Source organism: Acipenser ruthenus, chromosome 1 (genome assembly GCF_902713425.1).
Source record: "Acipenser ruthenus chromosome 1, fAciRut3.2 maternal haplotype, whole genome shotgun sequence".
Taxonomy (NCBI): Eukaryota; Metazoa; Chordata; class Actinopteri; order Acipenseriformes; family Acipenseridae; genus Acipenser; species Acipenser ruthenus.
The window spans coordinates 82,621,459-82,765,556 of NC_081189.1; the positions used below are offsets into that span (position 1 = coordinate 82,621,459).

The 144,098-nt window shown below is 38.7% G+C and overlaps 2 protein-coding genes and 1 long non-coding RNA gene across 3 annotated transcripts; 1 reads left to right on the forward strand and 2 right to left on the reverse strand.

Moving 5' to 3' along the window:
• Positions 1-49,116: 49,116 nt before the first annotated feature.
• LOC117972442 (uncharacterized) lies at positions 49,117-55,057 on the reverse strand. The gene is made up of 3 exons (XR_004663499.2): positions 54,725-55,057; positions 49,637-49,781; positions 49,117-49,256 (listed from the first exon to the last, which is right to left on the reverse strand). It is a non-coding gene; the product is annotated as an uncharacterized LOC117972442 (long non-coding RNA).
• Positions 55,058-56,602: 1,545 nt separating this feature from the next.
• LOC117421567 (EF-hand calcium-binding domain-containing protein 14-like) lies at positions 56,603-67,816 on the forward strand. Its single transcript, XM_034036106.3, has 10 exons — positions 56,603-56,805; positions 57,283-57,446; positions 58,929-59,032; positions 59,565-59,687; positions 61,018-61,176; positions 62,701-62,790; positions 63,867-63,987; positions 65,885-65,989; positions 66,856-67,032; positions 67,347-67,816. Exons 1-9 carry the CDS (start codon positions 56,705-56,707, stop codon positions 67,029-67,031), a joined length of 1,143 nt encoding a protein of 380 aa, XP_033891997.2. The 5' UTR covers positions 56,603-56,704; the 3' UTR covers position 67,032; positions 67,347-67,816.
• Positions 67,817-69,525: 1,709 nt separating this feature from the next.
• On the reverse strand, positions 69,526-119,066 carry LOC117421533 (2-hydroxyacylsphingosine 1-beta-galactosyltransferase-like). Its single transcript, XM_059031122.1, has 6 exons — positions 118,864-119,066; positions 91,502-92,328; positions 87,763-87,905; positions 74,935-75,011; positions 73,803-74,022; positions 69,526-72,863 (listed from the first exon to the last, which is right to left on the reverse strand). The coding sequence occupies exons 2-6, from the start codon at positions 92,324-92,326 to the stop codon at positions 72,509-72,511; spliced, it is 1,620 nt and encodes a 539-aa protein (XP_058887105.1). The 5' UTR covers positions 92,327-92,328; positions 118,864-119,066; the 3' UTR covers positions 69,526-72,508.
• Positions 119,067-144,098: the final 25,032 nt, after the last annotated feature.

Sequence of the window (144,098 nt, forward strand, 5' to 3'; positions counted from 1 at the left end):
ACAACATACTTTATATTATCGTGACCAAGATTTAGACATTATTTTACGGGTTCTTACATTAAAATAAAAATCAATAAATGTTTTTTTTTGTTTAGTTTTGTTTTTAGTCAGTATGAGAATGCTGAATCATTAAATGGTGACAACAACTGGAATGTTTGTACTTTTGCAAGAAAGTTTGATTAAATTAAATTCATATGTTTCATGTTAATACTGTACTGTACAGTATGTTACACACATTGCTACCATGCCTATCTTAAAGCTATGCTGTAACATATAACAATACATAAGCCTACTACTGTAAAGGAAATTATTATTATCACTTTGGGGGCTCTCGAGTGGCGCATCCAGTAAAGGCACTCCACGTGGAGTGCAGGATGTGATCTATAGTCTGGACGTCAAGAGTTCAAGTCCAGGCTATTCCACAGCCGACCGTGGACGGGAGCTCCCAGTGGGCGGCGCACAATTGGCCGAGCGTCGCCCAGGGTTAGGTCGGCCAGGGTGTCCTCGGCTCACCACGCACCAGCGACCCCTGTAGTCTGGCTGGGCGCCTCCGGGCTTGACTGTAAGCTGCCCTGAGAGCTGCGTTGTCCTCCGATACTGTAGCTCTTGGGTGGCTGTATGGTGAGTCCGCAGTGTGAAAAAAAGCGGTCGGCTGACGGCGCACGCTTCGACGGTCAGTGTGTGTTCGTCTTCGCCCTCCCGAGTCAGCGCAGGGATGGTAGCGGTGAGCTGAGCTTAAAAAATAATTGGCCATTCTAAATTGGGAGAAAATAATAAAATAATTGGTAACAACTAAATTTATTAAATAAATAAATAAATAAAAAGATTATTATCACTTTGGTTTGCCTTAACTGTGGTTGAGCAAAATGTGAGGCTTTTAATTTCCTTTAACAAAACATATTGGAGTTTGGAATAAAGAAAATATGGTCGGGAATAATAAGTTGTTGTGTACTTGTGTGGAGGGATGAAAGATGATGAGCTACTGTTCTCAGCATGCCGGGGGAGCGGGTGGGCATGCTTTCTGTTCTTACAGCCCAATATACCTCAGTCCGAACCTGGAACATCAATTAGTTCTGTAACACCTGTCTTCAAATCAAGAGTGGGGGAGGTGAAATCACTTTATTTTCCCTTGCACAGGCTGTGGAGGGTTTCAGTACTTATATTCCTGAATAGAAATGATGTGTGTTAAAAGTTAATGCATTCGTAATTACACAATACTGCATGTTGCACTAGAATCAGAGAAGGAGGAAATGTTTTTTTCTGCACTTCTTTCTTTGTAAACATCGCAAGATAGGAGGCTGTGTGGTTCAAATCCTGACTCACTGTGTGTCCTTGAACAAGTCACTTAACCTCCTTGTACTCTGTCTTTTGGGTGAGACGTTGTTGTAAGTGACTGCAGCTGATGCATAGTTCACACAACCTAGTCTCTGTAAGTCGCCTTGGATAAAGGCGTCAGCTAAAATAAACAAATAATAAAAAAAATCTTAAACTATAATGAGATTGACAGCTCTCTTTCTCCACTCATGGGATAGCCCTAACCTACTTTACCATGTGATAGGCTGTTCCCTTTCAAGTCGAAAATAACCATCAAGGTATGGGATATTGCCGTCAGGCAGTAGCGATTGGCTGAGCTTTATAGCAAAGCTGCCGATAGGCCTCCGCACAAGCTGCCGTATAAGCCCGCCCCCCTGGGAGCTTACTACACGCAGCGCGCGGAGACTCTCTTCCTCTTTTGTCTTCAGCATTGGTAGCGGTAGGTATTAGAGCTTGTCGACTGATTGTACTCACTAAGCTTGGCTTGAGAAGCAGTTTTTTTGCCCCTTCTCCGAGTTTATTTCAATTGTATTCATTATTATTTTGTATTCGGTTTATATAATTGTGTATATAATTTATATTACGTTATATATTCCTTCACGCTTTGCTTCGGCATCGCGTTGTCTCGTGGTCTCCGTCTTTCCTGTGTTAATAATTATTTTATAATTATTATAATAATTTAGTGTTGTGTTTTGGGGTTTTTTGTAAATAAAATTGTAAATATAGTGTTTATATATATATATTTGTTGTGAAGGACGTGCGCTGCGTTGGCCTCGGCCGCGCGCGTATCTGCAGCCCCGGTCTTGCCTTGGCTAGACCGCGTGTGTGGAGCCTGCACTGCGGTGTGTTTCACCAACTGCGTGGTAGCTGTACTGTGCCCACAATCATTGTCCAGTCACAGATCACTAGCATAGAGTGCTGCTGCAGCGTCCCCCCATTCACTACACAAAGGAAGACAACCACAAAGCACCAGCACCAACAGGTAAGTAGTGCACAGCATCAGACACTGTACGCTCGGTACTCACGCTCCGGCGTGCTGCGCTTCGGCGCTTTGGTGTCAGCGCTTGTCACTTGGTGCAGCGCTTTGGCGCTTGTGCAGCGCTTCGGCGCTTGTGCAGCGCTTCGGCGCTTGTGCAGCGCTTCAGCGCTTGGTGCTAGCGCGTCTGTGCTTAGGCGCTCGACGCTCGGTGCTAGATGCGTCGACGCTTGGTGCTCGACGCTTCGGCGCTCGACGCACGCACCTTTGATGCTTTGGCGCTCAACGCTCGGTGCTCGACGCTTAGGCGCTCGGTGCTCGACGCTTCGGCGCTCGACGCTCAGTGCTCGACGCTTAGGCGCTTGATGCTCGATGCTTCGGCGCTTGGTGCTCGGCGTTCGACGCTTCGGCGCTCGACGCTTGGCGCACAACGCTCGGTGCTCGACATTCAGCGCTCGGTGTTTCGGCACTCGACGCTCGGTGCTTCAACGCTCGGTGCTCGACGCACCTTCAGCGTTCGTTGAACCACGCTCGACGGAGATGTCGGGCTTTCATCGCTGCGTGACCTGTCAGGCAAAGCTGCCTGCCAGCGATCCGCATGAGGATTGTGTGACGTGTCTGGGACCAGAGCACGCCGCATCCGCCTCCAGAGGGCGAAGAAAGCAGTGGGTGGGCACTCTCCTTCCTCGGGATCATCCCACACCATTTCTGCTCCGCCGTCGTCTACGGCGACGTCGCCAGTGCGGCTGCAACTCTCCAGGAGCCCGTCCTCTCAGTTAACAGCTAGTCAGAGGTCCCCCACCAGACGCGCTCGGGAACGCAGCCCCTCCCCTCTTAGGGTACGCCCTCGTCGGGAGTCTAGGTCGCACTCCAGATCGCCTCGCCGGAGAGGACGCTCTCGCTCCCCTCGTCGGGACAGGCGATATATAGACAGGTCGGGGGTGGCGGAGCTAACCTCCAAAATGTCTCAGTTTATGGAGGTTATGATGGGACAGCAGTCCATCCTCATGTCCTTAGCAAATGTGGTGCCCCCAGTCCCAGAACAACCGACTGGGCCCATTGCTAGCCAGCCAGTGGCCCCTCCACAACCTGAACCGGTCATCTCCCTCCCAGTACAACCTCTAAAGGAGTGGGATATCGATGCAGTCTCCAGAGACGCATCTGACATCCTAGAAGGGGAGAGTATAGAGGCTGAGATAGCCTCCCAGCACTCTGAGCAGGACATCGAGCTCCAGGTGCTGGATACCGATGACCCGACGTGGTCTGTGGTGGAGAGAGCAACTCGCCACTTGGGGATCGAGTGGCCGATGATGGAGCTACCACAGCGATCTTTGTTCGAGTAGCCTTCAGCCCAGCCCCATCAGTCCAGGATGCTTCCGGCATTCCCAGACTTTATTAAAGAGGTGCAATTCACCTGGGGTGCTCCGGCCTCTGCCCTTGCGACTTCTCGCAAGGCCTCGGCTTTTAACATGCAAGGGGCAAGTGAAGCCGGGTTGGCGTCATTCCCACCGGTGGACGCTGCATTCGCTGCATTGGTGAAGATGCCAACATTATTGATGCTGACGAAAGATCCTGCATGCCCCAATAAGCAGTGCAGGACCACAGAGGTACACCTAAAGAAGGGGTATGCTGCGGCCACGGAGGCGGTTAGATTGTCGAATGTGGCCAACCTGTTAACGGTCTACCAGGCGACACTTGCTAGAGACCTGCCTGAGTGCCCCTCTGCAGCTCTCGGAAGCGAGTTGGTGACGGTCAGTCAGCTGCTGGTGAGGTTGGCCCAGCTCAACGCGCGGGCTCAGGGCAGGAGCATCGTGTCCCTGGTGGTGGCCAGAAGGCAGCTCTGGCTCTCGCAAGCGAGAGTGCAGGAGCCTGACAAGGCCGCGTTGCTGGATGCCCCAATTACACCGGGACACACATTCGGTCCGGCGGTGGAGGAGATGCTGCAACGCTCCATCAAGGCACGGGAGGCGTCGCAGCAAATGGCGCAACCACGGGGCAGTAAGACCTCCCCTTCAGGTCCATCAGCGCGTGGCCGACCCTCGTTTGTAAGACCGCAGCGCGGAGGGTGGCGCCCTAGAGGAGGTGGCAGGCCACGCCCTCGTGGCTCTGGTCAGGCCCCTCGCGAACGAGTGCAGCCACAACAGTCCTGAGAACGTCAGGCAGCTGTTAACCCACCCCTACACTGTTCCACAGCTCCTGTTCTGGCAACAATGCACCAACGACATCTGTGTGTGCAAAATTATATTCACCGGGTACACCCTTCAGTTCCGGTTAAAACTTCCCCCCTTCAGGGGAGTGGTGGTAACTGCAGTGAAGGACTCGGTTTAGTCCTCAGCTCTGAATGTGGAAATACAGACATTGCTCAGGAAGCGTGCCATTCAACTAGTAGACCCTGCTCTGACCGATTAGGGGTTCTACTCCAAGTACTTCCAAGTGCCAAAAAAGGACGGCGGGCTCCGCCCTATTTTAGATCTGCGAGTACTGAACAAATACCTACGGGTGTTGTCGTTCAAGATGCTTACCCACAGGCACATTGTCCAGTCTGTCCGGCAGGGCGACTGGTTTACCACCGTAGACCTGACAGATGCATACTTTCACGTTCCCATCTGTCCGGGTCACAGGAAGTATCTACGATTCGCATTTCAGAGCAGGGTCTACGAGTTTTGTGTCCTGCCATTCGGCCTGTCTCTAGCTCCTCGAACCTTTTCGAAGTGTATGGATGCCATTTTAGCTCCCTTGCGGGCTCAAGGCGTCCAACTGCTGAACTATCTGGATGACTGGCTTGTCTGCGTGCAGTCAAAGGAGCAGTTGGCACAGCACACAGTGATGGTTACAGACCATCTTCAGCGGCTAGGTCTGACGGTCAATTCAGAAAAGAGCCGCCTCGTGCCGAGCCAACAGACCGAATTCTTGGGTCTGCATCTGGACTCTGTCCATGGAAGCGACCCTGTCGACACAAAGAGTTGCCCTAGAGGAGGTCCTCTTGCAGGCGAATGGCGTCTTCACTCCCGGGTGGTAGAGCGCATTTGGAAATGGTTCGGCACAGCGCAAGTCGATCTCTTCGCTTCGCGAGAGACCACGCACTGTCCCCTATGATTCTCGGTGAAGGACCTCGACAGCCCCCTAGGAGTCGATGCACTGGCTCACGAATGGCAGCCAGGGCTCCTGTATGTATTTCCACCAATTCCGATGCTCCCCGCCTTCTTGGAGAAGGTCAGGGTAGAGCAAGCGACAGTGATTCTGATCGCTCCTCGGTGGCCTCGGAGAATATGGTTCCCGAGTCTGGTGCAGACCGAGGGAGCTCCCTCTGCGAGCGGACCTGTTGTCCCAAGCTCAAGGAGGGCTATGGCACCCGAACCCCAAACTCATGCAGTTATGGGCTTGGCCCCTGAGTGGGAGCGCCTGTCAGCCTTAGGGCTTTCGACGGCGGTTATATCCACCATTCAGAGTGCAAGAGCGCCCTCTACTAGGTCGCAGTATGCGTATAAGTGGCAATTGTTTCAGAGTTGGTGTCTGGCTGAGAGCCATGACCCAGTCTCCTGCCCTATGGCAGTGATATTACAGTTTCTGCAGAAGCTGTTAGATGAGGGGAAATCTCCCTCTACACTTAAAGTGTATTTAGCCGTCATTTCGGCTTGCCATGTACGCATTAACGGGTTATCACCTGGTTGCCATTTTCTGGCATCTCAGTTCCTGAAAGGCGCAAGACGCTTGCGGCCTCCAAGTACGACCAGTTTACCGTCATGGAGCCTGGATGTGGTGCTAGAAGCCCTTACCAAGGCACCGTTCGAGCCTCTCCACAGCGTGGATATGAAGCTCGTGTCTATAAAAACTGCGTTTTTGCTGTCTGTGGTTTCAGCAAAACGCGTGAGCGAGTTGCATGCGCTTTCGGTGCATTCATCATGTACTTGTTTCGCAGGAGACCGTTCTAAGGTCTCCACGCGTCCAAATCCGGCCTTTTTACCCAAGGTCATATCCCCGTTTCATATGAACCAACCAGTCGAGTTGATGGCGTTCCATCCTCCTCCTTTTTCTTCCCCAGAGGAAGAGCGGTTACACATGCTCTGCCCTGTGCGGGCATTGAGGTGTTATATTGACTGCACAAGGACTGTGAGGCAAACAGAACAGCTGTTCATATGCCATGGTTCTAAGACTTTGGGCCAGCCGTTGTCTAAGCAACGCCTTTCCCATTGGATAGTGGATGCTATTAAATTAGCATATGATTCTATGGGCCTTCTGCCACCAGGGCAGTTGAAGGCACATTCCACTAGGGGTATGGCAACATCCTGGGCCCTCTTTAGAGGGGTTACACCGCATACTTTTACAAGGTTTTACCGGTTGAATGTACTGGAATCCTCTGCTCCGTCATTTGGACCATCTGTGTTACACTCTATGACGCCTCAGGGTGCGGACATATAGAGTGGTTGATGAGATGGTGTTGACTATTCCACCTTAGGACAGGTGTCATTGTGAGCATAGACGCTGAGGCGCAGCTCCGCATATACGTAGATGTACTGCCTACGCAGTTGCGTTATGACGTAAGTCTGTCCTACTGCCGAGAATCCTCCCTCGCGACGGCTTGGGTACACTGTTCCCATACCTTGATGGTTATTTTCGACTTGAAAGGGAACGATAGGTTGCGGATGCAACCCCGGTTCCCTGAAAGAGAAAATAACCATCAAGCCGCGAGGTCGCTCCGGAAGCCTTCACGGCCTGAAGAGCAAAAGAGGAAGAGAGTCTCTGCGCGCTGCGTGTAGTAAGTTCCCAGGAGGGCGGGCTTACACGGCAGCTTGCCCGTAGGCCTATCGGCAGCTTTGCTATAAAGCCCAGCCAATCGCTACTGCCTGACGGCAGTATCCCATACCTTGACGGTTATATTCTCTTTCAGGGAACCGGGGTTGCATCCACAACCTATCGTTCTGTAATACATAATAACTTTCTACACTGGAAGTACTGCCCTCAGAGTCTGCAGCTTTACTGTGTTGGGATAATTGTGGAGTCAGGATGGGTTTTTAACTGTCCCCCTTTCAGTATCCAGCAATACCAAAACCTTTTCCGAGACAAATATTACAGAAAAAAAAAAACAATAATGGAAGAACCATCTTTAAAATATTACACTGCATGTATGCTATCCTTTTCAAAGTAAACAAGCATGTATGATCTAACTAAATGCCTTGGTTCAGCATACTGCTGGTTCATTTGTTTGGGGAGTGTGTGAAAGCTGGACCAAGACAAAATTGCCTAGACAGTTTACTAAAACAATGTGAAACGTTTCGAAAACTATACCACACAATTAAAACGTAGACTATAGACAGAGTAATCATGTAATATATTGGCATCCACATTTACAGTATTTAGCATCAAAGTTTTTGCTGGAAAAAATACCACACACTGTAGCGTAGTAGTGTTGTGATCAAGGCTGAAATAGCAAATCCAGACATGGAAGACTGCAATTCAGCACTTTGGCGCACTTTTAATCAATAAACAAACAAAAGTTTTAACAAACAAATCCAATCAAAAACACTTCAAAAACAGCACCCAGTCGTCTTTCTGTCTCTCTCCTAATCTTCCTTCTCTGCTGCAAACACACATTCCTTTGTTCTTATTATAAAGCATGTGGCCAGGGGTTTACTGAAAACAGATTGGACTGAATTGCTTCCAGAAATTATGAGGTGTAGCCATGTATTTAAAAAAAAAAAAAAATCATATAAATCTACATTTTTCACAGCAGCTCTTAAATAATGAAGCCAAGTTCCAAATCACAGTTCCATATAAATCTTAAATAAGCTCTATATTGCAAAGGCTGTAAGTATAAAAAAAGTATTGCAGCATTCTTGGGGTTCAAGGGATGGAGGCTGAAGCAGGTGTAATTTGTTAAGGCTCAAGCCAATTTTGTTTTACAAAGAAATAAAGTAAATGAAAGCAATGGAAGGGAAACTTGGAGCAAAATAACAGAACAGGTTGAACAATCTCTGTATTGCTCTGGAACACTTTTACGAGATCATATTACTGTAGAGTAAATAGGAGGAAGATCTGATGAAGCAATACATTTTTTAAAGTACTGTATGTAAACAGTGGCGGAGGAAGAGAAAGATTAGGTCCCGGGGCAGGACCTTATTGTGGGCCACTCCAAACTTTAATGTAATCATTGTTTATAAACATAAAACATGCCAAGTCGAGTATTTAACAATATTTAATTCTCAGAAAGTTAACATGTATGAAACACTATACGACTACAGGTAATAAGAAAGTTTTCTACTCGCCTTCTTGAATTGCATTTTGCGTGCATCTTTATACCCAACTGTGACAGAGATCGAATGAGTCTTAGTGTTAGATCTCCCTCTCGACCTGTGAGAGCACGGTATACGAGGAACAGAGTACCCTTAATGAAATGGCACGACAATTTATTCCGTAGGGTAGATGGAAGTCGGTCAGTTCGGAAGGGGGCGGAGCCATGGCACCCGAGCTCAGTGACCCAGACGGTAAGCGGCGTGGCATCCGAGGACTGGAGGAGCGGATGCGCTCGTTAACCTCGGGGTCATGGGCGAGGGTATAAATAGGGGGCATGGCTTGAGTGATCTGTTCCTTTGCATATGGTTAAAACATATAACCGAGAAGGAGCCCGAAACGTGAACGCGACCGTGAGTGTTTTGTGTCTGTGTCCTAACACTGTGTGTCTTGTGTGTTATTGTCTCACTAAGATTACTGAGCACGATCCGGAGCTGCAGCCGCAGTCCAGCGAAAACCCGGACTTCACCACTCACCTGTCTCACTTTCGGAACGGTCTCTGTGTTTGCACCTTTTAACACTTGTATCACGCACTGTCTTTGTGTACGTGTTTAGTGTGGGTGTCGGAACGGGACTTTGGGGTTGCGGGTCAAACCCGTAGGATTACAATTAGAAGTGATACACGCCGCTGTATCACTTCCAGCACTATTATTATTTACAGGTTTTGCCTTGAGGCTCTGGACATTTATTAAATTAAATAAACACCCTTGCACCTGTACCAACATCTGTCCGTGTGATTATTCTGCACTGCACTCACCTGCACGTCATTACCACTTTGCCACACGTGGTCGTCAGAAGTAAGAGATGGACTACGCCACACTGTCGGCGCTGCTGGAGCAGCTGGACAGCAGACGGGAGGGGGAGGAAAGACGGAGAGAGGAGAGGTACACCGCGCTGATCGAGAGGGTCGGGCTGGCAATACCTCCCACAGCATCAGCGGAGCGCGGCTTCATAGCGCCCAAAGCCAGGACGCATAAAATGACGGCGGATGATGATCCAGAGGCATACCTGGTGGCATTTGAGCGGCTGGCTACCACCGCGTCATGGCCCCGACAGTTCTGGGCAAGCCAGCTGGGACCCTGCCTGATTGGGGAAGCGCAGGCAGCATACCAGGCAATGGGGGATGACGACGCCGCTCAATATGACCTGGTAAAGCTGGCTATTCTCCGCCGTCTGAATATTACGCAGGAAACGCACCGAGTGAGGTTCAGGGAGTACAGGAGGTCCCCGAACGTACGCCCCAGGGTGGTCGCGCAGAAGCTCTGTGACCACATGATACACTGGCTCACCCCGGCGCTAAAAACAACTGCCCAGATGGGGGAGGCCATCGTTATTGAGCAGTTTTGTCATGTGGTCGGCGCCGAGACCCAAGGATGGATACGGCGCCACAACCCCGACACCCTGGAACAGGCAGTCAAGCTCGCTGAGGACTTCGAGGACTCCCTGGTATCCGCCCAGACCGGGCTACTCACTCCACCTCAACGGAGCGGCCGAGCCCCACCTCCTCTCTCTGCTCCATCAGCCCCACCACCAGGACCGGTTCAACGACCTCCAAGAGCACCAACCCCAATGGGCGACCTTGCCTCCTCTTCATGGAGACCAAGGTTGGCCCCCAGCGGGGGTAGAGGTGCTGCCCCTGCCCCGTTGCCATACCAGCAGCGGGACAGACCATTTAATACTGTGCCCTCCTTTCCCCCTACCTGTTTTAGGTGCCGCCAGCCGGGACATCAGGCTAGGTCATGCCCATCTGCGATGGAGTGTGACGTGGCCGTCTGTAATCTGGCATCTGAAGCGGGTAAGCGAGGGAAAAATGGTCGGGAGGGGCCTTGTATTGTTAAGGTGATTTTTGGAAATGTGAAGACCCATGCATTAGTGGACACAGGGTGTGGTCAGACCTTAATTAGAGCATCTCTCTTGGGCGGTATGGTGTGGCAGCCACAAGGTCAGGTGGCGATCTCCTGTATCCATGGAGACACGGCAACATACCCCACAGTAAAAGCATATTTATCGGTCGGTCCGATGAAACGTTCCCTGGTAGTTGGGGTAGCGGAAAGGTTACCACATCCCATTATTCTGGGTCGGGACTGGCCCAACTATAAAGATTTATTGAAATTAAGGGCAGTCCCGGCCATACACGCAAATGTGGCAGAAAAAGTAGAAGGGGAAATAATTGGTAATGTTTTTCCCTTTCAAGCGGAAATGTTCTCTTCCCTGTTCCGGCCGAAAAAAACAAACAAAGAGAGAAGGCTGCGGAAATGGGAGGGAGCGTTAATGAGACAAGGCTGGGGGCTGGTGGGAGCCTGTTATAACGGTGAAAAACGTCAGTCAAAGGGGGTCGGAACGCAGTGTGACCGAGAGGGCGAGGTTACTGGGCCATCAAGGGCAGATGTTACTCCCGCCCCGCTCAATATACCGGACATGTGGCACTCGAATGTGAACCTAGTGTGGGAGCAGGACAATGACCCATCACTGGTGCACATTCGGGGACAGGTCCGGTCCATTGAAGGTAAGGATGTTGAAGGCGCTGGGGCACTAGTATTTCCACACTTCATTATCAAGGGGCAATTACTATATAGGGTAAACCTGGCCGCGGGCACAGGACATCCTGTAACACAATTATTGGTTCCCCCGTCTTGTCGGCTGGAGGTCATGAGGCTGGCGCATGATATCCCTTTTGCGGGGCACCTCGGAGTTGACAAGACAAGGGAACGGATATTGGCTCGATTCTTTTGGCCAGGTGTTTATAAAGAAGTGTCGAAATATGTAGCCACATGCCCAGACTGCCAGAGAGTAGCGCCGGGTCGAGTGCGCCCCGCCCCTTTGGTCCCACTGCCGATTATTTCCACCCCCTTTGAACGCATCGCAGTGGACATAGTCGGCCCTTTGCTACCTTCTGACTCCGGGTATACGCATATATTAGTGGTGGTAGATTACGCAACGCGATACCCAGAGGCAGTTCCATTGAGGTCCACTAGTGCTGCTGCGATAGCCAAAGAACTAGTGCAGATTATGGCAAGAGTAGGGATCCCCAACGAGATATTGACTGATCATGGAACTAATTTCTTGTCAAACACGCTACAGCAGGTATATAAATTACTAAAAATACGTCCCATCAGAACGTCGGTTTACCATCCACAGACGGACGGTTTGGTGGAACGTTTTAATCAGACTCTAAAGGCGATGCTGAGACGATTTGTGAATCAGGAGCAAAAACATTGGGCATCGCTTCTCCCCTACCTCCTTTTTGCAGTGAGAGAGGTGCCGCAGAGTTCGACAGGGTTCTCCCCCTTCGAGCTCTTGTACGGCCGACAGCCTCGCGGCATCCTCGATCTGTTGAGAGAGGGGTGGGAGGAGCACAAAGGCTCGTCCAAAAATGTAGTGCAGCATGTGCTCCTACTGAGAGATCGCCTAGATTTGGTCGGTCGTTTGGCCCAAGACAATCTCAGATCGGCTCAGCATCGACAACAGCAGCATTACAATCAAAATGCATTAATCCGAACCTTTCGACCTGGAGACAAGGTAATGCTGCTACTTCCCTCAGCGGAATCCAAACTATGTGCTAAATGGCAAGGGCCATATGAGGTGATTCGGGCTATAGGAAAGGTGAATTACGAAATTAAACAGCCCGATCGCCGTAACAAAAAAGAAATTTATCACATAAATTTATTAAAGCCCTGGCAGGCAAGAGAGGTGTTATTTATAGCCCCAGGCAATATAGAGGATGATTTAGGGCCCGAGCTAGAACCCCCTAGCACAAAGAACATTTCGATGGGGGAACAGTTACTTCCTGATCAGCAACGTGAACTACGTAGGTTAATTGAGGAATTTAGCGATGTTTTTTCTAACACGCCCGGTAGAACTAACCTCGCTGAATATGACATTATCTCTCACCCAGGTGTCACAGTGCGAGAGAGACCTTACCGGGTCCCGGAAAGTCGACGGAGTGGCGTTCGCAAAGAGGTATGGGACATGCTCGAACTTGGGGTGATTGAGCCTTCCAGGAGCGAGTGGTGCAGTCCAATTGTGATAGTGGCCAAAAAGGACGGCACCAACCGCTTCTGCGTTGATTTCCGCAAGGTAAACGCTATTGCCAAGTTTGATGCGTATCCCATGCCTCGGGTCGACGAACTCCTAGATAGACTGGGGACGGCGAGGTTCATCTCCACTCTGGATCTGACGAAAGGATATTGGCAGATCCCGTTAACTCGTAGGTCTAGAGAGAAAACCGCATTTTCAACACCAGAGGGGCTGTTTCATTTTACAACCATGCCGTTTGGGTTACATGGTGCGCCTGCTGCCTTCCAGAGACTGATGGACCAGGTTTTACACCCACATCGTGAATATGCGGCAGCGTATATTGATGATGTGGTCATTTACAGCTCCACCTGGCGAGAGCATTTGGCTAGGCTCACAGCCGTCCTTCAGTCTCTAAGGGCAGCCCGGCTGACAGCTAACTTGCGAAAATGTGCGTTTGCCAAAAGAGAAACACAATATTTGGGATTTGTAATGGGGAATGGCAGGGTGAAACCCGTTGTCTCCAAGGTCCAGGCCTTGGTAGACGCGGCAATCCCCAAAACCAAGGCTCAGGTGCGGTCGCTACTGGGGTTAGCCGGTTATTACCGCCGCTTTATCCCCGAGTATGCCACAGTGGTTAATCCCTTAGTTGACCTCACCAAAAAGAGCGCACCAAATTTAATTAAATGGTCAGAAGAATGTCAGGGGGCGTTTAATACTGTTAAGCAGAGACTTTGCCAGGCCCCTGCTCTCATCACTCCAGACTTCACTAAGAGATTCATCCTCCACACCGATGCTTCGGATGTCGGTTTGGGTGCAGTCCTGTCTCAAATGGTAGGCGGAGTAGAACACCCTGTTCTGTACATAAGTAAAAAAATGCTCCCTCGGGAGCGCAACTACTCCGTCGTCGAAAAAGAGTGTTTGGCCATGAAATGGGCTACTCACTCTTTAAGATACTACCTGCTGGGACACTCATTTGATCTTGTCACTGACCACGCCCCACTCAAGTGGTTAAGCACAATGAAGGACAGCAATGCCCGGATAACTCGGTGGTATCTGGCATTGCAGCCCTTCATGTACCATATGGTACACCGTGCAGGGAAAGACCACCAAAATGCGGATTATTTTTCCCGGGAGGGGGGAGTAATGGGAAAGGTAGGTTTAGCCGAGTGTTCCTTCGGCTCCACTCTGAGCGGTGGGATATGTGACAGAGATCGAATGAGTCTTAGTGTTAGATCTCCCTCTCGACCTGTGAGAGCACGGTATACGAGGAACAGAGTACCCTTAATGAAATGGCACGACAATTTATTCCGTAGGGTAGATGGAAGTCGGTCAGTTCGGAAGGGGGCGGAGCCATGGCACCCGAGCTCAGTGACCCAGACGGTAAGCGGCGTGGCATCCGAGGACTGGAGGAGCGGATGCGCTCGTTAACCTCGGGGTCATGGGCGAGGGTATAAATAGGGGGCATGGCTTGAGTGATCTGTTCCTTTGCATATGGTTAAAACATATAACCGAGAAGGAGCCCGAAACGTGAACGCGACCGTGAGTGTTTTGTGTCTGTGTCCTAACACTGTGTGTCTTGTGTGTTATTGTCTCACTAAGATTACTGAGCACAATCCGGAGCTGCAGCCGCAGGCCAGCGAAAACCCGGACTTCACCACTCACCTGTCTCACTTTCGGAACGGTCTCTGTGTTTGCACCTTTTAACACTTGTATCACGCACTGTCTTTGTGTACGTGTTTAGTGTGGGTGTCGGAACGGGACTTTGGGGTTGCGGGTCAAACCCGTAGGATTACAATTAGAAGTGATACACGCCGCTGTATCACTTCCAGCACTATTATTATTTACAGGTTTTGCCTTGAGGCTCTGGACATTTATTAAATTAAATAAACACCCTTGCACCTGTACCAACGTCTGTCCGTGTGATTATTCTGCACTGCACTCACCTGCACGTCATTACCACTTTGCCACACCAACACATAAGCATTTTTAATGACAAGCTAACAAGTTTATTCACCAGTCACTCTGGGATTCCGCATTTCTGCACAAGGGCGAATAATTCAGAAATACATTCATGTTAATTTGCTTTCATTTATATTGGTACTCAGCAACACCTGTTAACCGCTTCCGTCTAGCCTACAAGATGAATCGTGCTGCACAGAGAATATAACTGCAAAAGACTGAGCTAAACGGTACACCAAAAACGTCCATGAAGATAGTGGGAAACTGTTTTGCAATATTGAACGACCACTGAGTTAAAGCACAAGTGGTTGCGGAGTTCATAAAAGAGACTAGTACAAGCCCCCACGCAAAGAGAGTTGCAGGGGTAAAATTAAAAAAAAAATTAAAAAATGTAAACATAATGAATCCTTTCACAGCGCATGCCTTGTTTGTTTTTCAATGCCATTTAAAATAGCACTGAAATGTGACCTCTGTGTACTGATAGGCTTAAAACAGTCCAGTGGACTGAAGGGAAGGTTAGCTGAACTTTGAACCAGATGAGTTTGTAGTTAGGAGGGAAAATAGAGAGAGCTAATTTTGTGAGCATTGTGAACAAGCGAGAACAGTACTTAGTCAGCTGACTCCTCCCTAATCGCCTCCTGGTACATTTACCCATACATGTCAATCTCTAAGGGTTCACACCAGAACCCATCTGAAAAACCCTGGGGTTGACAAAAAGCCTTAAAACCAACATACAAAAGAACTGGAGGACAACAACTTAAATGTATTAAGTTATTTATTACTAATAAATGGTTAAGGTTGTCACCGTGTAATTTTGTTCTCAAAATTGTAAACCTTCTAATGCGTTATTTGGGATAGGGTTACAGATGAGAACTTTGAAAGGACAGAAAACGTTTTTGGTGATTCAAATTCAAACCCGTAAATTAAATTTTTTTGATCCGCAAACTGCAAAAAAGTTCACATTCCGACCCGAACCTGACCTGCTTTTGCGGGTCACCTGCGGGCACCCGACCCGATGCAGGACTCTAGTCCAAGCACCCTGAAGTGTTTGATTTCTCAAATATCAAATTTATATTTATATAAAATCTAATTTCACATGTATTTATATATCTTATTTTACTATACAGTATATTATATTACCAGAAAAAAATAATGGAATTATTTTACTATTACCATATACAAGCAAATAGTCTCGAAAGGGCTTTCAAGTGTAACCAATTAAATACTTTCTAGTGAGTCTCTTTTGAAATAAACATGGAATGCAAGGTTTATAATACCAACAAAATTCAAATGCCACTACAAGTATAAGACCATGTGTACTGAACAAGGGGGCACATAAACAATTGTAGTCTGACACAAAGTCATCCAGTATTAAAAGTAATAGATGTTCTTCATTATCTTACTGCTGCAGTGTTACAGTATTAAGGTAACCCAGGTATCCCTTTTCCAAACACAGATCCAAGTGAATTTTTGTATTGTGTATAAAATAATGCAATTTAACTTTTAATGTTGGTTTATGTGAAGAACATTTATAATTAACAATGTATTTCTGTACCAGATATGCATGGTAGCAAAGGATACTGTGTTCAGTTTTGTGTTGCACATCATTAAAAATGTCAATGCAGCCTTGGAGAACAGAACCCGTGGAGCCTTCTGAGAATTACAATTTTTTTTTTTTAAACAGTGGAAGCACAAAAGCAATATCTATTTACAGAATTTGGGTATTATTTCCTACTTGACTGACATAAATTCTGCAAACTATGCCTGTGAAAAGGTTTCTTGATAGAGAATATTAGCATGAATTTCAAAGCATTACTTTGCCTACCACAGGAAGGGAAAGCAACCCCAGTTGATACTGGGTTTAAAACGCCATGAAGATAAAACAAAGATTTGTTGTAAAAAATTATGACTTGATTATAGTCACATTTTATGACTAGTATTGAGTACACTCAAACTTTATGACATGTATTGATTATAGGCATGTGGGGTTAAATTAAAACTCTTGATCAAGTGTGGCAGGGAGAGCCCTGTCACTGGTTCGTCTGCAAATGTGTGCAGCTGGGACGCGTTGCTGGGCAACCAATTGAGCAGTCCGGCTCACCTGACGCTGAGCTGATTGGCAGGTCCAGATTGGCTGGTTGCGTGGCCGGGGAGGCAGCACCGAGCACAAAAAGCATCTGTGCCACAGCTCGAGGCTACTGCACGGCCATTGCTACACAGACAGGCGTTGAGTGAAGGCTTGAGCTTATTAACATTGAGGAGGAGAGCCTCTGCTCCGCAGGATTAACTACTACGAAACTGCAAGACGGTGCTCGCGAAGGCATTGTCCAGCTGAGGCCATTTCAAGAGGCAGGAGTCGCCGTGAGGATGCCGGTGTGATGTCTGAAAATCTAACCCCCTCCCAGATAATCCCTGGGTAGATTGTGGGGCTCTTCCAGTATCTACTCCCTCCTCCCAGAATCATCATTATTATTATTATTATTATTATTTATTTCTTAGCAGACGCCCTTATCCAGGGCGACTTACAATTGTTACAAGATATCACATTATACATTATTTCACATTATACAGATAGCACATTATTTTTACATACAATTACCCATTTATACAGTTGGGCTTTTACTGGAGCAATCTAGGTAAAGTACCTTGCTCAAGGGTACAACAGCAGTGTCCCCCACTGGGGATTGAACCCACAACCCTCCAGTCAAGAGTCCAGAGCCCTAACCACTACTCCACATTGCTGCCCTAACCAGCATTATGTTGTAGTAACTAAATAGAATTTACATAATCTACCCCATAGCAGGGACAATTTATTCATAAATGTATTTAACATTTAGTTAGAATTTATTGTACTATATATTTAAAAATACCTCAAATATAGTATATTGTAAATATACTGTAGAATATATTTAATTATAGCGGGGAAAATATATTCAGAAATATATTTAACATTTAGTTAAAATGTATTTAACGTTTAGTTAAAATATAAGGTGACCATATGGCTCCATTATTAACCGGGACACAACCCAATGCATTCTGGTAAGTGTAGTCCTGCTTCTCTTAAAGGAAAGAGATAAGTGAATGGTACCTGTGACAGCTAAAAAGTACCAGAATGCCTTGGGTTGTGAGTTGAAAAGTCCCGGTGAACATGGAGCCATATGGTCACCTTAAGTATACAGTATTTTTAAAATATACCTAAAATATAGTATATTGTAAATATACTGTAGAATATATTTAAACTATAGTGGGGAACATATATTAAATATATGTAAATATATTAAATGTAAATCTGAAGGCAATATATCTAACAATTTACTGTGCATGTCTGATATACAGTATACACATACATACATGCACATATAGATATATAGATGAAATAAAGAGTAATACTAATGTGGGTACTGAACACCAAAAAATTATGCTGTTTAAACTTGTGGAAAACCTCTTACAATATTTAATCCACCAATTAACCAATTAATTAACTGAAGATGAGCAGAAAATTAAAAACATGTGTAACTGCAAATAAATAAATAAATAAATAAATACTATATGTAATGAAAAATAATGTATATTCAAGATGCATTTTATTTTGGGAATTTCAAAACAGACAATAATATTATTATGTTGTCTCACATTAATTCATACAATAAATTTAGCAAAGGTTTCATGTTTGACTTGTTATTGTTTAATACTATTCCCTCCTTATAGGTGGGGTATATTCTGGGAGGAGGGGGTAGATACTGGAAGACATCATAATATACCCCGGAGGTCCCAGAATGTATAATCTCATAGGGGGTATAACAAGGGAGGTGACACCGGGACTTCGAGAGCCCATAAGTAGGTTAGTTTAGGGGAGGTTGATTGTACACAGTGTATGGAGAGGGTTTGCTTATCGTAGTAGATTCTTGGAGCGGGATGTCTATTTAGTGAGGCAAACTTATTTTTGAGCTTTGTTTTGTTTGTTTTCTTTATTAAATGTGACACTAGGGCTGCCATTGCTGGTACCTTAGTGCCAATTAAATCTGTGCGGCCTGTCAACACCCAATGCTCTGTGTCTGCCTCAGTTTTGCTCAGTGACGACTCATACAAATAACATTTCACCCTGGTATATCAAGTAAGAACTTTTTTATACTGTTAAAAAATGATACAGAATAAAGGGTGTTTCCAAACAGTGCTCTTCAAACTGGTCAATATTTCAGTTTAGCTGTAAACGACTCGACCCTCTTCGCGGTTCTAGCCCCTTTAAAAACACGACCCAACACACTGGAATGGATTTTAAGCGCTGGTGCGCTACTTTTAATAAACACAGAAACAAACAAAATAAACACCTAGCTCTTCTACGAGCACTAACTAACACACAGGAACACCATGACTACAAGTGGGACAGCTAGGCTGTTTCCCCACCAAACAGTAAACAAAACCACACAGGTTTAATACAACACACTTTACCTCACGACTGCTGGGAAGCAGAGTACTTCTTTCTGCCACCTTCTACTCAGCAGCCCAGAGCAGGCTGACTGCTCTCCTTATAAACCCTGCACCTGGCTCTAATTTACAATCATAGCCAGGTGCAGGTGATAATTAACAATAAAACAATTAACAGAAAAACAATTAAACAATAAGCAAATTAACAAAATGTGCATACGCACATGTTTTCTGCAGGGAGGATATTAACCCCCTCCCTGCTGTGTTACAAGCATTTAGTAAAGTCCTATGCAAAGTGATTTAAGGACCTATGTACTATGTCCCCATCTCAAAGGCTATGAGTAGTGTCCCCATTATGGAGATAGCTCAAACACCACTGTTAGCCAAGGTCTCATTTTGATGCAAAATGTAGAATTAATATACTTGCTACTAATCAATACTGATGCAGCTACAGACATCCACTGTTGCTGGATTTTCTGAGGCATGGACCTTGCATACAATGTAGCTTTAACCCTTTCAGGACCAAGCATTTTTCAGTGGGATGCTCCCAGGGACCAGGCATTTTTTGGCTGTATTTGACTCTCTTCCTATAATAAATCGCTACAAATCCATGTTTTACAGTAGCATCTTGGAAATTGTGTCTTTTTTATTTTTAGAACACTCCGGGGAACATTATAAAGTACTTCAGAAACCATACAAACTTTATGCTTTTTTTTCAACGCAAAATATTTTTTTATTTTTTATTCTGCTTAGAGATATGTATAAAATGTTATTCTATGACCCGAGTTTTGTTGAAAAATATTGATGTTTGGGCAAATTATAAAATATTGTTTTACCTGAGTGATTGCAATGACATATTACGTGTTTATTCTCAAGCAATAATGGACACTACTCTCAATTATTCTCTCAAAAAAAAAAAAATATAAATATAATAACAGTTGTTCTTTCCATTATTATCAATAAGTAGTAACAAAAATGTACCTGATAACTTTAGTTCATGAAATAGTATCTGCTTATATCTGCTGATTTCTTGATATGAACATGATATGAACATGATCCTGGTCTTTAAAAGGTTAAAATGTCAACAAAGCCAAATAATTGTTATTCTGTGGGTGATATTTATTAAAATGCTTTCTATTATTTTTCTATTATTATTTATACATAATGTAATTATTATTATTTATTTCTTAGCAGACGCCCTTATCCAGGGTGACTTACAATTGTTACAAGATATCACATTATTTTTTACATACAATTACCCATTTATACAGTTGGGTTTTTACTTGAGCAATCTAGGTAAAGTACCTTGCTCAAGGGTACAGCAGCAGTGTCCCCCACCAGGGATTGAACCCACAACCCTCCAGTCAAGAGTCCAGAGCCCTAACCACTACTCCACACTGCTGCCCCGTGCATATGTATATGTGCGATACAATTCGGTCTTCCACAATTGTCTTGTACTTTTAGAATATTCTGACAGCTTTATAACACTTGTTTACCTTCCAAATGCAAAACAGAATAAAATATAATTTGTAATTTGTATGCAAGTAGTGTCTGTAATAAAGGGACACTGTCCATCAACCATTACATTGGCTTCACCACCCACTTTAAATGGAGCTTCTTGTTTTCCAATTAAATGATCATTAATGCCAATTTAATGCTCTTTGTACATCAATTATAAGCCCTCTCAAAAGCTGGTCTCTTGAAATCAGCAACACAAGTTCAACTTAATCATTACCCCCTAGAAAATCATTGGTAATTTTAAGCTAATTTCTGTGTGCTAGTTCCACAGCTGAGCTTGTTCTTTAATGCCCAGAAATTAACGTTTTGCCTTTGAAACTTCCAAAGAGTTACAATCAGACCATTTATAGTATGCGTTTGTAAGCCTAACAAGTAGACTCTTACCAAAGATCATAGTACACTAATACATTTGCAAATTCCTTGGTTGTCTTATCTTTTTTGGGTTGTACATCCACTCCCTTAAGGTGATAGTCATTAATTCTTGTATCTCCATTTACAGAGTCTTCATTCAGGCTTTTCATATTCTCTATATGCTGACCTCCACAGTTATTCTGAATCATTTTCAATTTTGCTAAAGAGCAATTTACAAGCGGCTTACCTTCTGAAAACTATGTTTTCCTTTTGCAGCTGCCAGCTTATGCACCTAAGCTCCTACATCAGAAGAGTAGGCTGTGAATATAGCATATTTTTTATTTCTTTCCTGAAGTATTTGCACATTCCACTGGCTGTTACAGACATGGTGCTGTGATTCTTGAAAGTGACAACGACAGACGCATAGCACCAGTAAAATACCTCTACAGCGTTGCATATGCTAACCCACATGATTTCATGTGGCTCCCTCATTTTCAGTTCAGTCCTCCAAGACTGGTTGCAATTCAGCTAAAAATGGACATAAATTGCTGGAGGAGTGGAAGCCAAGCAATGTATTTGCACTAGGAGTGGTGCATAATTGTATTTCAGTTGCACACCACCACCATTCTTTTTGCCAGTTATGGTTGATGCACCATCAGTTACCATGCTAACAACCTTGTGAGGGTTGATACCAAGGCCATATAGTGTGTCCACTAGCACAGAAACTATGCTTCTTGCACCAGCTTTGTCAATCAGAATTATTGGTGAGAAAACTGCCAAATTAATTTGCACTGCTATGGCAGCTGGCTCATCAATGGTCATCCCAAGGAAAGATTACTTTCTCAGGAGATCCGCATCTGGGAGCTTAAGGGCATTTTCACACCTAGTTCACTTGCAAGTGATTCCAATCGTGGTTCACTTGCAAACAAACTAACGTTTTTCAAGTTTGCTTCGGTTTGTTTCACACCAGAAAAATTCAAGCGAACTTGAGTTTCTTTTTAAAGTGCATTCCAATTAGTTTGTTTGGTTCACTTGCAGCTTTATCCAGACTAGAGTTCTATTGGTTTCACATTGCATTTTTCGAAATGCTTTCGGCTCTCTTGCTGATTACTAGAATGGGAGTTTTCGCTGGAAAAACTTTTTCCATCATGCTCAACATTGAGAATGCTTTACGTGATGCGGATGTGCTGTTTTCCATGTTATTTTGGTTTATTTGGTGCTAACAACGTCAAATCATTATTTTTTGTCGGAAAAACACTGTTCTTTTGGAAATGCCAGAGACAATTATGATTATTAATAGGATGTACTTGATATACTACATTCAATCAACTGCAATTTAGTTGTTATTGATATTAATAATAATAATAATAATAATAATAATAATAATAATAATAATAATAATAATAATAATAATAATAATAATAGCTTGTTGTGAATGTTGTATGCGTGACAGTGTGGTGAGATACAGATGCGACAGGAGCTGGTTTACTAAACTCTAGACTAATGTCTGTACAAATAGTACTGCTTTGTCTTGACACAATGTTTTCCCTGCGAATGTATATGTAACCTGCTCCCATAAAATCAGTCGCATGTCGCCAACATTCCTTTTGCTACAGAGGCGAAAATAGAAAACATGGCGTCCCTGAACAATGTTTGGTTTTCGTGTTATTTTGATAGTTTGAAGTCTAAACTATAACTTGGTAACAGCTATTTATGTTAAACAGCTTTACAATCTTTATTTTTAAGAGTTTTTAGAACACATACACATTTCAGTGCGAACACTTTTAATTATGCCTAATTTAAAGTGAAGCAGGTGTTCATTCAAAGCTGCGTACCACCTCAAGTTATACATCTCCTGAAAGCTGAAAGTCTGCTCTTTCAACACAACACCATCTGCAGGTCAGATTTCACATTACCCGCCGACCAGATGACGTTTTTAATAGCTCGTTACGAAGGCAACTTGAAGCTTGTTGCTACCATGTGACCCAAACGGCGGCCTCTGATTGGTTAAGCACACCCTTCTGACAATCGCACTTTCATCCTTCTGACAGACTCAGTGAGGCTTGAAGTTGAAAAATATTGAGGAATTCTATTTGCGGTAGTTTTTATACTTTTTATTTTGATAGTTTTTTTGTATTATTATTAATAGTCATTTACAAAGATTAGGCTACGTTAAATGAGAATATTCTTGTAATCGCGGTCACTAGTTTTTATACTTTCAATGTATTGTTATTGTTATACCATTAGCTAGCTACGCAGCTATAATTATTTTTATTTCATAGCTGACGCTCTTACCCAGGGTGACTTACACAGTTGTTATTTAATGTGAAGTATTCATTTATAGTTCAAATAATCACGTTACTTCACATTAAATTAGAATGTAAAATCGGGAGAGTGAAGTTGCGAGCAATGTGCTTAAATCTTGGAAAGTTACATTTATCTGAAGCTGCAGGAAGTGGACAGTGGCATTATCTGAATCTGACTGAGGATTATTTTGTGTCCAAAATTGCGATTCGGAGGACACTGTTACTGATTCATCTGGGGTTAGAAGAGTCTGATTCAACAGAGGAAGAAAATGTAATGAAGGGAATGAAACCGAGGGAGAGGTTGTAAACACAGATGAAGTGAGGGAAGCGCGCCAGTCAGTCTTAATTTAGAAAAAAAAAATATTTTAGTAGGCTCCTGGAATACATTATGTAGGCTTATTATATTATTAATTTTGATTATTTTTTTTAAGTAACTTCTTGTTTTATTTAAAAAAATACTACCATCGAATCGCCCCATCTATTGGAAAGCATATCATCAACCTCACACAGTGCCCTTTCTGGTCGGGAGGGAGATTTGCAGCTCAGATTCCTTCTCTCTCTGTCACAGTCCCTCAATACAATTACTACATTTTAAAATCACAGCATTCTCTGTGTCATTAACAATTAATCACAGGAACTGCTTCCTTCACAAGATTATTGTAAATTATTGCACAGACCCATGTTTTGGCTTGGATTTCCCAGCCCGCCCTCTGTTCTGTTGGGTACTTGACTTAATGCATTGGATAAAAGTTTGTCCACAACTGTAGGAACAATGTGGTTACATCTCCCGAGGCGTACCGATAAAGCGGTGTCGACTGTATATACTGCATATACTTTTCAGAACTTTAACAAGTGTGGTATCTTATACAGATCTGTGTAAAATGCATGGATGTTAGCATCACATGAAAATAATTCACATTGCTTCAAATCTAAAGAATGTAGTCATATAACACTGTTGAAATTTAAGCTACAGAAGGAAGCATGAGGACAGGTGTTGAGCCATCTGTTGTGCTAATAACTATCAGGCTTGCACAGTAACAAAACAGTTTTAAATAAGAGGCATTATGTCATAGTTGCTCGAGCTTTTGATGATATACTTACTGTTATTAAATATCCACTGGTATTGGATTGCTGGGTGCCCATAGTTCAATAACAATAAGCTTTAATGCTTATATTCTATGATCAAGGACACAAACCTTATCATCAATTATACCATTCAAACCAAACTATTCTACTGCTTATCTCCATTTGAGGGATATTTCACTCTTATTACTCCTAAATATAGTACTGTATGTATTATGTAAAAAGGCAAATATATTTCTTTAAACATGGTATGTACCAAGTATTCGGATTGGAAGAGTATCTGTTAAAGATATTTTTTCCCCCTCTGAGTAACAATATTATTAACTAGTATATAGCCTACTAGTTGTTACTTGGTTCACATAATTTTTCTTTATAAAACAAATGTATAAATCAGCTCCCTATCATAATTTGTCCAACATGCAATTGTAAAATAATCTTTATTAAAGAACCATTGTCTTATACTGCTCAACAAAGAGTATATAAAACCCATAATAGTGTTATTTTATATTCCTGTCTGTCTAATTTGTATTCTTGTGTGTCAAAAGTGAATGCAGTTTGGACAGTGTCTATTCTGGGCTTATTGTCAAGGGCATAAGATAAGTGGAGACAGAATCCCATAACATCTGTAAAAACTAATCGTGCAAGGACAAAAAAAGCTGGAGCCATGCCACGTCCTTTCCTTCTTCTCACATGTATTATCTGCTTATTATCTGCTTAATAAGAGCATATTTCTAAGAGCCACACATGTAGAAATTAGCTAAACTGCTTATTAGTAACCATATATGAAAATTGTTTGTACTTGAAATGCTGCGCTGCTGCACGTGTCTTGTGCCTACAGCGGATAATTGATGACGCAACCCAGCATCTGGAGCTTAGCACCATCCTACTGAGACCAGAGCTAGCTACTCTTGTTTTTATTCTGTTACTAAAATAAACTATACCTGTTTTACTAACTACACGTTAGTCTTGTGTGTTTTCTTGCACAATCAGTCAAACAAGTAGAAATGTATTGCATTTACCATTTCAAACTAGTATGAGAAATGGGTCCTCTGCACACCCTATTTCAAATTCAATTTTGTTATTTTGTGTATAGGTTTAATTTTTCACTTTTGAGCTGTGAGAATAAGAATGTTATTTTAACATATATAGAATTGTCTTTCTATATAATTCATCTTCATACATTCCACATAGGTAATATTCTAAATGCATTAATCTTGAAATACTTTCATAACATCAATGGTGAAACTTAATTTCTGGAAGCATTACACAAATCTTACTGTTCTTGGGATACTCAAAAAAAGATTCTTAACAATAATGTTTGGACCAATTTGTATCCTTCAAGCCAAGTGCTTATATAAACCATCTTAGTGAAAGAGTTGGCAATCAGTGTCTCGTTTCACAGGAAACAAATGAGCTCAGGTCATTAAGCATCCTACAGCAATTAGTCAGCAAGATGATATTGCACTATGTTCTTGACAGTGGGACATAGATTGCCTCCAAGACAAATAGATAGTATCAACCAAAGCTTATGTCATAGGTCTTCTTTGGCCATCATTATTTCATATAAAACACCAAAATTATTTCCCCATTATTTAGCTTACAATTAAATGAATGCATGTACATTCTGATTAAAATTCAAACTACAATATTTGCAGTATACAACACAAAAAAGAAGAAAAAGTGAACACCTAAAATTCCTGGTTTCTTTTAGTAATAATTTGAAATGCCAGTTTCTACATTGTGCACTAAGTGTTTTGTATCCAAAATACTCTTGAATAGGCAAGGGGAGAGTGAGAGGGGGAGAGGATGTGCTATAATGGTATCTTGGATAACCTACTGTTTAAGCAACTAAATATTTTATTTATTTATTTATTTATTTAATTCATTTATATAGCGGCTTTCATACTGAAGTATCACAAGGCACTGTACATAAATACATAAAAATACAATAAAATACAAAATATACAAATAATAATAATTTTAAAAAAACCATTAAAAGCTAGCAATTATGTTGCATTAAAACCACTAAGATAAAAATTCAATTTTATAAAAATGTGTTTTAAGTTTAGACTTAAAAATACCCACAGACCCAGCTTCCCTAACACATGGAGGTAGAGCATTCCATAGTTTAGGGGCTCTAAAAGAAAAAGTCCTACCTCCTGTATTGATTTTATTGACTGGGAACAATGAGCAGCCCCGCTTCCTGTGATCTAAGAGTGCGATCTGGGAGATACTCGGTTAGTAGCGCCTGCAAATAGCTAGGTGCTGCTCCATTCAAGGCTTTATAGGTCAATAATACGATTTTAAAATCAATTCTATATTGTACAGGGAGCCAGTGCAAGGAGGCTAAAACAGGGGTGACATGTTCATTTTTTTTTAGTTTTAGTCAAAATTCTAACAGCGGTATTCTGAACAAGCTGTAGGCGGGACACCGCACGTTTTGGGATGCCAGAGAGGAGTGCATTACAGTAATCAATTCTTGAATAAACAAAGGCATGTGTTAGGCATGTGTTGGTCTCTCGGTGTCAGATAAATAGATAATAGGTCTCAGTTTGGCTGTGTTTCTCAAGTGATAGAAGGATACTTTAGAAACTTCCCTAAAATGAGACTCAAATGATAAATCAGGATCAAAGATAACCCTCAAATTTTTTATTTCAGTTTTAGGATTTGATAAAAGAATGCTAGGGTCAAACTCATGCAATCCTACATTTTTTTGTTGGTTATGGGAGCCTACAAACATAACCTCTATTTTATCCGAATTCAACATTCGGAAGTTTTGAGACATCCAGCACTTGATATCAGCAAGGCAAGCAGTAAATAACACCCTGACAGAAGTATCACCAGGTTTTAAAGACTAATACAGCTGGGTGTCATCTGCATAGCAGTGGAAGTTCACACCATGTTTCCTAAAGATATCACCCAGTGGTAACATATATAATGAAAATAGCAATGGACCCAGAATAGAACCTTGTGGAACACCGCAATCAACTTTGGTCAATGCTGATTTTTCCTCCCCAATAGAGACAAATTGATACCTATAAGATAGGTAAGATTGAAACCAGGATAAGACAAGGCCAGACAGTCCCACTAAGTATTTGAGCTGATTTAATAAGATGGAGTGGTCTACGGTGTCAAAAGCAGCACTTAGCTCAAGAAGAATTAGAACTGATGGAAAGCCCAAGTCAGAGCTTATCAGTAGGTCATTTAGAACTTTGACAAGGGCTGTCTGTACTATGTGCAGCACGAAATCCAGACTGAAATTTTGCATATACACCATTAAGAGTTAAAAAACGTTGTACTTGAAATGCAACAACCCTCTCTAAAACCCCTCTCTAAAACATTTACCTCTTTACCTCTCCCATGCAGATTCGTGTTTGAAAATAGAAACATGGCCTTTTGTACTTGACTGTGTCTTTGATTTCAGATTCATATTACTAACTCCACTAAACCTACAAAACAATATGCAATATCCACTTAGCATTACCACATATCAGTTTAGTAGTATTCTGTTATCTATTTTAATTATTCAATGCAGTACCCTAAGTGTCTTTGGTGTCATTGAATTTTTTGTATTACTGTTATTCATGTATAACACAAGTTTCAGTAATTTAACTTGATGTGTTTTTTAAAAAATATTTTTTGACACTAAAATACATATTGCTTGCTACTGCTCACACATTTATGCAATCTTGCAATGCTTTAATCTTCATGAGGTGTAGGCTATAGCTATATATGTGGAGAATATAGCCTAAACCCCATGAATTGAATAACACATTTGTTTTTAAGTTAATTCGAATTACATTTTATAAACTAAATCTAAAAGTGTACTGGGAATATAGAACACAGAGGAAAATACAGAGAAAGCATCTGTTGTTGAGACCTGTTATTTACAGTACTGATATATCAATTTATTGTAAACCTGTATTCACTATCTTAATCATTTTAAATTATTTATTTTAAAGAATATGGGCCTGTGACAGAAAGCGAATGAATCCTAGTCAACAATTCCCTCCCGACCTGTGAGGGCATGGTATAACAGGAACAGTGTGCCCCAGACTGGATGGTTTGGCAGTTCATTCCAGGGTCAGTTGGAAGTTGGCCATCCAGAAAGGGTCACAATACCAGAAGTCATCGCCTTAATGCGGTAGGCGATGTGTCAGTCATGGATTGGAGGATATGTGATTGCACTCGCTACCGAAGGGGGTGTGACTGAGGGTATATCAGGGGATGTGGCAAAGCAATCTGTTCCTTGGTTATGGTTATGAAAGGACCCGTAAAGGATTACTGTTATTATTTATTATTATTTGTTTATTTAGCAGACGCCTTTATCCAAGGCGACTTTTAAGAAACTAGGGTGTGTGAACTATGCATCAGCTGCAGAGTCACTTACAATCACGTCTCACCCGAAAGACGGAGCACAAGGAGATTAAGTGACTTGCTCAGGGTCACACAATGAGTCAGTGGCTGAGGTGGGATTTGAACCGGGGATCTCCTGGTTACAAGCCCTTTTCTTTAACCACTGAACCACACAGCCTCCTTACTGTGTTGTAAAAAGAAACCGTGAGTTTTTGTGTTTTGTTTTGTCTCTTTATTAAACTGTCACGTTTGTAATTTATAGAAGGCTAAACTCGGGGAGCTGTAGCTAAACAGCCAGCAAACAAACCCAGACTACACTGCACCATTGTGCACGTTTATGCTTGTAAATCACCACTTTCATAAAACATCACTTACTGTAGATCCTGCGGTTATTTTTAGGCCTTGTCCACACTACATAACTTCGAGAATCGTACTTAAAAACTTTTTAATTAATCCAGCTCAAAGTGTCCACACTAAAGTACCATTTCATGTATAGTCGGGCTTAATTATCCCAGCACTGTATTTTATGTTTACAACCCGGCAAATATGGTCTTCCACGGAAGATATAGCGCTTCTTAACATGAACGTTCTGGCTTTGTTTCTTAAAAACGCAAGGTACATTTTATCATAATGTGTGTGTTTTGTATTGAAATCTGAAGTTATCCTTGACCAATTTCATCACTTCACATATTAATATGCCTTGATTTCAGCATCTGATCACATCGCTCCATGATCCACCATTTTACAAGCCTCAGAAATTGTATACGGTACAGCAGTATTGGTAGTCGTTCTCAACCCCTTCAGACATCTGTTCTGAGAACTGTATTTGTAATGTCCACGCGCCAAAACACATCAGAAAGCATTTTGGGATATTGGAGGATACACAAAAAATGTAGTTCGATATTACAACGTCCACATTTCTGACAAACCGCACTACCTGATGCAATCTAATTTAGAACTGGACTAGAGACTACCCCCTGAGGTAAGATAAGAAGGTCCAAGACCATATAAGGCCTTATGGTAATAATAATAAGAAGAACTTTAAAATATTATTATTATTATGAATAATAATAATAATAATAATAATAATAATAATAATAATAATAATAATAATAGCATGTAGTAAAACAAACTTGAATGAGATGGATGCAGTAATTGTATCAATTAAATTTGCGATTAAAACCAAGATTAACTAAGATTAAACATTTTAATCGCAGTTTTTTTTTTTTTACTCGCTTGACAGCCCTAATATTTTTACATTGTGTTTGTGAGTTTTTCAAGCTGTTTACTGTTGATAGCAAGGTATTGTTTTTTATTGATATTTTGCCGCTAAAGTGTGTTTAAGTAAAAAAAAAAAAAAAAAAAATCAAGACTAAGAGAGGTCTTAAAAATGACCCAAAATGTAAAATATGCCAAATGGAACGGCATAGCTTTTTACATTTCCACATTCCTTTTTTCCATTTCCATTTAACATTGCTTTTACATTTCAGTCTGGCATTTCTGCAGTAGGAGGGCATTGACGTTTACGTTGGGCTAAGTGTGCAGTTACAATTAACTACCTCAAGGTAGCAGAGCTGGCAATCAGACCACTTTATAGGGCAGTTTCAAATGAGCTTCATTGGAAATGGGAACCAAAGTATTTTAAGAATCTAAGTACCAGCGTAAAAAAAACCACACATTTTAAATAGCAGCCTTATTTACAGTAAGTCTTTGATTTTGATTTTCTGCACCCTGATTATGCATTAAACGTGCCCTTTGCCAATTTAAGATATTTTATCAGTTAAACTTTTTTTGCATAAGAAGCCAGATTAATAGCATTGTACTGCACTCAGCATCTGGGCTTCAGTGCACAATTCAGTAGTACAGAGACTTTGTTTTAGTTTTTGAACCATGTAGCCAATGCCAGTAGTATAAATAATATTACATTATCAATACAAAACCAGCTCACATTTTACCTATATGCTGGATTGAACCTATTGTATTGTATTGTTGTTTAGTGTTATTTCTAATTGTATTTTTATTTTAGTATTTTTAATTGAATTGTATTGTTGTTTTATTATTATTATTGTATTTGTATTTGTTAGTTTGTGGGACTACCAATGTAAATTAGCTGTAGCTAACTTGGGTGCGATGCATTGCATGTTTTAATCATGAATGTTTTTATTGCACATGGTCCTTAAAAAAAAGGAAAAAAAAATTGAGTACACTTGACTGCAAGCCTAGCCACTTATATCTGCTAAACAGTGTCTATCTCACTTTTATATGCGTTCAACTAGATGTGCTTAACTCCAATTCACATGCTTGTAACTCTTAGTCACCTCTAAAGTTAAATGCCTGGTAAACACGCATTATGAATATATTTATACATACCTGTATATAAACAGGAGAAGTTGTGCTACTGTTATATTTTGTAGTATGGAGATATTGGAGCCTGTTGTGGTGAATATTAAAAGGTGACCTTTCTCATGGTATGCATGACTTATGTTGAAATGTGCTGAAGGATGATATGCCCTTTTAAAGTATTAAAAAGACCATGATGGATTGCCTTGTATGTATTCCAGTGTCATTTAAGGAGTACAGTACATGTATTGTGTATCTGTTGTTTTCAACAAAAAAAAGTAATGGTTTAGGTTGTTGGATTGTCCTGATTCACAAGATATTGTTCAGTACAGTCTTGTTTTTTATTTTTTTACATTGTGCTTTTTGTCCTTGTCGATAAAAGATTAGAGTTAACTGTATGACATGAGATAGTGAGTACATCAGGACAGAAATATGAAACCAATGTCTGGAACATTTACATCCCTTACAATCAATTTTATAGCCTCTATCTCTGCAGTGTAAAAACTAAGGTGCACCATAACTTTAACCCCTTTACAGCCAAGCGTTTTTGTCATAAATGTCACTCCACTGCAAAGCATGTTATGTTTTTATTTATTTAAAGTGTTATACAAAATGTGGCAGTAGTTACAAAAAATGGTATTGCTTATTTTCAAAACCTTGCTAGGACAAATGACTACATTTTCATCCTTATATGTTTTTTTTTTGTTAGAAGATCACACAATTCACATTACAAGTGTAACAATGAAAAACGTAAGTACCTTTTTTTCTATCTTTCGGAGTTCTTTTTTTCAACAACATTTTTTTAGGCTGTGTGACAGAGAGAGAATGAATCCGAATCAACAATCTCCCTCTCGACCTGTGAGAGCACTGTACAACAGGCCTTGTACTGAATGGTTGGGCAGTTCATTCCAGGGGCAGTCAGAAGCCGGCCATTCAGGAAGAGGGCTGTGTTTTTGTATTATTATTTCGGGACTGCACTTCCTTGGTTTATACGCTGGCAATACCCATAGTTGGGTAGAGCCAACATTTATTATTTACATGGTCAAGGAGACTGGAAAAAGAAAAAATACAAAAGAACTTGAATCGTGAACTCTGTGTTTGTCGTCACCCTTTCACTTATGCACTGCAACCGACACGTTCACAGGCTGTCAATTAAACACAGTTAACGATTAATGTGTTCATTTCTTTGTCCTCCTCTGTCTTGGCCCTGTTAGCATACCGTAATTCATTCCCTGCAGCACCATTTTAATATATTCAAGCGCATGCAACGCAATGAGTGCAGTCAGTGTTTGCATAGAAAGTTATAAAAGTCTTATAACTGAATTGCCAGAGCTATGGCAAAAGAATCGCCATAGCTCTGTATAAACTGGCCAGCTGTGCAGAGTATAGGGTTGTGGTGAGACATCTGGCGTCAGCAAGACAAGTGTGCAGAGCCATTAGAGACACAAAGATGGCAGATTATGTTAAACTCCCTGGAGTCGCAGACGCACAGCAAATTGCTTACTGGAATTCATTGGCACACCACGTCCCACAAGTATATGGAGCATTGGATTGGACACACTTCCTATTTTACCTCCTGTCGATGGCTACAGAGATTATGTGAACCGCAAAGGCTGGCCGTCCATCATTCTGCAAGCCCTGCAAGCTGACAGGTACTTGTTCCGGGATATCTGTGTTGGCACCCCTGGCAGTGCACACAATGCTGCTGTGTTTACCACCTCGGATTTATTCACACACCAAGAGCGACACCCACAGGCTTTGACTCATATTGATGGAGTCCAGGGACCCCTGTTGATTGTTGGTGATCCAGCCTACCCACTCCAATGAAGTACAGCCCCCAGATCTACATTATGACCATCGACTAAATGCTGAAGCCCTGGCAGTCTGGCACACTTTGTTTAGATTAGTGTGTAACAAGCTCGGAGTAGCCTAGTTTATTTATTTTATTTTTTTAATGGACAACTTTTTGTATTGTTGCTTTAATTCAAATGGCAGGTGATGATGATTAAGCACACAGGTGTATTTCTATTCTTGTGATGTTTATGAGTTACTTTATTTTTCAAGTTTAATGATTGCATATGTAAATGTGTGTATGTTGTATAGGGAGGGAGAGGGAGAGTGTGATTGTGGCTAGAGGGTCACCAGAGGTTCTAGTATGTGCAGAACAAAAGAAAAACTGTTATGTCTTAGCATTTTACTTTTGTCCGAAGTTCCCTACCCTGCTGTTGTTTTCTAAATAAAGTTTGGGCATTAAGCCTTTTTCATTGAATTAGCTGTCTTTCTCCATCCTTACCAAACCTGAAGCTATTACTATCTATCATCTATATATTGTGGCATGGCAGAGCCCTGTCTGTAAATAAAGTATTGGTGTTGTGTGTTTTGGTGGTGGTTGGCAAGGATGGGGTTAATTCCTCTTAAGTCTGTGTGTGAAGCCAGTGTCCGAGGTACCGTAGTGTGATGTAATGTGTAAAAAGCTTAGTCATCTGATATAGTTAGAACAAAAGAAAAGTATAGTTTAGCACTCCACGTGGGAATTAGATTTAGTTTTGTGTATAAATAAAAGTGCTGAAACTCCTAGTTCTGCTGCTTACAGTTTTTCCCAATTGTTTACACACGTTTGCTGAATCTTTGGCTCATTTTCCCAAAACTCTAAACACAAAACACAAAACCACAAACACAAAATGCAAAACTCTACAAATCTCTAGCAAAAGCAAACACTGCATTCAAAACTGTTTTATCTCTTTCCAAAATGTTTTTTTGCATCAAAATGACACACACACGCGTCATATGAATAGATCTGTCTACCAACCAACAACACACTGATGTGCTCAACACAAAACACTACTATGAATATCCCATCAGTAGGTTTATGCCTTTTGCATTTTCAGTGTTACACTGTAGCCAGTTGTAAAAAATTGTCACAGTAATGTATACCTACTCAAATATATATAAATAAACACACACAAATGCAATACAGTAACAAAAACATTGTCATTTATTTCCAAAATGCAGTATTTTTGAACACTTGTGTTTTGTATGTAACACTTTCCATACCCAACAGGAGAAAACCAGGAAAAACATTCAGTAAGATAAAGGGTTTTCTGTACAAAAATAAAAAATGAAAGTGGCTCATTCTTTCAAAACTCTAAACACAAAAACACATGCAAAATGTAAGACAAAAGAAATTAGGCTGCATCCCGCCTCCTATTTTGGTCTGGCCACAGCACCTCATCTACATCACAAGCGATGTTCTCCCTGGCTAAACAGCGGGGAAAGAATCTTCTGGAGTGACGGATCCAGCCGCCGAAAGCCCCCACATCAACTTCACCACATGCATCCTCCATTGCCTGGAGAAGAGGCATGCATGGGAGGGGATGGCGGTCATACACCTTCCATCGCCATGCCGAAAAAAACTCTTCAATTGGGTTTAGGAATGGGGAATATGGTGGGAGGTATAGAACAATAAATTGTGGGTGGTCGATGAACCAGTTGCGGATCAGAGCAGCCCGGTGGAAACTCATGTTGTCCCAGATGACAACATACCTGGGCTGCTCTGGTCCACCCCTCTGCTCGGCTGGAATGAGGATGCCATGTAGTGTGTCCAGGAATGTGATGAGAAGGGCAGTGTTGTAGGGACCAAGGTTGGCATGGTGATGGAGGATGCCATGCTGGCTAACGGCTGCGCACATGGTGATATTCCCTCCACGCTGTCCAGGGGCATTCACAATGGCACGGTGGCCAATAATGTTCTGTCCCCATCCCCTTCTTTTGGCTAGGTTGAAGCCAGCCTCATCAATGTAAATATAAACGTGCTGAATTGCAGCGGCATGCAGCTCCAAGACTCTCTGAAACAGACAACAAGACAATATGTGAAATAGACCTAGAGCAGTCAATATGGTGAGGCACAATACACTGGATTACAGTACTGTAATGTGTCTATACAGTGCTGATATGATAGTAAATTCACAGTATAGTACTTACTTGCACATATTCATAGCGCTGTTCTTTAACCCTCTCTGAGTTTCGCTCAAATGGCACCCTGTAGACCTGTTTCATCCGGATTCGGTTGCGCTGTAATACACGGTCCAAAGTAGACAAGCCCACCTGGTGAATGTTATTGAATATTGTGTTGTCTGCAATTATGTGGTTCTGGATTTCTCGTAGTCTAATGGTATTGTTTGCCACCACCATGTTCACAATAGCGGTCTCCTGTTCTGGTGTGAACAGCCGGTGTCTTCCACCATGGCCTGGCCGTCTCTCAGTTCTGCAGAAGATCCACAAATATGATATGATTGGTTACAGTAAGCTAAAATAATCTATTTTCTTTCAATATGAAATGACATTACTGTAACATTGGCCAACAATCACTGAGTAACATAGGCCTACTGATGTGTCGGACTGCAGTATACTACAGTATACATACATAAAGAGCATAGTGTAGATGGTAGGTAACTTACCGGTTCTCATTTCTGAATGTACGGATTATAGATGCAACCGTGTAGCAGCTCAGGTTGGGCTGAACTCCCTGCCCAGCCTCCCTCATACTCAATCCATGGTTGAGCACATGGTCAACCAATGTGGCCCTGATCTCATCTGAGACAACTGTCCTTCCTCGTCCTCGTCCTCCTCCTTCCTCCTCTTACTCTCACTCGTTGACCTCTAGCTCTTGCTTCACCATTGACTTCCATTTTCCTCCAAAACAGGAGAGCTCATCTGTGGCCTTTTCTAGTGCTGAAGCTCTGATTTCTAAGTGAACAATTCAGCAACTAGTGTTTACACCTGTGAGGAGTGGGTGTTGCCAATTGGTGTATAGAGCTTGGCATTGTGATTGGCGTTGCTTTCCAAAGGGACTACAGAGATTTTAATTTTGAATGTTGTGCCTAATGTAGAGAACTGTGTGTAGTGTTTTGCAAAAAGTGTGATATAGAATTGGAAACTGAATGTAAAGCAGGAATTGTGCTTGCACTGTTGCAGACTTGGTTTAGGGATTTGGTACATGAGTTTCAGGTTTCGGTGATTGTGTTTCAAGTTCCAATTTTAGTGTGTAAACAATTGGGAAAAACTATAAAACAAGCCAAGAAAAGAGGCTGTGTTTATATATATATATATATATATATATATATATATATATATATATATATATATATATATATATATATATATTAAATATGGACTGGAGAGGAGGGCTACAGTAGACAATTATTGACCTGAGAGAAGACTATTTTCAGTGATAGGGGACTGTAATGCCAGAGGTAACAAGTCTTCCCTCAGGACATTTAATTTCCTACTATGGCTGAGTCTGCAGTACATATTTAATATATGAATCAGTCAAGAGAATAAGTGAGGCAAGTTTGGATAGTAAATACAACGTTATATGTTTTGTTTAAATATTGTTTGAATATGAGCAAATGTCACTTTTAGACTTTGTTTTGATTTGAATTATTTTGTGTTTGACAGTATTATTTGCTAATGGGTGTTTTATTTAGCAATGCTTCAATGATTAAACTTCAGTGATCAAAGCATCTGATGTTTTGGTGCTATGATTTGCTTTTGCATGATGTATTTATCTCATTTGACACAGTAGTATTTATTTTGCACTCTGCATGGGATTTTGACCCCAAAATGAGCAGTACAGCATCTTGTGTTAAGAGTTATGCACATTGGAAAGCTGTATTGAAAAATGAGTCAAAGCAATTGTAAAAAAAACTGCAGTACCGTGTGCAGGCATAACATGTTGCTCATTAAAGTAAAATGTAGCACTGAATTGTGTCTATAGATTATTCAGAAGTATTTTGGTTGTTCAAATATACATTTATTGCCAATATCTGAAACTACAATCATAAACCAAAAACATTTCTTCCAACATTATGCAACATTTTTACAGTACATTTCTTCAGTGCAGTTTTAGCCATGGTGCACATAAATTGTGCTTCAAAACATGTAAGCTTAGCTCTTATGAGGAATGCAATAATAAATCCACGCAACCTCCCCAATCTCGGTCTAAAGGTAAGAAAACTGATTTTAAATCTTCAGTTAGCATTCCTGTTATAACAATGGGTTAAACTCTTGCACACAAACACAATTCTATCCAGGATTGCTAAACATTTTCTTAACTCGTTTTCCCATTTATAGCATTATCCCCTTTGTGGTGAACTCCACAATATGGAGTTACAAAACTAAACATGAAATACTAAACAGTATCAATCACTTCTGTGGTGTGTCTGATTTCAGCTGATCCGCTGTAGTGGACGGACAGTAGTGTAGGATGTGTTCAGGTACCGACAACTTAAAATCAGTTTTAATAATCTGCATATGAATAAAAAAATAAATCTAACAAAACAAACAATGGATGCCTGTAGTGTACTATACCTAACCAGCAGCCCTAAACAAACAACCCTTTTGTAGGTTCCTGCAAATGTAAATAATTGTTTTAAACTAGAGGTCATCAAATGAGTCAGAGTTTAGTAAAGCTTTTTAACGTATTGATTGTAGAGGGTATGTTTTCTTGTTGTAGTGTAGAGGAAGCAGTGGTGTGAGCTGGTGCTGTCAGTCGCAGGTGGGCAGGAAATTGTGGTCTGGGCAACAGAGATTTGTGCCACAGGATTGTAGTCTTGTGGTGCAAAGTAGTTGTTCATATTATGTAGCTGCCTCATTTCACCCCCCACTCCTGGCCTAATACCAGCTAGAGCCTCAGTTTCATGTGCGTGCCTTTCTGCTGCACTGGCACACCATTTAAAACAATGAACTGCTTGTGTAATGGCTGTAGCGATGGAATCCAAAGATTGCTGATCTCTTTTTTCTTATTCTTACTGGTTGACAAGGGTTGGATGGGAGCACATGAGCCAGGTGGCTAAAGGACCACCGAGGTCAACCCGATTCACATCAGGAACAACCAGCAGGCCAGCCTGGGTTAGGGTTAGGGTTAGGGTAGTTAGGATAAAGTAATTCAGTAAGGTAAGCAGGACCAGTACCACTGAGTGAGCGATAAGTCAGGAGGAGTAGTTTAAAAGAGATTTGATACTTGATGGGAAACTGTGGACAGGGTGATGTCACTGGCAAGGCTGTTGTAACCAGGAAGCGACTCAGAGGCAGAGAATGCAGGTTTAAGTGCTAATTCGCACTTTTAATAATTATAAATAAATAAACAAAACACTAAACAGACACAAACAAAACAAAAGGCACAATGGCCAAAACAAAATGGCTATAAAAAACACTCACGGATGTCAATAACACAGCACGAATGGCACAGCACAGAACACGAAAAACACTTGCCACACACCTCTAACACCAACATTAACTCTAACACACTAACCATTTCACCACCTATTTGTAATCTACCAATTGCTTTAGATAGAAGGCCTGCATATTGGGGGTTACAATAGTCAAGCCTAGAGGTTACAAAAGCATGGATCAAAATCTCAGCAACTTTGGCAATCTTCCGTAAAAGGAAAAAAGAGGATTTGACAACAGAAGAAATATGTGCCTCAAAAGACATTGTGGCATATACTTATTTGTATTATAATTATTAATTTATTAGCAGGTGTCCTTATCCAGGGCAACTTACTGCTGTTACAAAATATCATAGTACAAAGTATCACATTACAAGGTATCATATAAGATATCACATTATAATAATAATAATTATAAGGAAGTTGAAGTTTTATATTAGATAATTTCTGCTCTATAGTTTCAGTGTGTGTGTGTGTGTGTGAGAGAGAGACAGAGCATCCTTCTGTTGTGCTACAGAACGTGTATTTGGCAAATCTTTCCCTTTGCATAGTACAGGTTGGCAAGACTCATCAAGCTATATTATCGCTTGTATTTGAGTTTGGTCTATTTGAATTCCATTTTTTTGTTTGTTTTGTTATTGTGTTGCTTTGGGTTTTTGTCAGAGGCATTAAACGGGCTCACACTGATGGCAGAACGTGTATTTACTCCACATAAACTGGTTTATACTATTATTTAACCAATTATTTATTAAATAAACTTGGTTTTGAAGTGCTAAGCATTTAAAAAAAAAAAAATTAAAAACACGTTATCAACTAGTGGCGACTGGTCATTAAGGGCTGAAAGGGCTAAGCCCCTCCAGGGACATATTATTCCAAAATGTTAACTTACAGCGCTAATATTAATTGTTAGTTTCTCTTATCAATTAATTTAATTCAGTCCCTTGTTTACATTTACAGCAAAGGTGCACTTTCTTGTGTTAGGACGTTGTTGACATTCCTTGACTTGTGTCGTTTTCAGACCAGAGAGGGCAAAATTTAGTTAGCCCTCATCTTTGCTTGAGTTGCTTTGTGTTCATCACTTCATCAGTCGGGGCTCGGAGGGACTCCCTATAGTTCATGCGATGCATGGCGGGAATAAAATGGGGCTAATCTCCAACAGCCCAAGATTTATCCAAGTATTTATGGAAACTACCAAGGTTACCCTTCAGCCGGCCAGTTTCTCAGTTATTTGGTGAGTGACGAGGGTTAACAGCTAGTAGAGTACAATGAATTACATTGAAATTTGCTTCAGAAGACTTTTTTTCTAAATCGGAGATTAAAAGGCTGGGTGTGCACAAGCCTCGTGATATCATTTCTCTTGCAACATCTCATTTCAAAATGAGTCCTGGGATCTCCAAGCATATAATTTGATGGAAAAGGTCTCCCCAGTAGGCAAGAAATACCAATAAATCCAGGATATTCAATGCAATTTGAATGTCTCTATATGCGAAACATATTATTGATGCTATACATACAATACAATATGTGAATTAATATTTCAAAATGCTGGCTTGAAAACTGGTGTCATGCAACACAATCAGTCAGAGAATATGCATATTAATGTGTTCTTGTTTGTTTTAATTTCTAAAACATATAGAATGCTTCATGAGTTATGTATGTGATAATCCCATGGTAGTTCCAGGGTAAGGCAATACATGTCTTGTGCAGCATGATAAACACCAAGGACAGATTTTCCCCATGTACTCTCCTATTGCTGGGTGATTTTTCTTCCTATTATAACTCAAAATATGACCTTTTTTAATGACTATAAATATAAAGTGGAGAAGGTATGTAAAAAAAAAAAACATTACTTTCGTCACAGACCAGATACTGTGTATTTTTTACAGTTTTACATTTACAGTTTTTTTTTCTTTTCATTTTTTTGTTTTTGTTTTGTTTTTATGCAAACTTGATACATGAAAATGTGGATGTTGCATTTCAGTCTCAGGGTATCACTCATGAGAAGATAATTGTGAAATTACTGAGAAACAGAAAACTGCGTGAAACATTTAATTTATATAAATGTACTCATACATTTGAAAAGCTGTTTGAATTTGTGCCGTTTTTTTTTTTTTTTTATCCAGAGTAATATTCCCTGACGACAAGTAATATGAAGAAGTAGAAAGAAATGAAAGAACTAAATCATGTCACACTTGATTACCTTGATAATGGTGGTGGTCGGCTGGTGAGGCATCACGTGAACTTGAGCTCTATCTTCCTGCTGTTATTGATTTTCATGCCAGAGAAGAGCTGATGTTTAGAAAACTAGGTAGCAGACTTATCCTATCTGTTATATTTATGAAAGGAGAGTAGGGGAATGCAATTAAATTGTAACCTATTTACTGTGCATTGTTTAATTTTTTTTTTATTTTTTCCATTGTGGATATACTTACTAGCTATATAGTAAATGACCAATGCAGTCAAATACACAGTTATTAACTGATTTACTAGCATTTTATATGGCAACACATATCCTTTCACAAAGGCTTTTAAAGCTGTATATTGCTTGCATATTTGTGGTTTATTATAAGTCAGAAATTGCAGGTATCGTGATTCCTTCTAAGCAGAATTCTGTATTAAATCAGTGTTTTGGGGGAGGGGTTAAGTTAAAGTGCATTAAAGGCAGAGTGCTATATTGTCCAGAAGGGAAGAGTTGAGTTTTACAGGTGTTGTCTGAAGAGGTGTGTCTTGAGGAGGCGTTTGAAGGTGGTCAGGGACTGGGCAGTCCTGACATCCGTAGGAAGGTTGTTCCACCACTGCGGGGCGAGGGTGGAGAAGGAGCTCTGGACGCAGGGGAGCGTAGTGGAGGTAAAGACAGTCTTCTACTTCAGGCGGAGAGGAGAGGTCGGTTGGGGGTGTAGGGAGAGATGAGGGTCTGGAGGTAGCTGGGTGCAGTCTGGTCAAGGCATCGGTAGGAGTGTACAGTGGAGTGAGCAGAGCAGTGGAGTAGCATGGGAGAAGCGAGGCAGAGAGAACACCAGGCGAGCAGCAGAGTGAGGGGGACAGAGGGAGTTGAGGGAAGAAGTGAGGGAAGAGAAGAGGATGGAGGCAGCAGAGTCTACAGAGAGCTGGAAGAAGGAGTTGATAGGAGAGAGGTGAGAGAGCAGTGGAGGCAAAGACAGAGGGGGAGAGAGAGCGGAGGTTATGACAGGAAGTGACAGTGGGGGTAGGAGGAGTGGGGAGAGAGGGGAGAGACAGAGAAAAAGAGATGAAATAGTGATATTAGAGGTCCAGAGGGGTGATAGAGAGTGGAGGGGCAGCAGGCCCTGGAGAAGGTGAGATCCAGTTGACGGCCAGCTTTGTGGGTAGGAGGGGATGGAGAGAGAGAGAGAAGTTGAAGGAGTGAATGAGAGGAAGGAGTCCGGCAGAGTGGGTGGGGTTGGAGAGATGGATATTGAAATCACCTAACAGGACAGTTGGGGTAGACAGAGAGGGGAGGGAGGAGAGGAGATAGTCAAGTTCATTGAGAAAGTGAGTGAGAGGTCCAGGGGGACAGTACAGTACAATTAGCAGGAGTTGACAGGGAGAGGTTAGTTGGACAGCATGAAATTCAAAGGTGTTAACAGAGAGTGAAGAGAGGTCAGGAGGGGCCAGAAAAGAGTAAGGAGGGAGAGAGGAGAAGACCAGTCCCACCTCCCTGTCCAGTGAGACACGGAGTATGGGACAGGATGTAGAGAGAGGACAGGGCAGAAGGAGTTACAGGAGAGAGCCAGGTTTCAGTGAGAGCAAGGAAATTGAGAGAGAGGTGGGAGGCAAAGGCAGAGATGAAATCAGCTTTGTTAGCAGAGGAGTGACAGTTCCAGAGGGCACCAGAGAGAGTGCAGGAGGGGAGAGAGTGGGAGGGGGGAGAGGCAGACGGATGAGGTTAGAGGGGTTAGGAGAGCAGTGGCAGAGAGAGGACAGAGGACGGGAGTGAGAGGACAGAATAACAGGGATATGAGAGACAGTCAGGTGAGACAGATAAGTACAGTAGTAGTGGGGGCAGGAGCGATGGGGGGAGGGTACTGACCTGTCTAGTAGTGGGCATCTTCCAGAGCGCTGCTAGGTTCAGAATTTCTCCAACAGCCTATCCTTGCAGGTCTCTCCTCACTGGACTCCAGGCTCTTTGGTAGAGAGGCTCTTCGGTTGGCTGGCGCTTTGTGCAGGCTAGCTGTCTATTATACTAACTCTCTGCCTCTGACTCTGGTTACCTGTAGACTGACCACTTATAGATTCACTCAGCTTAAGTAGGCTCCACCCTCACTTTGCAAGGGAACTGTTTAACAGCTGCTAAACTGCACTAAAGACAATACTTAAGCAGTACAATAGTTTCAATGCACTTCAATGGGATCACACAACTACAAAAAGCTGTGTGGAAACCAATCAAATTACAAATCAACCTCTATTCAATTTAACCACAGCTAATGTTAATTACTTGAAGCAGGATCACTTACCTATCTGCTTCTGACTCTGGTTACCTTGCAAAGCAAACCTGCTATACTCAATTGGTTTCAGGAGTTGAGACAACCATATATTGACACTGTATTGAGCCATGCATAATGTGGGAAAATTAATGAATAACAGGAATGGAGACATAATGGAGAATAAAAAGCTGATTTACAACATAAACAAATTGTGCCCTATACCAGCTGTGTTACATTCATTGCTTAGTTTTCTTGCACCAGGGCAAAACGGGTTATTAAAAAAGTTTTTTGAACTAAAATGTACCAAAATTACTAAACATTGAATTGGTTTCCTTTTATTTCTGCTGACAAATAAAAAAGGACCACAGATTCTGGTTTGATTGACTCTTGAGTGTTACTGCAGTACAATGATGACACCTACAGGTTAAGACATGAATGTCAAATGTTTTGAAATTGATTAAAATAACACAAATGTTTCACTGTTTTAAATAATCTGCATAGAATATTTTACTTCAAAATCATAATACAATGTATATATTTTTATTTTGTAGCAATTGTTTGTAATTTGAATATATTTTAAATGTACAATATGAAACACATACTGCTCTAAGTACATACTTTTCTGAGTACAGCATCAGTGAGCAATATATATATAGACACATATATATATGTATATATATATTATTTTAACAGCAATATATATATATATATATATATATATATATATATATATATATATATATATATATATATTTATATTATTTTAACAGATTTAACAGTGAAATACAGTACATTTATGGTGCTGTTTTATAATCATCACAGTATGAAATGCCATCACTTAATTGTCTGTTAATGATCCACATTCATCAACAAGGGAGTCTTCATCAGGCTTGATTATACTCATTTTCTCAGGAGGAACAAACACTGGCATACATTTTGTTATGTTGGCTTATCTTGTTAGTTTATTATCATTTGATGCACAGCACTCTGCCATCTGGTGCAGCCAATTTGTACTGTAAGGTCTGGAAAGGTGGATTTCTCATAACAGCTTTAATTTTGAAAGAATGAATGAAATGTCATTTTACAGTATATAGTCACCATGGATGAAGCCCATATTTAGATTTGGGGTGATTTAACAACCCAATTAGCTACACACTCAGAGTAGCCCCTTTAGTAGTAACTACTGTATGAATAAGAACCACTGAAATATAATCCGTTATTTTTTAATGAATAGAATATAAAGTAGAGAAGGTATGTCAAATATGAAAAAAAAAAACATTACTGTCATTACAGACCACATACTGTATATTATTTACGGTTTTACATTTACAGTTTTTTTTTTCTTTTCATTTTTTTGTTTTGTTTTGTTTCTATGCAAACTTGATACATGGAAATGTGGTTGCATTTCAGTCCCAGGGTATCACTCATGAGAAGATAATTGTGAAATTACCGTGAAACAGAAAACTGCGTGGAAACATTTAATTTAAATAAATATACTCATACATTTGAAAAGCTGTTTGAATTTGTGCCTGTTTTGTTACATTTCAGGCCCAGGGTATCACTCATGAGAAGATAATTGTGAACAGCTCAGAAACATTTAATTTCAATAAATGTACCCATACATTTGAAAGGCGGCTTTAACTTTTGCCTGATTTTTTGGATTACTTCTTTAATCCAGAGTAAGTATCCAAGTAATATGATGAAGTAGATCATGCTCTTTTTGTATTTTTAAAGACTATGTGAATTTGGGGTGTCTGCTTACATTTCTATGAGGTTATTTTTAAAAAATAAATTGTAAAAGATAGAAAGTAGCTATATTATTTACCCTGTATAAACAAACATACACTGAAGAGATATGTTTGTGGGTTGTGGCAGATCATTTTGTATAGCTAAGGGAAGTTATAGCTTGCCTGCAAGGTAAAAGACAATTGTGATGCATTTTTTTAGGATTTGTATGACTACTGGTCTCTGTTAAGCTAAACTAATTCTGGACAGTGGTTGAGTTTTGGCCAAAGGAAACAGAGAAAGTACACACTACTGAGCCACAAATACGTCTATATACCTGTGTTCCAAGAACTGACCAGGTCCTATTTTTATTAGAGGACTGACCAGATCATAATCAAGGAACATAATGACGAAATGTTACGCAAAGGAGCTAAATAAAGCCTAAAGCAAAGTGGGTGTACAGCAAAGATTTTGAGAGCATCTGTAAGCATTAATAATTATGCAGACTACATTTTTGGAGTACACGTAAATAGCTAGAACTGCAGTTTACTCACTACATTGGATAATAGATTCTCAACAATAACAGCAGGCGTGTTTACATAGCAGAAACCGGTATATAAAATGGCAAATGTGTAGTAAATGTAATACTTTTTTAATGTTGTGCATTGTTGATAACCCTGCAAACCCAACGCTACAAACAAGCTTAGCAACGATACTGCTGAGGCCATTTAATTTTATCTCAGTACTGTAGGCAATTTCCTCCAGAACCTCACTCAATTAGTTTACCAAAGAAAGGCAAATAAAGTGTGTGTCCTTGGGGGCCACATAACAATTAGAGCTTTATTTAAGCTGTTTTCTCTTCAGCTCCTCTGGGATCCAGTAGCAGCTAGTTGGGATAAAAAAAAAGCTGTAATTGTGTAAAAATGTTTGTCTGAGTGACAAAGAGATTTACATTTATCACGCACTAATCCATTTGAATAAGAAACATGGGGAAGTGCCCTTACAAAACAAAGACTTTTAACTTATCTAAACACAGAAAGATCTTTATTTAAGTGGCAAAATAAGTATTAAAAAAGAAGCATTGATAGAACAAAAACAGTCTGCTTTTATTCCTGCAGAACTAAAATATAATACTTTAAACTTCTTTAGAATTTTTGCTATCATTTTGAAAGTTTAGTGAGTTTGTCAGGAGGTGTCCTATCTTGGTTTAGGTCTTATTTTTCCAATAGGTTCCAGTATGTCTCTGTCAGAAGTTGCCTGCAGTGTTCCAAAGGGCTCTATCTTAGGTCCTTTGTTGTTTTCATGATATATGCTGCCATTAGGTGACATTATCCACAGGCAAAGAGTGAATTTCCAATGCTATGCAGATGACACTCAGCTATACTTGTCTTTAAATCCAAGCAATCCTTCTACTGGGGTGTTCTTAGTTGCTTGCTTTGCTGACATCACGTGTTGGATGTGACAAAACTTCTTTCTGTTGAATTCTGATAAAATAGAGATCATGCTTGTGGGCTTACAGCACCAACTAAAAAAATGTTGATTTACGTAAGTTACATCTTAGCAGTCTCATCAGAACTAAAACTGGAAAGAAATTTGGGGGTCATTTTTTATCCTGATCTGTAATTTGATGCAAAGGCTGCCCTTCGTATCAGTGATACCATGGGGCAAGTACAGCATGGAAGAGGAGGCCTTTGTCTCAGTTCAGCTTCTCCTACATGACACAAAGCAGCCCCAGCTCAATGGAGGAAGCTGGTAGTCAACGAGGTGCAAAAGCAGGAGGAGAGGATGAGGTGCATAAAGGCAGTTTCCCAGGCCAAGCAGGGAGAATGGATGAGATGGGAGAGTGTGGAACAACGCAAGATTGGCTGGCGAGATCTATGGACAATGAAACAGAGCAGGATCAGTTTCCTCATCAGGTCAACATATGATGTTCTACCATCACCACAGAACCTAAACCTCTGGGTAGGAGAGGATCCCTCATGTCCTTTGTGTTCATCGCCAGCTACATTAAGGCACATTTTGACAGGATGTAAGGTGGGTCTTAGCCAAGGATGGTTTACTTGGCGCCATGACCAGGTACTGCGATGTTTGGCCTTAGCATTGGAAGACAATCGTAACATGACCAATAAGTTGCCACCAGTTCCATCAAAACATTACACACAAAAGACAACATTCCTACACCCACTTGGCGTCATGACCAGGTGCTTGGCAATGTTTGGCCTTAGCATTGGAAACGCAGCATGACCAATGCCAGCAATATATGACACACGAAGAACAACATTAAAACCAAAACTTGTCTAGGACAACTGGAAGCTGCTAGAGACTGGAAAATGCTGGCCGATGTTGGACAATGGCTTATTTTCCCACCTGAGATTGCCACCACTAACCTTCAACTGGATATTGTCTTGTGGTCTTGATCAGCATGCCTTGTTCACCTGGTAGAGTTAACCGTGTCATGGGAGGATGTTGTGGATGAGGTGTACGAAAGGAATAAACTTTGATACGCTCAACTAGCTGTTGAAAAGAAACAGTGAGGATGGAGAGTCCAGGTTTACCCAGTGGAGGTGGGTTGTCGAGGATTTGTGTCACACTCCACAACCCGGTTTCTCAGAGACATCGGATTCACTGGTCAAGAGTTGCAACACATAGTGAAGAGCTTATCTGAAGCAGCAGAGAGGAGCAGCAACTGGCTCTGGTTGAGACAAAAAGATTCTGGTTGGGGATCTCAAGCACAGTAGAAATAAAAATGCTGATGTAAAGAAAGGTAAGTAAGCAGGGTTTAGCTGAGTGGGGGACGGAGGGGGGTGATGCTGGGACACCAGAATCACTGTTGAGCCCTCTTAAGGTGTCGTGGTCTAATCGACGAAACACCAAGGATGGAAGGTGCCCACTTGAAGACCCCAGAGAAGTACCCTACTCAGCTCAGTCTAGACAGTTGTCATGCTGATGCGCTAGGGATGCCGCACTGTGGTGGATCCCTGGAGCCAGCATTGTAGCCGTTGTGTGTGCTGATGAGCCAGGGAGGCAAAATAGGCTGATCCCTGGAACCAGCATTACACTTAAGCCATCAACACCAGCCACAAGGATATCTACATCATCAGATGGAAGGAAACGCAGATGGATCACATTAGTTTACAGTAAAATAAGCTATGTCTTAGTTGGTGCTTATCTTGGCGAGAGCCGAGTCCAATATCAGCATGAAGTTTTAACACCTACTATCATGTAATAGAAATCACGAGACTCATATTAGGAAAATTATTAAAGTATTGTTTAATCATTTGAGAAATATAGCTAAGCTTAGACCTATTATTTCTGTACCTGAGGCTAATGCGTGCCTTTGCTTGATCAAGAACTGACTATTGTAATGCACTTTTCTCTGGGATTCCAAAACTTTTGGTATCTCGCTTACAGCTCGTCCAAAATGCAGCCGCAAAAATACCAACTAAAACCAGAAAAAGTGAACATATTACCCCTATCCTGGCCTCTTTGCACTGGCTCCCTGTGCAGTTTAGAATACATTTTAAGACATTGCTTTTAACTTATAAAGCCCTCAGTGGATTAGCACCCAGTTATTTACAGGTGCTGTTGACCTAGTATACTCCTAGTCTCACTCTTTAGATCACAGGATGCTGGGCTGCTGGTTATTCCAAGGGTGAATGGAAACAGTATGTCAGAGAAGCTAGGATTCTTACTGCCTTTAAATCAAGACTGAACAATGCATTTTTATAAACTAGCCTTCTTATCACTCTTTTATTATATAACTGCTTTTTTGTTGCCCTTTCTCATTTCAAATTTTATTAATGTTCTACTATGCGTTATTTTATTATTTTTATATTTGCTGGCTTTCTTTCTGTAACCACATTTTTGTATTTAACTGTTTTATTACAATTGATTGATTTTTAAGTTTGTGTAATGCACCTTGGGGTCCATGTGACGTAAGGTGCTATATAAATGTGAATAAATAAATGACCATATTCCATGTTAGACAGATGCTTGATCATCCCTTTTTCCTTTGTTTTATTATTTTTTCTATGCTTAACCTTAACCCCATTCTTTAGTTTTATCTTCCTTTTTTCTTTTCTTCATCTCCAGATATCAGTTGGTGTCACTCAAGGTCAAGGGCCTTATGAAAGTCATCCCTTATGAAAATGTCCTGTGGTACTACTACAAGAAAAATACAACACATTTTGGGACACTTTACCACAGGGGTTACCTTCACAATCTTGTGGTAATTGTCCTGTGGTATTTTGGCATTGTTCCTGTGGTAAATTGAATAAAATCACATTTATTTCTGTAGGTGTTGTCCTGTGGTACTATTCCTATCTGACCATGCTATTTCTGTAGGTGTTGTCCTGTGGTACTTTTCGCGTATTTCATGTCTTATACTACTGAATCTGTGGTACTATTCCTGTTGTAATATTCATGAGGTATTTATCCTGATGTTCTTGTATGGTCCTATCATATTTGTATGTGGTAATAACCTGGTCCTGTAATTAAAGTGCTGGTATACTTGCCCTGCAGCATTACATTGAACAATTTATATTGTCAGAACAGGTACAAAACACAAGTTATGCATCTATCATATAACATGTACCAATTATTGCCACAAATATTAGTTTAACATCTGTATGTTCAATAATTAAATAAATAAACAAATTATATTTGTAGAGAATCTCAAAACTGTAAAAGCAATCAGCAAATTAACACTATTTATGAGATACCAATATGTAAAAACTGAACAAAGAAAACAATTTTTGGAATTAAAAAATTTATTATAGAACAGCAATATTTTCTCAACTCTTTTTTTCCCTCTATGAAGATCTTATATATTTTTTCCCCAATTGTCCGTTTGTGCAGCTTCCTCTCGTTGCATAGTTTATTTCATGCTGCTTCTTTAAGTATTTCATCTCCACATTAGGAAATGCAGCTGTAAAACAAAAAGGACATTAAGAAAATGTCCCGTTACATTAAACACACACACACATATATATGCTTTTGTAGCATGTGTAATTCAAAACTATTGTATATCATTTTCATTAATTACTACATTACGCAAAGGTATATTAATTCTTTAAAATATTGAATTTGAACGTTTATGATCAAATATATTGCATGCTACGTATTACCTTGGAGATATAACAACTCTGCGTACTGCACAATGGGCCTACTCACTAGTTTACCAAAAAAATTGCAAACAGCAGAAACTAAAGAGCAAAGGTAATGAAAATGTGGTAAATTTATATTTGAAAAAGACCCTATGAATAGGTACATACAAATTGTAGAATTCTTGCATTTGATGTTTAATACCTGTCAACAGTGCTTCAGCATTAGACAGCGCTTCTTTCTCTTTTTTTCATCTCTCCAGCTGAGAGTGAAGGTCTTCTTTTTCCTTCCGGCATTTCTCCAACTTCAGTTTCCATACCAGATCATCTTTCCCAGTCGCGATTACAACCTAAAATACGTAATAAAAAACAAAGCTGTTATTACAGTTACTTTAATAATGATGTTCACAAGCTGGGATACAGCTGTGTTTCTAAATAAGAAACTACAGAGTTGCAAATGAAAAAACTGTTAATGTTCATGTAAGACTGATGGAGAAAAAGTATTACAATCCTTGAGATAAATAAATAAACAAATAGATAGATAGATAGATAGGATAGATAGATACTGTACTTCTGCAAACACACAAACATTTCTTTACTTGTGTCCTTTCAGCTTCTTTTTAAGTAATCGCTCAACAAGATCATCCCTGTTATATGTATTTGAGAGCTTCCTTGCCTTCTATTTAAAACAAAAGGCCAGAATCAAAACACACCAATGGTTGAATAGCAATAACTATACCAACATCTAATACAAAATACAACTAAATGTTGAAACATTTATATATTAAAATATCAGAATTGTAGTTTTGATAATTATTTGATGGATAATAGGCCTTTAATACACAGTTTTTTAATATTAATATCAAGTGGATTTTCCATCCACTTGTCATCAGGGCTAGTGTGATAGCTAGCTGTGGCATTAATAGGGAACTTTCCCCCCAACAATTTCAGGTCTTCTCCCAGTTAACTTATCACACATTTCAATTAATGTTTAATCAAGACGATTATCTGAAAAAAATAAAGTAATAATATATATCTCGCACAGTTTGATCATCTCATGGTCCTCTCGCCCAACTCCCTGGTCCACAGTGTCAGAACAAAAATGAGAGACAAACGTTTATAAAAGTATTTCTGCCAATGTCAGTTGTACTGTAAAATCTCTAACAAACATCAGAAACATTAATGCTTTATGGGTTGAAATTAATATCCCGTACAAATTAACATATGCTACAATATCCAATAATAATAATAATAATAATAATACCAGGTATTTTTAGTACAAAATTAAGTTATTTTGGTTCTCTTTTATAGTAAAGAGCTTTCAAACTCACCTGAGAAATAGAGAATTCAAGCCATGTATTGAGCTGGGTTTCTGTTTTTTGATCGCCAATTCACCAGTATCTCCCTCTCAAAGTCCCAATCTTCATTATTAAAATATTCAGGCTAAACATTGTCTCCGACAGACAAAGTCTGTGGGTCCAATTTCAATTGACCCTTCTTCGAAAAAACCACAGCCCATACTACATCTTTCACTATCGCCAGAAAAATGACGAAGAATCAGCACCCAGCGGAAGCCGTATCACGACATCACCGTGAATCCAAGACCGCACAGACATCATCGCGAGGGACATTACAGTGACTGCACATAACAGCGCTACCACATTACTACGACTGACATTACAGCACAGACCATTACAGTGACTGCACATAACAGCGCTACCACATTACTACGACTGACATTACAGCACAGACCATTACAGTGACTGCACATAACAGCATTACGACATTACTACGACTGACATTACAGCACAGACCATTAAAGTGACTGCACATAACAACATTATGACATCACTGTGCCGAACTACAATTCAATTCCCAGAAGACTCTGCGAACTTCACAAACACGTCACTTACCAGGACCTCCCCCCACCCCCCTCAGTATGTTTTCTCTTTGTTTACTACCAGCCCCCCCATCCCATTTCTCAGAGCATCCATTTCTCAAGCAAGAAATAAACAGTTGTTTTTTGTTCCGCTATTTTGGCCCCAAAACTGCCTTTGGTGTGTTTCTTTTGTCCACCGCCACAATATGTATAAACGTTCGTTTGCCCGTTTGGCAGAGCACCTAAAAATGCAATTCTGTAACTGCTGGAGAATAGATTTATACCGTGTGTGTGAGCATACAGTGCCTTGCGAAAGTATTCGGCCCCCTTGAACTTTGCGACCTTTTGCCACATTTCAGGCTTCAAACATAAATATATGAAACTGTAATTTTTTGTGAAGAATTTTTTGCCACAAGCCACCTGGGAGACACACCAAACATGTGGAAGAAGGTGCTCTGGTCAGATGAAACCAAAATCGAACTTTTTGGCAACAATGCAAAACGTTATGTTTGGCGTAAAAGCAACACAGCTCATCACCCTGAACACACCATCCCCACTGTCAAACATGGTGGTGGCAGCATCATGGTTTGGGCCTGCTTTTCTTCAGCAGGGACAGGGAAGATGGTTAAAATTGATGGGAAGATGGAGGGAGCCAAATACAGGACCATTCTGGAAGAAAACCTGATGGAGTCTGCAAAAGACCTGAGACTGGGACGGAGATTTGTCTTCCAACAAGACAATGATCCAAAACATAAAGCAAAATCTACAATGGAATGGTTCACAAATAAACATATCCAGGTGTTAGAATGGCCAAGTCAAAGTCCAGACCTGAATCCAATCGAGAATCTGTGGAAAGAACTGAAAACTGCTGTTCACAAATGCTCTCCATCCAACCTCACTGAGCTCGAGCTGTTTTGCAAGGAGGAATGGGCAAAAATTTCAGTCTCTCGATGTGCAAAACTGATAGAGACATACCCCAAGCGACTTACAGCTGTAATCGCAGCAAAAGGTGGCGCTACAAAGTATTAACTTAAGGGGGCTGAATAATTTTGCACATTTTTCAGTTTTTTATTTGTTAAAAAAGTTTGAAATATCCAATAAATTTCGTTCCACTTCATGATTGTGTCCCACTTGTTGTTGATTCTTCACAAAAAATTACAGTTTCATATCTTTATGTTTGAAGCCTGAAATGTGGCAAAAGGTCGCAAAGTTCAAGGGGGCCGAATACTTTCGCAAGGCACTGTATACAGTGGACGTCCAAAGTTTACAAACCCTAATTTATGGAAGTGTAACACCCTACAATTAATGTTGAATACATGTATATATAGTACATTCCTATAAACACCTGTATTTATTTATGGTAAATATATGTAGATGGTACATTCCTAAAATCCCCCTATTCTGTTTTCTAATATTAAAAAGTTCCAAAACAAAAAACTGTTAGTTCAGCTTGTTACAGTTATGTATTGCTTTGTTTGTGTTGTGCTCTTGTAGCCCTTCATAAATATATTTTCAACAAACCAATAAAATCACCATTTAATGTGTGCAACAGAAGCATACATTGTGATACCTTTGACAAACTGTGGATATTGGCAAATTGCAATATACGCTGAGACCTTGAGGGTGGAAGACTCACTCAAATAAAGATATGAATGCACAATTAAATAATAATAATAAAAGCTTCTGCTCAGAACTCTGATACAGGGGAATGGGGAAGAGCTGCAAGTCTCACGCTGTCACTGGAAGAATTGGATCTTGCGCCTTTGACAATTCAAAAATAATAAAGGATGTAAATCTCTCTGGTGCATTTGTAAGGGTATTTTAATAGACCCTTTTATTAGAAATAGTGTACAGACCCTGATTAGCAGTACTACTGCTATAATAATAATAATAATAATAATAATAATAATAATAATAATGTGCCAAGCAAGTACATAAAGGGAAATAATCTGACTACAACATTTTAATTATAAACAAAAGCAAACTCGCTCTGGATAAATGCGTCATGCTAGAAAGAAAACAGTGGGTTCAGTACGAACACGACAGGGCAGAGAAGCAAGAACAACAACATAAAGTTAAACTATTTTAAAAAATAAAATAAATCTGTACAAAATATACATTAAAAAAAAAAAAGAAATCCAAACACGCCATGTCCGTGTACCGGTCCGCAATACTAGGACTATATAAAGAAGGATAGGAAAATGATGTCACAAGTGGGCAGAGTTAGTAAACAGTGGAGCAAATACCGGTATATCCTGGTGCTGCAACACACCATCGCCGCAATGTATTCAGTACTAAGGGGGCTCCACAACTGGTGCCTGTAATGGATTACCAAACTGCATCACGGGATTGACTGTCCTATCCTTTAATATATAGTCCTAGCCCAATCCCGGTTGTCCTGTGGAGGAACATATACACACACCTAAATATAAATTTGCCTAAAAAACACACAAATAAATCAGTCAATTAACTGAAGTGTCTTTAACTATAAATTACTGGAAAGATCGGAGCATAGGGTAGTCTAACTGCAATGAATAGCATTTAGGAGGAAAATACATAACCCAGGAATAATAGGTTAAAGACAGTTGAAATTCACCAATTAAGATTTGTTAGCAGAGAACAAACATTAATTGCTCAGTACCCAACAATGGTAAACTGTTTGAAACTTATCAACCAATCAGGAGTAAGAAGGTTTGGTTAACACAAACACATTATTAGTCACGAATGATAATGTGGGTTAAAGACTTTAGAGCAAAGAATTAACACTTAACAGACGTTAATAGCGGCCTTAGCACATGTAAATGAGCTTATATAGCAAATAGAAATAGCAGCATTAAATCGATATAATCTCAAGCATACACAATCTAAATTACTGACAACTCAAGGTGGTCAAGTAATACAGAACATGATCAGAAAGACCATGAATTAAACTAGATTATATTAATTAAAATGCCACTATAATTCTTAGAATATGCAATAAATATTAATATCAAAAGCTCACCTAATACAAAACGAACAATAAAGATAATCAAACCCTATATTCTACAGAGCCAAGCATTCAATACAAACAATCGGGAAGAAACAACCACCCAACATATTAATTGTTGAGCAAAGGGGTTTAAGAGTCTTTGAGAAAAGAAACAGGAAAGAAAGAGAAATGTATCTCTACTAAAAGGCTCTTCATTCCATACAACAAACAATCTGATCCTCTCGTTTCAGCCGTAGCAAGTAACACAACCCGGTAGCTTGTTATACTTTAAGGAGAAGAAAACAAATAAGTAGAAAACACTAAAGAATTCTATAGCTCAATCTCACTCAAAGTTAATAATACTATTATCCTCCGGGAAAGAGAAATAATAATAATAATAATAATAATAATAATAATAATAAAACTCAGTCATTTTTTGTTCAAACCTTATCTCAGCAACCTGGTCTCACGAAATGCAAACTGCAACGGCATTCACAGCATGGCAACCTTTTCCACCGCAGCAACAGGTCGAGTTGTATTAAGTAATTTAATTTAAACTCTAGAAAACAACCAAACGCAGCCACAACTGATTCATTGTCGAACTGCCACTTAAACTATTTCTCCGCCCCGATCTTGCTCTGCGACTCATAAACTCCAACAGCACACTTTCCTCCCGCCGTGCACTAGCAGTGCTACCTATATTCATGCGATCCTGGAAATCCCAATAGAATTGTGTCAGTGCCCGTATATTGCAGTGACGTTTTTATTTTTACAGTTATTTATTTATTTATAAGTACACGCAGCTAATATATTTTATAGACCGACACATTTACACCGACACCCAAATCTCCTGTGAACGCTTAGCAGTATCAAGTGGTTGCGTTTTTCGATACCTTGTATGGGCTACACAATTTTGTTTAGTGATACATTATCCCACTTAATTGAGAAAGCTTTTTGTTGCTGTCCCAGCTTTTGACCCTAAAGGTTGAGCTGTATGCTTAAAATCATTTAACACCGTGGGATAAGTGGAAGAGGTTTAAGTTTGTTTTTAAATTTAAAAGATTAATTTAAATTGTATTTGCATCACAATGAACTTCACAACAAAGTTTGCAGATGGCAATCAAAAACACCTGTTTAGTTTGAATGACGTTTTTGTATCTGCAGCTTAATTGATTAGAAATGTACCCAAACTGGAATGGCAACCTTGTCTTATGTACAACTGAGCGTTTTGCTGCTTTAATTCAAAGACTTTATTAGCCTATCTAACTTTTTTTTTTTATTGCTTTACCACAATCTATTTTTAGGGATCAGGTAATTTTTATTTATTAATGTTTTTTTTTTAAAAAAATAGTTTTGGGGACCCCCTCTTTGCATATTAAATTCCTTCCCTTTACTGTTTTACCACCAATCATGCCCGAAGCCAAACAACCTGTTGTTAATTTACCTTTGGTATTTCAGTTTCAGTTTTTAAATGTCATATACCAATTGTAAAGCTGCATCAAAGTCAAAACGATCAAAAGGTCAAGCCCTATGATCAGGCGGTCGCTGCTCCAACTGAAAACAGCTTGGTAAAACAGCCCTGGTTTTCTGATCCATACAGTCACACACTGCTATATTGTATTTTAAATTATATATATTCTGGGGGGCCCCTCATAAATACAAGCTCTTTACACCCTCAGGATAGCTCTAAGCACCTCCTTGTTACCAGTTCAACTGGTTTGACTGAAATACTTCAAATGTTTCCCTGAGGATAACTGAGATCTGTTTAAAGTATGGTCTGCTTTTGCCTGGAGTGATGTAGGGTCTGATTGAAACAAAGATCTGGACTGGAATAGATATTGAGGGCCAGAATTGTGCACAACTTATTTAATTTTTTAATGAATATTTCCGACTACATGGGTCACAGTGGTGAAACCGAAATAATGAAAGTGCACACAGGATATTAAAAAAAATATACATACTTAATAATTTGAACACAGCTGGTGCGTTTTTTTCAATAGCATGTGTTTTCAAAGACCCGACCTGCTGTGGTTTTCACTCCATCTTATAAAATTAGGCAGTGAAACCTTCAAGTGAATATCGTAAATACAAGTGAGGGTGGGAACTTGAAATCAGTTATCATTACTGAAGTGATATTATTATGCAATGGATTTACTGTACTTTACTATGGTTAATCTTGGTCTTTATAATGTTTTACCATCGTGCGCTGTATAATTACAATTTCAAAACTATAACCACTCCTGTGAATGCAGGTTAACCTGTTCTATGGCATGAGTAGGAGGTGGCTTGTTCTGAAATCTAAAGGTTGTGGTATTTATAAACTGAGGCTGATAGTGCAAAATTCAGTTTGCACCGTGAACGGAATATGCTGCTTATTTTACAGAGAGAAGCTGATAAACCATAATACAAACTGATTAAGAAAAAAGATGGCAACAGAAAAGGAGAAATATGCCCTCTTAAATGGTGATTCTGATTTAGAAGATGAATTAAAAATCAACCCTGTGCTGATTGAAAATGAAAAGAAAAGGTAATTTGTGTATCTAAGTAAATTAATATGTAATTTAATAATTCTAGAGGTTGTTAAAATATATTATAGTCCTGTGTAGAGAAGAAAAACTACTTTGCTGGCAATGTAACATTGTGTGCATAAAATTCTGCGTTTGCTTTATTTAAAAATGATACAAACAAAAGTTTTTGCAAAAAGTAACCATGTGGAAATATGATAATATTAGCCAGTAAGAAAAAGAAAATTATAAAAAAAAAGGTTACAACTTGACCACTCCTTTAAACTACATATTAGTATAAAACATATATTTGTCAAATAATGTTTAATGTCTTGATGTAGGGTATTTTTTATGGATACAATTTAAAATACAGGTACATTTTTACATGTATTGTAGTTACAGTACACTGTAGTTACTATTTACTGATATTTTGTACTGCACATCCTCTTCTGATTAAGCACTGGCAAAGTTACTTTCCTGTCTGTTTTTTTTTTTTTTAGGCCCATAAAAATAACAAATTATAAATGTCAACATCACTTGCTCTGCCTCACTGCCTTCATAATCCTACTCACTGTAGTCCAGGTATTATTCTCTATCTGTGTAGTCAAAATGTATTGGAAGATACAGGAGCTACAGGTGGGACAACATGTACTGCAAGAAACAGGTAAGACAGGAAATTGTTTGTGGAATTAGCATTCTATATGGACTATTGAAAAATGTACCCAGAAATTGACCCATATAGAAACATAGGACCCTAAACATGTTATATATAAGAAACTAATTACATCACCCATAATGTTAAACATGAAAAACTCAATAATAATAATAATAAGAAGAAGAAGAAGAAGAAGAAGAAGAAGAAGAAGAAGAAGAAGAAGAAGAAGAAGAAGAAGAAGAAGAAGAAGAAGAAGAAGAAGAATATAGGGTTAATTTGAAGCTACAGCTTACTTTGAACCCCACAGGGATAAGCACTCGGGAAACCCATTTTTAGAGGTGATCCCTGATAACAGCAGCTGGGTGTTTGATGTAATCTCTAATGCTGTAATATGCTCCAAGAAAACCAGGCTGTGACAAATCATACCAAATGATCCCCATTATGAATTGGTTATCTACATTTTCATGCAATGGAATATACTGTTGCACATACTGTACAGTAGCATCCTGCAGATCTTAGAATTCAAGTTTTTAGCTTGCATATTCTCTTAGCTTAAAAAAGTGGCATCCTGAATACTTCAGTTGGGTTGATTAACATACTTGATTGACGGCTTTTCCTGTAATTAGCATTTGATTCATATTTATTAGTACAACACACTTTTCTGATTTATCTTATTGAACAAAATATCCTGAGAGTGTACTGCTTTTAGTTTGTGCTTGAATAGGTGAATCTTAGAAACACGCCAGGTATGACCAAGCAGATATTTAATCTGGTCACTTTGAACAAAGTTAGATTTGTTCCCTTTGATGTACAGTCAAAGAACTAAGTTTTTTGTACAAACAGGTCTCTAAATTAAGGATTCACACAGTGATCCAGTAAACTTTATGCTTTATGAATAGGAGGAAGTAAGAGCGATTTTATCAGAGGACATTTTGTGTTACCACCTGTCTCAAATGTATCTTCTATACTCAATAATTAAAGTAAAACTAAATAAATGTATTTTTCTGGTTGTCTAAACAATGTATTTTTAAATGTCTTACTCCCTGTTGCAATGCCTTCAGCTGTTTATAACTCTCATAACATTGGTCATGTATAAACTGTGCAATGTCATCAAACTGATTCTACAGCATAACCAAGTAGATCAGGTCTATGAACATTCAGCTGAACAGTCTAGTGGTGTAACAAAAAAAAAAAAATACAGCAAGAATGTGGCTGGACTGTAAAACAACTTTCAAAATCTCTTGAGGCACACCCATGAAAGGGTGATATATGGAGATCACCTTGCATTTTAATGTCACCTTTGACAAGTTTTGTTCAGCAACAATTAAGACACACATATTTGTAACTGATGTATCGACTGTGAAATTCCTAGCTTATATTCTCTATTTTAGCAACAAATGACATATATGTTTGGGAAAACTTGTTCATAGTACTGTAGAAATAAAGTAACCAAGTAAGCAACAATGACGGTTAATTGTATAATTTTGACAGGAAGGAGCAGCCGTCTTGAATTGATTGAGATGAGTGCAGTGAAGAAGAATGCCAGCGAACAAGAAGATCTCCAACTGGAATCAAAACTGAACTTATGTCAACAGGTATGACATTGCAAGCTGTACCTTCATATGACTGAATCTTTGCCAACCTATTGTTTTTAAAGCACATTTGTTGGTTTTCACATGACAAAGATAGACATTAAGAAATGTAAGATATGCTATCCCATTTTTATTTATTTATTTATTTATTTATTTATTTATTTATTTATTTTGGAGGTCATGTCCTTGGTTGTTTTTTTTGTTTTTTTTTGCATTATCAATGCTGATGCTCATGTAAAAATTCTGGTAAAGTACAAAAGACTCCTTACTTTTCTCTGTTGGTTTGTCGTGTAACATAGATTTGGAGGTTGAATAGTAATTACCAAGCAGTCATATAAATACTGCCAGCTATAGCTTGAAACCTAAGTGTGACCTCAGTAGAATGTCAGCTCTGGTTACAATGCTGATTAGGGACTGTTTAGCCCCTCTCTATTATTCTGCACAGAACATATTGCTGAAGTACAATAAAGAAATAAGCTTAATTTTATTGTTTGTTTTTAATTTGTTTTTATTGTTTAATATTATTTCTTTCCAGAAAATCATGCATATGGATTCCAAAATTGAAGATATTACACAGAATATGGAATCATTAGAGTCTGGTTATGAAAAGATGAAAAATGACATAGAGTTGAATAACAGAGATGCATTGTATGAAAAGGTAATCTTTTGGGGTTTGGTGATGATGTATGATGCTGTGATCCTTGATGGCATGGCAGATACCATGGAATTTGTATATCTGATTAAATGTTTGAATCCAGGTTGGACAAGATACATTCAGATTAGCTCACTTTATTTTCTCTATCCTATGAGCGGATTTTGATCAAAAGTTAGAGCTGTCTAGATGTATCGATGCACTGCTGAATATCAGCTTAATTATACAATATCTTCTGGCATTTTATACAGGCCCTATGTTCCTTAGGGGAGGAGATTGTTTGCATCATCTACTGTAGTACAATGATAAAAGTTATCATGAGGGGGTGCTATTGCCTAACCTGTTATTTATTACTAGTTTCAATTTAAATGAAGAGTAGCTATCAGCAAGTACAGTATGTCACTGAAATTTTAATTTGATTAAATAATTCATTTATCCAGGGAAATGTTTCCCTATTCCTGGAAAGGCTGACCCTTCCTAAAATTTGGTGGCAGTCTAGCCTGAAAGAAAAGTAGGTAGCAGAGGGTATGACATTGCATGTTGTACACTTTAAAAACAAAATGGAAACTTTCCAGATACCTGGAGGCTGTGTGGTCCAGTGGTTAAAGAAAAGGGCTTGTAACTAGGAGGGCCCCGGTTCAAATCCCACCTCAGCCACTGACTCATTGTGTGATCCTGTGCAAGTCACTTCACCTCCTTGTGCTCCGTCTTTCGGGTGAGACGTAGTTGTAAGTGACTCTGCAGCTGATGCATAGTTCACACACCCTGGTCTCTGTAAGTTGCCTTGGATAAAGGCATCTGCTAAATAAACAAATAATAATAATAATAATTAATTACTTTATCCAAGTTTCCTTCTATGTTTCCCCATCCTGGGACAGCTACAGTTTCCCAGCAGTTAACTAGCCTGCAAGTGTTGCTTTTCCTGGGTAACCTGCACTTTCCCCAAGTATCGGTAAAGGAAATGTTTACCTTTACCCAGGTAACAAAACATGAAAACCATTAGATTCAGCTGGTTTTGGGGGTCAGCTAGATTCTGTGTCAGCTAGACCAAAGGTGGTCAAGGATTCACGAGAAACACACACAAAAAAAAAATCCAATACTTCACGTACCACCATGTTTTAAAAACAATGTATAGATTTCACAATTGTGAATAAATGCATGTTATAATTCAGGGTCTGTATCTTATTAATCTTTGGCATTAGCAAAGATAATTTAAAAAAAAAATTTTCAAACTGAATTTTGGTTGACATGAAATGGGAAGTACACCTGAATTATATATATATATATATATATATATATATATATATATATATAATTTTTTTTACCTTTGTTACAGGAAACTTCCAAATTCTTTGACATTGTTACTAAACTCAATAGGACTACATCCATCGGTCTGATTGCTTTTATGCAAAAGCTACTTCAACTGCAAAGTACAATTGATCATGTAACCAGCAGAGTCCACAACTTGGAAGATTCCTTTGCTTCAAAAGTTCAGGTACTTTCTAAAGTGTAAAACATTAAATAAATAACTTCAAGTATACTTAAAAGTTGACTCCCTGGATGTCTGACCTACTATATAATCCGAACTATGCTATCATAATGAAATGCATACTGATAACAAATAAGAACAGCTGTAGAAAACAAACTCCATGGTAATTGTTTAAATAATTTACATCTGCATTTTTATTCATTTTTATACAAATATTTGAAGACCTGTAAGTATTAAAAACAGAACATAAAACATAAAGACTAGTGAAGGCATTTTTAGTATGGTACTTGGTTACTATTAGTTATCTTTGAACATGGTCTGTTCCCGAGTGGTTTGGGTAAGTTATTTATATATTTATTTGCATTTTTATAGCACTTTTTATACAGAAGTATCTCAAAGCACCGTACAGTACATAGTAAAAAAAAATCAAACCACAATACATTTGTAAAACATATTACTCATCTACCACAATCATACTATTTAAATAACATATTCAAAGAGTATAATAAAAAAATATATATATGCACACATATGCATACATAGATAAATTATTATTATTATTATTATTTATTTCTTAGCAGACGTCCTTATCCAGGGCGACTTACAATCGTAAGCAAATACATTTAAATATACATCATAATAATAATAATAATAATAATAATAATAATAATAATAATAATAATAATAATAATAATAATAATAATAATGCAATATAAAAGTTACATTAAAACCCACTAAGACAAGAAAGCCATTTTATAAAAATAAGTTTTGACTTAAAAACTGTAATGGTCCCAGCTTCCCTGACAGACACAGACAGAGCATTCCATAATTTAGGTGCTTTACAAAATAAAGCCCTACCTCCCATGGTGATTCCGTTGACCCTAGGAATAATCAGTATCCCGCATCCTGTGATCTCAGAGTGCGATTCAGAACATATGGGGTCAGTAACTCCTGCAAATAACTAGGTGCTAATCCACTCAGGGCCTTGTAAGTTAACAGCAAAATCTTAAATCAATTCTATACTCCACAGGGAGCCAGTGTAAAGAGGCCAAAACAGGGGTAATGTGTTCACTTTTCCTGGTTTTAGTCAGAATTCTAGCGGCAGTATTCTGAACAAGCTGTAAGCGAGAAACCACCCGTTTTGGGATACCAGAGAAAAGTGCATTGCAATAGTCAATTCTTGATGAAACAAAGGCATGCATTAGCCTCTCAGCATTAGGTATGGCAGTGATGGGTCTAAGCTTAGCTATATTTCTCAGATGATAAAATGATACTTTAGTAATTTTCCTAATGTGATTCTCAAATGATAGATCAAGATCAAACATGAACCCCCAAATTTCTCATTTTTAGCTTTAGTTCCGACGAGAGACTGCTAAGGTCAAATTTATGTAAATTGATATTTTTTAGTTACCCACTAACCACAATTTGACTTCAGTGGCCTGTAAATGCTATATTCCAATGCCACTGAAGATGTCCCGATATTATCTTGCCAGTAGTAATATGTTTGTTTGTATGTTTTCATATCTTTAGGATGCCAACAATACTAAGTTACAAAATATTGAGGATGAGCTATCCACCATGTCAGCAAATACTGATTCACTTGAATCCAAAATGGCACAGGTATGTTCCTTTTGTTTTGTTTAACACAGTATTCCATGTCATTACAGTAGTACAATTCTATTAATAGATCTAGCCCCATAACTTGTTCTTACATATTCCATCTTAAAACTAAATCATGTTGACTAAAATTACTGGCAAATGCCTTCATCAGTGTATTGGGACAGCACTGCATATGAGTTTCAGATATTCTTATATATTTAACTGAATTTTGTCTGATTCTGAAAATTTACTGTAGTCACATATCTAATTATTATTTAAATTTCACACAGAATTAAAACTCTACAGTATATCTAGACCTGCAACACCTAAACACACACACACTGCTGTGCTAAAGTCTTAGACATGTTGAATTTTTATACTCTGATGCATTATGAGCATCAACACTTTACTCAAAGCCTCCACTAGTGTTTCGACTATTATAACAACCTTGACTTGCATAAAGAAGGAAAAACATTGAGATAAAAGGTGTGGTAGAAGACAAGCGTTGAATTAACAGAACTGGCAGAAGGCACAGGTGTCGTTGTCCATCAAATCAACAGTATGAAGGTCACTCTTGAAATCAGGACTTAAAGGATGTGTTGCAGTAAGAATACCTCTGTTAAGAAATATGCACAAGAACACAAAAATTGGACTATGGAACAATGGTCAAAGGTACTTTGGACTGTTGATGGATGGAAAATATCACCTGTGCCTTCTGCCAGTTCTGTTGTCAATTGAATGCTTGTCTTCATTCTATTCCTTAAGGATATTATCTTCAATTATTGCTCATCCTTGTTAGACAGCTTGTTAGACAGCAGAAAATACCAGTGGAGGCCCGGAGTAAACTCCCCATGAAAGTTTGATGCTCACAGCATCGATATGCATTGTAACTCCTGAATGTGTCGAAGACTTTTGCACAGCAGTATCTCTCTCTCTCTCTTAGAGTTTTTTTTTTGTATCCAAAGGCTCTGTTTTAGTGTTTGTAAATTGCAAAATATTTTCTGGATCAACATGTTTCCATTTTTCTTTTTCTTCCTCATCTACTGTCTGTGTTCATCAACAATTTGTGAGATAATAACTGCTAGCTTTTTTCTTAGGGCCTCAGCCATGCATCCAGCCAGATCACCCAGCTTATGCTTGACATGACCCATCTAAAAAATGACCTTCAAAGTTATAAAGACAAGCAGAGGATGGAAGTTCTAGAATCTGAGTTGAAGGGTGAGCTTTGTTACTCAGAACATCCAACTGTATGTTTACCTTGGTAAAGTACCATTTAAGACATTATGTTACGTATTGTATTTGTAAAAAAAAAAAAAAAAAAGATATTTATGGGTCTGGTCTTTGACACAACTAAACCAATATATTGAAGATATACTGCGGTAGAATTGTGCAGCTACAGTGCCTTAAGTATCACCCCCCCTTGGACTTTTCCACATTTTGTAGTGTTACAACCTGGAATTAAAATGGATTTAATTGGGATTTTTACCATTTGATTTACACAACATACTTAACAATTTGAAGGTGCAAAATATTTTTTATTGTGACACAAAAGTTAATTAAACAAAAAAAAGACATTTGTTGTTGCATAAGTATTCACCCCTCTGAGTCAATACTTGGTAGAAGCACCTTTGGCAGCAATTACAGCTGTGAGTCTTTTTGGGTAAGTCTCTACCAGCTTTGCACATCTGGATCCTGCAATTTTTGACCATTCTTCTTGGCAAAATTGCTCAAGCTCTGTCAAGTTGGATGGGGACCGTTGGTGAACAGCAATTTTCAAGTCTTGCCACAGATTCTCAATCGGATTGAGGTCTGGGCTTTGACTGGGCCATTCTAAGACATTCAGGTTCTTGTTTTTAAACCAGTGTAGCTTTGGCTGTGTGTTCAGGGTCATTGTCCTGCTGGAAGGTGAACCTCCGCCCCAGTCCCAGGTCTCTTGCAGACTGAAATAGGTTTTCCTCCAGAATTTCCCTGTATTTGGCTCCATCCATCTTGCCCTCAATCCTGACCAGTTTCCCAGTCCCTGTCGATGAAAAGCATCCCCATAACATGATGCTGCCACCACCATGCTTCACCGTGGGGATGGTGTTCTTAGGGTGATGAGCAGTTTTGGCTTTGCGCCACACATAGTGTTTTGCGCTAAGGCCAAAAAGTTCAATTTTGGTCTCATCAGACCAGAGAACCTTTTTCCACATGTTTGCTGTGTCTCCCACGTGCCTTTTGGCAAAATCCAAACGTGAATTGATATGGGTTTTTTTCAGCAATAGCTTTCTTCTCGCCACTCTTCCATAAAGCCCAGCTTTGTGGAGCGTCCGGTTTATAGTTGTCCCATGGACGGTTTCTTCCATCTCAGCTGTGGACCTCTCCAGCTCCTTCAGAGTTACCATTGGCCTCTTGGTTGCTTCTCTGACTAATGCCCTCCTTACCTGGTCACTGAGTTTTGGTGGACGGTCTTCTCTGGGCAGAGTCGCGGTTGTGCCATATTCTTTCCATTTTTTAATAATGGATTTAACGGTGCTCCGGGGGATGTTCAAAGTTTGGGATATTTTTTTATAACCCAACCCTGATTGGTGCTTCTCCAGAACTTGTTTTGATAGCTCCTTCGTCTTCATGATGCTGTTTGTTTAGATATGCTCTCTAACAAACTCGGGGGCCTTCCAGAAACAGGTGTATTTAATCTGAGATCATGTGACACTTTAATTGCACACAGGTGGACCATTCAACCAATTATGTGACTTCTGAAGGCAATTGGTTGCACCAGAGCTTATTTAGGGGTGTCACAGCAAAGGGGGTGAATACTTATGCATTCAAGACTTTTCAGTTTTTTATTTGTAAATAATTTTGAAAAATATGTAGATTTTTTTCCCCACTTCGACATTATGGACTATTTTGTGTAGATCAGTGACAAAAAATTCTAATTAAATCCATTTTAATTCCAGGTTGTAACACTACAAAATGTGGAAAAGTCCAAGGGGGGTGAATACTTGCAAGGCACTGTATTTCAGGAGTAATTTTTTCAGTGGCTGTAATAAAATAAAAAGTCCCCTGTGTGAGATGCTGCATGGATGAACCTGGAAAGACTGATGTTGTCCTTGTTTTGTGTTTTCTATGCTTTCAGGTCAATCTGCTTTGAAGAGTCTATATGTATTTCCCACAAAACCACACACAGAGGTTCCAAGAAAGAACAGTACTCTGAAAATGCCTATTTTAATGAACACTACAGGTTAGAGCAATAGAGAAAATATTCATTATACTTCCTTTAAAATGCTTTCAGGTGAATTTCTTTTGAAGAATATAAACATAATTTCCACATGTACAAAACTAAAGGCTCCAAGAATGATGAGAATATATGGTAGAATAGTGGTTTACTCTCAAATGTTCGCTACTTCCTTTATGAATAAATATAAACCTGGTTAATAATAATAAATATGTATTGTGCTGTCTGCTGTAACAGGTTCTGAAACCTACAGGTAGACAAGGGTAAAATGACATGTAGTAAACATCTTGTCATGAAATCTTCTTGTGCTGAATTTCAATTGATCTACCCCTTTCTCATGTGAAAAAAAAGATTTTACATATACACCTTACTCTTCAAAATGATCTTTATGATATGTATGAAGGGGTTTGCAGATAATTCTGCATCGCAAAGAATGTATCATGATATTGTGAAATGAGCAAAATATTATGGTAAACTTTCATGGGGCAGAACTAAAAAAAGCACTGCCCCTCTATGCTAAAGGAGCAATTAACTTGAATGATAAGGTAGTTGCTGCTGCTTTCTGCCATGACAGCACAGCACTTCACTTATTACGTGATCTTTATCACGGAACATGATTTTTATGATGAAACATCGTTAAGAATGTGTCATGGAACCCTTTAGATTACACTATTTTATCATGAAAACGAGATTTACTCACCCCTTGATAGCATTAAAATATTTTATCACGAAAATGTCTCGTCACTGAAAGTTCATGACAACAGCATCATAGTATGATAATGTCATGAGCATCTTAAACACATTCTGTGTGATAGAAATATTTCTTGTGGTAAATGTATTTACTGTATATCATTTTCTTTTTATTTCAATAGGCTTGCAATTATTGTTACACAATGCTTACAAAAATAAAGATGCTTTATTGTCCTATGAAGAAGTAGTTAATGCTCTGAAACACCACGCACCTATTGAGGAGGAACTAATGGAGTTTGATACAAATTCTGACAAAAAGTACTCACTGGCTGAGCTTAAAAAAGCATTAGGAATTTAAGGTAAAAAGAAACAACATTTTTATTTATCCAGGCATATAATATAGGTAGTTTACATATTCTTTCTTTCTTGCTTTCTTTCTTTCTATTCACATTTAGGGAATAATAGTTTTGCAAGAAACTAAAATAGATATCATATTTGATTAGAATAGATATCATATTTTTTCCCAAGCTATATGAACAAAGAGATCCAATGTACAAATGGATTGAGATTTTTTTCAGTCTATATTTAGAAGTAATACGTAGCTGAAGTCACACATACATTTAAATTCCTAAAAATATATATATTTATATATATGTATTATTTTTCTTTGCAGGATACTGAACTGGAATGAAGTTGACCTTTGCTATTTAAATAATAGAGGGTTTGCTATAATGCTGTATAAAGTGCATGAAGTGTCCTAAGGAACTGGCATATATTGTATTAAGTTTGCTTTTGGGGGGTGGATAAGGCGTGTATCTCTAAACACCTATGGTTTGCAAATTGAACTCTTTTGTTTGGGTCACAGAGGGGTGTTCAATATAATCATTCTACAATGAAGTAATGATTTTTTAGAAGATAACAGGCCAACAAACATATTTTTTAAGCGGTTAAAGTATGTGCCTTTTAGTGTTTATTTCTTAGCAGTGTGTTCCTATGGATTAATTGCCATTTTACATTTTTGTCAGTTGAATTTAAAAAATACAATAGATATGTGATTTGTTTAAGGTGAATGGTAAATGTATTTGGATATGCTTTTTAAATGTTCATTTATAAAAAATAAATTGCCTTTTATGGCTCACTTGACCTGGCTTATAAACCGTTTTTTACTTCACAATATGATTCTTTTATATTGTATGTTGATGTCTTAACAAGTTTTTTTTGTTTTAAATTGATATCATTTGGAGAATAAACATTTTTAATCACATAGTCCAATACACAGGAGGGTCTTGAGACTATTTATATTTTTAAAAGCATGTACATCTTAGTCTTCTCAGTTTTATTTTTCTACCACTTGGTGGAAGAGATATGTAAAACAGCCAGCAGGACAAATCTGCAATTACAACCAAGTCTCTACCCAGTCATTAAGGTATCATTTAATTTTGTAACCTGGTGTATGATTTCCTTTTGTTCTGTAAATGGCACCTTCCAGCTTGGACATTTTGTAATTGGTACCCAAGATAACATTTGGTAATGGTCTACTTTAGAAAGCATTATAGGAAACTGCATTACAAAATCTTGATTCCCTTGAGAAACAATGACCATCTGTAACTATTTCTATACCTGTCTCACAAAGAACACAGTGCCTTTTGTGCTGTAAGAAGAATGGTTTATCTCATATCTTGTGGTGTGGACTACAAGCACAGCTTTGTTATTTTTTTTTATAATCTCTGGGCTACATTGTAATGTGTAACATAGAAAGTGGTGACCCCTGCATGGTTCTGTTACCAGAAAGGTAATTATTACTAGATCTTCTGAGCACATTATTTTTTGTTGTCGAGACCACTAAACCAACAAAAATTAAATTAGCTATACTGTAATTCAGTGCTTCAGTCAGTAAATTCCTGCCGAAGAATCAAGTTTTTCATTCCAGCCGGACAATAAACACATGGCCTCAAACAACTGGACAAAAAACACTTCTGATAAATAACAGTTTTCTTTCCTAGCCAGCTGTATCTCGGTCCCTGTTTAAAGGACAATTTTGAGAGATGCAGAAATCTCAACACCGTCACACTCCGAGGCCTGCACTGCATGACAGAGTATGTGCAGCCAATCATGTCTATGGGACAATGTTACATGGTTTGCATATATACGGTACCAATGGATGACAGAATTTCAGACATTTTGACGCAATGACGGTAACAGGAAAACAGTGATGGCTGTAAGATGGTGTTTTTGGAGGAAGTTAAACAAAGATCCCTGAAAGAAATCCCTATAGATGATTGAATTATCTTCCAAGTTCAAGTATATCCAAGAGATAACCACAGAGATACAGCATCAATTCATCAAACGTCAATCAGGACAGACTGTTTGGAATGATTTCATGAAAACCTTTTATGTAGAAAAACTCTTTTATTGGTTGTTGGACAATTCTTATTTAACCCTTTAATGACTGCTTAGGTCGGCCAGGGTGTCCTCGGCTCACCGCGCACCAGCGACTGCTGTCGTCTGCCTGGGCGCCTGCGGGCTTGCCTGTAAACTGCCCAGAGCTGCGTTGTCCTCCGCTGCTGTAGCTCTGAGGTTGCTGCACGGTGAGTCTGCAGTGTGAAAAGAAGAGGTCGGCTGATGGCACGCGCTTCGGAGGACAGCGTGCGTTTTCTTCGCTGCTCCCGAGTCAGCGCGAGGGTGGTAGTGGTGAGCTGAGCCTAAAAATAATTGGATATTCTAAAAATAATACACAAAATAATTGGTGACTACTAAATAAAAAAATTTAAAAAGTGTAAATCATGGTTTTCCATATATCTGTAAGACCTAATGTGTCATAGGACAGAAAAGAGCAGACAATTCGGCAATCATGCAACCAAAATATGTAATGTTTATTTAGCATCAGTCATTGTTTTATTACGTTATATTTACAATATCGACAAATAAATCAACAAATGTCAAGAAGCCAAAATCTTTAAGATCTTCAAGATCAGCACATAAAAATCATCATGACATCATGCTAGTGAAATGGACCTTAAGCATGCTCCCACCCCCTACTATACAGGTTTGTGGAGCTAAAAAAGACAGCTCAGTGGGGCAATGTAGAAAAAAAACAGTGCACCAACAGGTCATTTCCCTCAAATAGAGTTAACCACTTGCCCATTTTAGGGGACAATCTTCAGTCATATACAGCCCATGTAGCATGACTGACATACAGTAAACAGTAGATAAATTCTCCCTGTAGGTTACGTGTATGTGAAAAATCACACATACATAAGACAGAAAAGACCATTTAAAACAAATTTGAACTGTTCTTTAGTTGTATTTTTTATTTATTAGTCTTTATTAATATTATTCACAATAACTTAACTGCTAAGTTTAGCAATTGAAGCTACTGGAATGTTCCATAATCTCTGGATACTGATTTATTAAAAAAAATTTTTTTAAAAAAATAACACACATTCATACACCATAAGATTTTTTCTTTTTGTTCATCCCACTATTCATAGCCTTAAGTAAATACAACAACTGTAACTTTATTGCTACTGTTTTAACAGTTTGTGTAAAACCTCCACTTATGTTCAAGTATTGAAATAAAGTAATCTTTGTGTAGAGTTTCACTGGTACAGTATATTGCACAACCAGTGGTGGCTCATAGAGGGATGGTACTGCACATGTTTAGATCACAGTGTTCAAGTCAGTACAAGTCCAGAACGTTTTCTGTATTCTCAGATGACCTGAAAGATTCTTAGTCACTTTAATTTGACATGATTTCTAATGCCACATTAACAAATAAAGTTCTAGTGCAACAACTAAGTCAGCAGTCTTCCACATCACAGAAGGCAGGAGTAAAAAAAAAGTCATCAGCTGCATTAAAAAAGCAATAATAATAATAAAATACAAATATGTATCCCAGGTTGAATTATGTAAAAAACAAAAAAATAGGAAGAGTACTGTTATGAGTAACAAAACCCGAATCAGTATGCTGATTATATTTACAGTTACAATGTCAATGTTCTATAAAATGTCACTAGAATGTACTTCATTTTAGCCAGTGCATTATATGTAGGTCCAGGAAGTAAATAATTATTAGCTCTCATTCCTACTGGCAAATGACTAGTAAGCAATCACATATAAAACTATACATTGCAGAAGCATGAATTCGATACAGTAGTCTCTTGCAAATCTGAAATGACCTATAATCCAAAACACTGTGACATAATAAAAGTTATGCTGATAGCAGCTGCAGAAACTACATTTCCACATAGGAGATTTTAAATATTATTGCAAACAGTAACCTGCACATGTATAGTACAATACTCAATTAAACAGTAATCAATTAAAAGTAACAAAAAAAATGACTAGGAGTTTTGAAATGACAATTTAAACAAAACAAAACAAAAAAACTACTAGACAAGGGCTTCGTAGTATGGTACAGATTATGACCATTAAATTATATATTATATATATATATATATATATATATATATATATATATATATATATATATATATATATATATATATAATTTATATGTGTGGTCACTGATGTGATTGGAATGGTCTAAGGTGGCTTGGCTTAATGAGATTGTGCTGTTAGAAATGATCTGCAAGTATCTGAGATTTGGGTATGACATGCCTAGTTAATTTTATTCTTTATGTTCAAAAGCAATCATGATGTCACTGACAAAGATTACCAATGCATTTGTTTAATCCAGTGGAACCAGCTGCTAAAAATCCATCAAATGATGTTTTCTCATTGTAATTCTCATGTTCGATATATTTCTCCAATGCAATTAATAACATAATGGTATTCTTATTATTATCAAACCCCATTTTTTAGATGCAGATTTGTACCTGTAGAATATATACAGTACCCATCAAGATTACCTGGAATGGAAATGCAAGTTCCGTCTCAGTTTCCAGTTTTCAAGAAAGAACACAGCTAGGTATTTCTTACAAATGTCTGGGGATAACATGAACTCAGGAATTCTAATGCCAGAAACCAATGTGTCTATACAAAACTCACTTGGAGTCTAAAGGCCTATTCACACCAGACACGATGCGATTTGTCCTGCAATAAGGTGATACTTTCGCTCAACACTACCTTTCACACCAGTGACGACAGGCATGTATGATGCGATGGGTGACTCTTCTCTGATTGGTCTTTGTTCAGTTCCCTAACTGACGCACAACAAAAATTGCAAAAATAGACACCAATCCTATTTATTTATTTTTGCTCTGCTTCAGTGTCGCCTCGTCGCCTCGCAGGCTGTGTGAATGGTTCATATCAAAACTAATATATTTTTGTTGTGGTGCGGTGTGTCGTATTACAGATTTGCTTGTCACAGTGCGTCCGGTCTGAATAGGCCTTAACACTCAATAATTGTACATGTTTGTATTTTATATTTTTTACTAAAATCTTAGTGATGTTACTGCTGATGTGTTAAACTTTCACCGTGCAATCTGAGGATTCAGCATTAAAAAAAAAAAAAAAAAAAAAAAGATACCAAAAGTATCATATTGATCACCTGGGACATATAGGGACATTTTATAAAGAAATACCATATGTTTTTCAGATAGATAGATAGATAGATAGATAGATAGACAGATAGACAGACAGAGACAGACAATGAACTGGGTATTTGTCCTCAAAAGAAACAAATAAGGTGTTTTGTAGGAAAATTAGCAAAATACTAATAAATGAAAGATTTTTTTTGTTTGTTTGTTGAAATTACCAACAGTTCAACAGTACAGTAGATTAATTATAAAAGGTATGTTAAAAGAGAAGCTATCGTGAAACCAATAAACTCATTTTGAATGATACTAGCTTACTAAAGAACCATCAGCTTGCTCATTTTACCTTCTTGTCATGTTTAATGTGGCCATTTCTTCTGTGTTTGCCATTTGGTATCCCATTATGGCAGTGTCCATTGGCCTTGCTTTGTACTGAGCTAGACCACACTCTTGCAGCAATCAATTTTACAATCCGGGACAGTGTATACAGAATTATAAGTGTCCCTACTAACATAACTAGAGCTACGTCCAGAAGGAAGTATTGATAAGAAGGGATGCTGGACACAGCTGAATGAAGATGCTTGGCTCCATTGTGGCGGAGAATATAATTGATCCAGTAGACTGTGCGGCTTACAGGGTGACCAGGCTGGTCTTTGTGGATCTGGGATAGCAACTGAGCATCTTGTCTGTACCTAAAGAATAAATAACACAGCACATATTTAAAGTGAGTAAATGCAATATACCCATTTGGGTAACGCTTTATATTGCGTGGCATATAATTAATCTTTTCTAGATATGCAATTGCATATTAAATTAATATTTTAATAGATATGCAATTGCATATTCATGTTTGCATTCAATTATTCCTTGTTACTTTCCATTAACATTTAAGTCAGATTAACTGTATTTTCAATTAAAAACATGTAAACAATGGGAAATTACATATTTTCAAGGGTAACAAAACATAATATAAATGGACGTGATACGCAATTACATTTTCAATCGACATTTGGTACCATGGAAAGTGCTCAAGCCAGATCCATGAGTTTCACATTCATTTACAATATTAAACTCAATTCCAATTACTTTTAAATGAGCAGACCAACCTTAAAATTGACTGTGGCAACACTTCAATGTTTTCTTATTTCAAATTGTACACAATAGTACCTGAATCAGATGACATGAGGTGTGTGCAAGGTATGGTAAAACTATGCACATTTCCCCCAGTAAATAACCAAGTCCTTTATTTGATGAGTCATCACAGTGCTTCAGTTTTCTTGTATGCATTCAAACCTAAATATATCTCAAACATTGTAGGTCTCTGCATGGTCCAGTGTTTCTGTTGCTGCTTTTATTGAGACGCTTAGCACCACCCCCAAAGGCCTAATCATTTTCAAATAATGAAGTACCAGTAGAGCTTTTAGATTTTGTAAGAAATCGACAGCATCAACTGCTACTCAAGTTTTCCAAGCTACATCTTACAGGAAATACAGTACGTTTTTTTAATGCAATATAGTACAAAATATTGTTGCCTTTAAAAGCTCAAATACTTCCACACCAAATTTAGCCACAAGCCCTGTGTACACCCCAGAGTATGGAAAGGCCATACATTAGGATATGACTGGTTTTACCTGGAATCTTGTATGACTTTAACCATTGACTGATAGAGCTCTTCTTCTGTCATCTTCTTCCATTCCAGAAGGATCCCCATTCCTTTAGCTTGCACTCGTGTCATTGTGTCATAATGGTCTCCAAACAAAGGGATACCCACTACAGGCACACCATGGTACATCGCTTCATAAATACTATTCAAACCTCCATGACTGAGGAATGCTTTAATGTTTGCGTGACCTTAAAGCAAGCACATAGTTCAATAATTTAAGAGATCAAAAAAAGAGAGAAAAAAGGCAATTATTGATTGCAAAATGTGATACCCAAAAGAGAATATTTTAATCCCCCATTTGATGTAGAGTATACTGCATGGTTACAGCCTTTATCGATGCTCAACCACCACACTAGCAAAAACTGCACTAGGAATTTTACCCTAAAGATTGAGTATTTCCACACCCAGATATTAGATGCTAAAGGAGGGCAGCCTTAATAAAACAAACATACAACACTCTAGGATGTATAATAAATAAGCTGATATGACCACTAGCAAATTAATAAATATTTAAACTCTACATTGATAGAATGGAGTTTACTAGATATAATATTTCGATGTACTGTGTCGTTATACATGAACAGTACAAACTGTTACAATTATGAAATCGAGATCATGTTAGTCCACCCCAACCCTTTTAAATGTATGATAGGACGTAACGGGAAAATTGAGGTTTCCACAACAACCACAATGAAACATTCTGGATTTAATCGGATCGTTTACTTAGTTTATCAGTGGAGCTTTAGATTGGGGAGTTTAAATTAGTACGTGGGTTGATATGGTTTTGAATTAACATTAGAGGCTTGAATGTTAAGAAAATATTACTACGTGACCTCCCTGTACAGTATAATGTACACTGCTAAATTATTTCCGTAGGCACCTGGTGTTACAATAGATACGAGTAGCAATTCTGAACCACACAACAGTTCACAAACTACCATTTTCCACAAAAAAAAAAAATAATTATATATCATTTCAAACAAATACATAAATATATAAATAGGAAACAACTAATATCATGTATAGTTAATCTATCCAGGATTGTCTGGCTATATGTACTGTACTGTAGAAGGAGTGTCATGTTTTAAACCACTACTTACCAAGAAGATCATTTTGTGGCATCCATTCCACAAGTTTAGTATTATTTCCTAAATTGCTGGGTTTTGTACCTGAAAACCTAAAGAAAAATAAGAATTAATGAACAAATTAATTACATAAGATTTAATTTGAAAAAAACAAATAATTAAATATTAACTTCTAACCCATGCTTATTGTCATATCAACAACTTAACTTTGTTGTACAACTACACAACCCAGTTGCTATGAGCATTAAAACAGCTAGTCATGAATGGGCCACAAAGGTTCCTCGAGTTGATTGCTTGAACAAAGAACACTACTTTGTGCATCTAGAAATAACACTGCAAATGTGCATTACAAGAGTTTGTTTCTAGAAATAAGTTGCTTTCATTAATTAAGTCATTCTTCACAGTGAGCTTTCTGATTAGTGGATGAATACCTGAGGTATGTAATATGTTTTTGGCTTCCTATTTGTTTTGTGAATGCTCTAAGTGCTCTAGGAACAAAGTTTGATAGTCTTTTTTTGCTCTGTTCTTCTGAGTTTTTTAGTTTAGTTTTCTCAAACTCAGCAGTGTTACTGTAAGTAGGTTAGCTATACTTGTGCCTTTAAAAGAAAGAATGAAAAACACCACAAAAAGTTTATCAAAAATATCAATACATGTTACTATAAGTTCATTACACAGTAGATACATGTACTTAATGTAAATATCTAGATTTTGGTTGTGTATTATACATAAAAATGTACATCTAGAAACATATGTTTTAAATGGTACACAGTATCAGCATGGAAAAGTACTGCTGATCAATGAAAGCTAAAGTGTGTAAACTAACTGTGACATAATGGAAATAAGAGCCGAGTGGCGATATCACCTAAAGGTTGAAACTAAATATTGAACTGTGTCGTCAATAGCATGGAGGTGATATTTACTGCATGTTATCGGAGAAGGATTTCAAATCTAAACTAATCCATGTGTTCTTTTATTACTTTAGTTTATTTGTTTTGCTTTTAAGGTGATATCATAGAGAGCGCATACAAGTCACGATGGCAACTGGTACAGGAAAATCAATTAACAACAGTTAAGTGATAAGATGCCTGAGGAAGCAGCAGGCAATACATTACAAACATTCTCACAAAAGATATCACTAAAATGCAGCCTACCACTTGTTCCCTGGATCCAGTCCCTACACCACTCATTGTGTCACATTTTTCAGTTCTCAGTCCGGTGGTGACTGATATCATTAACATGTCACTGAGTTCTGGAGTAGTTCCACCAGCATTTAAATATGCCATTGTGAGTCCTTTGTTAAAAAAACAAACCTTGACGCAGATATCGTTTGTAATTATAGGCCCATTTCTAATCTGCCCTTTCTATTTAAAATTCTAGAACACATAGTGGCTCAGCAGCTACAGAGTCATCTACTGGAATGCGACATTTATGAACCTTTGTAGTCAAGAACAGCACTAAAACAGCCCTTGTTAAGGTTGTTAATGATCTGTTCATGGTCGCTGACTCGGGTACACTGACCATTCTGGTCCTATTAGAGCTTAGTGCTGCATTCGATACCGTAAACCACACCATTCTAATTAACCGCTTGGAATGTTGTGTGGGTATTACTGGCATTGTCTTACAGCGAGTGGCTTCGATCATACTTGTCTGATCTTAGGCAGGGTATTTCTATGGGCGGCTATACATCTGACCCTAGCCTGTTATCTACAGGTGTGCCACAGGGCTCTATTTTAGGACCCTTAATTTTTAATATCTATATGCTGCCACTTGGACAGATCATATGTCATCATGGTGTGAGTTTTCACTCATATTTTAAGACTACACCTGATACAAATGTGGGGGTTTCGGCTATTGATAATTGTCTGACTGAGATTAAAACTTGGATGCGGCAAAATTTCCTACAATTAAACAGCGATAAAACTGAAGTAATGCTACTTGGCTCTCCGACAACTTAGAAATGTTGACTCTTAGCATAATGATCAATGGGCTTGAAGTTAAATCTAGCTCTGTAGTTAGGAATCTTGGTGTGGTCTTTGACCGTAGCCTTACTTTCAAGTCACATATCCGCAATGTCACCAAAGTGTCCTTTCTTCACCTTCGTAACATTGCTCGTCTGCGCCCTATGCTGTCTGTGCCTGATGCAGAAAGGCTAGTTCATGTCTTTGTTTCTTTCCGGCTTGATTATTGCAACGCGTTGTTTTCAGGGGTCTCCAAGGCTGCTATCAGCAGGCTACAATATATTCAGAACTCTGCTGCTCGCATTTTAACTGGCACTAAACTGGGTGCCCTTATTACACTGGTTCTTGCTTCTTTGCACTGGTTGCCGGTTGAGAGCAGGATTGACCTGTGGCTCTGAACGGTTTAGCTCCATGTTACACTGCTGAATTGCTTACACGTTACACACCCGTATGTAATCCACATTCTTCATTCTCGGGTTTATTGGCAATACCCAAAACTAAGCTTCGTTCCAAGGGCAATAGGGCTTTTTACCGCTATGCGCCCAAACTTTGGAATTACCTTCTTCAAATCTATCAGGGATGCTAAGACCGTTGATGCTTTTAAAAAACAGTTAAACACACTTTTACGTACTGACATTTTTATCATGATTTGGTTTTGATTTGTGCAATTTCTTTTTATATTATGTATACTCTTAATATACTGTATGTATATATGGTTATCTGGGTTTTTTTGTGCATTTGTACAGCGCTTTGAGATGTGTGCATTTAGGAGCTTTATAAAAGATTATTATTATTATTATATTCTATAAAAACATAAGCGTGTTATCTCAAACATTTGCTTATAAACAATAAAAGAAGCAATCGTACATCAATAAAAAATAAAAAAAATACCAAGGCGTATACTTGCGCAAACAGAATATGAGTGACAGATGAATACCAAGTAATGGAATACCAAAATCTGCTTTTAGGCTGTCATGCTGAAGACACTGCTATAGCTCTCACTTCCTCAAACTCCCCTTCCTCTGTTTCAGTGAATAAGGGGTTTATGTCGTGGTAAACTAAGCAATAAATACCCTCACATAACTTCTGTTTCAATTCATTCAATTAAAGTTGGTATTCTTTAAACTATTAATTATTATACATTTTTAGAAAGAGAACTGGTAATACCAAACACTTTATATATTAAAAAAAACTCCTCTTAAGGTAAAGTTTGTGATTGGACCCCCCCATTTAATAGCATGTATTCCTATTCGTTACAAGAAATCAATACTGGCGTGTATCAAATATATTCATGTTGATTTCAGTCAAAAGTATTTTTGAACTGTAATGTTCATCTAATTGAACAGTAATTCTAAAAAAGGGTTACGTTCCTTAAATGTTCTGCTCCTTATACAACCTTCCTTTGAAGGTTAAAAATTAAAAAGGAAGGAACCTTTTTTGAGGGCTGCTCGACACTGCAGCTAAACTCACATGTACACAGGGAATTTAACAGCTTTTTCTGATCAGGCACTATTAGATAAAAACACACAAAGAAAAAAAGAAATACAGTATAATAGAATGGGACACAACACCAAATGTACTGTTGATAATGCTAATCTTATTTGAAACAAAAACATATTGGAAATGTGAAGAAATGCCAAGCTATCAAAAAGTGCCAAGCCATTTAAAGTAGAGATATCAAAAACACAAGCCAAGTTTCAAGAAACCATTGGGGCAACCTTGCCCAGCACAAAGCAAATAGGCCCAACTGTAAAAGCGGTGGGGGTCAAGGTTGCCCCAATTGTTTCTTTTAACTTGTATCAAAAACACAAGCTAAGTTAGAAGAAACAATTGGGGCAAACTTGGCCTGCACCAAGCAAATAGGCACAACTGTCAAAGCGGCACAACTGTCAAAGCGGCTTGTGTTTTTCAGGTACAATAAACGCTGATAAAATGCATGAAAAACACAAGCCAAGTTACTAGAAACAATTGGGGCAACCTATATTGAGGCAATGTATTGCCATTTGGTTAGGGTAAATGTAGTAGCTTAGTCTGTTGAAAGGGTTAAGATGTGACTCTGTGTAGCATAGCGGTTATGTAGTTGGAGTGAAAGTATGAGTAGTTCGGGCTCAAATCCTGCCATATTATTTATATATATATATATATATATATATATATATATATATATAGAGAGAGAGAGAGAGAGAGAGAGAGAGAGAGAGAGAGAGAGAGAGAGAGGAGAGGGAGAGAGAGAGAGAGAGAGAGAGAGAGAGAGAGAGAGAGAGAGAGAGAGAGAGAGAGAGAGAGAGAGAGAGAGAGAGAGAGAGAGAGAGAGAAGAGAGAGAGAGAGAGAGAGAGAGAGAGAGAGAGAGAGAGAGAGAGAGAGAGAGACATACACAATGAAAACGCAACAGTAATACCTCGTTTCCATAGTCAAGCCAACTCGAATGCACTCAAGTGCTCCCGGGTTAGCCTGAATTTTCCAAAACTCGAGTTGAGGCGCAACACGAGTTGGCTAAATAACGTTTCATCATGATTCCACATTGCATAATGTGCTGTTGTGTTAAATCATTTTTATTTTACGGAGTTAAATTACAGGTAAGCTATTATTTATTTTTTTCTAACCGTAATTTGCAACTGACACTGGCTTTCATAGAGATTGTTGCCAAGACCCAGGATTCCATGATTAGTGACGTATTTTCTGCTCTGCATAGTGAAATGGTACCAAAGAACTCGAGTACGCACCCGAATTGGAGGCCAACTTGAGTTTTACAAAAACATGGAAACGCAGCATTGGGTGGGCAATTAGGGTGTGTACTCGAGTTGGCTTGACTATGGAAACAAGGTATAAGTTTTACATCAATAGCTCATTGGACACATACACAATGTTATTTGCATTTTAAATAGTGAGCAGGTAGGTTTGTTGATTGTTTGAGTAGTATTGTTCCTTGGGATAACAGAATACTGAGCTCAAGTCATGTGATTTCATAGAAATGCCAGGTGCTCAGGGTTTGTTATTTTGAGAAGTTAAAATTGCCAAAATGAGTTGATTAAGAATCTACACATTCAAGAACAGTGAAAGATACAACCACATCCCGCTTGAGTAATGAAGATCGCCTGGTTGCTATGGGCATTATTAAAGGCAGCCTGTCTGTGAGAGGTTGCCTGGAGAACGAGATGTTCTTCTTCAAAAATCAGCAGACTAGTCCAGAGAAACCAGGAAACCGGCTCTGTGAGGGACAGGCCACGTCCTAGAAGGCAGAAGGTCACCACAACAGCCCATTATACTGACTGTTGCATTGTTCAAGCCAACCAGTGGGGCAACCGCGACTAGCTTCACCAGCTGGCTGCAGCTGCACAGGAAGAGCTGCTGAACATCCCACAGCAGTCTATCCAGAGGCTGATCTGATCTATGCATCAACGCTGCCAGGATTGTGTTAATGCTCAGGGAGGTCATACCCAATACTAACTTTGTAATGTTTTTCATTTTGACAGTGAATACTGAAAACTTATGATTCTTTGATCTGTATTTTTGTTCACATTTTCTGTGATTCTGTCTGATATCTTGGTTTAAAATATTTGATTAAATCCATCAGACCTGAGTGTTGCATTTCTTTTTTGCATCAGTATATATGAAAAAATATAGATATAGATGCCGGCACTACAGAGATGTTTCAGTTCATTTAATCAGACACAAGGTGCTTAGTCCCAGGAAACGTTAAAGTAAACACTTCTATTTTTATTAAAGCGTTGGAACAGCAGGTAAATGAATGCTCTCTTATTAAATGGTTTAGACACATTTACATACACACGGTCCAATCGCTCAGACCCTCGGTCCTGCGCAAACAGCTGGTTGGTGGAACCAAGCACAAATCACAGTGCAGCCAACACAGACCCCATCTACATACAGCTGCACTGTGCACTTGACACCCCAGGCAGCGTGCCAACACCTCCTAGACACAAAATGTTCTCTGGTAAAGTAGGACAGTCTCTTCTGGGTGGCGGGAGGTACTCTTTTACGGACGTCGCTGTGCAGTCTCTCACTGGTGGCAGCGTGGCGTGCTCTCACTGGCAGTGTGGGGCACTTTCTCTTGGGCAGCGCGGGACACTGTGCCGGGCCGTGCAAGACACTTTCTCTCAGATGGCAGTTGTGGTGTGGGGTTCTCTCTCAGGCGGTGACGCTGGCAGGATAGGACATTCCCTCCTTGGCAGCATGGGCTACTCTCCCTCTGGCGGCGCGGGACTCTCAGCCACCTGGATGACCTCATCCCACTCCCTCTCTGAGCGACACAGCGTCTCCTGGTGCCACACACCCAGCTGTGTTCTCTCCCACTCGTCCGGTGCGGCGCTTTCTGATTCGGCCGGTGGTAGGAAGACAAATAGGAAAGAAAGAGCCGCCGAATTTAAAGGTGTATCTCCCTGCCTGCGCTTTTGGTCTCCATTTTGTCATGTATATGTTTCTAAACTAGTATTTTAAAAGGCATTGGGGTTTTAGGAGTGCTGTATCAGTTTTATTGCTGTTTTTTTTTTTTTTTAATGAGCCCTGTCTCTGTGCAGGTATTGAGCCGCACTGCCCTTTAGTTTTAAATTGTAATTCTGTGTTTAGTTATTGTTTTAATTAACGGGCAGTGCAAACTGTTTGCCATGAATGTGTATTGTAGAGCTGCCCTGTTTGTTAAGTATAGTTTACTACCTGTATTTAATAAAACAATGTTTATTGCCCGACATAGCAGTGTGTCTAGTTTATATTCTCCTTCTGGTATTCTGCCTGGCTGATCCCACCCTGATCAGAAATAACGAGTGCCCCTCCCGGGTGCTACATATGTTTAAATAAATATAATAATTGATTTAGCATAATGCAACCGACATATCCAAATTCGATCATGACTTAATATTATTTCATCAACAGTATACAATAGAAACTATAAACAATATATATATGCATGTTAAAGTTATGTGTGCAAAAGTATGTATGTTCAATGAAAGCGTCATTCATATCAACAACATTTTTTTCACATTAAAAATGCGTTTGTTACACATAAATAAAATACATTTCATTTTTTTAAAGTTTGCAATATAAACCCTGTGTGGGAGTCGAACCCAAGCTTCTGATGCAGGTTGCAGTGCAGGCGCGGTAACTTTCACGCCACGAAGTAGTATGCAAGTAGTATAGCAGTAAAGTTACAGCTTTTATAACAAGTAATGAGATGCACAAGATTTTGTAAATAATGATTATGTATTATCCCCGATTGTACTGAACGTTTTCATCTAATTTTGCAAACTATCATAATAAGCTTGATTTATTAATTTAGTATATTGTAACATGTTCATATTTATTAAGTAGTACTATGGGTAGGACTGCCATTTTTTTCCCACAGACCAAACCCAGACATATCAAAACTGCAGTATACTGTAATATAGTTAAACACAATTAAGCAGGTTGGCGATTACTAGTCCTTACATAAAATATGCCTTTACCGTTAACAGAATGCATTATACTACATGTATTATTTTACAGGACTAATATGAAATCACAGAAACATCATTTATAATATATTTAAAAGTACAATAATTGCAAATAACATCCATCTACTTGTAATTTTAGGCAACTAGAAAACTGAACAGAAGTCTCCTTGGCTTAGCTTAACCGTTTAGCTGTCACTCGCTGAAGCTGATGTTACAGGAAATATACAGATTCTAGTTACTGACGCTTCGTAGAACAAAAGTTTTTTTTTTTTTTTTTTAATTTTTATTATCCCTGTACAAAGTTATGATACTCTTATACCAAATATGCTATATACATTGTTTTAATTGTGAGTATTTAACGAAAGATGTTACACATTTATATACGAACACAGAAATACTGTGTATAATTCATATTAGCACTGTATTTTTTAACAAAACTTTTGAAAATGTATTTTTTCATAACATGTACCGGTAAGTACGTTGTCTTAAAAGGAAAAAATAACCTTGGTCAAATCATGTCAAAGTGTGCTCGCTCATCTGGCACATCATAAATTATATCTTTCTAATAACTGTAACGGAAGGTATAAGAAAAATCGACAGTATGTAGCCTGCTGGGGTCACGTGACTGCAACTTGAATTGTTTACGTCACGTGGATATGTTTGTTGTCCTCAGCATTATTTAAATTATTTTAAAAAGTAGAATGTATAGATCAGTACTAAACAGTACATTTTTCTAAATAAGATAGTGGAGATCATTTAAGCAACTAATGGTTCCTTAAACGATCTCTTCTGAACCTTGAGGAGGTTCAGAAGCATTTACAACTAGAAAGGAAGGGGGGAGAAAACAAAAAAAAAGAGAAGGGAGACCACATCAAAACAAGGGCAACAACTCAGGTAAGACAGCCATTAAATGTATTTATCTAAATGCTAGAAGTCTCAGAAACAAAATGTTAGAACTTGAAGCTACTGCACTAACAAGTAACTACGATGTGATAGGTGTTATAGAAACTTGGTTGTCAGAGTGATGGAGACGAATCTAATATTAGTGGGTATACACTGTATAGGAAAGACAGGCAGGACAGAAGAGGCGGAGGGGTAGGGCTATAAATAAGAAATAGTCTTGAAGCCCAGGTGTTAAATCTGGATGAAGAAAACAACACAGAATCAATGGGTCAGAATAAATGGACAAAAATTCAAAAGGGCATAATAGGAGCATGCTATAGACCGCCAAATTCAGACGGCGAGCAAAATAATCTGTTATACAATGACATTAGAAATACGTGTAGCAAAGGAGAAGCCATACTAATGGGGGATTTCAACTTCCCCCATATAAAATGGGAAAACCCGGTGGGGAGTACGATGGACGAAATTTGTCAAGGCATCGACTAGTGGGGAGGCATGCCTTGATTTAGTCTTTTCAAATAACAAAGACAGAATAACTAAAACAGAGGTCAGAGAACCATTGGCAAACTCAGACCACAACATGGTCTCATTTGAAGTGATTTTTAAAAAAGCAAACTATGAAGGTATGAAACAGACTAACAGAAGTAAATTGGAGTAAAATAGAGAAAACATCCACAGAAAAAGGATAGCTGTTTTTTAAAAATGTAGTGCTCGAGGCGCAAAACAATTACATCCCAAAAGTAGACGCATCTAAATCTTAAACAAAATGGCCAAAATGGTTTAATAGATTAATTTAAAAAAAAAATATTCATTGAAAAAAGGCACTTTATAGAACATTTAAAAGGGACCAAAAACAAAAGTACACAGAAAGAGTACTTGGAACTGCACACACAAGTCAAAAAGGAAGTTAGAAAGGCCAAGAGAGAGATAGAAATGAACACTGCTAAGGGGGCTAAAACCAATTCCAAAATGTTTTTCCAATATTATAACAGAAAGAGAACATTCAAAGAGGAGGTTAAAAGTCTAAAGAGATACAAATGGCAAAATCATAGATGAAGAAAAAAAAATAGCAAATATATTAAATGATTACTTTTCACAAGTTTTTACAAAGAAGGATACGGACAACATGCCCCACATGTCGACCTGTTCATATCCAGTTTTAAATAAATTTAGCATAACAGGGGCAGAAGTGTTAAAAGGACTAGGAGCTCTGAAAATAAACAAATCGTCAACATAAACTCCTATATTTAACTACTGTATTGCTTTCTTTGTTTTGTAGTTAATTCACGAGGGTAAAGTAAGGCCCTTCTTACTTCTGGGATATTTTTCAACTTTAATCCAGTGTTACATATAATGGCTTTGATAACGTTTTTAACACGAACATCTGAACAAATATCTAAACTTGAACGAATATCCAAACATGAAAATTCTATGTTCGTCCCAGCACAAAAAAATGTTGCAAAATATAAAACAGATACTGATAGATTTTTTATTTAGCACTCACCAAAAAGATAAAAGACAAAGAACACTAGTGACTGCTACTGCTGCTCCCGATACCTGGAACCTTTGCTTGAACAGCACATGAAATATTAAAATTCCCCATTTCTCTTGAAACACACAGCTCTCTTGTTCCAACTTTCTCTTCACGGATAAAGACACGATGACATTTGTCACTACGGTATCTTGTTCTGGTATCACTGGTGTCATCTAATTGAACCCCCTGATGCACTGTTGTCTCACCCACGTGGTTGGTGATTGACAGCAATCACAGCAACATGACTATGCGTGTTGCTCATGTGAAGGAAATCGCTGGAGGCATGTTTGCATACGTGTTCTAATAGGTGATGGGGAGTAAATTAATCAATGTGTGCTATTTAGGGGAATGTAAATATGCCATGTATGATAATTTTTGTTAAATACAATAACTTTGAAGTTTTGGGTTTGTCTTTGTATTTTTATAACTGTCACCCAGCCCATGCCAAGTGACAGGGTATTGGATCAGGCCCTCCAAACTAAACGAGTTTGACACCCCTGCTCTACAGAGTTAAAAAATTGTTAACAGCAATGACAAATCAACCATGTATACTTTGCTTGATGATGCTTGTAGAGATGAAGTTGGTCACACATTCAGAAATCTCTTCTTTAAGGACTTGACCGCTAATATTATCCATCAGATTCCTCTTACATTTTGTTTAAAAAAAACGTTATTGAAACAAAACAAAAAACAAACATGCGATTCGACACTGTGTGTCTTCATCAGGTGTTGTAATGATTGTCAATCATCATATATAAGACACCAATCAATCCAATAATTAATCAATTAATCAATTGGATAATAACCAGACCAACTTCATCTCTACAAGAATCATCGAGCAAAGTATACATGGTTGATGTGGCATTGCTCTTCACTATTTTTCAAACTCGTTTCATATACACACACACACACACACACACAAACAAACAAACTTGTTGGAAATGATCAATCAAACCTTGTTTCTTTGTGGTCCAGAGTTGTAGAGACAAGCTAGGTTGCACACTTAGTGATAGATATATATATATATATATATATATATATATATATATATATATATATATATATATATATATATATACAGACGTGCTCAAATTTGTTGGTACCCTTACAGCTCATTGAAATAATGCTTCATTCCTCCTGAAAAGTGATGAAATTAAAAGCTATTTTATCATGTATACTTGCATGCCTTTGGTGTGTCATAGAATAAAGCAAAGAAGCTGTGAAAAGAGATGAATTATTGCTTATTCTACAAAGATATTCTAAAATGGCCCGGACACATTTGTTGGTACCCCTTAGAAAAGATAATAAATAATTGGATTATAGTGATATTTCAAACTAATTAGTTTCTTTAATTAGTATCACACATGTCTCCAATCTTGTAATCAGTCATTCAGCCTATTTAAATGGAGAAAAGTAGTCACTGTGCTGTTTGGTATCATTGTGTGCACCACACTGAACATGGACCAGAGAAAGCAAAGGAGAGAGTTGTCTGAGGAGATCAGAAAGAAAATAATAGACAAGCATGGTAAAGGTAAAGGCTACAGAACCATCTCCAAGCAGCTTGATGTTCCTTTGACAATAGTTGCAAATATTATTAAGAAGTTTAAAGTCCATGGAACTGTAGCCAACCTCCCTGGGCGCGGCCGCAAGAGGAAAATCGACCCCAGATTCAACAGAAGGATAGTGCGAATGGTAGAAAAAGAACCAAGGATAACTGCCAAAGAGATACAAGCTGAACTCCAAGGTGGAGGTACGTCAGTTTCTGATCGCACCATCCGTCGCTTTTTGAGCAAAAGTGGGCTCCATGGAAGAAGACCCAGGAGGACTCCACTTTTGAAAGAAACATAAAAAAGCCAGACTGGAATTTGCTAAAATGCATATTGACAAGCCACACTCCTTCTGGGAGAATGTCCTTTGGACAGGTGAGTCAAAACTGGAGCTTTTTGGCAAGTCACATCAGCTCTATGTTCACAGACGAAAAAATGAAGCTTTCAAAGAAAACAACAACATACCTACAGTGAAACATGGAGGAGGCTCGGTTATGTTTTGGGGCTGCTTTGCTGCGCCTGGCACAGGGTGCCTTGAATCTGTGCAGGGCACAATGAAATTTCAAGACTATCAAGGCATTCTGGAGCAAAACGTACTGCCCAGTGTCAGAAAGCTCTGTCTCAGTCGCAGGTCATGGGTCCTCCAACAGGATAATGACCCAAAACACACAGCTAAAAGCACCCAAGAATGGATAAGAACAAAACATTGGACTATTCTGAAGTGGCCTTCTATGAGTCCTGATCTGAATCCTATCGAACATCTATGGAAAGAGCTGAAACTTGCAGTCTGGAGAAGGCACCCATCAAACCTGAGACAGCTGGAGCAGTTTGCTCAGGAAGAGTGGGCCAGAATACCTGTTAACAGGTGCAGAAGTCTCATTGAGAGCTACAGAAAACGTTTGATTGCAATGATTGCCTCTAAAGGTTGTGCAACAAAATATTAGGTTAGCGGTCCCATCATTTTTGTCCATGCCATTTTCATTTGTTTTCTTATTTACAATATTATGTTGAATAAAAAATCAAAAGCAAAGTCTGATTTCTATTAAATATGGAATAAACAATGGTGGATGCTAATTACTTTTGTCAGTTTCAAGTTATTTCAGAGAAAATTGTGCATTCTTTGTTTTTTGTGGAGGGGTACCAACAAATTTGAGCACGTCTGTATATATACATATATATAATTAAAAATAAAATCTAACGTAAGTATTTTTAAAATGGGATTTGAGGCAAGATTTAATTGGGTGCTCAAATTTTTTTTCCGGCTTTAGCTTTATAATCCTCTACACCAGGACTCATGTCTCTTGCACTATGTAACTATAGTTGGGAATCGCTCTCTGTTCTGGGCCCGGGAATCTCCTTCGAATGTTTAATCACAAAACGATGAACACAAATTGTGACGTGCATACTCTGTGGGTATCTGGGTTATGTGCAGCAAACAACAAATGGGTGCACCGACCTCCAAATCACCTTCTGAGGAAGCCGACCCAGCGCTCCGGCCAACGTATGCGCAATATCATCTGATAAGTACTTGACTCCAGCTCCAAACGACACCAGTACAAAGCCATGTTCTTCTGTTGTATCAGCCCATGTTAGGAACTCCTAAAATTACAGAGAAACCACATATAATAAAACAGAAAATTGAGTTTTTGTAAACAAAAACAAATAATCCCCAGGGAAATAATCTAAGGGGAATGACATAGCTGACCTAACAGTTTGTAAAGAAGTAGTAAAATAGATATGTGAAAAATCTAACCTGTATCATTGATTTCTATAGGACACCACATGTAATGTAACTATTGAGAGAATCATAGAATATAGCGGTGTACCATCTATAAATGACATTATGGCAAAGTGTGTGTTATGTATGTTAGGTAAAACAACATGGCAGTGAATACAACATGTGTACTGTGCAGCAATGGAACCCAAGAGATTACATCAAAAACTGCAGTTGGGTTCCAAGTATGAAGCCAGTATCGCAATGTGTTTGTTCTTTTTCAAGAAATCTACATAAATCCAAAATTCAAAAGTATTATACCATTGCTAATAGCTTAATGTTTCATCATCAGGATTTGTACTGTATGATAGTCACTGGAGGAATATGGATATACAAGTCTGATGTCAAGTTGCATGGGGTTTTTCCCACTCCTGCCGTGGCTTATCTTGCCAACACTGAGTACTTTTTTGATAGTGACGAATAGTGACGCAAAAAAACAAATTGCCTGTATGGTGACTCTCCTGAAGTCTGTATCATATCCAAATGTAAAACGGTGTCACATATGGAAGGATAGATTGCTCCATATAACCACAAAATTTGTTACTCTCAATAACTTGGTAAAGAATGGTTGCCAAGGGTTATCAAAATTGAACAAACAGTTCTCCAGATCCAAGTAAAACTGTGAAATAGGTACGTGAAGTCAGATGAACAGGCACCTTCTTTCATCCCAAGATTCTGAACACCAGAAACATATGGTGGTAGATCTATGCCCATTGTGTCCAAAAGTAGCCTGCCTTTCTGGAGAGTAACATCTTTGCTTCTTATTATCCCCCACTAGGACTGGGATCCCTGGCAATGATGATATATTGGAGGCAGTTGTATAGTACAGACAGTACAGTCATATCAGCAGACACTATTTGAGATTCAATTTATGATGAAAACACCATTCCAACAGCATGAATGAATGTATGCCAATCAAGCCAACACATTTTTTGTTTGGAGATACTATTACACATGATGTAATCTATATAGTAGGCTAACCTGAAATTCTATTAAACTTTACAAGCATTCCCCCCTCCCCCCACCCCCATTAGATTCTATTTCATGTTCTGTAGATTAAAGTCATGGTAATGGAATTTTACATACAAATTGGCGTTTACATCAATTTTGTGTTTGCTTCCTTAGGCAGGGGATATATATATTATACACACATACATACATATACAGTATATATAATATAAAAATGAGGGGTAGTACTTAGAGCTATTATCTGTATTTGTGCCCATGCCATTATTCATATTTGTATTCATTTATGAATTTGGGTATGTATTCGTCAAACAGGAAGTGGGTGGTGGCAAACATGGAAGTGGTTTAAAACTCGTTTTTTACACTTACAATGTAAAAATGTCCTGAGTGACAAAATAATGTGCAGTTTTCTATGCAAACACACATGCAAACTTCACTTATTATTATTTATTTCTTAGCAGACACCCTTATCCAGGGCGACTTACAATTGTTACAAGATATCACATTATTTTTACATACAATTACCCATTTATATAGTTGGGTTTTTATTGGAGCAATCTAGGTAAAGTACCTTGCTCGAGGGTACAGCAGCAGTGTCCCCCACCTGGGATTGAACCCACGACCCTCCGGTCAAGAGTTCAGAGCCCAGAGCCCTAACCACTACTCCACACTGCTGCCCTATACTGTGTATAATATATACTGTGCAGTCCTGTGCTGTATTTTGTAACAAAGCTCTACTATAAGTAGGACTTCGTTTTCGTTTTTTATTTTTGATGATGCAATGTCCCTTTAAGTTTGTTTTGCTCCGACATCGTTTCTTAATCTTGTAGAAGTGTTGATTGTAAAACAAGATTGCATTTGTTGTGTTTTTTTTTTTCTTCCCGTAACTTGAATGACACGCTCTGTTTGATTCACATAATCAGATTCACAAACACAATTAAGAGAACTTGCTTACAGTTGAAAATTTTTGCAACGAGTCACTAGGATTTCAAAATGGGGATTAAAGCAATTTAACTTTGCTCGCTTTTTGGTTTCAGTTTAATTGTTAAAAAAAAAAAAGTGTTACCTTTAAAACTCATTCCGTTTCACTGCTAATAATGCTTTTTTTTTTTTTTTTTTTTTTTTAAAGGTATACCCTATGGTTCTTATTTGCCAATCTGCACTGACTGCAAATAATGTAATCGTTATTCAAGGCCTGTGTAACTCGATTCCCTTGTTGTAAAAAAATACCCCATTTCAGCAAATGTTAATGAACAGCTGTAATAGTACAGCTGTAATAGTAAAACAAGACCTTGGCTGGCACAGACAAGCAACAGTGGACACTAGTCCTTGTTTCTGATGAACAAAGTAAACAATACTTACATTTAAAAGAAAACTGCTCAATGTCAAAAGGTTTTACAATACCCCTTTTGGACTTTGGCATCCAGAATTGCGATTCAGACCTCCTCACAAACCACTTGTGTTTACCATGATGGTATTTGCAGTCATCTGAACTGATAATGGAAGGCTTTTTGACAATGCAAATCTAAATGGACATTTCTGTAATGGTAGTGTAAACTAAATATACAAAAATAACTTTCAAGGAACAAAAACTAGTCATTTACTAAAACAGTCGTAAAATAAAACAAATAGCTTTCCCTTTCAAGAAAGCTCCAATTTTAACATACTAAAACTGGTGCAACACTAAACGCTTGGCCTACCCGTGTCCAAGGTATTAGAATAATGTGACACCCATCCACGTCAGTGAATGAATCCACAATGGTATGCTCAGTCCCCCTCTTAATAATAGTGTGCTCACTAAGAATTTATCACTCTGAATGACTCAGTTACTAAACACAATATTGTTTGGCATAACTGTATCCATGATTCTATAGGTGTGACTTTAGTTTGGTATAACTATAGCCATGGTGTTAGAATAGTGCAATGTCACAAATGGAATCATGAAGTGCAATTTCAAAACAACTCTGGTAAAAAAAACATGAGAATATACAGAGAATGATCTCTATTTGTTCAGTGTTGGGTGTCCCTAACACACTAGAAGGCTTACGTTCCTTTTTACGTATAAAATGGACACTTTAATAGGGCTGTTTAATACCAGTCCCCATTACAAAGTCAATAATAGACAAACATATGAAATGTGTGTGATTTCACATATACATTTTCATATTAGTTTCAATGTAGAAAAAAAAAAAAAAAAACAGAATACATTATTATATAAACCAAAGCATGTGCAACCAAACCAATACTGTTATATTAAACCGACATACTCTTGTAGCAATACAAATAAACTTAATTATATAAACATTTTGACATGTACAACTACATATCTGTGTGTTTAAAAGTCATGGATCAAACAATAATACTGTATATAAAAACATATTCCAGAACAGCACCTCACAGTAATGTATTAAAGTACTTGAATTACTACATTTTAAGTGAAATCATAAAGTCTTACTTCTGGTAGAGGGCTGGCAGGTTTAGTGAGGATGCCTCCCACATACACCACATGAGGTAAAGTAGGCCGTGGAAACTCCAGGGCCATGTCTGTACACAGCATCCAGAGGCTGCTCCCTTGAACCAAGTCATACATTGACACCTCTGGCTGTATGTCGTACTTCTTCATGATTTGGTCATACCGAGGCAGTACTAAAAACTGCACCCCAAAGCGCGAGACCAAGTAGACTGCTGTGTTTGTAATCCTTTGGAAAAGGTTCATGTTGTCTGTGAGAAGGGAGTTAAATTCAGGAACATATGCTAAGGGGGCTGGAGCCCCTACTTCTGCTGGGTACCACAGACCTGTGCTAAAGACTGCATACCTCACCCCTAGGAGATGAGCAATGACAAAGCCACACATCTCATTGGGGTCAACCAGGACCAGGTCAAACTCTTCTTCCCTGAGGCGAGACATGAGGTTCTGGTTTCCAACCATAAGGTCGCAGTTCTGGGAGTAGTGCGCCAAGATGTCAAAGAGTTCTAGTGCAGTCAGACGTCCTGAGAAGATGTTCTTCATCTTGGACTGTAGAAAATCATCCGCTGTGGTGCTGTTAAAGATGCCTGGGTATCGCTGAAAGCGGTAGTGATGAGATGGGGGCACCTCACGGCCCTCGGAAACAAGGAAGACAGTATCGTGTCCTTCTTGGTGTAAGGCAGAAGCCAGGGTCTTGAAGATGTATAGGTGGCTCTCAAACATGATAGGAGGCACAACAACGATTTTGGCAGCCCACGTCAGGCTAGCAGCAACACACCACAGTAAGGCAAAAATGGCAGGAAGCAACTTCATGGCTGAAAAATAAATACATAAATAAATATTTATTGATTTAAACAAATGTCTTTATTTTAGCACTACTATATATAAACTGTCCATGACCTGCAGTCACATTCCACTAAAGGTGGACTACAACACTTTCTGTAGGGTGTGTTATCTCTCGAATGACCTATGCTGTCAATGTCAGGCGTAAATTGTATGTGACCGAATCACAGTTGATCAACAGATACATTATTACTGAGACTGTAGTTTAATATGACCACCAAAATTCACTATAAATAAAATACTGTATATTAAGTGATGGTAACTTGCCATTTTGTTTAACTGCTGTCGGAAGACAGTCACTGAAAGTCCTTATCTGTGTGAAAGTGACTAATAACTAATTAATGCTTTGTGGGCCTTTATCTCAAAACATGGCGCAAACACTTAAAAATAAATCAGCTGCATGAGACTGCCTGCTTCAAACTCGGGTTTAAGTTTTGGGAGAAAATTTGGTTTTACTAAAAAACACTTATTGACTTGCTATCGATTTTCCCAATTAGTTGTACAAACACGGACAGTGTAAATTAATCTTAAAATAATAAATCAATTTTAAAAGTTTAAAATATTAGATTAAAAAGGAATTAACTGAAGAGATTAGCATGAACATTTGTATAATTCACTAAAATATAATTTTAGTATCCTCTGCTGGGGATGAAATCCCCTGGAAAGGGGATTCAATGGAGGCAGTCATTTGTCTGTCCATGCATCTGTCTGTATGTCACACTTCACAATTTTCACATATATGGAGAACTACTTATCTATTGTCTTGAAACTTGGTGTTAACAATACTTATCTTAAGTTTGAGAATACCAGATTGAGGGGATAGACAGTACGGGGGTGTCTGTCTGTACTTTCGTCCACCTGTATGTCCTACTTACATGTTTGCATATATTCTTATTCTATCAGTCCGTACACACTGTTTATGTATGTCATGGTCATCAACTTTTTCATCATACCTGTAGCTTGCATTTTGAATTTACTGTAGTTGTGCCTTTTCTGCAGACCACTTTTTTGTACTCCTTTCTTTTGTCTCTATAAAACACATCTCAGATGTGTGCTGCAGTCACCGCAGAATTCCCAACAAATACCAGAGAACCACATCAGAGTAAAATATAGTAGGTTATACAGTCTGATTTTCTGTATTCTGTTGTGAAAGGCTGCTTAAAATACAGATCCTCTATTGTTCGGGATGTTTGCACAGTGACACAACACAGCTCTTTTCCATGCAACAGTCATGCTTAAGTAACATTGCAAGTCAAAACTAGTCTAAACTAGGCACAAATACAGTGCTGTGTTCATTGCAACTTATTTGGAAAAACAAGTCAGTCCAGTTCTGCAGCAAGATAAATATTGACTATGATAGTGTTGCGTTTCGTGTTTTGAGATCACATAAAACAACAACTTGTTTATTTACACATGGTTAAGACAACATGGCACTTATTTTATATAGCATATTTTTATGTTTTAAAGGTTTATTATGTGTATACCACTGTAGAAAAAAGTATTTCAAAGTCTTTATTATCCCTTTCTTCAGCTAACTTCACAATGCAGTGCTTCACTTCCCTCCTCCCAGTGCTATTGCAACACTCTTTAAACTCACTTGCTCAGCCTGTAACATTCCATTATGACTGGTTATACAACTCAGAGGTCTGTGAAGACTCCTCGGTGGTTTAGTGTACAACACAGATGGGGGACAGTATCAAGAACACAAGTTTAGTCTAAACATTTTAAGTTTAGTCACCCAGCGTAAGAGAGACAGGAGCCGAATAGGGCAGTCCCATGTAAATTGGAATCAATCAGTGTTGAGGCTCACACAGAAACCTACTTAGATTAAGATAAACAATAGAACACTGTAGTAAACAGACAGTCTAGGATAAAAGATATCTGCCAAGTTAAAAGCAAAAATTTGCTATGGTATTTAAGGAAAAATTATATGAGCCTATATTACTTGTAATACCAAATCTATACTTTATAAAACAAGACAAATCAAAACAGAGAAGGTCCTTATTATATAATGAACATACAGACACAGGCCCATACAGCATTATTATGAGGTTGTGATTAAAATGTAGAATTACATTTACCTGTTCGTCACATGTATCCAGTATTCTCTTTGCTTTATTCTATTCTTTAAATAATTAAAAAACAGTACAAAAAAGAAAAAAAGTCTGAATCGAAACTGAAACTTTTACTCAATCAATCTGACATGAAATGATTCGAAGTAAACCGAATCTTAAATATTGAGTTTGGTTTCAATCCAACATGCAAGGAATCCCAAACTGAAAGAGCTTTTATTCCAAATCGATCCGAAAGTTTGAAATATCAAAGTTCATCAGATGCTTGAGTCCGTTTTTTTTTTTTTTTTTTAAATCAATTTTGCTTTGCCGCGTCTGTTGCATGGTAGCTGAATGAGCCAAAGAGTGCCTTTTCCCATGTTTTCTGACAACCAATATTCACGACAGATATGCCCGTGTTGCTCCTTTTTTTCAATAAATCAATCATTTCCAGCTTTGTTGCAACATAAAATGATTTTTGTTTCGAAGACATATAGTCACACAGTGCACACTGTTTGACAGTGAAACGTTAACTTTGCTGTGGAGGTGTCTCCTGTGCTACAGACTGGGATGTTGACAGTGTGTTTATATTACCGATTTTTTAATTATTGTTTAGTTGGGATCCAAGGGCCAGGTTCGTTACAGCCGAAAGTTTGTTATTATGAAGTGCGTTCCAGCACATGCTTGCTATATTACTGTATTCTGTATACTGTATTCTACTGCTTCTTCTCAATTCTACGACTCAAACCTGGCAGACCACTTAGTAGATAATCAAAACGCACCAACGATATTGTCCCGCACTTCCAGTATGGTTGACGCTAACAAAATAAATAAATGAATTTCACAAGGCAGGAGCCAGGCCTGCGTAAGGGACAACCAGAATAAAGATAAAGTGCTTGTGACTTGGTAACAGAATAGGGGTTTCCCCTTGACTACTCTGAGAACTGCCGTCGATCGACCTCCAAGGCCAGGAAGCAAGGACTTCCCCCAAGGGACAACTAAGGAAGGATAGGAGGACAAACCAAGGTCTCCCTGGCTTACTGAGTCGTCTAGACGCTCCGAGGCTGCATGGAGAGCCTCGTGATCTACGCAGGGAGAACAAAAAAGTGCTGGGAAAAAGAGAATTAGAAATAAACACATAGAGGGCCAGGGGTTTCTCTCTAATCCCCCCCCCCCCCCCCCAGCTGTTAGAGCCACTGTTGATAAGGGAGTCAAACGACTAGCTCGAAGGGGGACTTTCTCCAAATGGAACGACTATCAGCATTCAATCCATCATTCAAATGCCATTTTGCAAACTTTAAAACGACTGTCCTGTGACGTTTTCCTCGAGAGGTGGCAGAATCTTGGAGGACCTCAGTGATGGACAGGTGGAGAGGACGCTAATTGGGCGGACGGCAAAGACTGGCAAGAGGTCTCCTCCAACTAGATCTGAGAAGCGAGAGGGGGCGGGCCAGCATATAAGAGCTGCAAGAATGACACGAGAGGGAGAGAGAGACGACAGCCAAACTGATAGAAGTGAGGAGATAATAAGAGAATGAGTGAACCACCCACCTTTACTACCATCAGCCGTGAGACGGGCCCTGACTACAGCTGTGCCATTAACCCCCCCTCCCCCCGGGAACCTTGCTGGAGGGAAGGGAGAAGAAAAGAGGGAGAGAATGGACAACCTGTCGGGACAAGGGAGCGACTGACAGAGGGAAGGAGCTGGACTGAAGTCCATAAGGCCGGAACCTGAAAATGTTACTATATATTAGTGACAACTCTGGAAATGTTTGATATGTTTATCACTTTTTCCTGACCTCTTACACTGTCCTCTAGCATAAAAGAAAGTCGAACTTCCAGGAATGCAGTTTAATCAGGGTGGTACCTGTGTGTTTATTATTTACAGTGCTTCAAAAAACATTCAATATAAACAAACAAAGGCCTAACTCCTTAATGAACTACTAACTATACAGGTAAGCATCCCTAACTAACAGTCCGGGCAGCTAAGCTGCTTACTGGCTCCAAAACACCAGGACTAAATCCTACCTTGCACAAAAGACTCAACTATGCCATCTAAAATGGCTGCCCATCGGTCCCTGCCTTTGTGGGAGGTAATCAGGTTTCAAATCGAATAGTATCCAAAGTTATTCCTAGGAACTCAAAAGTGTGAACTGGACCGATGGTTTTCCCCAGTGAGAGGGGGATGCCAACTGCTGAGAAGAAAGATGCAAGTTCCAAGAGTGCTTCAGCTGGAGAGCTGATAGAGGACATACAAGAAGAAAGTGAATGTCATTTAGACGAAAGAGATGGAACCTAAATGAGCATTACCACAACACTGCACATATGTGAAAAACGGCATCCTCTGAGAGTCTTTTGAGGAGGACAGACAGACTCATCTGGTATGGAATTGCAATGTGAAAGAAACAAAGCAGCCTGATCGCACCCTGCTTCAATGGGCAATCCTTTTTGAAAAGGCTTTCACAAGTTTGTCAATGGTCCTATCCTTGTATATATATATATATTAAAAAAAAACGAAGCGCTGGAGAATCCTCCTACAGTTTTGTTACAGGATTCATTAGTTTATCTCTAATGTAATCACAGTTTCACAAACAGACTGCTTGTTCTCAAGCTACATCCCAAATTCTGGGCCACTTTGCATTTGAGATAATGCCCCAAATTTTGGTCAGATTTAGTTTTTGGGATGTTCTGCTCTTGCAGATGACAGCCCAGTTTCTAGGTCATGCTCAGTTTACCTTAAAAATTTACACCAGAACTGGATTGTGAATTCATTTAAAGAGAAACCCTTAGTACATAAGTCAAAGTTAATGTATTTTTTGACTCTCCCCAGAATTGTTTTTAATAAAACACAAATCAATTTAAAATGTTTTTAAAAAGCTTATTTCTTTATTATAATAAAAAGACATGACATTGCACTGAAATAGATACGTCAAAATGCAGGTGTTTTCCTTTATTAAAGATTAATATTAAAAAATATTTTTGAGAAGGAACATGGTTTTCCAAAAAAAAAACAAAAAAAACCACCTAATTTGCTTACGTAATGTCCATCAATATATAGTCAAGTGTGAGGGTTTATCAGACCTCAACATGAATAGAAGGCAGAATTCAACATATTTTATTCACCTGTCACACGCAAATAAATAAATAAATAAATAAATAAATAAATAAATAAATAAAAGTTCTGTATCAGCTCTTTCACTTATGGGTTTTAAGAGACCAGTGCCCTTCAACAACTTAACATGATTATTACTGTATTGCATTGGTCAAATAGTCCTAAATCTATTCCTGGTAGTTTAAACTGTATGTAGGCTATACATAATGTTTAAACAGTTGGACTATGCAAAAGCAATGGAAAAAAAGAATACATTGTAAAATATTAACGATTACATCTAGTGAGAGATTACTGGCATTCTTGTGCAAAGTACAAGTAATGTGTAAAAATGTGCCCCTCATCCATTAACTATATAGTCCTTCCCACTTGGAAACATTTACACTGGCCTGAAAGAGTTAACTGCAAGCATGATAGAATGACACACGTTATTTGTATCAACCTGTATGACCTATGTAATGCCTAGATTGATACTTTGTTGTAGTTGATACTTCTAACAACCCATAGGCAGTCCTAATATTGATAGAATGCCCCAGGCTAAATGTATCAGCCTGTGCTGTCTTTGATACTTTGTTGCAGTGTATACTTATAATAGTCCACAGATGGAAATGCCGGACATTCTAAACGGCTTCATATTATAAACAGGCTTGGTGGTTTTTGACATATATTCCTAACAAAACTGCTTGCCTTCAAGCATCGTTTTAAAAAAAAAATCATATCGATTAGTATTTCAGGCGATAGATAGATAGATAGATAGATAGAGATAGATAGATAGATATTATGCACATACATAATGTTATTTACCTTTTAAATAGCGAGCAGATAGGTTTATTGATTGTTTGAGTAGTATTGTTCCTTGGGATAACAAAATGCGTAGCTCAAGTCATGTGATTTCATAAAAACGCCAGGTGCTCAGAGTTTGGTTTTTGAGCTGAGTTAATTTCCCAAAATGAGTTGATTAAAGAATCTGTAAAATAGCCACTCGAAAAGACATTATTTTAATTAACGCAAGAACAGCGAAAGATACGACCATGCCCCACTTGAGTAATGAAGATTGCCTGGTTGCTATTGATTGAAGGCGGTGTGTTGGTGAGAGAAGTTGCCTGGAGAATGAGATGTTCTGCTTCAACAAGTGTGGAGTAGTGGTTGGGGCTCTGGACTCTTGACTGGAGGGTCGTGGGTTCAATCCCAGGTGGGGGACACTGCTGCTGTACCTTTGAGCAAGGTAATTTACCTAGATTGCTCCAGTAAAAACCCAACTGTATAAATGGGTAATTGTATGTAAAAATAATGTGATATCTTGTAACAATTGTAAGTTGCCCTGGATAAGGGTGTCTACTAAGAAATAAATAATAACAAATCAGCAGAGAAACCAAGAAACCGGCTTTATGATGGACAGGCCACGTCCTGGAAGGCAGAGGGTCACCACACCAGCCCAGGACCATCACATCCGACTGATCCATCTGCGTAATCGGTTTCAGACTGCAGTGGCTACAGCACAAGAAATTCCAGGAAGAAATAACCTGCGCATCAGCAGAATGACTGTTGCTCACTGAACCAAGACAACGTGTGTGGAGACGTCGTGGTGAACGTTATGCTGACTGTTGCGTTGTTCAAGCCAACTGATGGGGCCTTAACCTCCTTGTGCTCCGTCTTTCGGGCGAGACATAATTGGAAGTGACTCTGCAGCTGATGCATAGTTCACACACCCTAGTCTCTGTAAGTCGCCTTGGATAAAGGCGTCTGCTAAATAAAAAAAAAATAATAATAAATAATAATAATAATAATAATAATAATAATAATAATAATAATCTCCTTCAGCACAAGAACACCTTTGGTGCAGATTGAGGGCAACCTTACTGCTCAGAGATACATTGATGAAGTCCTTGAGGCCACAATACTAGAAGTCAGCGACTCACTGCGGTAGGCAATGTGTCAGTCATGGATTGGAGGAGACGTGATTGCACTCGCTACCAAAGGGGGCATGACTGAAGGTATATCACGGAATGTGGCCGAGCGATCTGTTCCTTTGTTCTGGTTGTAAAAGACCTGTAAAAGGACGGTAAAAGCTGAAAGTGTTTTATCTGTCTGTCTATTAATTGTCACCCTTATCATTCATAGAAGAATGAATCTGGGAGCTGTCGCTATTCAGCCAGCTTCAACCCCAGACTGCACTGCACTACTGTTTCACTGTTGCTGTATAATTCACCACTTACACAAGGAGAAATCACTGTTGGGATTTGTGACCGTGTCTGTGTATAGTGTGTGTTATTATTTTGGGACTGAACCCTGTGGTTTTGACTGGCTTTACACATTGCTGTGTATAGTCAGTCTTATTATTTAAAAACAACAAATGAAGCTTCATTTTCACCATTGGAACTGTTGTTGGACTGTTATTAAGCACTGCATTGCCTCTACACCTGTGCACTACAAACAACTTTGCCACACTAAATCAACAGTTCATTATGTTATTTGGGATAAATGTGCCACGATTTTATCACAGTGCTCAACAGCTCCGATTACAATGGACACGATTAACTTTGCAGGTACACGTTTGGCAATCATTTCAATCAATGTAGATAAACATTCCAGTTCCAAATACATATGTACATCCAGCACATTATCAGCAATCCTTATACAAAGTAAGACAACAATTATGATTTTTACACAACACCTTATATATATATATATATATATATATATATATATATATATATATATATATTTTAAGGTGGTGTGTAAAAAAAAACACACACAGTGGCTCTCAAAAGTATTCACCCCCCTTAATTTTCCACATTGTATTGTGTTACAACATGGAATCAAAATGGATTTAATTAGGAGGCTGTGTGGTCCAGTGGTTAAAGAAAAGGGCTTGTAACCAGAAGGTCCCCGGTTCAAATTCCGGCTCAGCCACTGACTCATTGTGTGACCCTGAGCAAGTCACTTAACCTCCTTGTGCTCCGTCTTTCGGGTGAGGTGTAATTGTAAGTGACTCTGCAGCTGATGCATAGTTCACACACCCTAGTCTCTGTAAGTCGCCTTGGATAAAGGCGTCTGCTAATTAAACAAATAATAATAATAATAATAATAATAATAATTATAATAGGAGTTTTTGCCAGTGATCAACACAAAAAAGTCCATAATGTCAAAGCGAAAAATAAAATCTACATATTGTTCTAAATTACAAATATAAAACAGAAAATAATTGATTGCATAAGTATTCACCCCCTTTGCTATATATAATACACACACATTAGGGATTTAAAATGGTTATGATTGATTCATTTTTTTTTAATCAACTCTCAGCTATTTGATGGAAAAGTTTAAAACTGAAAAGCCAAACTGCATTTTTACATACATACTTTTTGTGATAAACAGGCTTAATACAGTGTTATTGCATCATTCACACCAATGTATTTTACAATTAGACAATGTAGAAAGTATAAAACACTGTATTAACAGACATTACACTATTTACTATTTTCCTGGTACCCCCTTTGACTCCCCAAAAACAAAGTTCTCGTTTATTATGCTGGTTTATTATACCCCATAATACATCAACTAACATTTTCTTTTCTTTCAATACTTAAGCATTTGGCTGTTTTAGTCAGTTTAGCATCATTATTTTTTTATTAGGTCAACATAGTAATTTAACAGACACAACGCGACTTCAGCACCTTTTCTTTTTTTTTTTTTAAACTCAAAAACTTTTTTCACTTCAAAAGGATGGATTTTTAACTAAAGGTTTAGTTTAGATTACACCGCACCTTTCATCAACAAACCTAAAAAGAAAACAACTCTAGACATCTGAACCCCCCCAGACTAAGTATAAGCCAAGGTTATCACTACTTGGGGCAATCAGGCAAGTCTTGTCATAACCTTTGATTTATGTTACCATATTAAAATTATTAAGGAATGTTAATATAAACCATCAACATGCAGCAAAGTGTGCAATGAGCTCCCAAAAATGCTGCCGACTTAATGCCGAGACTGGGGTTTTGGTTCGAATTTTATGCCATTATCGGTTTTGGTTTGCTTTCGGTTCGGGAAAACAATAACTTTTGCATATGGAAAGTATGGAAATATGGAAAGTATTTTTTGAAATTGTGTTGCCTCAGAAGGTACAGTAGCACGCAACAGGTAGCACTGCATTATCTCTGGCGCTCTTATAGGTTTTGGAGGCAAAAATCAGAAGAGACCTAGTCACCTCACCTCACTACTGCATCACCTACTAGCCAGGTGCCCAGTAGGCTCAAGTGGACACCTGCAGGCAGCAATGAAAGGGGGCCTTAACAAGATTCAACATGGGTCAAATTTTGGGCACTTGTGACATTTTCATTAAATTAAAAAAAAAAGGTCTGGGTACAGGACAAAGGTGTAAGAAGTGTGGTTTAATTGACTGTTTATTAAGTATGTCTTACTTATTCTCCTAAACATAACCTTTATGAATAAAGTATAATCACGATTCAAATGACTTCTGATTGACAGACACTTTATTAAACAGAATTTAGACAGAATATTCAACAGGGTTTAGACAGAGTGAATTGCTACCAGATCATACAGATTAACATTCACGTCGCAGACCTTCATTCTAGACAAATTAAAACTAGTTAAACTAGCTTTGAAACAATGGTTACATATTCACCTCTCTATTGGGAGCCATGCTGACGTGGACAGCGGTTTCTGCCCAGAAACTAATTGCAAGATTTCACCTAACCCTTTTCACTCCCTCCCCCTGGGTCTTGTCTTTTTTTTTTTTTTACAGCACTTGCCCCGTGTGTATTCTTAGGATGTTTTCCATTCCCATAATAGTTCAACGATTTTTATTGCTCTTTGAGTCTCTGTGTACCATTTGCTGCTTCTTTTAATCAAGATAGTCATACTTTCGAAATAACTGAAATCCGAGATTGCTGATTCAACAGGAATAAAAATTGAATTTGTTAAAGAAGTTACTTCTGTTTTACAGTTCAGCCTCTGGTGTGCAATCGTGCACTGAACTGCAGTTGGTTGAGATGCCTTAAAACAGGGATATCTAAGAGATAAGCCAGATACTGCATATTTTCTTTTTGGGTTTGTAGTTATTGTTTGGACAGTGTTGATTTAATTTCTATTCAGAATCATCTTAACCCATGTCAGATATAGTAGTCCGGGAGCCAACATTACATAATTGCTTAAATTGACTTAATAGTTCCTAAAAGTACGAGAATTTGAATGTCCATTTTTGTAAACTACAGGTCTCAGAGAGAATTAAATAGGTCTGTTCAAAAATATGGTTTGCAAAAGTCCTTAAAATTGCAAACATATAAGAATGATTGCTTCCCAAAAAAAAAAAAAAAAAGTTTAACAAAAAAAACACAGTTGTACATAGTTTGCAGTTCTACCAGGTTTAATGTGCAATTCCAAATTCCTAATGTCACTGAAAACGTGTGTAATGATTCATTGACAGACTAGCTGGGCTCGTTCGGGGGCGTTTATTATATAAATATAAATGATATATCAATGCAGGACAGCAGCTTTGGGGTACCCTAGTGATGACTTACTTCAGTGTTGGTTCTTAACTAGAATACTGTTGGCTTCTCTTTATCTGAATCAAACTAGAGATTAAGTTATGTATTCAATTGTTTAGTCTGTGCAGGCCAGCTGCATATGGGGTGCCAAATGTAAAAAAATAGCACAAATATTTTGACCTGTCTTTATTCCCAGATTTAACCAAAAACATGACTGTTTTCCCCCCCAATTTATAAATCTTGTGAATAATGCATACTTTCAGATACAATTTATAAATCTGAAAATATTTAACAACTTCTAACTTAAAAATAAATACTTAAGTGAAATCCTAATTCTGGGTTTTGCAAAATAATGATTTAAATTTTAAATACAGATTTAAATTAAATCCTAAATCTGTGTTGTGCATGGGCTAGGAACTATGAGTCTTGGATTTCTGATCACATCAGTCTTCCCTTTGAGCTCCATCTTGTCCTTGATGGCATGAACAAAGACCCAGGTAAAACAATCCACTTGACAAAAGAAACTGTTAGATTTCTTACAAATTTGAGCTGTATAAAAGCATGAAGAAGCAGACACGACAATTGTTGCTCAGATTAATTATGCTGTTTCAGAAACAGATATAATCCTCCTCTGCATTTATTTTTCATCAAGAATACCTGGCCTACAGGAATTATGGGTTCAGAAGAAAGGTATATTCCAACCCATTTGATTTCCAAGCAACTAAGTTCTAAATTTAAGATTTCAGAATCCACTCAAACAGGCCTACTGCTTATTGCTTATATATTTACTGGCTGTGACACAGTCAGTTATCCTTTCAGGAAAGGGAAAAAACAAGTTGCAAAACTAGTTTTGGCTTCCTACATTGATTTCACTGTCCTTGCAAGCTTTGGTGGGATACCATATCATGCAGGTGAAAAAGTGTTTGACAATGCTATATCAGAGGCAAATGAACTATTTGTAAGGCTCTACGGCAGAGAGAAATTTGACACTCTAGACAGACTGAGAGACCATCTTTTTGGAACAATGTCTGCCAAAGCAGACCTTAGAAGCTTGCCTCCTACCGATCATTCTTTTCATCTGCATGCATTGCATGCTCGTCACCAAATATATGTGAGCAAAAGTGCTCACATGAATGATCCAACACTTCCAGACCCACCGGACTTTGGTAGAAGAGTAACCAATGGTATCATTACCCCAGTACTAATGACAAAGTCACCTAAGCCACTGTGACTTGGAACAAAATTCATTTTGTGGGTGTAAGAATGTCTTCACAATTGCAGATGTGCAAAAAACAATGTCCCATGTGTTGTTTCATGCATGTGCACTGCAGAACCTGGAAAATGTGCCAGAATAACAGACCTGGAGGAAGATCAAGAGTTCATGTTAGATGATCCGTAGAGTTGTTAAACAGTTTTAAGGACATTGCCTTTTCTTTTACTTTAAATTTTAAAAGTACATAAACAAGTTATTTCCTTATGTTCAGTGAAACTTAAGACGTTAGTATATTCAGTTTATTGTTAACAACAACAAAAAAAGAAAAACCCAAAACAAAAAAAAAACCCTGCGTAAGTCGGAAATGCTGGACTTCAACGTGGCGCAAGGGTGAACACCCCCAGTGTTACGCATTTTTTACACAGTTGCAGATAAATAATAGTCAGTGATGGTCTTTCTTGGTACAACAATGACTGTTAAACCAATTTAAGTAATTTTTTAGAATTTTAAACAGTAAGGAGCATATACCTTTAAGTTATCTTAGTATTGTGCAAAATTAATATATGCAAATTTTCACTGGATAGGCTAAACTTTGCTGCTTGATACAGTACATTTTACAAGAGCAGATCCTGAGCAGAAGTAATCAATTTTACTTCTTAATACCTGTATTTTGTGAAACAAAGCTCGAAATTGGTGGTAGTTTTCAGACCCATTCATCCGAGATTTGCCCTACATGGCTCCCAGATAGCAACCCTCACTATAGCAACCATTTTTTTAAAACCATTTACATGTTATTACAATTTAAAATGTAATTTTTTTCTCCATTGAAAACTCCATATCCCTGAAAGCTAAAAACATAATTTTGGGGAAGTTAGACAAGTCCTGTCAATTTCATCATGTTCCGAAATGGTGACCCCCCAAAACTAAATTCAGAGTTATCATCCACTAAGCTAATTATCATTTGTTATTCTTTTGCTTTGCTGCCCCACTCCTTGCTTGCTGTATTTATCTTATATCTCTTCACAGTAGTGCATGTTGATAAGTCATCTCCTGATCACCTGATTTAATCACCAAACTCCTCAATAATGCTATCCAAGTCATTATTCTATTACTATAACATCTCAAAAAGCTTGGCAAATGTCTGTGATTTTCTTTGAGCACTGGATGCGGAAGCTTGTTTATGTCCATGTTATGTCTGTGGTGAAGGGACTATGCGTATTGCTCAGATCCGCCTCAATTTTTATTTTTTTCCCCCAGCTTTTATCTGCCTCTCTCAGCCACTGAAAGCTTTTCACTGCTTTTTCCTGAGAAAACATGAGTAGGGACCTGTATGACGCCTTTTTGATGATGTCTGACAGGGTCCGACATCTGACTGGAAAGGAAAAAGGGTTCATAATTAAATAGAGGTCATACTGTCCCCATATTGTGTTGCTATGGCACAGTTTACAGCAGTTTGTGTACATGTTTATGAATATTTGTAAATATGGAAGTCCTAGTTTAGTGTTTCTCCCTATAATAGATGAAGGGCTTTGTAACATAATATATTCCATTTAATTAAAATGATTTTTGTGGATGGGTTAACGTACCATGTTATCAAAGCTCACTTACAAATGATCAGTTCAGTCAGCTTAGTGTAGTTCATCGCCAATACAATCCTTTAAAGTTTTCCAATTATTTTCAGACATGATCATGGTCATTTTTATCTGCAAAATTGGTTTAACAGCATATCTTTAAGGTCTAATTGGCTTTGTTTATAATTCATTTTGGCACCCAGAATCGAATGCTCTTTTTCTAGAATGTTGATGTCATCACACCATCATCAGACTATACTTTTCTAGATTTTGTAAATACCCCCTGGTGGTATAGAAATTGTGCAGTAGTTGGGCTTTGTGCATACTAGGGCTGCTACGATTAAATGGAAAATCAATTTTTCAAATCGATTCCATTCCTCCTTATATACAGATACAAATACTGGATAATTGATTCAATAATTACATTTTAACGTGCACAGTTAATAACATTATTTAAGTTTATCAACGAAACTGCTCTGAATGCCCTGCCTTGCTATTTACAGTATTTTTGCCAGACAAGCAGTGGGCATGCTCTTCTTTTCCTGCTCGTGATAACTAGATTCTGATTTGCTGGTCCCATCCTACCAGCGAATCAGATTTGAAAATGTTTGCAAGTACGTCCCTCTGTGTATTCGATGTAAACAAAAAAATAAGCGCACCGCCTTGAATCCAGAGCAGGACAACAGGCTTGTATTTCTGGCAAACAGCATGTAAATAAATTGTGCACATTGAAGAAAACTGACTGTATACAGTTTTGCGCTTCTTTGGAGTTTCAAAATGAAATTAATGAATGTAATGATTTCCATTACACGAGAGTAGATGTTAAAACTTCATGCTGATTTGAACTCGGCTCTCGCCAAGATAAGCACCAACTAAGACGTAGCTTTACAGTAAACTAATGTGATCCATATGTGTCTCCATCCATTTACGTTTCCTTCCATATGATGATGTAGATATCCTTCTGTCTGGTGTTAATGGCTGAAGTGTAATGCTGGCTCCAGGGATCAGCTTATTTTGCCTCCCTGGCGCATCAGCACACACGACGGCTGCGATGCTGGCTCCGGGGATCAACCAAAGTGCGGCCTCCCCAGCGCATCAGCATGACAACCGTCTGGATTGAGCTAAGTAGGGTACATCTCTGGGGTTTTCAAGTGGGCACCTTCCATCCTCAGTGTTTCGTCGACTAGCCCACGACACCTCAAGAGGGCTCGACGGTGATTCTGGCGTCCCAGCATCACCCCCCTCCGTCCCCCACTCAACTCAGCCCAGCTTACTTACCTGTCCCCAGCCAGAATCTTTCCGTCTCAACCACAGCCAGTTGCTGCTCCTCTCTGCTGCTTCAGATAAGTTCTTCACTGTGCGACGCAACTCTTGGCCACTGAATCCGACGTCTCTGAGAAACCGGGTTGTAGAGTGTGCCACAAATCCTCGACAACCCACTTCCACTGGGTAAACCCGAACTCTCCATCCTCGCTGTTCCGCTTCAGTGGCTAGTTGAGCATACCGCAGTTTCTTCCTCTCATACGCCTCATCTACAGCGTCCTCCCATGGCACTGTTAACTCTACCAGGTGAACAAGGCGTGCTGATCCAGACCACAAGACAATATCTGGTCGAAGGTTAGTGGTGGCAATCTCAGGTGGAAAAATAAGCCGTTGACCAACATCTGCCAGCATATTCCAGTCTCTAGCAGCTTCCAGTTGTCCTGGGCGAGGATTGGTTTTAACACCTTTTCTTGGTGGTTGCTCTCCTGGGCGGAGGAATGTTGTCTTTTGTGTGTAATGTTTTGATGGAACAGGTGGCAACTTATTGGTCATGTTACGCTTGTCTTCCAATGCTAAGGCCAAACATCGCAGCACCTGGTCATGGCGCCAAGTAAACCGTCCTTGGCTAAGAGCCACCTTACATCCTGTCAAAATGTGCCTTAATGTTGCAGGTGATGAACACAAAGGACATGAGGGATCCTCTCCTACCCAGAGGTTTAGGTTCTGTGGTGATGGGAGAACATCATATGTTGACCTGATGAGGAAACTGATCCTGCTCTGTTCCATTGACCATAGGTCTTGCCAGCCAATCTTGCGTTGTTCCACACTCTCCCATCTCATCCATTCTCCCTGTTTGGCCTGGGAAATGGCCTTTATACACCTCATCCTCTCCTCCTGCTTCTGCACCTCGTTGACTACCAGCTTCCTTCTTTGAGCTGGGGCCGCCTTGTGCCATGTAGGAGGAGTTGAACTGAAACCAAGACCCCCTCTTCCATGCTGAACTTATGCAATTCTGACAACAGTGCTGGACATTTGTTTTCTGAACTGTTGTAATATTATGTGTTGTTTTAAAATAAAAAAAGTTAGTTAGACGATAGTGTTCTTGTCTTTGTGTATCTGTGAGTATAAAATGTTTTAGTTAATATATACTTAACCTTATCACATCACTTTTTTCCTTTAAGCCAATCAGAAGAAAACACATTTCTTAGTTACAGTTATACAAACCTCTTATCAGCCCTTGAAGTATCTGTCTCTGTCCAAAGGGGCTAACTTTTATGACCCCCTCATAAACCCTCTATTTTCTAAGCAAAACCTTTTATATCTAGTTTACTATTTGTGAAGACGTTTATCAATAGGTTTGTAGCTCCAATACAAAACAGTGGTCTCCCCAAAAGGCAAATATATTTCGTGTTAGGGCTGGACATCAAAGGAGGTGTTTTTACAACATTATCCTGTTGGTCAGTCTTTTGTTCTAAAGACAAAAGCCAGGATACAATCAGCTTCCCAGGTTCTAACCAGAATTCAGGAGACTAAAAGATGTTAATCAGATCCCTAGTCTCATTAGATATTTAACCAGAACATATGCTCAATGTACAAGTTGTATTTTAAGACCTAACAATTAAATTTCTCTCTAAATAAAATGTTCCAACATAATTATGCTTATTTTAATGCCAGAAATGAGAAGTGTCTTCAGGTGCTTTACTTACTATTACAGCAATAAGAAAAAAGAAAAACTAATAAAAACAAAAATAAAAAATAATTGTGGCAATATATTTTAATGTACTTATTTTAACTATCAACATTATACTTATGTATATAATGTCATGTTGAATTATTAAGACACTGAAAAAAAGTGGGGAGAAAAAACAGAATTGGCCATTTTTGAAAAACAGAATTTGCTATTCCCAAGAATGGAAAATCTGGCAACAATTGAAGGAAGTGCAGGTGAAAGTGTTTTATACAGTAGTATAAAGTAATTCTATGGGGGCCACCAGACAGGGCTGCATTTATGATAGGATCTCAGACAGGCTTCATAAAAAGGTAAATATACACTTCATAAAAATGACAACATACAGACGTGCTCAAATTTGTTGGTACCCCTCCACAAAAAACGAAGAATGCACAATTTTCTCTGAAATAACTTGAAACTGACAAAAGTAATTGGCATCCACCATTGTTTATTCCATATTTAATAGAAAACAGACTTTGCTTTTGATTTTTTATTCAACATAATATTGTAAATAATAAAACAAATGAAAATGGCATGGACAAAAATGATGGGACCGCGAACCTAATATTTTGTTGCACAACCTTTAGAGGCAATCACTGCAATCAAACGTTTTCTGTAGCTCTCAATGAGACTTCTGCACCTGTTAACAGGTAGTTTGGCCCACTCTTCCTGAGCAAACTGCTCCAGCTGTCTCAGGTTTGATGGGTGCCTTCTCCAGACTGCAAGTTTCAGCTCTTTCCATAGATGTTCGATAGGATTCAGATCAGGACTCATAGAAGGCCACTTCAGAATAGTCCCAATGTTTTGTTCTTATCCATTCTTGGGTGCTTTTAGCTGTGTGTTTTGGGTCATTATCCTGTTGGAGGACCCATGACCTGCGACTGAGACAGAGCTTTCTGACACTGGGCAGTACGTTTCGCTCCAGAATGCCTTGATAGTCTTGAGATTTCATTGTGCCCTGCACAGATTCAAGGCACCCTGTGCCAGGCGCAGCAAAGCAGCCCCAAAACATAACCGAGCCTCCTCCATGTTTCACTGTAGGTATGGTGTTCTTTTCTTTGAAAGCTTCATTTTTTCATCTGTGAACATATAGCTGATGTGACTTGCCAAAAAGCTCCAGTTTTGACTCATCTGTCCAAAGGACGTTCTCCCAGAAGGATTGTGGCTTGTCAATATGCATTTTAGCAAATTCCAGTCTGGCTTTTTTATGTTTTTCTGTCAAAAGTGGTGTCCTCCTGGGTCTTCTTCCATGGAGCCCACTTTCGCTCAAAAAGCGACGGATGGTGCGATCAGAAACTGACGTACCTTCACCTTGGAGTTCAGCTTGTATCTCTTTGGCAGTTATCCTTGGTTCTTTTTCTACCATTCGCACTATCCTTCTGTTCACTCTGGGGTCAATTTTCCTCTTGCGGACGCGCCCAGGGAGGTTGGCTACAGTTCCATGGACCTTAAACTTCTTAATAATATTCGCAACTGTTGTCACATGAACATCAAGCTGCTTGGAGATGGTCTTGTAGCCTTTACCTTTATCATGCTTGTCTATTATTTTCTTTCTGATCTCCTCAGACAACTCTCTCCTTTGCTTTCTCTGGTCCATGTTCAGTGTGGTGCACACAATGATACCAAACAGCACAGTGACTACTTTTCTCCATTTAAATAGGCTGAATGACTGATTACAAGATTGGAGACATGTGTGATACTAATTAAAGAAACTAATTAGTTTGAAATATCACTATAATCCAATTATTTATTATCTTTTCTAAGGGGTACCAACAAATGTGTCCAGTCCATTTTAGAATATCTTTGTAGAATAAGCAATAATTCATCTCTTTTCACAACTTCTTTGCTTTATTCTATGACATACCAAAGGCATGCAAATATACATGATAAAATAGCTTTTAATTTCATCACTTTTCAGGAGGAATGACGCATTGTTTCAATGAGCTGTAAGGGTACCAACAAATTTGAGCACGTCTGTATAACACAGTTTAGTCTAAATTTTACATACCCCATTGAATTTATAATTTCTAGAAAGTTCTTTATAGGAAAAATCTTTTGTAGCAAAAGTTTTGCTGTTGTGGATGAGGAAAAAAAAAAGTTTACAAGAAAAATTGTATTTCTTGTAACTTTCCTCCTCCACAAAGTAAAAACTTTTGCTACAAAAGATATTTCCTAAAATTTTCTAGAAACTATACATTTCCGTAAACTTGACTAATTATATATATATTATATATATATATATATATATATATATATATCAGAGGATGATTCACAATAAATGTCTTGTTTACATTTTAAATTAAAACTGTAAAAAAAACTGACCAAGACTAATGGTCGCATTGTTGACAAGGGATAACCGCAGGAAACACATATTAACAGTACATAGTTCAAACATTAATCTTATCTAGTAATGTTGCTTGCTGCTGAACCATTATTTGCCAAGGAAACCAATAGTTCCCACATATAACATAAGAAAGACTACAAAACGAGAGGAGGCCATTCAGCCCATCTTGCTCCTTTGGTTGTTAGTAGCTTATTGATCCCAGAATCTCATCAAGCAGCTTCTTGAGGGATCCCAGGGTGTCAGCTTCAACAACATTACTGGGGAGTTGGTTCCAGACTCCCACAATTCTCGGTGTAAAAAAGTGTCTCCTACTTTCTGTTCTGCACGTCCCTTTATCTAGTCTCCATTTGTGACTCCTGGTCCTCGTTTCTTTTTTCAGGTCGATAAAGTCCCCTGGGTCGACATTGTCAATACCTTTTGGAATTTTGACTGAATAGATTCAATTCTTTTAGCCTGTCTGCATACGACATGCCTTTTAAACCCGGAATAATTCTGGTCGCTCTTTGCACTCTTTCTAGAGCAGCAACATCCTTTTTGTAGCGAGGTGACCAGAACTGAACACAATATTCTAGATGAGGTCTTACTAATGCATTGTAATGTTGTAACATTACTTTCCTTGATTTAAATTCAACACTTTTCACTATATGTCTGAGAATTTTGTTGGCCTTTTTTATAGCTTCCCCACTTGTCTAGATGAATACATTTCTGAGTCAACATAAACTCATAGGTCTTTTGATGGTTATATAACATTATTTGGGAATACAGCAGAATCACCCCTTTAATACCTACTGTACAGTGATTTCCACAGATTCAGTTTGAAAAGACATTCTAAAATGCCTGGCTACTGTGCATACTTTACATAGTAGAAATTACATCTATAATCTTGCAAAATGCATCTTTTTTGGAAAGGCGTACAGCCTTAACACAGACTGTCAAACCTTTCACCTGTCATTCTAAAATACCTAAAATCTCTCTCACTGTCACATACCCACATCACTAATTAATGTTTGAAATTCTCCCTTTCAGGTTCTCTGTTGGTTGAGAGGACTTTTATAAGTGGTACAAACTAAGCACATCTACTTAAATGCAAATGTATCCATTTTTTGCAGTCTGTATTTAAAGTATGAACAACAGCTGTGCAGTCAAAAGGGCTACAACATGATACGTTCTTTGTACAGCAAATAGTGGAAGCTGCACAGATTTTATAGCTGTCTGCACCTGACATATCGCATTCATCTGTGCAGAAGTATGAACCAGGCTTTAGTTTTCCACGACTCTGAAAGAGCATGTTGTAAAGAAAGCCTCTGTAAGTCAGTACACATCTGTTCCCTGATGCATTTGTTCTATTTCTACAGAAAACAGCTCACTCACAATTGTTTTTTTTTATTTTAGCTGTCACCCATTTATGTGCTTGTTTGCTCAGCTGTCTCATTCACTGACGTACAGCTGTCTCATTCACTGACGTACAAAGCTACACGTAAATGCTGTATGATACACAACCAAACAATTTACATATACTGGCAGATTCAGTGCATGACATATTGCATTTAAGGGAAATAAAGGAAGCACCTAATCGAATGTATTTTACACCCATTTCCAAGATTTCACTGACTTTATTCAAATTCACAATTTCCATGACCTTGATGGAGGCCTTCTCCATCAAATGTTCCCCGTAATAGCTACTGATAAAATAACTACATACGAATGATACAGTTTCAGACCAAAAACCGATACAGACCATAACCACACAAGTGCATTTTTCACGAATTATAAAATTTCTGATTTCCACACTATATTTGTAAAACATAGCCTACATCAAATTCATAAAAACATGACAGCTGAAAAAACTCTTACCACAATTACAGTGATATCATTCAAAACGGTGTCACAGTGCACAAATTTCTGAAATTAAAGTGAGGGTTCACGGTGCCAGTTTGTCATTTTCTATCTGTGTACTTTTAATCGAACACCCTGCATATCGCCATTTTTGTTTTAAATTGGTTACCATAAAATTGTAAAATATAGCAAACTGTTTTAAACTTTAAAAATGTTGTCGGAAGCTTTTTTTAAAAGCTACATTTTACTAATGTTGACAAATCACATCGTTTTACTAATAACACTTTTTAATATTACATATACCTCTAACTTAATTAACATAATAGAGTGTATTACTCATTTAATCATACTTTTTAAACTCTACCTTACCTGTTTACAAAGGGGGGTAAGGTAAATTTACATTTCTAACCGTGGGAACTGTATATTATTGTTTTTCACAGTATAAATAATAAAATTAATAAAATGCATTATTTTGTATATGTGACTAATCATGCATTTATCATGCAATTTATGTTTATGTGCAATTAAAAAATGATTCAGTACCGTCATCCAATCAGCTTCCAGAAATTCCAGCAAGCATCTACCGTTTATTAGAGCCCACTAGAATTTCTCAGCACCAACTGTGAATCAAATTTAAAATCAATCCGCATGTATACCGGCTTTCTTAATTATATTCCTGCTTACAGCTAAACTGACATGACAAATGTATACCTACAAACCACTGGGAAAAACACATGCTTGGAAACTGAATGACTACCATCAGTGAAAAATCCAATCTCACCAAAAGGTACACATCCCTGTGTGAGAGTAACAGCTGTTCAATTTCTATCTGGCACTGGTCTGGAGACAATAGAAATAATGTCTGTAACAGGACACCGTAATGAAAGCTCAAGTCGCAGCTATTGGACAGCAAATGTTCAGCAAAAACACAATTGGCCTACAATACAATCCTCCAAACAAGGCTCAAAACCAAACAATCAAGCAGTGAATCCTGTTCCTGTCAATAACGCACCAGCCAATCAGTTCAAATGATGCTCCAATAACAAGCAGTTCAGACTCCATCATACACGGACTGTCCAGTAATTGCTCCATTAATTTCTCAGGCAATGCCCAGATTATAAATTATTAAAACCCTAAGAAATTTAAAAAAAAAATCGATTTACCAAATAAACACTAATTGTTTTTCTCTTTATATGCATGTCATCCTTGTTTTTTATTTTTAAAATGTTTGGGACTATTTTCTTAAAATGTCTTTACTCAGCGGAAAGGTACACAACGAATCAGTACAAGTTCAAGGTAAATCTAGTTTTTTTTTTTTTAAAGAAAACAATGGTAAAAATTGATTTCTAATAGCAATATGCCCTCTCAATGATGGCTCTACCGTGTGATAGTTGACCTTGGCTTTCGTTATCGCCTTCGCCTTCGGCTCGGGACGCATAACTCCCGTCTCGGTCAACTATCACACGATACAGCTATCCTCGACGGGCACTCGCTTAATTACATTTATAAAAATGTAACAAGAATTTGTATGGCCCTTTCTCAATGCAGTTGTAATATAGTCTATATAAATGAATTATTCTCATTACATGTGTTTGACAATCAAATTAGTTTATTCTTGAATTTAAAACATTAATGCAAAAGAATACAATCACATTTCATCTGCAGTGCTACCCTGCTGAATTCTTATACCACGTTTCCATGAACCACATAACTCGGGAACACGCTTGAGTAGCAGGTGCAGTTTACACTGCCTCTGGGTTACTGATCGCATCAGATAAATTCCAGATTTTATTAATCCTTTGATAGAAAATCCTGCTCTACTTTATGTTTTCAAGCAAATTGGCTTCATCACTGCCATTCTCATACCCACTTTGACATATGACACATTATTTCCTTTGTCAGGCGCTTCTTTCCCTGTTCTGCATATCTGTCTGCCAGAAGTATATGGACTGCGTGAAACAAACACGAAAGAACATCTAGATGGTTTTATCTTTTAAGTGATTGACAATTTGACTAATACCATCTGCAGTGAGTGCACGTCTTGACCTTTAACTCGCAAGTATTTCCTGCCCAACTCACGTGATAACTCGGACAGGATTGAGCTATTTTTACAAAAACTCACCCACCTGTACCTGAAAACCCGCCCAATCAGAAACGTAAGTTGTGTCAATCACCTCTGATGTTTCCCATTGTAACAAACAGCAACTACACTATTTGTAATTGCAACTTTTGTTTGTGTTTTATGTGCTTATTACCAAGTATCCTAGGAATCAGTTCGCTGTGGAATAACACGGAAAAACACAGATTTTCTATGCTGTCGCAGAATTTTTATTTTTACACTTGCAAAAACCATACAAGGCTTTTTTTGGATGTTTGATAACCAAATCAATACACTTATCATATATAATCATCGACACAGGCAATTTAAATTTAGTAAACATACTTGTTCAATAAAACTGCTTCTGGTGAATGAGGCGCACTGTCAGTGTCACCTTCATGCTGAAAAGTAGTTGCAGTTTACTTCAGTATCCAGTGTGTTTTTACAACTCAACAAGCTGTTTAAAGATGGCAAAAACTATAGAAATTACACCTAAATATTGGGTCAATGAGTTTTGCAATATCCATCCAGGTGACAAAGACTAACTCGAGGTAAACTAATATAAAATACTTGGTTTTTATTATTAGTACACAGACGTATTTGTAATGTGTAAAGTGAAATGGTAGGCCTACGTTTGTTTATTATTGATTGATGGCACTCTAGTGAGTTTGTGGAACTTCCTTCAAATTTGAAAGTGTATCAATGAATGCTTCCTGTAAAAACTAATTGTTATTCAATAGTACTGTTTGCGTATCTGATAATGTGACGCGGGAGGCACTCAGTTTTAGCCTTTTAGCCAAATTCTAACTTGCAATAACGCCTGTTACCAGACTGTGCCTTTTAGAAAGTGCTACGTTTGTAGCCCAACGTAATAATGACATGTACGTCACATGACAGATATTGATGCGTGTTATTGTTACAATGTTTAGCAACAGTGATGTAAACACTAAGGGTTGTGAATTATATAGTTTAGTATTTTGCTTAAAAATATCGTAAGCTATTCAAAACATATCCAAATGTAATACCAGCACAAATGCCCAAAAAAGGCACCCGCCCAAAGCCATTTTTTTCATGCACAATACAAAAAATACAAACCCAATTGGGCGTGAACCCACCCAATCTGACAACACTGAAAAAACATGGAAACGCCTCCTTTTTCATCAACTCGATTTCTGGGAGAATTCAGACCAATTCGAGTGCACTCGAGTTGAAATTGACTTGAGTTGGCTATCCATGGAAACTAGGTATTATTTACTGAACCCTAATCACAACAACAGTTAGTAGGGGAGACCGGGGTTGGTTGTCACACGGGTTGGTTGTCACTGTGCTCATAACTATGACACTAGATGGTGCAGGCAGGTGATACTAACACTGAAATGTGTGTTCTATTGTCTGGAACTCAACCATCTTGTAATTTGAGGTCAATTCCATCTAGAATAAAGGTTAGCACATATTTCACTTTTTTCATACCCAAAGTAAAAAATGTATATCTTGTTATTTATGTTATAACTCTTAGTAGTATTGGAGTTTGTTTGAACTGATGGCCATGTTAATAGAACCAGATACTGGCTATCTTTTGGTGTAAAAACAAAACCAGTAGGTTCTCCCAGTAGTACTGAGAGAATTAAATTGTCATGTAAAGTTGGATTGGGGCAGGTTGTCACAGTTTTTGGGGTTGGTTGTCACATGTAAATCCTATAGGAAGAAGTCTTATATTTTTTCTTTCTACTTTTTTTTACACCAACATGTGGGATATGTCACCATATAATGCTTATTTAAGTTATTTACTGTTTGTCCTCCGGTCCTGTGGAGGCTGTGGTATTATTTTGTAGCATGGGTCAACATTTCAAATATATATATAGGTCAGTATTTTTTACGTTCATTACACAGTAGAAACTTTATGTTTTTTTGTTTTTTTTAAAAAGTTGCATTATTGTCTACCGTAAAACCAAGAACATACTTTGTGACAACCAACCCCAGTATGGGGCAGTATGGGACAGGTTGTCACAGGTGACCGGCGCATTTTTAACTGCCTAAACATCATATTTGGAATAAAGTTACCCTGAAAAAAAAAAAAAAAAAACATCAATTTGTACGTGGAGTTATTCTTCATTATAAGGAGGCACATAACCTCGCAGAATGTCAACAGATTGAGGAAAATAATAAAGAGTAAAAAGTGTAACAACCAGCCCCGGTCTCCACTACAGCTCTTATAAATGTTTACTATAGAAAAATGTACTGCAACCTCAATGCCGCATATTGAAGCACTGAGGTATGGTAGGAACGATATTTTTGAAGCATTTCTCAACCACACGCACATATACAAACTAGCAATGTCGTTTTAAAAAAAAAAAAAAAAAACATTACATTAATTTTTTGCTGAAAACACATTTCATTAAATATTCTAATACAGCCATTTGTTAAAGAATGAATAAAATAAAACATTGAACTACCATCGATCTCCTGAAGATAACAAATAAATTAAACATTAGCCTAATTTACACCTAGATATAAAAGACGAAAAATGTAACATTTTTAAACAAAAACAAATTGTTTTGTATCTGAAAAATAACAAAGTGCCACTTCGGTCCTGTACATTCATTCAGTTACCAAAGAACCTCCCTTTAATGTCAGAAGTGTTCACATGCACACCATAGCGTCTTTTTTTTACGGTCTACCAATTTCACGTGACAGCACACACCTTTGACAGCTTTCTAACATAGCCTTTTGTAGAAATATGCTTTAAATTAGCTGACCCCAGCAGGTGGAACTATACTAATATTATGAACCACTATAAGAATAACTTGAAAATGATTGATCTCCTACTGGATCATAACAAATAAGTTCAGATATTTTAAAATTGGGAAGGTAACTTATAACACATTGAGAGTTTATCATACATTGCAATCACATCATGTTTTGAATGCAGTCAACAATGCAAAATGCATTTACAAAGTAATTAATAATACTGAATGCTGTCCGTATCACAATTGTTTCATAACCTGCTTTCATGTATTATTGTTAGGCTACGGTAACAAACAGTAAAGCCGTGGATTACATTATCAAAGTATTACCGACCCTGTACAGAACGTGTTAATATTGAATTTGTTGTTGGTTTTATGTCAAGCATTTCCAGTAATAGTATCAGACATGTAGCTGGATATCTGTTTGTGATCAGGTACCAGCTATCCGGTGGTAAGCTTCTTTAGAGTTCAGCCAAACTTCCAGACAATTATTAGTTCATTTAAAAACAATACAGGAAAACACGGGTACAGGGCAGAGGTTAATTGCCGCACCCATTTTAAAGTAACAGAGATAGACTAAGGTATTTCCGGACAGCACAACGATGGGTTAAGCTTAATTTTAGGGTGCTACTTTATTAATTTAAATAATTATTCAATCAGCAGGTATTATTTCAAAATAAACTTGTATTTAAACATCTACAATAATTAGTGACCAAACGTGTTAGTATTATTACTTATTATAGCCACCCAGTGTTGTTCCTCGATGTCATTATACATTATATATATATATTTTTTTTTTCATGCAGTATTATTAGGTAATATAATTCTGCTACAATTTTTAAACTTCTCTTCTAACTTGGCGTCTGTCAAACCAGACTTTCCGTGTGTCTGTTACCCGATGCCACTCGCACACCAGTTTACAAGCGTACCGGTGCATAAAACTGGTGTATCGATTACATTCCCATACACAGACACTATATCAACAGGCAGAGTATTTTTTTTTTTTGTTTAGTCCACTTTAATTGCATGATTATGTCCTTACCTCGTGAGCTGACCTTTTTTCAGGCGAATCCTGTTAAGACTATCGCAATCAAGTATATGCAATGTGATGGTGAAGATACGTTGTAACAAATCCCTGTTTTCAGCAGCCACAACTCTCCAGAACTGCAGCTTGCCAATAAATCAGCCTGCCTACCATGGGGAGGCGGGGCTGTAAGGATCCAATACGCGAGAATTGGGAATGGCTGAGGGTAGGTGTACTTGTTGCATAAACAAAAGCAGATTCACAGGTGGGCCATCCCTCGATTTTCGTAATTAAGATACGAGCTGTATGCATTGTTGTTTCCTATTAAAATAATTCAGAGTTTTATTAGGAGTGCAGCATGTAACAAAAGTAATACAATATACCACATAAGTTTAACTATTGTGTTAAATAAAATAATAATAGATATATTTCAGTGAATGAGGCCGTTATAGCTAGGGATTAGTATTAAGTGACCTACTGGCTTTATGACCTGCAGAGGATTAAACCACTGTAAATTCTGAGGATGGCTCTACAGACATTTATACCCCATTCAGGGCCGGATTAAAGGATGTGGTGCCCTACACTAACCCATATTTTGGGGGCCCAATGCATATTATGGCGAATGGTGTTATTGGCATATTGGTTAATCCTGCCCTGTGTTGGAGACAGAGTGTGAGCGGTGTGGGGAGCGGAGTGAGCCAATTGTATATGAAGCGAGGTAGTTGCTGGAGCAGAGCACAGAACAGACATTTCCGGCCTGCTGTTTCACAGCACTGAGAAGAACTGAGCATGGTTTTATTTTTCTTAAATACATGTTGGGCCATGGAGTTTGCAGAAATGTTTGTTTTTTTTTAAAAAAAGAAGGTGCCAAATACAGATACAGTCACTTTACAGTACTCGCCATCATGCCTGTGCATGGTAACCATTAATTTTCCAGTTTCAAACCAAAATTAGGTACATTTAAGTTTTGCAGACTTAAGAATTATTATTTTTTAACTTTTATATTCAATGTGATTGTGTTGCAATTTATAATTCATTATGGAGGGAAAAATATATATTCTCCCAATTGCTGAGCTGCCATATAAAAATGTGAGAAACGTTATCAGTGTGTCCATCTGTTTTATGCTTATGCTTTTATGCATGTCGTAAAGTGGCTGGCGAATCATAGCTGGGCATGAGGCTTCTTAAACTATTTATGCCTTTATTGCCTTGTACCATATGACAGAAATCACATGCAAGTGATATTAATTAAATCTCACTGTTGTTAATGATCATTTTAATTTACATTCAAACATCCGTGGGTACATAGAACACAAAATGATGCAATATGGATCACAGACATAAAAAAAAGCTTCAGTCCCAGGCAGTAAAGTACAAAAGCATTAGCAAGTGCATAATATACCATCCACTGAGGTTAATGGGTCAGTGGTTTCCTTTCAATTTGAAGATGACCAACAACCAATACTTTTGGGATATACCTGCCACCGGTCAGGTATTTACTGAGCATTTTATGTAGTCACACCGCAGAAATCACTTCATCTTTTGCTTCTCACTCAGGTAGGTATAGTAGGTATAAACTAACCTGTCCAGTTGCGTGATTGAGTCTGTGTGAAAGCGCTCTCACTCAAGTTTTTCTGGAAGTTCCCCTGCAATTTTATTGCTGGAAGTCGGCTTGCCACCTCCCCGGAATCAGAAACTCGGCTTCTGAAGACTGAGTTAAAAACGCTGCACAACTGCGCTCCTCTTTAATCTTTTCTTTTCAACAGCCTACACTTCATTGTGATTGTAGTCTGCTTTCCTAACCATGCAGTGTTGCTATTTTGTGTTTTTCTTCCTCTGCTATTTGCAGCTAAAAAAAAGAGAGAAAAGAGAGACGGGTGATTCCTCCACCAGGACCCGGCTCTGCTGCGCCCGCTGTTGAGTCAACTCCGCTGGATTGGCTCGGCCCGCCCACTCGGTGCGCGTGGCCCCCCCAAAAAAGCACTACTCCTTCAGCTTCTGCTGTGTGTGTGAGTTTGTGTTTTTTCCACTGCCTTCACAGTTAAAAATAAACAAAAAAAAACAAACGTGTGCTTCCTCCACTGGGTCTGGTTCTACCTTGCCTCACTGTCGAGTAGAGTTCACGGCTACATCGACCCACCCATATTTAAAAAAAAAGTCTCTCTTTTTTCTCACTGTCTGTAAGCTGTGCGCTGCCCTGGTTGTGTGACTGCACGCGGTCCAGCCTAGAACTGTAAAGACACTCGAGGCAAAGGATACCTCCGAAATGAAGAGCCAGATGGCTCAGGTTTTGGAGTACCTGATCAGGCAGCAGGCTCTTGCCCCTGCTCCAACCCCAGCTCCGCCTCTGGCACCTGCCTTGGGACTGATCCAGCCCTCACCGATGGTCGTCCTGGATGTCTCAGAGCAAGACGTGGCGATGAGCGAGGAGGAACAGGACGTGATTTCCACCGTCTTGGGATGGTGGCTCCTTCCCACAGGAAGAGACAGAGGTCCAAGAACTGACCCAGGAGAGGGCCCCAGCTCTGAGGTTACCTCAGAGACTAGTGTTACCCTTCCCTCAAGCTCAGTTCGGGTGCTTATGGAACAAGCCTTCAAGTTCCTCCAGGTTCCCTGGATGGCAGCGCCTTGGACAGCGCTGCTCTGTTTTCAGAACGCTGCAGGCTTCACTCCCACAGCACTTCATGGTGTTTCCGGATTTTCTGGAGGAGGTACAGTCTTCTTGGCACCGACCGGCCTTGGCGCTGAGTATCTCAAAGCAAGCAGCCATGCTGGCCTCCTTGGAAGGCGCGGAGGTGCTAGGCTTAACGGAATTCCCGCTGATGGATTCTACCATCACGGCCCTGGTGCAAGCCCCTCTGATAAGAGGAATAACAGAGGCCCACCTTAAGAAGGCTTATGCAGCTGAAGCGCAAGTTACGCTCCTGGCCAACACGGCAGGTCACCTGGATGGCATTTTGCAATCGGCGCCCTTCCCTGAACCAGTAGCTTCGGAGCTGCGCTTGGTCTCAGGCATGCTGCTGCAAATATCAGGCTTCCAAGGGCAAGCCCTGGGCTGAAGCCAGGCAGGCCATATAGTGGCACGCAGACAGCTTTGGCTGTCCCAGGCCAGGGTCCTGGATACGGATAAATCTGTCTTGCTGGACGTGCCTATCTCCCCTGGCCATACATTCGGCAGTGGAGGAGATCCTGCAACGTTCCCACTGAGAACGGGAGGCGTCTCGGCAGGTGGCCTCGATGCTCCCTTCCCGTGCTTCGGTGCGGGAGAAGATGAGACGCTGGTGTCTGCCCGTGACACAGACCGTGACCCTGATGCGGTGATATTAGGCTCTTGTTGAGGAGAGGCAGGAACACGTTTTGAGAAGGGCAAGACGAAGACCCTGCATATTCAATCCCAGGGTCACTTTGTTTGGGATGCCGGAGGATGCAGTAGTAAAGTGTTATCGTCTCACTCCGCAGGACATCCTAGACCTAATAGCTGAATTGAGGGATGAGCTAGACCCCAGCATCAATCTAGGGACCGCTATCTCTGCACTTGTGAAAGTGCTGTGTTCACTGCACTACTTAGCCTCTGGTTCCTTTCAGACCACAGTTGGAATGTCTGGAGGGATAGCCCAATCCACCTTTTCCAGAGTGCTAGGCACATTTCTGGATGTCATGCTGAAAAGGTCAGGCCAATGCATATAATTTCCTAAGGATACTATGCATAACTAATGTTGGCTGAGGCTTTTACAAACAACTCCATTTCATGCTGAATGACCTCAGCCATAAGGATTCAGCTCCTTCTCAGAAAACTTTTATTTTCCGTGCGCCAAGAGGACTGCTGACCTTCCTCTGACATTTTTTATTTGGTTTGTATTTTCATGCTTCATAACTGCAGATTTTTAGTCCCGGGGTGGGGGGGAGCAGGCTTCCGCCGAGTGCGCCTTTGGCTGCATTCAAGGGACGGGGATATGAGACAGGGTTAACGTTCTGTAGGAGTCGGCCTGCTAGGAGGCTGGTGGAGGGGAACGAGGTACACCTGTTTCCAAGCCCAGGTAATCAGGTATGGGGCAGAGCCAAGATGTACAAAAGGGGCAGCCTAAAATTGTAAATACTGTGTTTTAAAGTGACAGTATGTCTTTTTGTTTATGCACTGTTTTTTGTCTGTGGCTGTAAATAAACATGATTGCACCTTTCCTTTGAAAACCTGACTTTCCTTGTGTCTTTCTAAGGCTTCCCACAATAAGAAACTGGAATGAGAATAGACCATTTGACCAAAGGCAGTATCTGATTGTACGGAACAGTAAATGTCTCAAATCAGCACTATAATGTTCACAAATTATGATTTTTTATTATTATTATTATTATTATTATTATTATTATTATTATTATTATTATTATTATTATTATTTATTTCTTAGCAGACGCCCTTATCCAGGGCGACTTACAATCGCAAGCAAATACAAATACATTCAAGTGTTACAATACAAGTCATACAATAAGAGCAAATATGATGTCAATTTAAATACACATTGTTTGCTATCTGACTGACACTTACAAAATATGCAATATTGAGGGCAGTTAATTAATTAATACATGATTTTGTCCTTACATAGAAGGTAGTGTAGTAAATCTGAAATTGATTAACCTTATAGAATTTTGAAATATAAAAAAAAAATATCTGATACAGATATCCTCCATACAGCCCCAGATTATGATACACTTATGCTGAAGACAAACGCATACATTTAGGTGCTACATTGTATTTGCTTACGATTGTAAGTCGCCCTGGATAAGGGCGTCTGCTAAGAAATAAATAATAATAATAAAATAATAATACATACATCAGTTGAGATGATAGACAAACATCTTATATCAACCCCCATATTCTGATACATGTACAGTACTATCAATAACATGGCCTTCACAAGTTTCACCATAATTGCATAAGAAGTTCTCCATGTTTAAACATTGTACATGTAAAATATAGTCAGTTTGGCAGACATACTACATATACCCACATATTATGATACACTTGTTAATTTAAAGAAGGTCCTAGACAAATCAGTTAAAAGACAGCAGTATTTAGAGAAGGGAACCGGGCTGTGAAAGAGAGCACTACAGTATATCACTCGTCCTCTACTCTTCACACAGCTTTGTATTATTATTATTATTTGTTTATTTAGCAGACACCTTTATCCAAGACGACTTACAGAGACTAGGTGTGTGAACTATGCATCAGCTGCAGAGTCACTTACAACTACGTCTCACCCGAAAGACGGAGCACAAGGAGGTTAAGTGACTTGCTCAGGGTCACACAATGAGTCAGTAGCTGAGGTGGGATTTGAACCGGGGACCTCCTGGTTACAAGCCCTTTTCTTTAACCACTGGACCACACAGCCTCAGCTAGCAAGTACAATGTTTTGGTTGGTTCATCGTATCTGCCTCCTGGGCATGTTAAAAAATGTCCCACGAGAAAAGCTCTGCCGTTCTGCACAGGTTCGGTGCATCTGCATGCAACTGTTATATATTTTATACACGTTATTGAGAGTATCAAAATCTAAGGGTGTGTAGAGACTGTCTGTATGTAACATGCACTTTTAAAATTTGTCTTCAACAGTTTCCAAATTATTAAGGGAAACAGAATCTGTATCTGTATGTCACACTTATGTTGAAACATGTTTCTAGAGAAAAGCTTATTCAATTGTGATAAACTTGTTTTAGAAATTCTTCAGCACAATCATTGAGCATTTGGCGTTATATTAAGGCATCTGTCTGTATGTCAATTTCTTTTATGTGCTGCTGATGATGTACTGGGGGATTTAAAGTGTTGATTATTTGGTGGAATGTAATGTTGTTCTTCAGGAACACAATTTAGAAAGTGTGTTAAAACAACTGGGTTATACTTAGGGCTTTTTTTCTTAATTTCATTTTTTTTGGTGCTTATTTTTAGCTATTTTCGCGTTTTATGCAAATCTTTTTTTTTTTTCCAGGGCTTTCACTTTTTATATATCAGTATGAAGTGTATTGTGGTGTATTCAGAACGAATCAATGATAGATATTTCAGGAATGAGTGCACTGCCCCACTGCACTGGGAAATGTAGTTTTTTTTTTTTTTTTTTGTAGTAGTAGTTATTTAAATGTTATTTAAATTGTACATTTCTAAGTAAAATGTGTGTTAAGACTATAGTGCCTTCTTGCCCCAATTTTCTTCAACAAATGAATCATACTGAAATAATACATTTCAGTAAACTGCAAGTAAACCAGATTTACAATGATTTGTTTTATATTTGTTATTTGGTATTCTAGATATCTAAATGACATTGACCTGTACATTTTCCTTAGTTATGATTTAACTAGTGGGTAGAATCTTTCTTAAATAAATACTGTACATTTTCTGTAGGTGTAGATTTGTGTAAATCATAACAAAAGAGACATTACAACACACGTACTTGTCTGTTTACTTGAGAAATACTGAAAGAGACCATTGCACTGGAGCAATGTGATGAGTAATGGCATTTTTGTCCCCCAAAAAGAAATGCTTGAATAAATGGTCTGTGTTATAAAGAAATGCCCATTTGTACAAATTCCAATTTACAGTCTATCAGTAACTCATTGTGAGAGCTTAAGTCCCATAACGCGCCTTTGTCCCTAATGGTATGTAATCAGAGGCGTAGTGTAAAGAGTTGCTTTGAAACTGTTCACAGAAAATAAGGCCAATGTCAAATGTTAACACTTAAATAAAGGACATTTGGTGGAAATTATGTGTTCATTTTATTGATGGCATCAATTGCATGTAAATAGAATTGCTAATTAAAATGTCATCATCGATCTGTACATTGCAGATTTTTTTTGTGTTTCATTTCATTATTATTACTTTCGGAACAGTTTTATACAGTGCTTGAACAGTTTTAGTCACAGGAAATCTGTCAGATTAACAAAGTAAAGAAGTACTTCCTCTTAGGTCAAGTTAGAAATTGGAATCAGGAACATTTAGTACTCCCAGTTGTTTCATCCCTGACATAACAGAAAAAATGTGTTATCACAATGAAATCCCTGGAATGTATTCTGTAACATGAAAGATATAGCTTTTGCAAGACAGCTTCAGTCATGAAGACAGCAAACCTTGTAAGTTTCATAGAGGGTTAATAGTACAGTAGGTGCTTGGTTGCACAGTTGCTTTATTTCTGTAAATACATTTCTTATATTTAAAAGGAACAGCCTCAACTTTCCTAAGAGACAATATCACTGAGTCATGTTCACATGTCCCTTCAAACAATTTAAACACATTGTGGACCCAAGACCCCCCCCCCCCCCCCCTCCACTGCTGCTGTTGACAGTTATTGCAGATGTTTATTTTTATTTTTATTTCATGTCATCCTAGACGCACTACCACTTCCCCTCCCCCTTCCCCCAACTTGGAGTTTAACAAAGCTCCTTCTGCTTTATTAATTTATTTAAATGGAGCACTTGTTCTATTGAAAAAACACTGCTTATGGAGTATAATGTAAAGGTCAAATAAACATTCTAATCATGAATGACTGCAGATACAAATATATGCCAACATTTTCAGCTTTTTATACCTGCTGTCCAGCTTACCTGCTCCCTGTTCAATGGGCTCGATGTACTTAGGTTAAATGTTTAGTAAAAGCTAATCAAAACAGAAAAGAGCCTTGTTGTTCTTTGAACTTGAACAACATCAGAATTATAAATTTTACTTTTATAAAAGGACTTTGATTACAGGGAATGGCAGCCGGAAGAGCATCAAGCTATAAAAGGGAGCTGCTGTCACACCTTCAGGGCTGATGAGCCAGAGTATGACTAACTGCAACAAACTGCATTGTGAGTAATACAACTAACCACTGGACCATCATGTGTGGAAGCAAGGTCTTGGTTTCTGCAACTGAGTATAGGATTTTAAATCCCACAAAAAGTACAGCGAGGGTATGTCAGTGTAGAAGTTATCTGAAGCGAGAGCTCCCTTTTTAGTGGGAACTGTGTATGTTTTCCCATTGTGTTTTGTATATTTTTATTTATTTTGTTTACACTCTGTCTGTGCACCCTCACCCTTGGAGTTTCCATAGCTGGTACCCTAGAGGTCTACCTGCAATTTCTGTTTACCTGTAACTATTATAAATAAATCTTGGGCGGCTGTGTGACATTGCAAACTCCCTTATTATGTATCTCTTCCTTCTGTCAGTTAATACCCACAACCCCCTTTCACATAGTTATTTCCAAATCTCTTAGCACTAGAACATTTCCTGTCTTCCGATCCCTTAAAAGAATGGAAACTAAATATCTTTACAATCTGGTAACATTCATTAACTTAAATAGGCTATTTTCTTAACAAGTAAAAAGGTATGACGAGAGGAAATAAAAGACATTGGAGTATCAAAACAAATTGGGAATAACAAAACACTTTGTCGCGCCTTTGTGGCAAAAGAATAGAATGAGATATTATGTCAATTACATCAAGGAGACAATGGCTATTATATGGATAACTTTTCCTGATAACTTTGTTTCATTTTGTAGTGAAACTGATCTTTTATACTGATATCAGTACTTCAGAACCTGGGATGTTAAATATGTAAGTTCCCTAACCAATAATCTATAGTAGTAAAATGCTCATTGTTCAGTGGCAGTCCTTATCCAAAATCAAACCCCTTCTGTACATTTACAGCTTTGTTAACACTAGAACCGCCATGGCAATCATTTTGACTGTTTGAGGTTTTCAAATTTAAATTATTCTGCGTGTCTGAAAGTTATGCAGTTGTCCATTTATGACTTTTCCTACATGCATGTATTAAATAACCTGATGGTGTTTGAAAGGCAAAAGAGTTGTAGAAAAAAACAGCCTGGTTGCCTTTCACCACCTTTTTTATTCTATTGTTCACGAATTTATTAATAATAATAATAATAATAATAATAATAATAATAATAATAATAATAATAATAATAATAATAATAATGTACAGTATATGCTGTCTTTAATGGCATGGAGAGATTCCCTGTCATAATCAAAACAGATAAAAACATGAATACAATTAGCAAGACTTTCTGTCCGATACTTTGCAGAGCTGTTTAGTTCGCAGACAACACTAAGTTGTCACTTCTTACTGTTCTATGTCAGATTGTCTGCTTTTATTTATTGGGTATTGATGAAGATGCAGCCTGAGTGATACATAGAGCCTACTCTATGTGTCAGATGGAAGGTGCCCACTTGAAGACCCCAGAGAAGTACCCTACTCAGCTCAGTCCAGACGGTTGTCATGCTGATGCACTAGGGAGGTCGTGCAGTGATCCCTGGAGCCAGCATTACAGCCGTTATGTGCTGATGCACCAGGGAGGCAAAATAGGCTGATCCCTGGAGCTAGCATTATACTTCAGCCATCAACACCAGGCAGAAGGATATCTACATCATCAGATCAAAGGAAACGCAGTTGGATCACATTCGTTTACAGTAAAAGAAGCTATGTCTTAGTTGGTGCTTATCTTGGCAAGTTTTAACACCTGCTCTCATGTATTGGAAATTATGTTGTTTTATTATAAAGCTAAATCTCTACTTTAATTTATATCTTTCAATAGAACAATTCGAAATTATAGAAATCACTTTCTTTGTGGTTTTTCTCTTTTTTTTTAAATTGCCCAAATACTCTGCAAATACCAAGTGCTCTGCAAATTAAACTTTGTATTATATTTAGTAGACTAAGATAATTAACATTTTATTACTATAGCTTTTATTTGGCAGCATAATAATAAAATCATAATAACAAGTTATCTGCCGTTTAACTATAAATTCAAATATTGCATCCATTAATCCCTTTAATCCTATAAATCCCTTTCCTACATTAAACAACAGAAAGAGTGTACTGGTAAGGAAGCTCTTGATGACTGAAAACCAAGATGTTTGGGTGTTGTTTCAAGCTGTCGCTATGGGCAGCCATGATATTCAGAGAACAATTACAGTCCTAATCTTGTTCAAACTGCCACAGTACAAGTATGTTGTCAAACTGGTGTGTCTAAATATCAATGGCAGAGATCTTGGCTCATTCATGGTTAGTTATGCCTTTTTGACCTTGTCACTGCAAAGTCAAGTTAAGTTAATCATTTAGGAACATTATTGTGTGAATCCAATTATTCAAGGTTTAATGTATTTTTAGTGTTTTTTTAATATTAACACATTCACATTTGTATTTTTAAGAGGATAATTCATTCCCTAATTATTCCTGTTAAGTGATCTACAATTCACATGGTTATCGAACTCTGCATGTTGAATGAGGGCTTATGAGAGCCTGTTCATTGCACTGCCACTTGGCTGCAGTTTAAGCATTCAAATTATTATATGTCACAGTCTTTCAGGAACAGAGTCTAAGCCAATGCCTCTAAACCCTGGACGACCAAACACAGACTAAGGGGTGGATGTACTAAGATGGGCCAGTTGCAGCGCAAACATACCGCAATTTGCATTTTCATTGCAATACTTAGCAAAGTCAACATTTTGTCATATGTACTAAGAGAAAATATGCTAATGAAGACAGCTACAATTTAAATATTTGTTGCATCTTCTTAGTGAGATCTCTAGCATTATACATTGCGAGAGTCTAGTGACATTGTTCAAATAAATAGTGAGAGTTGAGTTGTGGTTTGCTGTAGCAGAGGGTGCCTGAAAGATAATGTCTATACAAGCAAGGGTGCAATTTATAGGCGTACAACAACCTTGTGGAGGAGGCCCTAGCATTCTGCAGTGTACCAACGACCTCGTCTGAGACCCCTAAGGTGGACAGGAGGTTCCATTCAAGGGCCAGACCCATAGTTGGCTCTCGTCTAACTGACGAGATCAAGGTGTAGCGGGATCTCACAGGGCTGGCCTTGCAGTAGCTAGCAAAGGGTTGAAAACCAGATTCTCCTGGGCCACCTGGGGGCCACCAGAAGAACTGTCGTCGTCTCTCTCCGGACCTTCTCTAAGAAGGCCGGGAGCAACGGTATTGGCGGGAATGCGTATAAGAGCATCCTGGGCCACTCCTGGGATAGGGCGTCGACGCCTAGTGGATCGCCGCAGCGGTGGAGGGAGAACCATAGGGGACAGTGAGTTGTCTCCACTGTGGCGAAGAAATCGACTCAGGCCTTCCCGAAACATTCCCAAATGCACTGTACCACCTGAGGGTGGAGTCGCCATTCTCACGGGTGAGGACCCTCCCTTGAGAGGAAGTCTGCCGTCCAATACACCATTCCGGGAAGATGAACAGGCCGGAGGGATAATAGGTTCCGTTGTGCCCAAGTCAGCAATCTGAAGGCTATGTGATGTAACCCCGGGGACCACTACGCCAAAACCAACATGTTGTCCATCCGGATAAGTACATGTCTCCCTTAGAGCATCGGGAGAAAATGCTGGAGAGCAAGGTGGACCGCTCGCAATTCCAGAGCATTTATATGCAGGGATGTCTAATGGCCTGACCAGGACCCGCGGACTCCTCTGCCGGCCCAGACTGCACCCCAATCTAAGTTCGATGCATCTGTCGTCACCACCTGACGGCTGTGGATCACCCCCATCCTTACACCTTTGCGCATGTGAGAGGCTGACCTCCACCAGCGCAGGGCTTCCCAGCATATGCGAGACGCTGTCAGCCAACGGTGTCTGTCACGTTTGAGATGTAGCCGGAAGGCATTGAGCCACGTCTGAAGCGGGCGCATATGGAGTAATCCCAGCAGGAGGGCATATGATGCAGCGGCCATCAGATCTAGCAACTTCTGACACAACACCAGAGGGACTATTGATCCCTGTTGAAACAGGGATAGACAACTCTGAATGGTGGCCACTCTGTCATCTGACAGGTAGGCTCACATTGTAAGGGAGTCCAACCAGAGTCCCAAGTAAGACGTACTTTGCACCGGAATTAATTGGCTTTTGGCATAGTTTTTTGTGGCTCGGTATTACGTTTGCAATTTTCCAGTCTGTTGGTACAACCCCTGTGTCAAGAGCCTATTGCAATTTTTTTGGTTAGCGGTTTGTAAATAACTTCTTCCATTTCTTCGTGTACTATTGGGAGGATCTCATTCGGCCTAGGGGATTTGTTTATTTTAGTCCCTTTAACACTTCTGCCTCTGTTATGCTAAAGTTATTTAAAACTGGATAGGAACAGGTCGACATGTGGGGCACGGCGCGTCTACGCACCAAGGGCGCCAAAGTTCCGAGGCTCCGAGGCACCGAGGACGCCGAGCACCGAGGGTACTTGGGACAGGCGCCTAGCGTTAACCGCGTGTAGTCAACACAACCCAGGGTAGCGCATAGCATACGCCTGGGTGGATACACAGGCTCAAGAGCTGCGGTAGGCGCGGGCTGAACTAGGTAGAGCCAGGCCCAGGTGGAGGAAGTATACGCTGTCTAATTATATGTACAGTACACTTTCGCTATAATGCCCTTCATAATGAACCTTAGCCTATAACGAACCTGCCCCAGGACCCCAAATGCAAAAAAACAAAAAAAGATACTATTGTAAGGTATGTGAGGTCTGTGAAGTGCAGGAGCGCTTGGAGTAGGAGGGGCTGTGTTTCACATCAGTCGAACAGCCTATGGACGACAGGCAAGGGCCACAGGAGCTGCTGGTGATTGGCTGTGGAGTGGGACGAGGCGGGACTAACTGGGGCTAAAGACCAGTGACAGGGAGAGTGTTTGTTGTTATTGTGAAGTGGAGAGAGAAGCAAATAAACAGAGACCGAATAGTTCCACCCTGAGATTCCTTTAAAAAAATAATTTGTTTTAGTGGCGTAGGTCGTGGCCCACAGCGACGTGTTAATTGTTAGTTAACAATTGGCAGATTGTCTTTGATCATTTATTAGTGTAATAAGATCGAGTTTGGCCCTGAATTCACTGAAGGCTCATTCTTATGGTGTTAAGGATTTCTGTTACAATATACACACACTGTCAACATCCCGGTCTGTACACACAGAATCATGCCACCTCTGCAGTGAAGTCAACTCTTTTGTCTTAATAAGAAGCGTGCTGTGTAAGTGCCTCTGAAACGAAAATCATTTTATGTTACAACAAAGCTGGAAACTATATTGATCGCTTGAAAAAAGTAGTAACGCAGAAATATCTATGTCGTGAATATAGGTTGGCAAAATTGATTAAAGTAAAAAACAACAACAAAAAAAAAAATATTGAGGATCTTATTAACTTTTCATGTCGGGTTGATTTGGAATATAAACTCAGTTTGTGATTCTTGCATGGTGGATTAAGATTTGGTGCACTTTGAAACAATTCATGTCAGATTGATTTGGAATAAAGTTCAGCTTTTATTCGGGATTTGTGCTTTTTTTGTAATGCGTTTTAATTATTTAACGAATTGAATAAAGCAAAGGCAGAAAACTGCATACACTGCTCAGTTCACAGAAGCAGAGTTTCTGATTCCAGGGAAGTGTCAAGTCGACTTCCAGCAATATAAAATATTGCAGGGGAACTCCAGAAAACTCGACTGAAATGAGAGCTCTTTCACACAGACTCAATCACAGCAACTGGACAGATTAGTAGGCTATCTTACCTTACCGCAGTGAGAAGCAAAAGAGGAAGTGAGCTCTGTGGAGTGACTGCTTTTTCCCTCGGGAGGCGGGACCAAGGACGTCACTCCCCAGAGAGGCCTATCGGCAGCTCTGACATATAAAGCTCAGTGAATTCCTGACCAGTGGCAGGCATATCCCAAAAGTATTGTTGGTGGTCATCTTCAAATTGAAAGGGAACCAACGTTATCATTCGTCAGTCAAGTCGTAGAGTGCCTACATAAAGTTCTGAGTCAACATGAACAGATTTATTTTGTCTGTTGCATCTTCTTAGCAGCCACAACTATCCCAGGTAAAATAGATTTGGTTTGCATTGTTTACTGTCAGGGGTTTAAGGATCATTTAATTGCACAGCAGATTCACTAGTTAGAATATAAGAACATAAGAAAGTTTACAAACGAGAGGAGGCCATTCGGCCCATCTTGCTCGTTTGGTTGTTAGTAGCTTATTGATCCCAGAATCTCATCAAGCAGCTTCTTGAAGGATCCCAGGGTGTCAGCTTCAACAACATTACTAAGCAGTTGGTTCCAGACCCTCACAATAAGTTAATAAGCTGATAATATCTCAGACAAAGAAGCATGCACGGTAACTGAAGACGTTACCACAATGAAAAACAGTATGTAGCTCAGTTTTGGAAAACAAAGTTTATTTCTCAAACTGACCATTTTAAGGTGACAGCAGAAATTATAGAAATAATTGGGACTGTATTTTGGAAGTTTACTGCTGTGGGAAAAAAAAAATGAAGCATTTAGGGAATTAAAAATGAAATGCACTGCAGCTTACTTGATTGTATTTAAAAAAGAAACACTTCACTAAATTTAGCTCTCAGATTGTGCTAATGAAAATATCGAAAATGTATTGAAATGTGCTTGCTGTGGTGTATTTAATAGAACAAACTTGATGCAATTTAAACTTGTTTTTACTGAAAAATTAACAGTAACATGCAATCATAAGAGCTGTCTGTGTTACATGCTGTCAGATCAGGACTTCACTAACACTGAGCAAGGGAGCTGCAGCATGCTGTTTCCCATATCACAAGTGGACACAATTAAAGGTTCACTAATTCCACACACATTTTCAGCCAGTCTGTGTTGTAGGGGCCTTGATGCTCAAAGTCCATTTTTCTTCTTGTTGATCTTGCCTTGCTGTAAGCATTGCTGAAATAAAGCTCCTTCATTGCACTAATGGAGTACTTTGTCAGACACAAGCAAACCACTACTATAGTACATGCTTAAACTATGCAAACATGCAGCAGAATGCATCATTTTAATACCTTTTTTCAAAAACTTCCCACTGGGAACCCCCCCTCCGATAATCACGATTTTCGTGATAATGACGATAATCGATAGCTGAAAATGTCATTATCGTCCAACCCTACTCCCCATACCTTCACTAGGTTCTACAGACTTAATGTCATGGATCCTCAAAACCCTGGTTTTGGAACCAGAGTGTTAATGGTGGCTTCCCAGTCAACCCTTATAACACAGGCATAGAAGTCAGTTTCTCCCTCAATTTTTTCACCCTATCTAATTACTGGGGTTCCGAAAGGTAACGCACATGGCAGCCACGACAGTTAACTAAGGTAAGTAAAACAAAAGTTAAACTTTTCTATCAATGGCGGGGTTTCCATACAGTTTAGAAACTCCAAATTCTCTCTCCATTGTCCATGGTGTAGGAAGTGTGTGGGCCAAAACATGGTATGACTTAAAAGGGTGGGTATATCGCCTTCTCACGCTAAAAAGCTGCGCAAATCGAACCAAAACCAAACCCTAACCCTAGCCCTTTTCCAAACACAGAAATATATTTTCGTCTTCCTTTATACTTTCTTATCTTTGTGTTGGGTCATAGGATAGGTGAGTGCTTTAAGCCTAGACTTTTCAGTCCCTTAGCAATAAGATGCAATTCATTGTACACTAGCCTTAAGTAACATTATCATGGGTACTATGAAATTAAATGTAAACATGAAGAACAAAAAATGTTTGTTGCATAAATTTGCTCATAAAGACAAATATGGGGCTTAACATCAGCTTGCTGCAAGACCCACAGAACAAAGTTCCAGGAAGTTACAAAAATGCTCCGGTAGATTATCATCTACTGAGAAATGCGTTGAGCTCGTATGGACTACCGGTGTCATGTCAGAAAGTGGTACATCGTCAGAATGTGGTATGCACACCAAAACGTGACCTGTGTAATGTCAGAAAATGGTATGCTGTCATATTTTGGTACATGTGCAATCAGTTGAGATCTGATGGGTGTTTCACTGTTGGAAAATGTGTTGGAAAAAGTTGATAAGAAAATTAATTCTCTGCGGGAGTTTAAATATTCTTATCTTATCTTAACAGTTTTACAGTAGCTACATTTATTTTTTATCCTGATATTTATTTCAATTATCTGATTTTGCGCCCTCCTCCATACGAAGTTAGTCATAAGATTTGTAGGAAAAGTTAAAACAAATGCCAAAATACAAACATACATTTTACATCACCTGTGCTACATAATCCAAACTACACCCAGGGGCGGGGGTACCCCATCACAGGTGGCCAAATTAGGCAGACTGCACTTGCGGTTCTCAACACAACCTAAAAACTCCAAGTCCAATTTGGAAGCAAACATTTAAATATACCCTTTCGTAGTTTAATTTTAATTAGGTAATTTGCATTTGGAAGGATCATTTCTCACCCTAAAAGCAAGAAAATTAGTTAAAAAAATTCATACTCACCTCCTTAAGCAAATGAATTAGTCACAGTGTAACAAAGGGAAATAATTACTCGCAGCTTTTGGTTCTGTTTTATCAGTTAAGATATAATGGTTGATCAGTAACTGTAATGAAATCTGACAGCATTGAGTTTGGCATCAGTGCTCTGTTTTCTGATGTTTTTATCAAATGGCAACATTTACTTTACAGTAGGCGTAACACAGATTAGACGACCAATGGTGTTTTTGTGTGTTTAAAGTGTACACTGTCAGTGAATAAGCAATGTCAATATTTTAATTGTGTTCAGCTGTTTTAATTAAACAGAAATTAGTTGTGAGTGTGCAGTTTCAGTGCAGTTAAGGCGGATTTTCGTGAGGCAGACGCACTCCGACACATTCAGCTTGTTCGATGTGGAACAGGAACAGGTTTTAGCCTTTTCGCTAAATTATTTAGTTCCTTCTCTGTTCTAGCATAATGGTTGACAGCGATTTGGGGATGCTGTTTGTGCACTGTGATTATTTTTTTTTGTTCCAAGCAGTAGTTACATCATATGTAATAAACTATAACATTAATATTATGGGTCAACTATATTAAAACAAATCTCGCTATACAGTACATACCATCGTAATTGGAGGCTATGTTTATTGTATTTTGCCAGTATTGCATGTACAGTTGTAATTTATCTATTATTTGAATACAGTGAATTAGCAGTACAGCTATGGCCAAAAGTTTTGCATCTCCCTATTAAATTTTGCTTCAAAGGACGCCTGTGGAATAATACTACGTTAACATAACATATTGAATTACATACCGCTTTGTAGTTTTCCATACTCCAAACTGACAACAATTTAAAAATGTGACATTTCAAATCCAACATGCCTTAAATACTACTATACAGCTATTATGGCTTCCGGGTGACTTTTGTGATATTGTTCTGTAGGTTTTTTTGATTACATGATGTTAAATTAAAATTATGTCTAGTTTTTTTTTTTTTTGTAGTAAGTCATGCTGGACCTTCAGGATCGTTGAGTTGGTGAAATAACAAGACTCAACAATCGAGATTTCTAGTTACTGTCTTGCCTTGGTGTGAGCAGTGCTGAAATAAAGCTACTTCATTGCACTAATGGAGTACTTTGTCAGACACTAGCAGACCACTACTATAGCACATGTTTAAACCAGGCAAACATGTGGCAGAATGCACCATTTTAATCTCTTTTTTCAAAAACTTCCCACTGGGAACCCCCCTCCCGCATCCCCGTGGTGCTATGCGTCTGGGTGCCCTCTACTACCTTAGAAGTGCCACGTACTTTAAAACTAATTGAAAACCCTGCACAAACCTAGTTCGACTCTCTTAATGGCAGATTCACCACACAAGTAAAGAAAACAAATGTTTCCAGGTAACGTTAGCAATTTTGTTTTGTTATAGAAATACATTTGGTGCCACTTTTTTAATGAAAGTAAATGCTCTTGATTTCACATAAATGTTTAAATAAGAAAAAAAAATGTATTACTTTAGAGGAAAACTACATCATTTATTAATATACAAATTACAATAGATGTATTTTTATACTCATGTTTGTTCTGGGCACTCATGTGACAGAGATCGAATGACGCTTGGTGTTAGATCTCCCTCCCAACGTGTGAGGGCACCACGTAAAGGGAACAGAGTACCCTGGACTAAAAGGCATGACAATCTATTCCCGTGGGTAGGTGGAAGTCGGCCGGCTAGAAAAGGGACAGAGCTACGGTACCTGAACTCAATGACCCGGACGGGAAGCGGCGTGGCATCTGGAGGAGCGGATGCGTTCGTTAACCTAGGGGTCATGAGAGAGGGTATAAAATAGGGATGTAGCAAAATAATCTTCCTTTGTAAATGGTTAGATCAAACCTAGAAGGAGAACCCTGTGATATCAAAAACGTGAGTGTTGTGTTTTGTTTGTCTGTCGAAGTAAAAACTGTTTGTTTGTTATTTTAGACTGCTACTAACACGATCCAGAGCTGTCACTATTCAGCCAGCATCAAAACCGGACACCAGAACTTTCCCTTTGTTCACAGAGAACTGTCTTTGCACCACGAGCACTAATATCACTCACTGTTAACTGTGTTTGTGTTGTGTGTTTCGTGTGGGTGTAATAGAACTGGACTTTTTGGTTACGGGTCAAACCCGGGGATTACAATAACAAAGTGACACACGCCGCTGTATCACTTTTCCAACATTATTATTTACAGGTGTTCGCCATAAGGCTCTGGGCATTGAAACCTTCAATAAACACCCTTGCACCTGAATATCATTGTCTGTCTGTTTTGTTCTGCACTGCTGCATTGCATCCATCTGCACGCACTTACCCACTTTGTCACAACCCACCAGAAATTAAAAAACTCAGCACATACACTGTCTAGTTTTTTTTCTTCTAAAATCAGGCATAGACTGGTGGTTGTCATGTTGCTCAAGTATAAATTTGATATTTTTTTATTTGTTCGGCTGATAATCATGATTATCATGATAACTTACAGATGATAATCGATAGCTGAAAATGTCATTATCGTCCAACCCTACTCTGACTTGTTATGGATTTAAGCAACTTTTTTTTTCAGATTTTGCTTTGACCCCCAACTGTTACAAATCAACACGAATAAGGTAAAAAAAAAAGTAATATATTTAGATTTTAATATGCATAATAGTTTTTAAAGCGTTACTAGCAATGTTACACAATAATGCACAGCTCCACATCTATTACTGAAGGTTTATTTTATTTTTTTTATTTTTATTTTTTTTACACTTTCATAACATCGATAAATCAATGCATCTGCTTTTTTTGGAGAACGATATATCAATATTGAAAAATTAGGTATCGCCCCAGCCTTAAGAATTAATAGAACCTATACTTTGATAACAACCTTTCACACCATAGAGGACACTGGAGCAACGTGAAAGAAATAGGATATCTTTTTTTTGTGAACATGACATGTGACAGATAGGGACTGAGCTCTCCATCTAAGCATGTGTTCTACCAGGAAATAATATAAGCTAAAAATCAGGACTAATAATATTAGACTAAAAATATTATTTCATATTACACTGAGCTTTATTTCAAAGGCCATTCAAATTACAATTATGTTTTTTTTGGTTTTTTTTTTACTATGTCGTTGATTGGATGTTTTTATTATGAATTATGAAAAATAGGATAGCGGCCAGATCGAAAAAATGAAGAGAAGTCCAGAGCTTGCAAGTGTTGCCTATGCTGAGGGAGTTCAAGGCGACTGAGGGAGTTCTGAGTAGTGATTCTAAGGGGAGAAGTGAGCTTCAATTCCCTCCCAGGGGAGACTAGAACGCTGGAAGAGAGAAAAATAAATAAACATGCAAAGAGGAGTCGAGCCCACATGGCTGGACTCCAAGGCTGGGAACAAGCTTTCCTCTTCAGAGAGGGAGCCTGGCACATGACAAGAAAACAAAAGAGAGTTAGGATAGTTTTGGCCAGCAGTGCCCTCTGGCTCATGGTAGAACCATCCTCATGGAGGACGAGGCAGGCATGTCCAGAACTCTAAGGTTGGGAAGTGAGCTTCACGTTCCCCCAAAAGAAGACCCTGGGCTCCCCGCAATTCCACCAACAAAAAGAAATGGAGGTTGAAGATTTTTTTATCTGATGGGTAATTAAAGACTAGTCTCACCACTCAATGGAGATGAAACATCTGGTGGTCCCAGTGGAGAGATGGCCCTGCAGTTGCTGCACCTATATGGAAGGAATGGTAGCATAGAATGGGGGGGGGGGCAGACCAGCTTTAGAAATGAGAGAGGAAAGTACATTTTTTTCCTGTGTTATGATAGTGCTTGTGTTGATGAACAGGGGGTTAGAGGGGTTGGAATGGTTGTGACATGAAAGATTGCAGGACAGAGAGGAATGAGGGCAAAGATGAGAGTTAAGTTAACATGGCTGCACAAATTGACCTTGGTGGAGCTGGTCTGTTTTGGAGATGCGTACGAAGAGGAGATAGTCAGGGTCAGGATAGAAACGAAAGTCCAGGGACGGCAAAATGTAGGGCGAGAGGACAGCAAATTCCAAACAGCAGAAAAAACAGAAGGCAGAAAGACAAAGGAATTATGAGAATAGAGAGTTGAAAGGTGAGAAAACCTTGGCTGAGGATTGTTGAAAGGTGATAGAGAATATCAGTAGTAATGGGGACGGAAGGGAGAAGCAGGGGGAAGCGCATACACCACAAGCATTTGCCTCGAAGGCCACTGAAAAACCTTTTGAACAAATCAGATCGGGTTGAGGGTGTTATTGTCAATGTGAGATGAGATTGTGCTTTGGCTAAAAACACTTTATAATATTTATAAATAATGGTGCCACCGTATCTGACAGACAGATCAACGATATTAAACAGAAAATAGTCAATTTCCTGCCAGTGGTGGGGGTAAACTTCACAAGAACATCGTGGAAAACAGAAAAAGCAAGGACAGATTCACCAAGGGTAAGATTTTTCAGGAGCCGTGGATCCTGGTATTTAAGGGTGAAAGACAGGCGAGGACCCTATAATGTAGAAATGAGAATGAGAGATTAAAGTCGAATCATTGAAGTCGAAAAATATAATGTTCTTTATGATGCCAGTGTCAGTGGTTATAAAGACAATAAAAAGTAAGACGCCATATGGTAAGAAATAACAGAACAATTGGAAATTGATGATATGTCTATCTCTCTTTATTTCACCTTAATTTTAGTCAAAGTGACGGGGAACGCCACACACTGGTTTCATATTTCTGTGAAATGACGCTTTTTTATTTTAGTAATGTTGACAAATAATAATAAAAATCATATTCTCAAACTAACTGAAGATTTTATTAAAACTGAAAATGAATAAAAAAAGTATATTAAATTAATTTTCTCAGTATTTACAAAGATATGTGTAGATGTATTCTTTTTGAATAATTTACATGTTAAACCAGATCACATAAACGAGAGCAACCAATGAGAAACACCCCACGTGGCCTCGGGCACAGCCCAAAATAAACATAACTATCCAATCACAGGGGTGAAGAGAGGATAAAAAAAAAGAACCAGCGCAACTTTCAAACAGCGCTCCCCACACTAGAGACAGGGCTCCCCACAGGAGAAACAGCGCTCCCGACATGAAACTCAAGGCTCCACACACAAAGTCTCTGAACTTTGACAATCAGGAGAAGTGCTGAGGAGAAGTAGTTCAGAGGAAGGAAATGGAATCTGAACTGCTCTGAAGAAAGTTTCTGAAGCTTGGAGAAAGCAATGGGAAAGTATGTTGGAATCATGGGAGAACCTATGGTCTGAAGAAGGCTGAAATCAGCTTTGAAGAGGGCCCTAGCTCTTTGCTCTATGAGAAACCAGTAAACAGGACACTGCCTTGATCTGAAAGCAGGTCTTCGTTTTTGTGAAAATGAACTGAAGCATAACCAGCAGCTGGGCCTAAGGTGATGTACTAGCCGTACAGACGAATTGCAACGAGAACACTTCTACGAACTACATTAATTTTCAATTGCAATGCATTATCTGAACTGAGTTACATCTGGTCAACGCTACTGTATCCAATTGGAAAACTCCCAACAAGTCAAAGATAATGCTGCAAGACTGTTGGAAATCAACAAGCTGATCTCCATTTGAAACTAACTATTTGTTTATTGTGAGCCGACACAATACAATCCGTTCAAGCAAAGTACCATCTTCTTTCATTGGAACTTCAGATCCAGAGAGAGAAGCTGCAGTGTTCATCAACAAAGAAGATTGACTTCTTTGTTAAAAATCGATAAGCATTCAACATATCAAACATTAAATATTTTATGAGTCGAGAAATTAACTGTAGCCAATGCCATCAAGTTAGTAGATAAATTGTTCTAGGAATAGAATATAACTTCTGTTTTAGAGTGTGTAAGAAATGTATTTTTTTTTGTTGAAATGTGTAATTCAAAGGAGTTGCCTCATAAATGCAGAGAATTTGATCATTGCCCCATTTCTGAGTTAATTTGAATATATAATCAATTGAGGTTGATAACACATTATTAGTTTGGTAGATCACTTCTAAACTACATTAACACAGTAAAACTAATTTGCTAAATTAGGTACTGGAATGTTGGATTCTGTTCTGAATGGGAAGTTGAATTAATTCTCGTGCATTTTGATATGAAACATGTGTGATCAGCCATAATTAATATTAGTATATTAACCAAGTATGCTAATAATGTTATGGTCATTGTAATCGTTTGACTATGAAATCAATGAACTGTGTACTGTTCATGCATATCTCTAACCAATCGCCTTTCCTTTCTGTAACATTAGATTAGTTGTGCACTCTTTTTATTCTTAAATAAAATACTATTTTATATTTCTGACACGTTGTGTGAATGTAAACTATTGTCAAGGACATCCGAGTTCTACATGATCCTGAACTTAAATAAGGTATCTCATTTCTCACATTTTGACGTCCCTGAGTGGGCGACTAGAGACTAATTTATATTTAAATAAATTGTATACCTAACTCACTACAGCATGGACAAGTTGACATATAAATTACGTATTACAGTTAATGAAACCTTGAATTTTTATCTTTTTACCCGATCGTGGGTGATTAATAGTTTTAGTATTTACAGTATTTGAACAGTGGACACGATGGCCACATTTAAAATTACCATCTGGTCGATTAGATAACCATATAATTGCTTTGTCTGCTTTTGGACTAAATTAATGAACCAATTTGTCTTTAATGTTTTTTTTGCATGTTTAAAGGCAATGCGGGGCAGTTTGTCTGTTATCGAATTCAAGGAATGATCACTTATTAGTTCCTGCCAAAATATCCCCTTTATATCATTAGACAAATAATTTAATTCAGAGGTAAAACGCACAGTTAGATCACTTTGTGTTTTTTAACTTTCTTTTTAAGAAGTATCTCTCGATCACAATCTTTAGTTTTGTACATTGTTTCTTTAAGAATACGGTCATCATATCATCGGGTAATAAATTTGGAATGCATTTCTTCAGATTTAATTTCAAATTGTGACTCTGTTCTACAGTTCCCGTAAGAATTGACTTTTTGGTATATTTCTTATCAGTGAGCGAGGATGTTGACTTTTGCCAGTAACGAATTTTGATCCGTTGGTTTATTGAATACAGTAGTTTGTAAGGTGCTGTTCTTTTCTTTAGATATTTCTATCTAAAGTCTAAAAATTGTATTCTATCTAGATCAGATTCATATTAAAATTTAAAATTTTAATATGCATTTTACAGATTTTCAGTCTGGTCTAAGTGGTCTCTACTTCACAATGTACATTAACAAATATAGCAGTGCTTTATTTTGTTATACTTTTTTAGTTTTGAAATAGGTTACTATATAGTGTAATAACTAGAAAAACAAAATAAACACTTGTTAATGTGTTGTTAACAGTGCCCCTTAAAATAAAGCCTGACCAATTAGTTAAATTCATATCTGTTCACTATTGCTGTGCATAAGAGAAAATGGCTTTGCATCTACTAATAAGTAAATCTATTGATAGACAAGGAGTACGTATGAAAAAGAGCTGTGTCACACTAAATATCCGGCTATTACCCTTACTCATATCACCCCTCCCCAAACCTTTTGTTGCTTTTTTTAAAACTTTATGTGAATACATTAGCCTGTCCTTGCTTAGGGGCAGAATTACCTTTCTAATGCTTTCTTATCCATTGATAGTTGTAGTCTTGGGCAGAACAGCAAAGTTGCTGATGTACGAGAGACTGGAGGTGTGAAAGTGCTACAGATTTTGTTATATGATGTGTAGGTGGCATACTGAGAGATTAAGTAGTCATTTTATTTTGTAATGTCACAGCCTTGCTTTGTTTTACCAGTCCCAGCTCAAACTGCATTCAAGTTTAAGCTGGCAGTTAGATTTTGTATCATCAGTTGCTGTTTGAAAAGTGTCCCTGTTGCCTCATGGAAAGGTTTATTGTCAGTGTGGTTTAAGAAATTGAACCACCATGGTAATATTATCAGTAAATTACATATGACTGCTATAGATTACAAAGCATTGTCCACAAACATTCTTTCAAATTTAGTAAGGCATTATTATTATAGAAGATTGTATTTGCTTTTTACAAAGTATTTATTTTAAAATGATTTAGTGAGAGGTTGTATATAGTCTTATTATTCTTCAGGTCTGTTCTTCCAAATCCGCAATGCCTCCCTGCTTGGAGAATGAGCAGACAGAAGTATCAAGTGAGTCATTTGATGAGGATATCAATTGTTAATCATCCACTGATCCTGTAACCAGATGCCCAAACTGAAAAGTCTATGAGCAGAATGAGATGCAAGTTATATGGGTGTTGTAGGTTGGGCAGGTTGCAGGTTGGGCTCAGTAATAAATATTGTGTTACAAGTAGTTGATATAGAGTGATGACTTGTAAAAGGGTTTGGATTGTATTTCCAGCGCTCTTATCATGTTGGATCCTAAAGGTTTTACATTAAGGCCAATCTTTTATCAGCCAACCAACACAGTACTTCATGAAAATTTATGTAAAATTAAACTAATGGAAGTTTTTTTTTCAAAGTCTGTTTTGCATTTATCCAAACTGTCCTAGATGCTTAGTAAAAACTGTTGAAACAATATCTGTATGTCATTGTGGCAATGTGCCCCGCCCCTGTGTGCATTTCTGTATTGTATGTTGCGTGTGGTGTGTTAATGTTGGTGTATAGAGGTGGCTGCACGGGATATAAATGGGTGTGTGCAGCACAAGTTATTTAAGATGTAGAATTGTATTTAGGCACGAGGATGGCACATCACTTCACGTGCATTTAAAGTATTTAATATGTGAGCACGAGGTCGCACATAATTAATTCACGTGCTGGGATTCAAGTGAATAATTAATTGATAATTGAATCCCGGCACAACAGTATATATAGATGCACGTTTTACTCACTCGGGGTTGTGTGTTCGGTGAGTGGAGAACCGGAGAGAGAGAAGGAGAAATAAATTCATAACAATTGCTATCGTGTGCTGGTCGGACCAGCACGATACTTGTTTGTTTAT

Bases quoted from the DNA above. Each gene is read 5' to 3' on its own strand.
- LOC117421567 (XM_034036106.3), top strand. From the start codon at position 56,705: ATGGCAACAGAAAAGGAGAAATATGCCCTCTTAAATGGTGATTCTGAT. The intron at 59,033-59,564 runs GTATGACATTGC...ATTTCTTTCCAG, and splicing joins AACTGAACTTATGTCAACAG to AAAATCATGCATATGGATTC. The intron at 59,688-61,017 runs GTAATCTTTTGG...CCTTTGTTACAG, and splicing joins GAGATGCATTGTATGAAAAG to GAAACTTCCAAATTCTTTGA.
- LOC117421533 (XM_059031122.1), bottom strand. From the start codon at position 92,326: ATGAAGTTGCTTCCTGCCATTTTTGCCTTACTGTGGTGTGTTGCTGCT. The intron at 87,906-91,501 runs GTAAGACTTTAT...CTGTAATTTTAG, and splicing joins CTGCCAGCCCTCTACCAGAA to GAGTTCCTAACATGGGCTGA. The intron at 74,023-74,934 runs GTAAGTAGTGGT...GCTTGCTTTAAG, and splicing joins GCCACAAAATGATCTTCTTG to GTCACGCAAACATTAAAGCA.